The 144,179-nt window shown below is 49.5% G+C and overlaps 1 protein-coding gene and 1 long non-coding RNA gene across 7 annotated transcripts; both read right to left on the bottom strand.

The window, feature by feature from the left end:
- Positions 1–3,225: 3,225 nt before the first annotated feature.
- LOC131820143 (uncharacterized) lies at positions 3,226–8,039 on the bottom strand. Its single transcript, XR_009349474.1, has 3 exons — positions 7,229–8,039; positions 4,740–5,014; positions 3,226–3,555 (listed from the first exon to the last, which is right to left on the bottom strand). It is a non-coding gene; the product is annotated as an uncharacterized LOC131820143 (long non-coding RNA).
- Positions 8,040–24,205: 16,166 nt separating this feature from the next.
- On the bottom strand, positions 24,206–135,402 carry YAP1 (Yes1 associated transcriptional regulator). 6 transcript variants are annotated; one of them, XM_059179215.1, is made up of 9 exons: positions 134,757–135,401; positions 130,690–130,940; positions 80,793–80,908; positions 60,542–60,661; positions 45,410–45,588; positions 43,501–43,548; positions 32,427–32,557; positions 28,861–28,973; positions 24,206–27,657 (listed from the first exon to the last, which is right to left on the bottom strand). In XM_059179215.1, exons 1-9 carry the CDS (start codon positions 135,087–135,089, stop codon positions 27,419–27,421), a joined length of 1,530 nt encoding a protein of 509 aa, XP_059035198.1. In that variant the 5' UTR covers positions 135,090–135,401; the 3' UTR covers positions 24,206–27,418. The 6 variants fall into 6 exon arrangements, with proteins under 6 accessions (XP_059035198.1, XP_059035205.1, XP_059035231.1 ...); XM_059179222.1 differs by having other exon boundaries at positions 60,548–60,661; positions 134,757–135,399; XM_059179248.1 differs by lacking the exon at positions 60,542–60,661 and having other exon boundaries at positions 134,757–135,402.
- Positions 135,403–144,179: the final 8,777 nt, after the last annotated feature.

The raw sequence follows: 144,179 nt of genomic DNA, 5'->3' as shown, positions 1-144,179 counted from the left end.
CAACGGCATGTAAACTGACAGACGCCCCGCGCAGCAAACACATCCTTGGGGGGACCCGGCCAGTGGAGGAAAACCCCACGGACGCTTCCTGTCCTCCCTTTCCCCAGTGTCACAGGTCCAGAAGGAAAGAGGCTACTTCCATTTGACCCAGAACACCCCCACAGACGGCATCATATTAAGTGGCTTGGTGAGGTCGAAATGCAGCGAGAAGCAGTTTTAACTGCACGCACTGCCAAGGACAAGCCCCATCGGGGCGGTGATGAGGGCTGCACCTCGGGGAAGGGCTCGGTAACTAACCCCACTCCGAGACCAACAGCAGAATGTGTGCGAACTAACTGGAATTTAAACAAAAACTAGAAAAGAGAGAGAGAAATACCTGTATGGTTTTTCTTCTTAATTTCACGGCTCCAGGGGCACCTCAGTAGCTCAGTGGTTTGAGCCTCTGCCTTCAGCTCAGGTTATGACCTCAGGGTCCTGCAATCGAGCCCCACATTGGGCTCTCTGCTTAGTGGGGAGCCTACTTCTCCCTCTCCCACTGCTTGTGATCTCTCTCTCTGTCAAATAAATAAATAAAATCTTTTTTTTTTTTTTTTTTAATAAATAAAATCTTAAAAAAAAAAAAAATTCACAGCTCCAGATACAGAAAATGTCGAATCTTCGGTATGGATTTTCACTACAAAATCTGGTCATGTTGGCTTCCATTCTGCTTTGTGTTCCCCCGGTTTGGGGGCCACAGATTTTTAAAGGCAAAGAACAGATGGTGAGAGGAACGTGCAGGTCAGAGTCAGTGCCAGCCTTCCGTGGGAGCCTGGGCTGGCCGTGAGCCCCCCCCAGGGCTCAGAGCCCTACATCACTGTACCTGGAGGGCACCCGGCACACTGAGCGCACTCACGGCCCCACACCACCCTCTGTACGTGGATGTCATCTCCTCGGAGCCCAGCACCGAGTGAGGTTCCTAGGGCTGCAGAAAGTGAGCTGTCTTTGCGCGACAAACCACCGCAAGGCACGCAGGACAGCGCGCAGCAGACAGGACCAAAGCTGCAAACAAGGCTCAGCTCCAGTGACCCCCCTTGCCGCTTCAGTGGTTCCAATTTCACATTCTCTAAGGGAGGATCGGACAGCCAGGGGGGGGTGCTGCTCCTCCGACCGGCCAGCCTGGCTTTGGGGCCATCCCACAGCGGGGCTGGGTGTGGGCGGCTCCCAGCCCGGCGTCTGACCCCAAGACCCCTGCCCGTCATGGACACCTGCGCTGATTTTCCAACACCCTCTCCTAAGGCACAGACAGGTGCACGAGTTCTCAAGTCCAAGACTAGTGCTCCCTGGTTTAACCCTGAGGCTCCGCCTGCGCCAGAACTAAGTGTCACTGACCGTGTGACACTTAGTGACCGTGACACTACCTAAAAACAAGCATAAAGAAGGCAGAAAAAGAACTCCCTTTCCATACCCAAACTTCTGGAAAGAGTCCTACAGTGTGTACAGAGCCTCACACTTGCCTCTGGGCACAACGATCTGTGTTCCGGCAGCACAGGCCGTGCTGGCTCCCCAAGCCCGAGATCCTTCCTGTCACAGGAACCCAACGCAGCGCGGCAAACCTTGGACTATGAGCCACTGTGGACACGGGGCTCCCGCAGGGTAAGGAAGGCAAGGACTGCAGCGGGCCCTCAATGCAGGGACACAGAGACAAGGCAGACAGCCGCGATGGGCCTGCCAGCCTGGGACAGCGAGCCCCGTGGTCCCCGGGCAGAGCGCACCTTAGAAGGAGAAGGGGCTGCAATAGCAGGGGCAGGAAGGTCACAGAGCCCATGTGTCCAGTGCACCCGCTTCCTGCACAGCAGCTCACAGGGCTGTGCTGGGAGAGGAGCCCTCGCCAGACTGGGGGGAAGGAGGAGCCTCATCTCCCAGGATAGAGGGCCACCAGGCCTCGCTGAGCACCCCGTAGCTCACCCCTGGCCTCTGTTATCTCTCTGCCTCATCAGACGCGTCTAACGGCGTCCTTGGGCCTTCACTTCCCCACAAAGACTCCCATGTTCCACACAACTTACACTCCGCACCTTTAGCAGCTTCCCTTCGCTCCCGTCTGTCACACATCCAGCCGGGGCCTCCGCGGCTGGAGGAAATGTTCCCTCAGTGCCCCTGAGCAGTGCCCCTCAGATGCTGGGAGAGAACATGGGGTGTCTCGCTCACGGCCCCCAGCACAGGGACCCACGCCGTGCTCACGCTGCCTTCCTGGGTGACAGACAGAGCGGTTCCTGGCGGTGAGCCATTCTGCCCTGGGCGCTTTGTCATCACGACCCTCAGGGACCAGTGGACTTGTCCAGATCACCTCTGTTATCAGCCCAGAGTCACACAGTCCCTGTGTCAGATACGGCTAGTGACCTGCCTGAAACGCATGCTCCTGGAAAGTTTTCACTGGGCGGGCCCATCGCAGACACGACGATTCCGAGCCGGGGAGAGAGAGGCCAGGGAAAGAGAAGACTTCAGGGGAGACTGCCCTGTCCCCCCGCTGGCAACAGAGAGGTACGGCCCGGGAACCCCGCGGCCAGCAGAGGCTGGGGCAGGAACCGTGCTCTCGGGACACCGCTGCAGCGGGGTCAGAGGGGCTCAGGTCCCTGGAGGCTGGGGCCTTGCCCTGTCACCCTGGGCCTCTGGATCGTACAACGATGATAAAATGCACCCAAGCTCTGTGTCTGTCGCTGGGCTCCAGCTGACGCCAGCGTGAACTACAGCCCCTGCTCAGTGCCAGCCTCGGGGTCTGCCCCCGAACACCCAGGACACCCATTCTTACCTGCTTTCCCGCCAGAGCACAGAGGCGACCAGCACAATATCCCTACTAGATGCAGCGCGGACAGGCCTCGCACTCGCCCGGGCTGTCATACGACAGCCCATAGGCCCCCAGAAGGCTGGTGTCCTGATGAGGCCGACAGCGTGGGGCATGTTAGCCTATAGTGCTGCGGACAGAAGCAGCTCAGACGTGGCTGGACAGTGGTGGGAAGACAGAAGACAGGCTCGAGTTCCTGTCCGGGTAGCCAGGAAGCCCCCAGAGGGAAGGTGACATCTGGGCCAATGTCCGGAGGAAGCAAAACCACTGGACGGGAGCCCCACCAGCAGGAGAGACGGCAAGTGAGGGGCCATGACCCACCCCCAGCTCCTGATCCGGAATGGGAGGTGACCGGACAAGACCATCTCCACATGCCTTCGCAGGGTTATGGGGACTGCAGCAGCACATCCAGCCCGAGGACAGGCTGCAACCTTGCTAGAAAACACTCCTACCTGACAAAGGTCCCCCCTGGAAGCTCCTGCGGGAGTTTCTCTTGGCCCAATGGTGGGTCGCAGGTGTAAAGGGAGTGGAGACTGTGCTGAAGTCAAATACACCTTGGAAACTGGCTGCTCACTGCAGGACTCCTCAGGTCCTTGAAAACGTGAACTGTGGCAGACAGACTCTGCAGGACTCACCTCACCATGGAAGCCTTTTCGGATGCAGACTAGCTGAGGAGATGGTTCCACGGAACACACTTTGGGAACAAATACTGTACACTAGAGGCTGGTACACATTTTCTGTAAAGGACCAAATAATACATACTTTAGGCTTCATGGACCAAATGTTCTGCTGCAGCTCTTTGATTTGCCACTCTAGCTTACCAGCAGCCGGAAACACATACTTATAAACAAACGAGCAAAGCCAAGTTACTACATTTCAATTTAATACTCTTCTTACATATCATAAAATGTTAGCTATTTTTATTTTTTTCAACCATTTGAAGTGTGAACCATTTTGAACTCACCGGCCACACACAGACGGAGGGAGGACTGGATCTGACCTGCAGGCTGTACCCCACCAACCCCGGCTTTAAACAAATGTACATTTATCCTTTTTTTCCTTTTTTTGTAATCGGTACATATCTTTTTAACTCACAGCTTAAAGTCACACGGCTAGCATCCTGATCACCAGAAAAGGTGGTTGTAAATCACATTTCCAAAATGTATTTGAGACCAAAAATGGCTCGGAAGAAAAATCACATTTTTAGACACAGCTCCATTATAATTACTTCTTGCTAGAAAAATGAAATCTAATTCTGCCTTGACAACAGAATTATTAGGAAAAATGGCCTATATTTTTCTAATATTGGTTTTTATTTTCCTCTCTAAAATTTTTGAAAATCGAATTATCATTCCTTCTCCAGAAGATACTCTAAATGCACTGTCTTCTGTGGAAAGGAAGCATTTGCAGGCAGCCTGACCTCAGCCAAAATTGCACTTACCATCGTCTGAAACATGGTCCCCTGCCTTCTTCCTCTCCACCTGGCATCCACTTACTATTATCACTGCTCCAAACAGGCCTGGCCCCTTTCCCTCTCCCGCCAAAATCTAAATTCCCTCATGCCCCATCGTCTCCCACTTTTCCTTTATTTTTTTTTTTTTTAAAGATTTTATTCATTCATTTGACAGACAGAGATCACAAGCAGGCAGAGAGGCAGGCAGAGAGAGAGGAGGAAGCAGGCTCCCCGCTGAGCAGAGAGCCCGATGCGGGACTTGATCCCAGGACCCTGAGATCATGACCTGAGCCGAAGGCAGCGGCCCAACCCACTGAGCCACCCAGGCGCCCCCACTTTTCCTTTAAATCTGTGCTCACAGTAAAGCAGAACCTCGCTCTCATGATGGTGTAAATGACTTAAAAAAGCAAACAATGTTAGGATACTGTTGGGCGTGTGTGCACTTTAGCAGAAGGAATGAAGATTTACCTCTGGGACTCCCGCCCCGAGGTAGCCAGCAGGTGGGGGAACCGGGTCTTCCAGCAACCTCAGGTAGGTTCCCAGTCCTGAAATCACATTCGATAGGAAGCCATGTCCCTCAGCCAGGAGAAGAGGCGCACGCGGCCCCAGGCAGAGGCTCTGGTCAAGGCTCGCTTCCGCCCCATGAGATGAGCACAGACAGGGGAGCAGGTGCCTCCTCTCCACCTTGTGGAAAAGGACAAATAGCTTTCCCTCCACTCTTCTGAGTTCTCGACTGACACATCCTGTAATAAAAGATGGATTAATGAGAAAAGCACAAAGTTTACCGACATGTACACTTGGTGCATCCAGGGAGACAGATACCCAGGAGAAGTAAGTCAGTCCCTGAGGTGGCCTGAGCCACCAGCCAAAACACCACCTTCAGGACAGATGGAGAAGGTGTGTGTGGGGCTGCGGGGGACATCTGTCCTCCTCCTTAGACACCGTCCTGTGATGGAGTCCCCCTTTGGCTTCCTGGAGTGGACAGAGATTTCCTTTATAAATGTCAATGTCCCTCGCCAGAGTCTAACTTCTGCATCTGCTGTTTCTCAAAACCATCAGCTCGAGAAAATGCTGATGCCAGAGAAGCAGGTTTGGGGGCAGCTGATCCTGCTTCCTTCCCCCCAACATGCTGAGCCTGAACCGGGACTTCAACTGCCTCCATTATGACCTCAGTGTATACTTCCTAATTAAGTTCTCGCTTCACTCGGGCCCAAGACGGGAGGGGTGAGGTGGGGCACGCCAGGCGCCCCGTAGTAAGCACACAGACCACCCTGCAAGCAGGGGAGACTGTCCTGACACCAGCGACCACCAGCGACCTGACCTTCGCTACCCACCTGCGGGGACCCGCTGACCTCTACCCACACTGTCGTGATCTAACCCAGATGTCTTTTGCATGATTCGGAGACGCCAGCACACCATCTTTCCGTCTCCGCCTCACTGAGATAGACCCCTTTCCTGTCTGTCTTCAGACTCTGTCAGCAGCGAGGGCCCTAGTCTGGTCTCTTTGGGGACAAGGTGCTCTTGCACTCCTGATCTCCAGCTACAAACCCTATCTCAGGAAACACAGCGACTGATCAGAATGCTGCCAGCAAAGACTCGGAACCTAAGGCCCTCTCCCTGCTGAGATTTTCAAGCCCGAACACATAAAGGGAAAGGATCGAGGGGCTTGGCTGATAGCTGACCACTAAAGAGGGGTATCAAGTTTTTTATCATTGACTCTTACTTAGTCAGACTTTTGTAAGGTACATAAAACACACCAATGAGCATGCAACCCAGTAAGAAATGCTCACTTTGTCTGCCCTCACGGGCTTGGGACTGCCGCTCTCGCTGAGCAATACAGTCGTGTAGAGCATAGACAGACTCTCCCGCACCCATGATCAGAAAGCTCCTGTCGGAGGACAGAGCACCCTGACTGCAGATACAGTGGCGTTCACGCAGCACGCACTGCACCGCCTCCTTCCGCTCACTTGCTTCTCCACCAGGGGATGCGATTTCTCAAAATCCTTGCTCTGATGTTGACGTTTTGCAGGAACCAGAGAGAGCAGGCCGAGAAAGAAACAGGACCTTCCTGTTCTCATGTTACATTACACTTTCCAGCCCTTTGAAGTCAGTGTAACCCTCCACTAAGTACTTGGCAAACTTTAAACCATACATCTGTGAAGCTGGAGTTTTTTTCCCCTTCACGTTACCTTTCACCTACTTTAAAATAAACCACTCATTGTTCAAGGGGGAAAACTCAAATTTGTGTTTTCGGTTTTTTTTTTTTTTAAGTAATCTATAATAGATTAAAACATTGCTGGAAGGTTTGCAATGAACTAATTTACTGTGCAATAAATTCCTAGGAAAATGAAGTGAGCAGGGAAATCAGCTTTCAACCTTGAACATGTAGGCCTCTGTTTGTTTTTTTAATTAACAAAATGTAAACTTTTTTAAATTAGAAAGGTACATGAACCTGATTCTCTAAATGTTTACGTTACACAGAAACCTAGAGAATCAAGGGGGAAAAGTCATAGCCCACTTTCTTGTGTTGCTTGATTTAATATTAAAATACTAAAAGCAAGTGTATGGAAATAAGTGTGTTTGCAAATTTTTTTAGATTTGAGTTTTAGTTTTGCCTACATTTTCCCAAATTTTATCCCTAGGAGATCATAAAAGCTATTTTTAAAATCATGAACTACAAGGCCTGCAGGGAGGGACACAAATCAGCAGCAGGGTGAGGCTAACAGAAAACAGCCTCCTCTCCTGCTTCCCTGCCCTTTGGGCCTGGTCTCCCCCTTTCCATCCACCTGCAACCCTCAGGCCTGAAACCCGAGGGCACTGTTTGCAACCCTAACATCCTCCCCTCCCAGGCCCCCATGCCTTTGCACACACAGCCTCTCCGCTTGCAGAGCCACTCCCCTAGGACCCCTTCCCACCAGGCTAGGCAGGCGCCTTTCAAGCATCACCTCAGATCACACCTTCAGTGGCGTCCAGGCCCCGCTCAGGAACCGTGAGTACGCCCTGGTCCCTGCATGGACAGCATCCTAGACGCACTTAGGCGAAGAGAGCGCTCTCTGATCAGGCAGCTGTTTCGGTCCAGGGGGGCTCTGGGAGCACAGGCCGGGCATCTGCCGTCTTCATGGCCCGCGGACTCTCGGCCGTGCAGGGTGGGCCGTGGGGACGGCACAGAGGAGCCGGGCTCGGTGCTTCGGCTGCTGGGGCTGGACCCTTGGCTGACCGGGGGTTCTCAGGGGCTCCAAGCACCGGCAGGGCCGGTGGAGCCCAGGGCCGGGAGCAGAGCGCCGGCCGGAGCGGGTGCCGCCACGGGCCGCAGTGGACACGCGGGAAAGCAGAGGGGGAGGCCGTGCCCGCAGGACAAGATGCAGACTTGCTGTGACACGGGGCCGGGGATAGAGGCGGGCGTGCCACACCGCGTCCTAGGCCGACATGGGTCGCCGCAGGGAGGTCACGGCCGCGGCTGCGTGCGGAGCAGGGGGCACCGGGCGCCGGTGGGGACCGCGGGCCGGCGTCGGCGCCGCGTGCGCTCAGCAGACTGGGCGGGGTGGGGGGGGGCAGCCCGTTGACTTGACTTCCACTTAATACACTGTTTCCACGGGGAAAGGGATCTGGGTGCTAAACCGAGTTTCAAACACTTCCTTGGAACACAGTCCACGCGTCGTGTGGGACTGGCTGTCCTCGGGGCCTGACCCTAGCGGCCACGGGTCGCCGCAGTCTGAGAGCAGGCGCAGTGGGCCCCACAGGCATGATCCGCCGGAGCAGCCCGAGCGCAAGCGCGGCGAACGCCGCAGGTAGGACTCCCGCAGGCAGTTCTGCGCAGGCGCAGCGAGCTCCGGAGGCCAGCCCCCCGAAGGTCGCTCTGCGCAGGCGCAGTGAACTCCGCAGGCAGGACGCCCCCTACCCTCCCCCCAGGACCGTGCTGCGCAGGCGCACTGAGCACGTATTTGGCCAAGTCACCACTTTCCGGCATCAAAGAACGTTTGTACTTTTCCACTGCTGTGAAGTGATTTCTGCCAGTTTGGCGGAGGCCGAGACCCGCTCGCATAAGCCTGCTTCGCCTGCCAAGAAGGCGGAGGCTGCGCGCTCGCAGGGGCCCGCGGCGGCGCGAAGTCGCGGCGAGGAAAGAGCGGGGCTGGGACAGGGCCACGGGGGCCACGGGGGCCGGCTCCAGGGGACGCCCGCAGTCCCCGAGGTGGGGGCACCCCAGTGTCCCCGGCCCTCGGCCCCAGGGGTATCACCGGACACACTTGCAGGACCTCCCGCCGGGCGCTTGGCCTGTGCGGTGCGGACTGTTGGTGCAGAGTCGGAGCTCGAGCCTAGGGCTGCCCGGCCTTCGCTCCCCGGCGAGGTCACAGGTGGAGCCCAGGGGAGCAGTGGCCGTCCGCGAGCACTCCGGGTCAGGTGGAGATGGGCTGCAGGAGAGGAAATCAGGCAAGGGGCCGGAGACTAAACTCGGGGTCTGGAAGGAGGCCCGCGGGAAGATGCCACGGGAGCTAAGGCCTGCAGAACGCCAGGGCTGGAGTGGAAAGAAAGAAACTGGCCCCGAGGTGTTTGGTTTGGGCGTCTGGAGGGACCGCGTGGTCATTTACATGCATGCAGAGGAGAGAGCGCGCCTGACGCCGGCGGCTGTGGGCACTGGTGAAGGAGGCCAGCTGCAGCGGCCTGGGGACCAGACAAGTGTGATGCTGGCCCAGCGTCTGGCCTGCAGGGGTGCAGTCACCGATGAGCAGGGCTGAGGCTCAGACTGGCTTGAGGATTCCTTGTGCAATAACCAAAGCTAGAGGGTCCTCTCCTCAAAGGCTCTCATTCTCTGCGCCTAGCGTGCTGTCTTCAGTTGGTCCTTGTTGTGTGAACAAATTAATAACATGATTTTTTTCCTCCCACTCCAAAAAACAATATACCTTAAAAGTCCATAAAAACGGTATCTGAGGGCGCCTGGGTGGCTCAGTGGGTTGAGCCGCTGCCTTCGGCTCGGGTCATGATCTCAGGATCCTGGGATCGAGTCCCGCATCAGGCTCTCTGCTCAGCGGGGAGCCTGCTTCCTCCTCTCTCTCTCTGCCTGCCTCTCTGCCTACTTATGATCTCTCTCTGTCAAATAAATAAATAAAATATTAAAAAAAAAAAAAACGGTATCTGAAAAAGACAAAAACAAAACATCCAAAGCCATCTAAATGTTTAGTAATAAAATTAAAAAACTAATTCATTCGGCCACTAGGTCACTCTGACCATAGTGCAGCATGGAAACATGGTTTTATAGAACAGGAAAGGAAAGGAAATGATAAAAATGTATAGAAAAGCAAAAAGTATACAAAATTTAAAAAGAACACCAAAATCAGAACAATGATTGTGGTTTGAGATGAAATTATTAGGTAACTTTTGTTTTATTCTTTCTATTCTCTAAGTGTCTTTAAATGTGTCACTATTACTGATTATTATTAAACATTTTAAGATTTTATTTTTAAGCAATCTCTACATAAAACGTGGGGCTCAAACCCACAATCCTGAGATCAAGAGTCACTTGCTCCACCAGCTGAGCCCAACAGGCACCCTTCCAATTAAATATTTGAAAGCGGGCACCTAGGTGGCTCAGTACATTAAACCTCTGCCTTTGGCTCAGGTCATGATCTCAGGGTCCAGCATCGGGCTCTCTGCTGAGCAGGGAGCCTGCTTCCCCTCTCTGCCTGCCTCTTTGCCTACTTGTGATCTCTCTCTGTCAAATAAATAAAATCTTTAAATAAATAAATATTTGAAAACTGTACTCACTGTCTTCTCCTTCCCTGTTCTCACTGGGACACAGACCCCAACTGGTTCCCACACCAGGACTGATGCAGGCTGGGCTTGAGTTCAGGATGTCCCCGCTCCCTTCTACTGCCCAGACCCGGAAAGACCTGCTCGGACCTCATACCGGGTAGGTCAGTCACACCTGCTGGATCCTATCTTATCACCTCCCTCCCTACTCCTCCTCCATGTCCTGACCAAGCCTCTGATACCCACCTGTCCTGGGGCTTCCAGAGCCATGGTGTCTATCACTGAGAAGGGTGAGGGGGTGGCAAACAGACACCTTAACTTTTATTTTTATTTATTTACTTTTAATTTTGTTTTAATGCGGGCTCCACGCCCAGCATGGGGCCCAAACTCACAACCCTGGGGTTAAGAGTCACCTGCTCTACCAGCTAAGCCAGGCAGGTGCCCGGACACCTTTGACTCTTAGCTGTGATTATGGCAACTACTCAAGGTGCTATTCAGAACTGAGTATATAAAACTTTTAAATATTCATATATATTTATATATAAATAAATACATAAAATTGTCATGTCTATAACCAATAGTCACACATATAATATGTATAAAATTTATATGTATAATTCAAATATATAATTTATAAAATAAGTAATCTACTGTTTCACTTAATATGGGAAAGCTACTACTTAAAAAATGTCAATTAGTAGGCAAAATGGATCTTAGAGATGAGGAACATGAGAAAGGTATTAGGACATGGATCCCTTTGGTGGGGAAGAATTCAGAATATACTGCTGTTCAACAAAGAGCGTTAGGTATCTTAAATCCTTTTTGAAATAAGATGGAAAATTAGCAACCACAGGAGATACCGGAATCCAAAAGGAGCCATCCAAAAATGAACTCTAATAGGGAACCAAGATTTCATAGAAAATAAGTGTTTTTGCATTTTATTTTGAAAAAAACATAATGAAATATCTTTTCTCTTAGTTTGTGATTTCAAGAAAGTCAAGAATTTACTGTATTATTGGTATCACTTTCTGAGAACCTTCATCACCATGTTTGACCTCTGCAGCAGCATCGCAGAAATGACCATCTGTATGAAAATATGAAAGGGCTTCACTGTTTTCCCCTGAAGGTCTCCACGGAATCTAGCTTTGTTGTTTTGGCCTCCAGTTTTCATGTATTCTTACCCAGCTCAACCCCGTTTGTCAAACACTCTGCCATCTGCAACATTGCCTTCCTTCCTGAAAGTACGGAATCCTGTGAATTTGACCAGATTAACAATGTCATTTAGAAATCAATTTCCAGTGACAATGGGGCCTCTGGGTGGCTCAGTCGGTTAAGGGTCCAGCGTCCCATTCTTGGTTTCAGCTTAGGTTATGATCTCAGGGTACAGAGATCAAGCCCCATGTCGAGCTCAGTGGGGAGTCTGCTCCAGAGTCTCTCCCTCTCCCTTCCCCCCACACTCCCACGCTCTTGTGCGCTGTCTCAAATAAATAAATAAATAAAATCTTTTTTTTAAAAAAGGTATCAGTTTCCAATGGCAAGAAGACCGATGCGCCGACAAGGACATAGATAGGAAGGAGTATTTGAGGAGGAGAAGTCATTGGTTCACAGTTTCAGGCTCTGCCTTTAAATGCCAGGATGTGATACTCACTGCTCAGATGACCCACACCCTCCCAGAGGAGGAAGGAAACTTCAGCATTTAGTCAAACCCTCAGTTTATAATTCAGCCTCAGGGCACAGATCACACCACAAATGGGCAGCAGCTCAGGGCTACATTCCAGATCTGCACCGTGTCCTCTGTAATCATGGGGGAGGGGTGGACAGGAGGTGATACAGACAAGTCCCCCACCTGGAGGAACCGAACAGCTTGTCCCCAAACCTGCTCGGTTACCCTCCCCAGGCCAGGCCAGGACCGTGCTGACAGACCAGCAGGCTGAGATCACATCACTGTTCACTGGGTCTAAATGAGCATGACAGCATGGCTATTAGCTAATCCTGAAAATTGCTGTTTCAAAAGCAATATTCAGGGGCCAGTCACTGAAATGAAAACAAAACCAACCAACCCACAACTCACATACCATCTAATAGGAAACAAAGGGAGAGGAAACACCCCACCAAATTGTTCACGGCTTGTCATCATCTCCCAGGCCAGGCTGCAAGCCCGGGCCTAAACACTCCACCCCGCCCAACCCCACCTTATTCCTCTTTTTCTCCAGAACATCTTTAGGGAGGGGCCGGTCTTAGGCGAGGCAGACAACACTTCATTGACTCCTGGCTTCTGGTTCCCAGCAGCAAGGCACGTGAAGGCGAGGGACAAAACCCACGTACACAGAGGCGGTTGAATAACATAGGTATAAAAGTTCTAATTTTCTTTTCATCTGAGTAATAATATTCACCCTGGAACCAAGCTTGGTTCAGAGAGGGGATTATTTTAAAGCCCAACTCACCCTTGCAGTCTGCAGTCACTGCTGAGAACTCAGAAGTACATGGCCCGACCTGAAAAATTCCAAATAGTCTTTTTTTTTTTTTTCTTAAGATTTTATTTATTTACTTGCTGAGCAGAGAGCCCGATGTGGGGCTCGAGCCCGATGTGGGCCTTGATCCCAGGACACTGAGATCCTAACCTGAGCTGAAGGCAGAGGCTTTAACCCACTGAGCCATCCAGGTGCCCCTCCAAGTAGTCTTTTTACCACTCCAGAAGAATTCTTGATTTGGCCAGCGGAGCTGCTGACGGTGAACGTGGAAGGTAACCTCCACCCATGTGGTCTCGCCCCAGAGGACTCTTTCTAAAGATAAAAACGTACGGCCACCGAAAGTGGACTCTTTCTAAAGATAATAAACCTACGGCCACTGAAAGAACTTGGGGGTTCTTTCAGCTTCACCTTCCCCGAGGGTCCCAACTCCTCCCCATCACCCTGCCTCCGATCTAACCGCCACGGGCTGGCGGCCACGGCCTTTGCAATTTCTCCTCCTCCAGGAAGCCCTCCTGGCATTTTGAAGCTGGGCAGGGGCCTCTCTCCCCGCTGCCACTCACCTGGCCTGCTCTGCACCAGACATACTTCCTGAGGGCTACTTTACATCACAGCCCCAGTGCCGGGAACCTAGTGGACCCTGGGCAGCGAGGAGTTGAGTCTAGGATGGAACCAATGGTAATGGTCACCCACCAGAGCTAGATATGTAGGTGGTTCAGATACATCTTTCTTTTAACCCCCAAACACTCTAAAATTTAAGGATCATGAACCCCGTTCTGTGAATAACGACACAGTCTCCAGAGTTCACTCTGGCAAGGTCCACGAGGTAGGAATGGAGCGGTCAGCAGCCACAGCAGTCGCTCTGGCAGGCGGGCGGCTTGCGCGCGGGCCCCGCCCATCGAGCCCGGGCCCCGCCCACCCAGACCGGGCCCCGCCCTTAACACATGTGGCCCCGCCTATCCCGCTCCATAGTCCCGCCCACACACTCTCCGCCCCACCCCCACTCCCTACTCACCCACCCCAACCCGAGGTCCTGCGCTGTCCAGATGCCCCACGGACCCAGCCCGGGGGCCCGCCCTCACCAGGGGGCCCCACTGACCCAGCCCAGGGGCCCGCCCTCACCCTGATGCCCCAAGGTCCCGCCCTCACCCAGAGGGCCCCACCCACCCTGCCCAGGGTCCGCCCTCACCCTGATGCCCCGCCCGCCATGCCCCAGGGTCCCGCCCTCATCCAGGGGGCCCCGCCCACCCTGCCCAGGGTCCGCCCTCACCCTGATGCCCCGCCCGCCATGCCCCAGGGTCCCGCCCTCACCCAGGGGGCCCCGCCCACCCTGTCCAGGGTCCGCCCTCACCCTGATGCCCCGCCCGCCATGCCCCAGGGTCCCGCCCTCACCCAGGGGGCCCCGCCCGCCTAGCGCGCGGACCGGGGAGCCGGGCGCCGCCTCGGCCTGCCCGGGGACCACGCGGACACGCCGCTCTCTCGCTCGGCCGCGCGCTGCCCCCGGGACCCTCGGGGCCCTGCGCGCGCGCTCCGGGGCGCGGCTCCGAGCTCACGGCCCCCTGGCACGCGGGGTTCGCGGGCTGCACGCAGCCGTCCCGCACTCGCCCCTGCACCTGCCCCGCCCGGCCGCGGAGGTCGGACACCCGGGCTCGCGCCCGCAGGCCGACGTCTCCGGGGATCCTTCACGCCGAAGCCCCTCGGCTGCGGTCGCGGCAGGTGACGGCCGCCGACCGCGTCCCCTCCGGCTCCCGCCGCGGCCCAGCGCGCGCTCGCGGACCCGGGCGCGGACCCCGGCGCGGCCGCGCTCCTCCCGCTGCCGGCGGCCGAGGCCGGGTCTGGGGCGTCCGGTCGCGGAGCCGGGGTTCCGGCGCTGTCGCCGCCGAAGTGCCTTCTGCCGCACCGCGTGTCCCAAGCTTGACCGGAGTGTTTCCGTGCGCGCTGCGGGTCCGCGTGTCTGCTCGACGCTGCTGCGTTTCTCGAAACGCTTCGTGGGCATATTTTAGGTCACGACCAAAGCAGACCGCAAACATCCAGAGTTCTGCGGGAGAGGTGAACAGGAGCGCCCCTCCGAGCTTCTTAAATTCGCGGTTAGCGTCCTTCAAGACGAGCACACCCAAGTCTTCCAACGGACCTCCTCTCGCCATGGCAAACACTGGGGTCCCGGAAACGAGCTCCGGATCGGCATGGGGAGCGTCCAGTGGACGTCGAGTGGACAGCTCCTGCGGAGAGGGGTCCTCCGAAGCCGGCCTCGCCCTAATGAGATAGAGCAGGCCCAAGCTTATAATCCTATTCCTGGGCCTCCTAAATGGTTGAACACCTTCCTGCAAACCACGGTATTTTCAGACACCACATTTGGAACTAAAGCTCTAGGCTTCCCCAGCGGAGACGCGCGTCCGAGAGCCCCTCGGTGCTGGGTATTGGCCGTGGCAAAATCTCAGACCCATGAGGCACCCTCACCCGGGCTCACATCGGAGTGCAGAGCCCCACATTGTCTGCGGCAGCTGTGGTGACGGCCCCTGCTTCTCTCCTGCTTCTCTTCTCTCTGTCTCGCTGCCTCTGCCTTCCCCTAGAGACAGCAGGCGAGAGCAGGAGCTATTTATTCTCTGCTCAAGTCTGATCGGCCTCGCAGCATTTCCCACGCTGGCTGAAGGCAAACGTAGCTCCTGCTGCCATTCCACGTTACTTTCCAGCCCTGAGTCTTGTGTGATCCTTTTCAATGATTTAGCTCTCCTCCAGTTTTTGCACAAAGCTTGATAAAATCTTTAAGAGAAACTTTCTATCATCTACAAATAGGACCATGCTCTAACAACACTTGGACTAGGAATAGAGGTGATAGTCTGAAGGAGGGCAACATGGGGGCCAGGAGACAGGCACCAACTCTTGCACAGTCAGAAATCCAGGTCTGACTTTGGACTCCCCCCACATTTAGCTATGAATAGCCTATGGCCAGCCAGAAGCCTTACCAATAATATAATGTGTCAATTAACACGTATTTTGTGTGTTCCATGTACTGGATATGGCATCCTTAAATTGCGCTGGAGAAAAGAAAATGTGATTAAGAATCATGAGAGAGGGGCGCCTGGGTGGCTCAGTGGGTTGCAGCCTCTCCCTTTGGCTCAGGTTGTGGTCCCAAGGTCCTGGGATCGAGCCCCACGTCGGGCTTTCCAGCGGAGAGCCTGCTTCCTCCTCTCTCTGCCTGCCTCCCTGCCTACTTGTGATCTCTCTCTCGCTCCCTCTGTCAAATAAATAAATAAAATCTTAAAAAAAAAAAAAAAGAATCATGAGAGAAAAATCCGTGTTCAGTCCTGTATTTATCAAAACAACGTGAACACGGGGACTCACAGTTCAAACTGCTCAAGGGTCAACTGTGCTGTTAAAAACCTAACCACCACAGGAGCGGGAGGAAGGCCACTGAGAGAGGAAAGACTGCGCAGCGTGCCCTAGGGAATCGAAAGGCTGTGTCCAGAAAGAGAGCAGAGCAGGTGAACAGACCTGCCTTTGTTTTGTTTTTGTTTTTAAAGATTTTATTTATTTATTTGTCAGAGAGAGCAAGAGCGAGCACAGGCAGACAGAGTGGCAGGCAGAGTCAGAGGGAGAAGCAGGCTCCCTACGGAGCAAGGAGCCCGATGTGGGACTCGATCCCAGGACACCGGGATCATGACCTGAGCCGAAGGTAGCCGCTTAACCAATTGAGCCACCCAGGCGTCCCCAGACCTGCCTTTGGATGGACTTCTGCCCCCCCTCCCCCCCCCCCCCCCCCGCAGGCGTGATCTACAAGGGGCGTGCAGTCAGGCCTGCAGGAAGTGCAGAGAACACAGGACTCTGGACTGGACTCGGAGCCTCATCATTAGGACACAGGTCTTCCCTGTCTGAGTGCACAGTGACTTACTGTGGGTCTCAGGAGCTGTGCCACTAAGCCTTGCCAACACTGGGCAGAAAGTTCTAGATTAAGCAGAGGGGCTTTCTACGAATAGCCTAACAGGATCAAAGGAACCCTTGGAGATTATTTCCTTTCTTTCTCCAGATGGGCTTTGCTCTGGCTCCTTCTCTCATACCATCAGGCTCTGTGTGGTGTCCAGAGGCTCTACAGTAGAAATGCACTGTCCCTTAGGGACTTCCCATGTGGTTGGGGCTGACACACACAGATCCAGCTTCCTGCACAGAGACAGGACCGTGGTCGGTTCTCCTACAACAGAACAGAGCAAAACAAACTGAGGGAGGCTTCATGTATTGTACCAACAAATACCAAGAGTAAAAGTTTCTTTAAGGAGTCTTTTTAATTATTTTATTTTGTAACTCTGCTATTTTTCAAACATTTTAACATGTAAGAAATAATCAAAGTTTTGAATTAATCTGTATAAAATCTAATACTCGAAAATGGGATAGGTCCAGGATACCAGGAAAGCACAAAGATGGATTGGAATATAATAATTAGGTTTTAGGATCTTCGTATTCCCTACTCTTCTACTCAGGGGAAATAGAGAAAGATGAGCACAAGTACACTCTAGACCATAAATAAAATGGAGACTTTAAAATGCCCTTTAAAAAAAATTTTTTTTAAGATTTTATTTATTTATTTGAGAGCGAGAATGAGTGGGAGGAAGGGCAGAGGGAGAGGGAGAAGCAGACACTTACTGAGCAGGAAACAGATCTGGGGACCCTGAGATCATGACCTGAGCCGAAGGCAGACGTTTAACGAATGAGCCACCCAGGTGCCCCTGAAATGCCCCCCTTGTTCTTAGTGTTGAGGGCTTTGGTAGAGAAGTCTCTGTAAATGCCAGCTGATCGCAGGAGCTGAGCTGGACAATCGCTGTTCCTCTGGCTTTCTGATTCTGCAGACAGCAGTGCCCAGCGCAGCAGTGGACCGACCACTGGACACGAGCTTTCCCCAGTTCCTCTGGTCTGGAGGGGAGGCGCAAAACCCACGTTTTCCCCAGGAGATGCTCTCTCCGGGACTCTGGGTTGGAACCTGACAGAGATGTAGGGACCATATGACTGTGCTCTGACACAGGGTGGGGGCTTCCGGGACTACCTCCCAGGGGCAGCCGTGACCGACCTTCTGTGTCCTTGTCCTTGGTGATGTTGGGGGTGCAAGGCGCTGACTCCTTTGGCCGCATGGGTTTGGGCATAATTCCCAGAGCATCTGCAGCCTCTGTCTGAGTCTCTAGTTCCTGCAGAGTCTGTGATCCCCTCCATAAATACACATTTTTCACCTACATTCTGTGTAAAATAGCTTCATTTGCTTCTGTTGCTTATAACAAGACCCTGGACTCCTCTAGAAAGCAAGGACAGGCACAATCACAGGCAGCCACTTCTTCGGAAAGAAGGAGACTCTGGGATTCATTGTTTGGACGCTGGCCACCGCCATGGGCTCCCGTCCAGTGTGAGTGGACAACACTCTGAGCGCCTGAGCCGCACGGAGGGCAGCTGTTCTGCAGAGACCGTCTCGAGTACTCATCAGGGGCCTCACCACGGGGAAGCACATGGGGACGGACACTGAACACGGGAGCCAAGGGGAAGAGGGCTGGTGATGGCTGGAGTGCCCAGCTGCTGGCTGCAGACCAGCAGAGAACAGAGCCCCTCTATGCCTGGGACCGACCAGACGTGTGGGCTAAGATGCCTGAAGCCACACTCAAAGTTGGATCACACTTGTTGCCAAATTCGTGATGAATTAGCCCAGATTCCCTGGTTCTAAAAAGTCAAAGTCAGAATTCTGGGAATGCAGGCTGTTAAAGGGCAGGAGGCGTAGTAAGTGCCCATGGGCCCCTACAGCTCCTGACCCAGTCACCCACCCGCCCCGTGAACTTGCACACATCAGGCTGTATGTATGTACACAGGTGGAGAGTTGGAGAGTCATTTGGGCTCTCTGTGATTCTTGCTGTATGGCTCAGGGATACGATCGTGAGCGTCGACAGTCAGGCTGGGCCGCGTGCTGCAGGACGGCTTGCAGCAAGTGTCCTGGAAGCCCTGGGTCCTCTTCTCTCCAGAGTTCCTTGGGAAACCTGGCTGCACCGTCTTACCCCAGCTTGTCGCCCCCTGCGACCTCTTGTCGCCGACTCCCCCGTCATGACACAGTGGGCCTCATCCCTGGCCACCCTGCCCAGCCAAGCAGCTAGTGTCCCACGGAGCCCCCCCAACCCCTGCAGTTGAGGGCTCGAGGGAGTGGTCTTGGAAACCAGGGGTCATGGGCCTCTGAGCCCCAAGGATCAGCACCCTGCTCTGCCAGAAACCACCTCCTGGTTTCCCTGTGCCCAGCCTTGCCACCAGGCCCTCGGGGAGTCTGCCTCTGGCTGTGGGCGGGTTTGATTGGCTTGGTTTTAAGAAAAAAGGACTATGAGAGCCTGATGTGGGGCTCAATCCCAGAACCCTGGGATCATGACCTGAGCCGAAGGCAGAGGCTTTAACCCACTGAGCCACCCAGGCGCCCGGACTGTGTGATGTTTGACACAGCCGGGTCCTGGTCCTGCTCAGGGCATGTGGGCCGGGCAGCTCCTGGGGTCGGCCGCGGGTGTCCCTGGCATGCTGCAGCAAACCCTCGGGGCCTTCTGGTCCATCAGCAGAGCCAACCGCATGAACCAGGTTGGTTCCTGCAGGCGTGGGATCAGGGCCTGTCAGCCTCCCCATGACTCAGGTTACTGGCAATGCAACTGTGGGTAGGACCCGGGGTTTTCCTTGGAACCATACATAGGAATGTGAGTGTGGGATCTGACCTGCACTTCAAACCCGTCGGGGCAATCCAAGGTCCCGTGGAGACCTGTTGCTTCTTTGGGTGGTTTTGCTCTGGACTGGTCCTGACATCGTGGTCTCCTGGGTGTCGCGACAGAGCTGCCTCTCTGGTCCGTGGAGCCTGCGGGCCCGTCATGCCGCCGCCGCATCCAGTTGCGTTGCAGGTAACCAGATGTTTTGGGGAGGCTTCCCCCAAACCTGCGCCTGCTCCTGCCACAGCCCCAACCCCTCCCCGTCCCGGACGCCAGGGGTTTCCCAGTCGACCCTGGGGCCACCTGCCACACGTCCCCACCCATGTCTGCATGGCCTTCCATGGCTTTCAGGACGGAGCTGTGCCGTCAGTGGCCTGTGGGGCCCCTGCCCCCGTCCCGGTCCTGGCCTGTATGTCCTGGGAAAGGCCCCCTCGTGCCCCCAGACTCCCAGGGTACCAGAGGCAACCACACTCTGGGAACCGCACCCTCTTCCAGGATGGTCTCCCTGGTGTGCTGGCAGGCTCCGCAAGGCAGGGAGGGCAGTGGACTTGTCCCTGCTGTGACCCTGTCACCAAGTGCTCCTGTCACCATGTGCCCCGTGGGAGCCATCCACATGGACAGAGGGCAGATGTCACTTCTACGCAGCGGGCTTGCTCTCTATGACCTCCTTCAGCTTGTGATACAACTTGACCTCCCCATGCAGGGTTCCTCTGACCCTGCCCAACTCTGCAGGGGTGAAGCTAGCTGGGCACCCGCCAGCACTGCTCCCTGGGGTCCTGCTCCCCCTGCGGCCTCTTGACCACCTGCCCGCACCTCCCACCACCTCTGGCCTGCACAGTAACAGGGGCCACGGGGGGCTGTTGGAGGATGCAGGCAAGAGTGGCCTGCGGTGAAATCCGCCCCCAGCCATGCAGACCTGCTTGCCCTCGGTGCCCCGGGAGGTGCCACGCACTGCGGCCAGTCCAGGCCCTTGGCTCTTGGTGGACCTGCAAAGGCCCCTGTCACTCACTGGGCACGCCACTCCCAACCAGGACGGGAGCCCCGAGCAGCCCAAGGGAGTACGAGGCCTGTGTGGGGCCAAAGGGGAGACACCTCTAGGCCACTGGGACCTGCAAAACCCAAACCGCGGGGCTGCTGGCCGGACGGCCTGCGTGACTATGGCCAGTGCCGGCACAAAGCAGGCGCCCAGCAACAGGGGCCAAGTGTGTGTGTGCCCGCGGCGCTGGAGCCTGGCACGGAGGACCCGGGTGCTCATGGAGCGGGTCCATCCAGCGTGCAGCCCGGCCACCCCCATTCCCTTCCCAGCGGAGGTCCTGGCTTCGTTGCTCTTGTCTCCAGGCCGTGTCAGTGCTGCTGCCGCCCGTCACCATAGTCTCCCATGAAGAAGGTGCCCAGACCCTGGTGGGGTGGGGGTGGGCGGCATGAGCCGAGTAGCCCCGGGCAGCGTGTGGGTGAACCAACCACACCAGCTTCTGTAGGGAGGGCAGGAGACCCAACGCCTGGGGCGTGGAGAGCTTAGTGCCACAGGCAGCAGGGCGTCCAGGGCGGCAGAAAGATGGCTGGGGCCTCAGCGTGTCTCACTGGCCTCAGACAAACATTCCCCGGGGCCAGGCTATGCCTCAACTTCTAGTCACCTCATTGCCACCCTGCCGGCTCTGGACCAGGGTTTGATGCTCACAGTACAAATGGTGAGAACACCTCCTAAAGGACGTGGTACCATCAAGTGAGGTCGTATGGGGACATGTTTTAATAAATTATGGAGTCATAACATATTGCTGTGAAAATAGCTTACTTGTTGAGGCACGTGGGTGGCTCCGTCGGTAAAGCATCTGCCTTTGGCTGAGGTCCCTATCCAGGGGTCAGGGTCCGTGCCCAGCTCTCTGCTCAGCGGGGAGCCTGCTGCGCCCTCTGCCCCTCCCCCACCGATTGCTTGTGTGCTAATACCTAACAAATAACATCTTCACGAAAGCACAGCACACTTGTCAGCTCTAAATGAAAGCGTCACATGTCTCCGAATAAGGGCATACAGAGAAGGATCGTGGTTACGTCAAAAACAACACTGCTTCCAAGGAATGTCAGTTTACATTGTTCTGAGAGCATCTGGTTTTGGTGTCCATAGCCAGTGTTGGGCGACTGTGTGGACTGTAGTATTTTCACTTTACTCCTGATGGAAAAACTCTGTTTTCAGGTCCTACATAAGTGATGGCAGTAAAAACTGGACTCATTTGCTTTTGAAAGTTGCCACATTTAGCAGAACACAACAATGAAACTACTGGAAATGTTCAGGCCTTGAGATTTCTGCTTTAATGATTTTGAAGGACTCATACGAAGATTGGCCAATAGTTAGTTTTCAGCCCAAATGCATGTTCAATTTCCTAAGCAATATTCCTGATTTGGCCCGGGCCTGCCAGTCTGTTCCCGACCAGGGAGGTGTCTTTCAAGGGGAGTTCTGGGCGGGCTCCCACACACATGCCCTATGGGGCATCAGCAGAATTCTGACGGCACCACACACGGACTCAGGCTGTTCTGCAAATCCCACTGCAGAATTCCACAGAAATTCCTTCAGCTCAGAATGCAGAAAGAGCTACACTGCCGTTCACGGTTTGGATTATCACAGACTACCGGATCCAAAGGGCCCATTCTCCTCCGCACAATGCCGCTGCGATCATTTTACAAGGCCTGTGACTTCCCAGAGCTCAGAGAACAGTGGACAAACGACCTCTTCGGAATCTGCACGTGTATGTTTGCAGGGTGTGGGTTCAAGCTCCTCAAGGAGCAGGACGTTGTATCTTTCATAAAATCAAAGGTTTTGGTTCATGGCCACCTAGTGATCCGAGTCCTGTGAGGACGTGATACTTTGACTTGACCCCAGCCCAGCCAAGACGCCCGCATCGAGCCCTGGCTGCCCACCCGGCGCCGGTCCTCAGGACAGAGGGCTGCTTGCTGGACTAGCACAGACGTCAGCCTTCGGAGGGACGGTGGCCCACGGGGAACATCACACGCAGCAGGATAGATCTGTGAGGTCCCAGGAACTCATTTCACCCTAGAAGACACTTGGAGACATCCGTGGGGGGAGAGCACAAGGGAGGGGTATCCTGTCCCTGAGAAGTCGGTCAGGTCCATAGCCTGGTCGGCCGAGGGTGTCCTCCGGTTCGAGTCCTGTTCTGTTTCTGGAAGGGGCCCCTTTACTAAGAACCAAGCCCTGTCCACTCAGAGTATGAATTACCATCAAGTTCACAAAGTCACAGTAACTGCTTTTTAATCGTTTCCCCCTTTATGGCAAAACCATCCCAAGCACCAGATTAGCTGTTTAGGAATTTTGCAAAGTTGGCTCTTTGCTCAGGTAGCTCTAAATACTGCTTAGAGTTGCACAGATACCGATTTCTTTCTTTTTTTTTTCTTTTGGTTTTCTCGTTGCTGTTCTTTACACTTCTGACAGGGTCCTAGTAGCTTGGATGTTAGGTCTCCTGGATCCGAAGTTCGTTTTCTGTTAAAATATGTATCTTCCCAATCCCAGGTTACTTTTGCTGACGCCTCAATCTGGCACCTGTTTCTCTAGTGACAGGATGAAACCTGCCAGCTCAAGGCTAAGCTTACACTTAGAACTTACCAGTTTTAGACAGAGGCTTTTTAATATTCAGATAATACAGCAAAATCATTCCATGTGTGATTTGGAAAAACTACAGCACCAGATGTCATGGGATTGGTTTCTAAGTCAGCAATCAGACTTTTCATCAAAGAAGACGGTTCGTCAAGTTTCTTGTGATTAGTGACACAGAGCAACTCCATGCCAACAGCCTGAACTGGGACAGGGACCACGCAGCAGGTGTCCTGCCAGAGCTGAGGCTGGAGCCCCGTGGCACACACGTTTACCCAGAAGTCAAGCCAGAGCCTCACCAGAAGCGCACATAACACTAATGCAATCTGTAGCTGCCAGAACCAGGGCAGCTGGTTGTGTGCACACAACCCAAGCCAAAGCGACAGGGTGGGGTGGGGTGGGGTTGGGGGGCCGGGAGGCTCTTGTTTTGCAGTGCCGGCGAGGGGAGGGCAGGGGGGCGGGAGGCGGAACTCACGGTCTACTGCCCGCTCTCCCAGTCACCCTGAGGCTTCACTAGTTACTGTGCTTGTCTCTGGAAAGCCATTTTTCTATTTACCCCAGCTGAGCAATTCCTTTATTCACTTACGGAGCTACTCTACTATAGTTTGGGTCTTTAAAACAAAAAAAAAAAACAAACAAACAGTAAGACGACTAACACTTGCCAAACATTCAGAACGTGCAACCTCGCTCTCTCAAGGGGGTGCGTGCCCCACGTCCAAACTGATTGCCTTCATGCGGACTCTGCAGACCCACACTGGCCACACCAGTTATGTGCAGGGTGTAGAGGTCTGACCCCGGGGTCAGGAGGAGGGAAGCTGACTGCCTGTGGATATAGGCTGTGGTCCTGAGCCCAGGGGCTCCACTGTGGTTCAGACAAGGCTGCAAGACAGATGTTCCTCTACTGTGAGGATGGTAAACGTAACGAGACAGGATGTTCAGATCTCCCTCGACGAAGCTGATGTGCATCAGGGATTAGAGGAACTGTACAAGCAAAGACAATCAAATCTACTACTTACTCGGAGTTCAGGACCCACCACCTAAATCTGTTACTATTTTCACCAATCTAAGTGCTCTATTTTGGGGACCATGAGAAAGCGCTCTGGAGAGATGGAACCGCAGGCTGCTCTGAAAGATGGGGAAGTCCTCTCAGTTTCTCCACGGGTGACCTGTCTTCTGCAGACACACCATCACACACCACCGTCAGCGTGGACGGTCTGCCCAGGGGGTTGGGGGGACACGGAACATCAGGTTCGAAGAAGGACCTCCGTACTTCTGAAGTCCCCAGTGCCAGACCGGCCTTCCCCTCACACCTGCGGTTATGGCCACACCTACCCTTCGCTTCCTTCTCATTACGTACTTGTTCCACTGGAAGACCATGAAGAAGCCAAAAAGTTTTAAACATATTAGTCGTTAAAAACAACAAAGAAGAGTTTAAAGAAAGAATATATTTGAGCCACATAAACAAACAAAAAGGTATTACATAAGAAAAAATAATGTAACAATTTATGTAAGTACCTAACATACGAGCATGCTCTTACATCTAAAACAAAAAATAAAAAGGTGATATGGGTACTATATATATATATTTGACAAGTGTGCATTAAAGAGTTCTCTAATATAAAACATTTAAATTGTGGAGAATACTTTTCATGATACAGAAAACAACTGTTAAAATAGGCACACCCAACAATTCTTATAAAAATATGCTTGCCAACAATAAAATTCATCTGAGCACTCCTGTCTTAGATATCCAAAACCTATGAAGCTGTCAACCACTGGGTACCACCTCCCACTTTTGCACCATGGGTTTCAGCACTGATTGGTATGAATTATGAGCTAGCATTAATTAGGGTTATTTTTTAATGTTTCTGCCAGTTTCCCTCAGAATGCATCTATTTACTGTGAATACGTAAAACGACAATAATGTCTGTATATAAAAATAAAAGTCAGTTCCTTACTGTTCTTTCTTCCTTTTCTAAAAAAGGCACTGTATTTAGAAACAGCTATGACTGCAGGCAGTGCTTTGGAGAATCTGAAACTCCCGATCAGTGCGCTCCAATGTCAGTACACCTAAGAAGCCCTAACTGAAAAGAACACAAGATGTAAAAAGTTGATAAACTGAAAGGTTATAAAACTGGTTTATTGTAAAAGCAATTCAAGAATACCCAGTTAAAATCTTACCCGACGCTACCCAGTATAACCAAGAAGCAGTTACACACGTTAACATTAGGAACAAGGACACAGAACAAGACAGACCACATCCAGGCTGTGATTCAAATCAGAAAGAAGGAAGGACTGCTACGTGTCCTTCAGGTGAATGGAGGGTGCGGTCGGGGTCCCCAGCACCTCAGGGACACTGTGGGGTGACTGGGCAAGCCAGAGTCTTGGGGACAGGAAGAACCCTGGGTCCCCGGAGTCTTCCTGGCCACGCAGGCACCCCCTCCACGCAGCTCCCACCTCTGCACGAGGAAACCAACACCCACTGGACGGTCCCTACACTCACTCATGCATTCTGGGTACAATTTCATTATTGCTCTTAAAAAAAAAAAAGTCAAGGAATCTCCACAGTGGCCATTTCCCCTCAGAGTTAATTCAAGATTTACTCTTTCTGCTGCTTCCTAACAAGAAGTCTTAGAGTCAATAGTAACGAATGATCGACCTATGAGTCATTATATACAACACAGTCATTTAATTTTTGAGCACTGAAAGTACTTAAGATAAAACTTCTCATTCCCAACTATTGTAGTCCTCTCCACCGAAGGCCCAAGATTTTTGTAATTAAAAAAAAAAAAAAAAAAATCTGTCCAAGCTGAGGTTTTTCATAGCAGTTTTAGCCAAGAAAAAAGATCTTCTTATGTCAGTTATAAACCCTTGAAAATAAGGGCTTATTCCAGAAATACTGAAAGACCCTCAATCCCAGAGGCACTCGCTGGTACCACTATGACTCACGGCCGACTAGTCCCTTCATAGCTTATACTGAAGAGCTGATTCCTGCTCATTTTGTTCCTTTAAAAAATACTCTTTGGAAACCATTATTATTCTTCCTGTAGACATACTCTAGTTATATCTCTTCCTGTAAAAATAAAAGTATAATCATGATTATCTCTATTTCTGTGCTAAATTCAACTACCGATATACATTTATTAATCTGATCACCTCACCAGCTAACTCACCGCCTTGGCAGGATCCTATATGCCGTCCAGGGTCAATTCTCACCATGTACAAGTAGGAGCACATCTGTTTTAAGTAAGAGCAATCTTGTAGTATCTCAACACAGTCCTCAATATGTTTGTTACAAGCAAGAACTGAGAGACTAGATCGGACTTCCAAAACTAGGGCAAAGGTCAATTTCCAGAGCTAAAGAAAGGTAAAGCACATGTAAAGCTTACCTCTGTCGTGTACATTATGAACTTACAGAGTGATTTCCCATCGAGGCTCAAAATTAGTCCAAGGGAGTGTCAAGGGGAAAATACAGCCTTATCTTGTTTGCTTCTTTCAAATTCATTGGACAACACCGTGTGCCCAGTAAGCACACGGTCCTCTAGACGCTCTCTGTGACGACAGCCCTTTCTAGAACACTAAACTACCTCTAATGTCCGCACACTGCCCCGAAAGATTTAACCACCCGTGCGGTACGACCACTACTCACATATTCTAAACACACACATTGAAAACTACTGTGTTAAAATAACCTGGAAAGTAGGGAAACCTTAAAAAAAAAAAAAAAAGATACATTCTTCTATCACACTATCATAAACATTATAAGTGTGTGTGTGGGTATATATAGAGCGGATTAATCAAGATTTAAATAAGATGGTAAAAAATCAGGAAATGTAGATTTTAATAGTTGCCCCCCAGCTACAACTACAGAGTTGCTACTATGATAATTTGTCTAGATTCTGGAAAAAAAACAAAAACTAAAACAAAAAACAGAAAAGACACAGCCCAACCAATCAAAACAACAAACCCAGAATAAAACCCAGCACAACCTATACTAGAGTATGTGGCAATAATTAATACATTTCTACGGAAACTGTCTTATGCCTTATAAGCTCCTAAAATAAAATCAAGGTCACTACGTGACTAATGATAGCACGAGGAGGGAAAAACACTGAAAGTGAAGCGGTCTCCAGCCGTGGTTCCAGCGAGCTCATCGAATCAGCACGAAGCACTGAGCGCTGGTGAATCGCTCTGGCTCGACTGACGGGTAAGTCATGTTTTCCCACCGGCCAAAGGCCACTGGACAGACAACCGCCCGCACAAATGAAATGCTATGACGTGACGCATCTGACTCCCAAGTCCGCGTGTTTGCTCGACACGACGGGCGAACACCTAACTGGGCGCAAGGCATGGCATCCGTCATCCCAACAGGCTCACTGCCCCCAGCCCCCCAAACGAACAGTAGTTATAATAGCAAAAGAAACCAAAAACTGTTTTTTGATTCTTTAGAGCCAACTATGAAAGAGGTCAGCAATATATCAACAGCAGCAACGGACAAGAAGAGCGAAACAACGGATCGAGAATCCTGCGGGACGTCCATTCCTCTTCTCCGGCGTGAGCCCGGAGACTGCGACCGGCTCACGGGGGAACCTCTCCTTGGGTCCTTCACAGATGTGGCACTCGGTCTCCCTGCGGGCTCTACAACCACGTGAGAAAGCTCTCCTTATCAAGCTTGGTGGCGGCAAGCACGGACTCCATGTCGCTGAGGATGTCAGAGCTCAGGGCCTCCTGCAGGCTGGGCATCAACTCCTCCCCTTCCATGCTCATCCCGTCACCCTCCAGCGTGCCAAGGTCCACGTTTGTCCCCGGAAGGGCTTCTAGGTAGTCTGGGAAACGGCTCTGCTGGGGGGGCACAGTGCTTTGGTTGATAGTGTCGCCTGGTGGGAACAGAGGAAAGAGAATAAGGTCCCTCGAAAGCTACCATCAGAGCTCTAATGTGAGAGCATTTGGAAATGCAGAGAGAAAAGCTCTCCCCAATGACCTCCTGAGCCAACGCCCAGAGTTTACTTCAGGCTGAACAATTTGCAGAAGACACAATATGCCAAAGGTAACTTTTGCTTCAACATTTATTCAGACTCTGAAGCAACGGCACAAGGCGCTTATTACTAGATACTTGGCACTAAGGGGGCTCGTGAAAGAATGTCCCGTGACACTTTCCTTCCCGCAAGGACACTGCCCGAGAGCACCACTGCGGACCCCCCACCCCCGCCCTGTGCTAAGATGGAATATCAGCAGAGCTACACACCCTCTTCCCTTGACGCCACCCTGGGGACCACTAACGTCAAGACTCTGGATGAAAGCTGCATCCCAGCCGCAGAACAAGCCTCCCTGAGGTCTGGGACTAGACGCACTCACTAGCCCTCCTCCCAGAGTGCCCCGCGAGCCTGACGGGACATGCTTCTGAACACGATAGTACCACACTCCTTTTCAAGCTTCAACCGACAAACCTGTGAGAGCCACAGCAGTTTAGAGAACAGAGCCACGGGGGGACAGGAGCAAAGACAGCGTGTGGGGAAGAGCCAGGTGTGCAGGGGCACATGCAGGGGAGGGAAGATGTAGGGGCGCGAAGAGGAGGGGCCGCTGAGCACTCGAGCAAGCAGCAAAGCCCTGAGCCAGAGGAGCACGAGCAGACGATGCGGGCCAGAGAGCTGGCCAGTCAGGGCTCAGCGGGTGAGCCACAAGGAGGCCGCTCCAAGTTCCCTGCCCTCCTGAGCCAATACCCACACTGGGCCAGAAAGCTCAGGGGAGAGGTCTGCAGTCACCGAACCCACACAGGTCCATGACCACAACCATGTGTGAGGGCCCTCCACCGCCTTGCAGGCCAGCCCAGGGTCCTAAGTGCTGCGGAGAGTCGCGTCGTCAGTGCTGTTCGAAGGGAGCAATGCTGCCCACGTTTACAATCTGCGAAAACACTGTCACTGCAAGCTACATATATAGAAACAAAGCAGGCTCAATCAAAATGAACTTTACGGAGTCGTGACAGGTTTTCTTCCCAACAAGCTTGGCTCCCGAACACGGCGACCACGGCTGTGTCACTGAAGGCGGCCCACCAAGACCAGCTGAGGACCCCCACTGCCCACCTGTGTCCATCTCGTCAACACTGTTCAAGAAGTCGTCCGGGGTCCGAGGCACACTGTAGCTGCTCATGCTCAGCCCGCTGTCTGTGCTCTCCTCCCTCGAGTGGTAGGTGCCACTGCAAAACAGGGAGCGTCAGAGACCAGCATTTTCTAGGGTTCCCAGGTCACAGTGGACAGCTCAGTGCACACCACAAGCACCCATCCCCTTCGCCAGGACTCAGACCTGGCCCTCAGCAGGGAGAGGAGGGCAGCCTGAAGGGGCCCCAATCTCTCCCCCGGTGCTGGCTCTGGTGGCAAGAGAAGAAAAAGGACAGGCTGGCAGCCTTCCCCGTGGACAGAAAGTTCTCCGTGTGGGCATTCTCTCTGTGGTGCCATTTGAAGCTGGGGGGGCCACACGGCCCACGCATTTCAGGATCTTGATTTCCCAGTGGTGCTCCACAGGCCGGGGGCGGGTGGGGTGGGGGAGCACGGACAGAGTTCAAGCCAAGGAACAATCAACCCCGATCAAAGAACCAGAAGTCGCAGGGGCACCTGGGTGGCTCAGTGGGGTAAGCCTCTGCCTTAGGCTCAGGTCATGATCTCAGGGTCCTGGGATTGAGCCCCGTGTCGAGCTCTCTGCTCAGCAGGGAACCTGTTTCCCTTCATTTCTTTCTCTGCCTGTCTCTCTGCCTACTTGTGATCTCTGTCAAATAAATAAATAAAATCTAAAAAAACAAAAACAAAAAACAAACCACAAGTCCTTTCTGAATCAGGCCCTAAGGGAGGAGTCGCTGCCCATGAGTAAGAAGTCCCCTGGGGTGCTTGGGTGGCTCAGTCAGTTAAGCGGCAAGTCGTGATGCTGGGGTCCTGAGATTGAGCCCCGTGATGAAAGTTGAAACCTCAATGGCCCAGCTTCTTCCCTAATGACATGAAGGAGTGGCTGTGTCCTCCCTCCCCTCACGGTTGCACTGAAACCCCTACACTACTCTCGGGCTTCTGCCAGATTTGGCAAGAGCTGGAAGCCTCACAGGGACCCAGGAAAACACGAATGTGCCCCTAGGGCCACTTGGACACAACAGTGCTGCTTTGGAGGCCTCAGGATGTGGTCTGTCTTCATCCTGTCAGAGCCCTGAGATGGGACAGGGCCTGGTTGCCACTCCCGCCACGCAGCGCAGGGCTTGCCCTGGCCACGGGAGACCCTGGTGTGGAGCTCTGTCCACACCACGGGATGAGCACAGGGGCCACTTCCCTGTCTACTCATCCCACAGACACGCGGGACTGGAACCAGCCCAGACTCTGGGGACAGACGCAACAACTACAAAAGCCTGTATTTGATGGTTTCTGAGAGACGTGTACAGTCGAGGAGAGGCTAACACATACATTCACGAATCACACCCAAGTGGTGTGCAAGCAAAGTGCTCTGAGAACCGAGGGGGGAGCTGGGAAGAGGCTGGTGCAAGGGGACACTGGACCTGATGATGAGGCTCCCAGGGTAACGGGGGGGGGGGGTGCTGCAGCAGGGCTGAAAGCCAGCTTGGTGACAAGTGGGGTAACAAGTGTGTTCTGTATGAACTCTGGATGTAACTACTGTGTTCGTGTATGATCTCAGTAGCAGGCAACGGAGAAACCATCAAGAGTTTCTTCTTTTTCTTTTTTTTTTTAGAAAGAGTTTATTTATTTATTTGACAGAGATCACAAGCAGGCAGACAGGCAGGCAGAGAGAGGTGGGGAGCAAGCTCCCCACTGAGCAGAGAGCCCGATGTGGAGCTCAATCCCAGGGCTCTGAGACCATGACCTGAGCCGAAGGCAGAGGCTTATAACCCACTGAGCCAGCCAGGCGCCCCTCATCAAGAGTTTCTGACAAACATTCAAGCAGATGAAGGTGTCAGACTGGGGGAACGACACAGTGGCCAGAAGTCCCCCCTTAGAGTAACAGTGCCGACGACCTGATAGCCTGTGATCTTCGCCAGAAAACAGAAGCTCCAGCGACAGCCCAGCGTGCCTCAAACGTTCTCAGGAAGAATCTTCACACGTGACTACCAGAGGGTCCACCCACTTATCTATGCAGTCTGATTCTACCCCTGGACCCACACAGGTCCTCGGATGGACACTGGAATTAGATTATCTGAAATGCTCCTTGTTGGGGAAGAAAAAGTTGCGTGGCTCTGACCTTTCCTAACTAATCTCAGTTTGACTTCAGAACTATAACCTTGTGCACATACACTCAAACTCTGGCAGAACTTTAAACTGTATGTGTCAAAAGGACAAATATGAACTTAAAATACATTTTAGATGGCCTTCAAAATCAAACCTAAGAATCGAGGCCACCAGCCCCAATCCTGTCGCAGCAAATGATTGGGGGCATCTGGGTGGCTCAGTCGTTAAATGCCTGCCTTTGGCTTGGGTCATGATCCCAGGGTCCTGGGACTGAGCCCTGTATGGGTCTCCCTGCTCAGTGGGAAGTCTGCTTCTCCCTCTGCCCCTGCCCCAGCTATGCTCACTCCATCTCTGTCAAATGAAAAAATATCTTAAGAAAAAAAAAGAAAAGAAAAGAAAAGAAAAGACTGATCAAATGATGGAAATTCTATTGTACTAAATGTTTTGGCAGGATAAGAGAAATTTCTTTTTTTTTTTTAAGATATTATTTATTTGACAGACAGAGATCACAAGTAGGCAGAGAGAGAGGAGGAAGCAGGCTCCCCGCTGAGCAGAGAGCCCGATGTGGGGCTCGATCCCAGGACCCTGCGACTGTGACCTGAACCGAAGGCAGAGGCTTAACCCACTGAGCCACTCAGGCGCCCCAGAAATTTCATTTTCTGAATTATGAAGTTTTCAATTCACTTGGTGAGAAATTTAAGTGTAGCATTAGTAACGTTCTTAAACCAAAGTGCCTTTAAATGTTTTTTAAAAGTGCACTGCTTAAAACTGGTTTTAAAAAACCTAAAAGGACAAAGACAAGAAAGTATTTGCTCCATATTTTAAAGACTGAAACTCCACCAATATTTTACAACCTAAAAGGATGAACCGTCGTCCAACCTTAGTTTTAAGTGTTTTCCAGGGAAGGGCCGTCAGCCCACAGCCTCCAGCCCAGCTCTGCACGGGACAGCACGACCTCACTCTGCTCAAACGCGAGGTCTGTGTGAACTTGCTGAAAGGCATCTGCAAGCAGATCCTGCCAGTGGCGGGGGTGTTTCGTAAGGAGGCGCAGCCTTCCATCTCATGGCCTTAAGCAACAGCCCTTGACATGGGGAGGCTGTGGGCCCCTGCCCGGTGGGGAGGGGAGGGGTGCCCGGACGCTGGCCTCAGGGAACTCGAGGATGAACTTCCACAGAAGGCACGCACGCACCCCTTCAGGACTGTGTGATGTGAACTCACCAGAAGCAGACACGTGAGCGGGAACATGTCACGCGTCCTACCCCAGGAGCCGACTCTGAAGCCCAGAGCTTGGTGGGACTCACCGTTTGCCAAGATGGTCATTTTCAACATGGGGCGTGGCCCCCACGGCTACTCCCTGGGTGTGCCCAGCACTGAACGGGCACGCGGGCAACTATGGCCTTTCTCAGACACTGGCCGGGGCAGCTCCCACCCACCTGTTTAGAAAGGGATCCGAGCCACTGGTGGTCATTGTTCTCAGTTCCTGAGACATCCCAGGGGAAGGCACCGGGTTTGGAGTCCCGCCATCCTGCTCCAGTGTCGGTAACTGGCTACGAAGAGCTAATTCCTAGGAAAAACCAACACAAACACAATCAGCCTACCGATGACAAATCCACTGTTCGATGCACAGAAACAAAATGCCGCTGGCAGTACAAGGGCGCGGGGGCTCAGCTGTCCAGCACCTGCTCAAAGCTAACATGCTACCTGCCCGGAAAGACCACTGCTTCTACCGTCCAATCACACACATTGGAGGGATCCCAGATCCTTACGTCCTTACGAACCCTACACTGCATGACCTGACCTCACGGTGATACTCCTCTTACCTCGCAGACCCTCCCAAACCCATCCCATGGGGTAAGATGGCAAGTGTGGTCTTTCAGAAAAGAATGCTTCTTAACACTTTATTTCTATTCACCAACCCTCACCTGATCCTGTGTTCAGCGCATGCACTTGAAGCCAAGGGGGAGAGCCAATACCAGACACCAACTGGGGCCACCAGCACACCCACCGCTGTACACGGGCTGTTGCGTGTCCCGAGTGACCTCCGCTGTCTGCAGCTGTGCTCAGAGCCTCTAAAGGTCCCTCAGCAGGACTCCACTTGGACTGCCTGGTGAAGCCGGGGGCCCACTACGGCTCCAGTGCTTCCAGAGGGCCTGCCTGACCAGGTGTCCCAACGGCCCTGGCCTCAGCCGCCAGGGGGGCAGGACCTGGAAGCTGGGTCCTCCCTCCAACCATTCTGACCCCCTTCCTTGCTACTCCGTCCTCGGTCACCTCCTCCTCTGCGCATGCTCCCGGACTACGCCTGCTGGGCCTCTCACCATCCCATGAACCTCCCGTCTGCAGGAGCACAGGCTTCCTCTCCCCTGGCTTTTCTGGTTTGACTTAAACGTGGCTTTTTATTGCTCAGGAAACTGGCGGCTACTCACAGAGGCATGCCCGAGGCACACCCATGAGGGAGACAGTCCACCTCTGCGCCCTCACCCCTCCTACTCTAGGAGCTCTGCCTCTGCAGAAACCTGTTTTTTACTCAGGTTTATGCCCGCTGAATACACCATCCTTTACGCAGGATTTCTTAATCAGAGGATCGAGACAAAATGCAGAGGCCCCATGAACTTGGGTGATTAAGATTCACCTTCGTTCTCAGTAACTTTGTTCTGAAATTCAGCATTCCCTTCAAACACAAATACAGATGACCAACAGCTGTATTTGCTCTCCCTCTGACTTTCCATCCGTGGTCAGCATTTTCGTATCCTGTCGTAGTTGCAGTATCTGGAAATACCACTTACGTTCACGACCACTTCGGTATCGCGGTAGCTGTCAGACATGCCAATAGACATTGTGACCTACACGTTAATTACTAGGTGAAGGGTTCACTCAACGTGACAGCTCCTTTACCTTCTGGGTCCTAGTGACCTTCACCTCCACCCACCTGAACCCCTGACTTGGCCGGTTGAGACCATGGGGCTTCAGTCTGGACAGAGACTCCTGTATGCACAGCCCACCACTCTGGCCACCGTGGCGCCAAGCCCACACGACCAGCTGCCACCGACGGTGCTGCGTCCGCACATGGCAACACGGGCGGCTCCAGCAACACTCTGGCATGGGCTCCACGCTGTCCCCCTCAGGAACCTCGCACATGCCCATCCCACGTTCTGGGACGCTGTTCTCTCCTGCCCGGTTCCCGCATGAGCACAGTCCCACTCTGCTGCCCTCTAATCTCAGGGACTCAGTACTATCTTCTTTCTCCTCCTGGTCTACTGGCTTTTTTTTTTTCCTATTAAAAAAACATTGAGGGGACACCTGGGCAGCTCAGTCGGTGAAGGTCTGCCGTCGGCTCAGGTCGATCCTGAACCCTAGGTCAGGATCCTAGGGTTCTGGGATGGAGCCCCGCATCGGGCTCCCTGCTCAGCGAGGAGTCTGCTTCTCCCTCCCTCTGTGCCCCGCCCCCTGCTTGTGCTCTCTCTCAAATAAATAAAATCTTTTTTAAAAAATTAAGTAAAATGCGTTGAGGCATGAGCAACACAGACGGCTGTGTTAGTCCCCACGGGACAACACAAGGACCGGTGTCTGCGCATGCCAGGCAGTGACCACCATGACCCTCCGTCCATCACCACAGTTAAACAAAATTGTTTTGCTTAGAATGAGGACTTATAGGACTTATTCTCTCAACAACTTTTAAATTTGCATTTATTATGCATTATTAACTATAGCTAATAATCACAGTTCATTATTAATTACAGTCACCATGCTGTGTGTTACATCACCAGGACTTACTTATTTTGTAATTTGGTCGTCTGAACCTTCTGATCCCGCTCCCGCATGCCCCTAGTCACCCATCTGTCCTCTTTGTCGATGGGCTTGGTTTTTTGTTTTTTAGGTGCTACTTATAAGTGATGTAACATGGTACTTGTCTTTCTGTGACTTATCTCCCTTAGCATAAGGCCCTGAAGGTTCACCCACGTTGTCACAAACGGAAAGACACACACGGCCAGGCACAGCTTCATCTGTTCACACACCGATGGACACGGGCTGGTAAGTGACCGACAGCTAAGTGGGCACTGAGGTCACCGCCACATCTCGGTCACTGTAAATAATGCTGCAGCCAACAGAGGGGATGTGCATATCTTTTTGAATTAGTGGTTTTTGTTTTCTTCCAACAACTCCCCAGAGGTGGAACTGCAGGGTCACAGGGTAGCTCTGTATTCAACATGGAGGACTCTCCACACTCTTCTCCAGACGGGGCTGTGCCTCTGCACTCCCAGCAACAGCACACGAGGGACCCCTCCCTCTGCATCCTGCGAACACCAGTTTCTGTGTCATGTTGTTAGCCATTCTGACAGGTGTCAGGGAATATCTCGTGGGGTTTTTCCCCAGGGGTGCCTGGGTGGCTCAGTGAGTTAAAGCCTCTGCCTTCAGCTCAGGTCGTGATCTCAGGGTCCTGGGATCGAGCCCCACATCGGGCTCCCTGCTCAGCAGGGAGTCTGCTTCTCCCCACCCCCATCTGCCTCTCTGCCTGCTTGTGATCTCTGTCAAATCAATAAAATCTTTAATTTAAAAAAAAAAAACAAACCTTAAAAAAAAGATTTTACATATTAGAGAGAGAGCGCGCGCGCACAAGCAGGGGGAGCAACAGTGGCAGAAGGAGAAGCAGGCTCCCCGCTGAGCAGGGAGCCCGACACGGTACTCGATCCCAGGGCCCCAAGATCACGACCGGAGCCGCCTCCTCCAGGTCTGGTTATTAGTTCCCTGACGACGAGGAACGCTGAGCGTCTCTGGAGGGCGAGTTCCTGGTCTCTTCCTCCATCCCTAGGAGCCTGACCTCTGAGCGGATCATGTGACGTGCACATGAGCACCTTTCACATCCTGAAATACGCACATAACTTTACCTCAACAGAGCAAACTTCCACCTTGAACCAATGTTAGGAAAGTGCTCCCTTCATTTCTTACCGAGACTGCTAAGAAACGTTGGTGAAAAATCAGCCACCCACACTGGTATTACAAATCAGTGGTCTCTGGCCTCGAAAGGTGCTCAGTACCACTCGGGTTTTCTTCTTTCTGTCCTCTGGGCAGTGTTTCTTCTCATCTTCAGGGCTACCGCCCCTCGTCTGGCACATGCTCTCAAGCCCGTCATCACCTCGCTCCCATTTCAGTGAGAACCCGGAGGCGAGCGAGGAGTCTAGTTTCTGGCTCCTGCCATCCCCTCTCTCCCTGCAAAGCTACCTTCAGTCATACCCGTCTCTCTAACTTCTCAGAGAACAGAGGTTTCTCCCCTCCTCCAGCCAAAGCCAACGGGCTCTGCAGCGGCTTCTGGGGACTCCCATCAGGCGTCTTCTCTCTATCCGCTCCTGGACCAACCCCACTTCCACGTTCTCCAGCACAGGGCGTGCTCCCTCCCCACGGACCTGCGGGAGGACCTTCCACACGCACTTTCTGACGAGAACACATCTTTCTTCCTTCCTATTTCAGACTCAGTTCCCTCCCCCAGGTAACTCTCCGTGAGGATTTTACCAGGCTTGAGCATGTATGGGACACATGCTTAGCACTTATCACACGATACTGGAATGATTTCTTTCTTCTCTGTCCCTGAAGGGCACATCAAATGAATGACTGGACGGTTTGGGAGCAAAGAAGAGCGATGCTCGAAGAATTTACGTTGCCATTAGAACATGAGGGCGTAAACAGAACAGACATGACAACGATTGAAGCCCAGGCTCCAATGAACCAGAGGCTGCAGGTCTCCTGAACTCTGGGAGCGTCTGCAGGCACCGTCCAGGAGCCCCGTTTGTGCCCCACTCCCATCAAAGGCCCCCACCTGTTTCTGCAGAGTAAGCACAGGACAGGACACTGGCTAATAAGTCATTATTAAAATAACGAATAAGCCGGTTATTATTTTTAGTGTTTTTTATAAATTTTTATTTTTCTCTTCTTGATAAAGTTCCCACTTTTTTGAGATTACCTTTTAAAGTTAAAGCTAACTGTCAGGTGCTACTTTGGATTTTGACACTTTGCTTGTTCAAAGCTGCCCAATTTTTACTTGTTGCTATCTTTGGCAAGTGAATTTCTGTCGGCACGCAGTGCAGAACCCACTATCCAGACTTGCAAAAGACATTAATTTGGAGATGCCCAAGGACCACAAAGGCCTGGAGACAAACTTCTTATCAAAGCTGTGTCTGAGTCATGACTAAGAGTCATCTAGGGACTCATCTAACGTGAGTCTAAAAGGGTCAAGGAGAAAATGTCATTTTACTCTATTGGTGCTAGTGGGAGGCCGTCAGGGTGATCAACCAAACAGGGACCAATCTGGCATGCAAACAAATAGGACGTGAGAAGGCCAATGACATGTCTACACAGGCTGTAGAAACCGTATCAAGGTATGAATACTCAGCTCAGTTTTGAAACTTCTAGTTACACCAAAAAGAACACGACTGATACAACCCCCTAAGTAATTTCTGATCAGCTAGGTATAATAACTTATCCACATATTATCGCCAAATGGATACTTCCTTAACACAGCTCAGTACTTGAAGACAAAATTGCTGTAATTAAAGTTGACTTACAGCCCCTCCTCAAGCCATTAATCCTTAATGTTAATATTTTCATCTGTTGTTCATTTAGTTCACTGGGTTCAACAAGGAAGATGGAAAAATTCTGTCGGTATTTGGAACCAACCATCGAAAACGGGAAGGAAACTATGCACTGATGCCTTACTTTCCCCTTCTGACTCAGGACTGGGCTCCAACTGCACAGGAAAACAAACCCCTGCATTTCCCGCACACGTGCGCGCACCACACAGCGCGGAGACAGAGCTCTAGGCAGGCAGGTGTGGACGGTGGGGACCAGGGCAGTGTCTTCCTCCACGTTCCACCTCATCAGGTCCCACAGGAAAAGGAGCACGGAGTCAGAGGGAGCCCCTCCAGCCACCGTCCAGCTCCAGGGGAGGAGCCATGCGATGACATTTCACTGTTAGGAGTGAACTCCTTGTATCCTTTGACGAGAACTGAAATGTGAGGGTGGACAGGATTACATAGAATTAAGAATTTTATTTTATTTTATTTTTTAAAGATTTTATTTATTTATTTGACAGAGAGAGAGATCACAAGTAGGCAGAGAGGCAGGCAGAGAGAGAGAGAGGAGGAAGCAGGCTCCCTGCCGAGCAGAGAGCCCGATGTGGGACTCGATCCCAGGACCCTGAGATCATGACCTGAGCCGAAGGCAGCGGCTTAACCCACTGAGCCACCCAGGCGCCCTAGAATTAAGAATTTTAGAAGAATACTCAAGATTTGCTTCAGAGCTGTAGAGACCTACTGGTGACGTTAGAAATTATTATAATATGCATAAGTATAAAACCAAGTTCCATAATCTGAACGTTTTAACCTAAAAATATATTCCATAGAAATGCTTTCTCTTTTATGCTGCACTTAAAAATAAAGCCTGTAAATATGTATATATACCTATACAGAGTTAAGTCTGCTCTAGTGCGATACAGTAGTTTTAGCGGAACACACTTCGGATAAATATGGACATTACTCTGTAACTGGGTAAATCTGGCACAGCTGCTTCAAAAACAAGCTTGGGACGTAACTGGATCGTCTCTAAAAACAGATTTCAGTGGAAACAGCTCATGTTGAAAGTTATGTCTATCTCTAAGGAGATTTTTTACTCTGAACAAATGCCTAAAATTAGAATACTAAGCTAAAAATACAAGTTTGTTAGGCTTCTCTTTTTCCCAAAGGTAGTTAGAATAAATAGTTTGACAGACTTTCAAAAACGGAGAGGCAAGTTATAGGAAATTTGGCCAGAATTTAATCATGCTTCTGTATTTCAAAGGTCAAAAAGTTCTTTTGGAGTATTTGACTTTTTCTAAATGAAGCAAGTATTTTTAGCTCATAGTCTTCTGTAATAATACAAAAATGTGGCAGCTTTTCCCACTGAGCTTGTAAATCTTAGCTAATCTGGGATACATTTGGAGTCACAGCTCTCTGCACTGTAAGTAAAACGGATGGTCCCAGCTTGGTCTGAAGGGAACTTTCCAGGATGGTTTGTAAGGGAAAACACGAGTTCGCCTGCTTTATACAGTGGACTTTCATGGACTTGGGATAGAGCCATGCCACTGTTCCTTTCCATATTTCCCCTCCTCTCACTTAAAGAGCAGTATCATTTCCCACAGGGTCAAAAGATACCTTAATATGTATCTGATAGTTAAAGTATTTTGGACCCATATGAAATCAGTACTTTGATTCATCATTTAGAAAAACAAGGAGAAAGGCAGTAGTCCATAGTCTGGCAACATTGAGAATATTCCTGGGTTACTGAATTCTTAAGAGTATCCAAGGGAAATCAAAGCATGTACCCCCCCACCCCTACACAAAGTCAAAACCTGGAACAAATCCAAAGTCTATTAATGAGTGAAAAGATAAGTACAGCATGCTAGCCCACCACGGAACACCAGTTAACAATGAAGAGACCGAACGCACACGAATGAATCCCAGAGTAATTGTGGTAGGTGAACAGTTACGACTCCACTTATAGAAGGTTCTATGAACACACAACGTCAACCTTAATCTCTTTCTTGAGGCAACTCTGTCTTTAGCGCACAGGAAGCTATGGAATGGGGCGTTCATTTTAGGGAACGCAACACACAACTGAAGGTTCAGTTGTTTTCCTCTGGGTCATCATTTGCTTAAGGAAGGTTAGTTTAGTGAACTACAAATCCAAATTTAGAAATGGAGAGTAACTAAAAATACACATTGTAACAGTTTGTCTCAGCCACAGCAGTGTAAGTCCACAATTTTAAAAACAGAGGAGGAAGAAAGGCATTTCTTCTAGTGGTTCCAGAGGGACCTTGCTGTGCCCTACTTCCAGCACAGAGCATTTCATTAGGTCGGCAGGGATTTTAAAACATTTGGCCAGTGTTTAGAATGCTTCTTCTTCTTCTTTTTTTTTAATGTGTGCCATTTTACCAAATTATCTTCAACTTCATAACATTTTTTACTTAAAAAACATGTACACATGGATCTAGGGACTGTTAGGACACTGAACTCTGAAAGGTGATCTCCGAAAGCAGACTTTAAGTTTTGTGTTTCCAGCACTATCCTGGGATTCAACACTCTTTCTGAAAGATCTCTAGAATTAGGTCTTCTATAATTTTTGTTAATTATAATGTCAAAGGAATACATTTTTTTTTAACATTCTTCAAATTATAGACACTTCGATGAATAAAACAAATGAGATAACCTATGCAGGTATGAGGCTTAGAGAGTTTCCAACTTTCCTATTAAAAAGAACACATGAAATTCTTTATTCATGAGAAAACACTTAAATGAATTTATAGTTTATTTAGTATTAGGACTTCAAAAAGAGGAGACAGAATCTTGGGAAAAGTTAACTGGACTCTGAAATAGCTTTTCTAGTGTCTGCTAACAGGAAAGACCATTTGGACGAACAAAAAGCCAAATTCTTTACTGCTATTAAATTCAGGGAAAACAAGATTGACGGCCACTGTTCTCACACTGCCCTGAACAGTGCTATTATTTGGCTCCATTTGGCCGAAACTGCGGACATCCAACCGTCCTCACCTCTGCAGGCTAGTGGTGTGATACAGTCGCTGCACGTTCACACAATGGGCTGTGCCCCTCACTGAACCAGAGGCTGATCACGATGTTGCCATTCCCAACTAATACTCATTCCAGCTAGACACAGCAGTCTTGTTTCTACACTCTGAGTCGTTTCAAGAATCCTAAGAAGGCCAATGAGGACAGGTTTTGACCTAGGCCTTCTAAAGAAACTGGAGAACCCTGGGGAGCAAGAGGGAGGAGACGTGCTCATGACCAGAATCAGGGCAAGAGGACAGAAGAGTGCTCGCGGCCAGAGGAAGACGGAGAGGGAGAGGAGCTACTGAAGACACCCGGGGCGGGGGGCTCTGCAATCCCACTTCATCATCTCACCCATCCTGGGGAACCAGATTCTCAGGCACAAGAGAAGGTAAAAACATTCACACTTGAGGGGTACTATCTTTCTCAAAGTGTTTCCTTTCACAAGACTTTCAAACAGAAACTGACGCGTTCCTAACCAACTCTCTCTAAAGGTCTCCCAATTTACAAAGAAGTAACTGATGTATTAAAAAGATACAGCTAGAAAATTGAACAGTAAAGACTTGACCTCTGGGAGTGAAGATAACATTTATAGTTCCAAAAAGTTTCTTCTGAAAACAAAAATTCTGAAGCATGAAAGTAATGAATAATCACAATGAAATTTAAAATTTTAAGTTCTCCGAAGGCAAGTTATTCCAAAATTTGCCAACAAACCCTAACAAAGTAAGCTGTTAATTTCTACCTATACAAAATCCTTTAAAGTGGTCTTAATTCTTCAGAATTCCACATTAACCTGTCCCACACTGACATCAGTCTATGTGACCAGAAACAGATCTGTGTAGTTAATCCTATTTGGTAAAAATTAAAAGATAGCTTTTGAAATGACTACCTTTGTAAACATTTTGAAGTATGGTACCTTCCCACATGCCACAGCATCTGAACTGTATGATTACGATCTAATTACAGAGCGATGACACAGATTTCATGTTGCTTAGCTCATGTGCACTAATTCCTATCAGAAAAGTAAAATGGCACTTTGAACACCATTTAGGACTCAAATATTGGATCTGTCCCCCTTTCTCCATTATTCCTTCATACATTCTGTTCCTTGAGACAGGAAAGCTCTTCCCAACTTTCCTGGTAACCCCCTACAAAGCCAGATTTTCACTTCAGAGAAGATCCCTCTTTGTGAAATTGTTTCCTGGCAACTACCTGAAGGTCACCCAGAAAACACGTCAGCACACACAGGCTTGACTGACAACAAACCCCATCACATTCTGTTTCGGAGCCACTCCAAACTTAACCCCGCACCAAACCTCTTAAGATTCACGGACACTCCCACACCTGCCAGGCGAACACACTGACAAATAAAAACTTACATAACAAACCAGTATTCCATTCTCCAGCACATCCAAAGTTGCTTTTTACAAAACCTTTTCAGGCTTCTAAATCTAAGGAATCAACTCCGTAATTTTAATTAACATCATATAAACTTAACGGACATTCTATAATTCTCAACTTTTCTGAAACTATTAAAAAGAAAATCTAAGAACGCCTGATCATTTTAATAAGGGCTACTATTTACATTTGTACTCAAGTGTGAAAGACCTTAAGCTACTCATTTATCAGATTTATGGTTTAAAATCTCAGTAGGAAAACAAAGAAACAACCTCAAAACACTTTTGGCATGGAGCACTTTTTGCTTAAACCCAAATCTCATTTAATTTCTGCTCCTATCTTAGTTTCCACCTCACTTATCATAGTTTCCACCTCACTTATCACAAAGAGAAGCCTTCTTTCAGAAACACTTCAGAGCTAAAGCACGGGATGTATCCTCACTTCTTAAGACCCATGCTCCGGGCTCTGGCCAGGCCCTCACCGCGAGGATGCGCTCTCTCCACCGAAGACAACTTCCAGGAGTTTGCCCCTCCCCTGATGTCTTGCTTCGAGAAGGCATTTATGGGCTAAGGAAGCGAGTTTTCCCTCCCCAAGTTAACTGTCTCTACAGGGACTCTGACTTGATCAGCACGGGCTCTGACAGGCACAATGACAGCATCCAAAATGAGCGGAGCTCTGCCAACTCCTGCTTCCATAGCTCATTCGGACACATGCCCTTCAGCCCCGCAGCGCACAAGGGGCACGTGGTAGCATCTGCCCACCCATGAAAAGTGCAATGACCCCCTCAGGTCTTCAGTCCTTTATATCCTGTGAACCCTGAGCACAGAGAGTCTGTTTTCAAGACTGAGAGTCTTCCCTTCACGGAAGTGTCTGAGTTAGGACAAATGGCAACAATCTCTCCATCTACATAAGATTCCTTTTCAACCAGTGCTCTCTGGGGTTCATCAGGGAGACAAGCTGATAAAGTCAACAAAGAAACCCCAAACGCGACCCAAGCAGGCCCTTCCCTCTTCTGATAATTGTGATATTCTTCCTTTGGGAAGCCCTGGAAAGAATTTTTTCCCCTAAGAATACTACTGTGACTCTCTTAAGAGGTCTTACAGTAGTCCGCCCAAGGGGATGAGCTGTGCCGGTCTGTCCCCGTCAGGTGCATAGCTCCTATCCATCATTACAAACACTACTGTAAGCTACGCACCTGAGAATCACACACAGCTCAAGGCTGACAGGATGTACAACAGGGACATAATACACTTTAAATACGGAATAAAACGAGACTTCCATGATCAAACTGAGCGCTAGACGCTCTCTGGAAGGAGCAGGAGGGAAGCAGGCCGTGCAGACCTTCTGGGAACGGCAGAGGGAATGTACGTATTTGGGAAGAGATGGCTCACAGTCACACCCCCTGGGCTGACGCTCAGTAAGGACAGGACCCTGGAGCGCAAGTTTCTTGCTTTCCTAATTTAATATCTTTTTTTTTGTTTTGTTTTGTTTTTAATGCTAAAACATCAGATTAAGAGCCTACCTGACATTTTGGAGAATTTGCTGTGCTGGGATTGATATTCCGCATTGCCTAAGAGTAAAAAATAAGATGGATAAAAATTACTTTAAGCCACATGGTTTGGCTATGTAGGCTGACTTACAAATTTCATCCAGACATAGCACCACAGAGAGAACTCCCAAGCCAGCCCGAGAAGCAGCAGACCGAGGAAGACAGGAGCTGATGGGGTCACCACGTAACAAACTGAAACCTCAGGGGCACTGAACAGCACGGAGGACAGGACAGCAGGCTTTAGGCGTCAGGACTCAAACAAAATTGGATATTGGTCAGGAAGGTTCTTTGCTTCTGAGGATTAGAAGGAGCAGGAAAAGTGTCATTCAATGTTCAGTGGTAAGAGCAACCAACAAGGGAAGAAATTCACAGGAAGCCAAAGACTTGAGACTTGCTGAATTTATACTGATTGCCAAAAAACAAAACCAAAAAAATCCTAATAAACAGACTATTAGTATGAAATAGAGCAGGTCTATCACTTGGAAGTGAGAAAGACAACACAGCTGGTGAAAAGGAAGAAACAGAGCTGCCTTTAAAGGGAGTTAAGCTGCTTGTCTCGGACCCGTCACCCACAGTAGGAGGGAGGACAAGACTCCAGAAGGAAGAGCTTCACAAACAGCAGCACTGCCCACCCGAACAGACCGTTACAAACAACAAAACGAACAAAACCCCAGGCTGATCAAAATGATGAACGGTGACATTAACATACAGCAAAATGATGAACGGTGACATTAACAGATCTTCACTCTTAGTAAGATTTCCTGGTTTGGACAGTCTTCAACTCCTATGTGGAACGGGGACCGGCGTGTGCGTGGGCAGCGTCGGAAACAGGCCCGGAGGCCGCTTTGTTTCCTCTAGCAGCTCCATCGTCATATTCTCGATGGTGCCGCCTCGCTCTGATGATCGAGTTTTTATTTAAATGAGAAATATCTTTCCTTCACAGACATTTGTTAGCCAGAGGTCCAGAACATTGAGTTGAAGTGCTTCCTTTCTACACCTTCCCGGCAGGTTAAGAAATCCGTCCGTGACAACCACTCTGTGGCCTCGAACCCTGAACAAGCACGCCCTGGCGTCTGGGCTCAGAGCCGGGGCCCGGCGCGCTGGCCTTACACGGACGGACAACGGGCAGCACAGACAGCTGAGAGGTGGGTCTGTCTGGGACCTCCAGGGCCGAGTCCCCATCCCCAGGGCCCAGTTTCTCCAATCCCACGTCAGAGTCTGGGGACGGCACCACGTCTGTGCACATCCAGCGACCCTCCTGGGACGTGGCCCACATCACTAATGGGCCTGAGCCAAGGTCCTGCCTCCGGGGAACAGAAACGTGGAGTGTCATGACGTTTTAATTTCTACACTTGGGAGGCTACAATTTAGTGGAAAAACAGTAGATACATGTGTTCTGTGTCTGTGGGCAGAAACAATGTTGGAGAACAACGTAGGTGAGAAGCTGACCATTCCGGCCACCCCGAGGGGTGGACTCGGGACACAGAGCGGGAGGTTCGGTCTTCACACACCTTCACCTTCTGCCCCCTTCAAAATCGCACTGTTTTCCTGTCAGAACAACCTCTAGGAAAATGACAACATACGCTGCTCTGGTAAGGCTGCATCCTGGTCCCTGGACTCAGCTCCCCTCCGGGAGCCCCCGGCTCTGACAGGGGCGGTCCGCTGTCCCGGAGCACAACGGCACTTCCCGGGAGCAGATCCCGGCCTTGTCCGCCCCGAGGACTGCTCAGAGCAGGCACCGGGAAGGCACTATGGGATCTCCTAAGCTTGGGGTCTCTGGGATTCAACAGAAGCACCAGGGAAGCACCTTGTGGACAGGCCCCTGCCGGGTCCAGAACAGCGCAACCCGGGGAGCGGGGTGGCCTCTCCCCCGGGGCCTCACCTGGCGGAGCAGCTCCTGCTGCTTCAGGCGCAGCCGCTCCTTCTCCATCTGCAGCTGCTGCAGCCGCATCTGCTGCGGGCCGGGGCCGCCACTGCCCAGGACGCCCCCTGGAGGGCTCTGTGGGGCCAGGGGAGGAGGCTGCTTCACCGGGGCGCTCTGGCTGATCCTCTGGTTCATGGCTGCAAGGAAACAAAATATCTGGCCTAAAACACTGGTAGCCAAGGGAAAGGAGTTTTTCAAAAGCAACTAGGAAGAGTCAACACAGCCTTTTCACCTTTTTGGCAGGGACTGGAAATAAGCTGAAAATCCATCCCTAGGACAAGGGTTGTGTTAACTGGTCGTTATTGTCACTGCCCCTGCTGTCCTTGAACAAGACCCAAGACAAGAGTCAGGAGACACAAGGGAGCGTGCACCTCCCACGACATGCAGCGGCTGCAGATGCCGCAGGTTAAGAGCCGAGTGTGGAACAAAAGTACGAAAAAGTGACAGACGGCTCAGAACCAACTAACCTCTGCCGGCTCTGCAGCGGGGAAACTGACGAGAGGACGGACTTGCAGAGACATTTTGGGTGACTTGTGAATGATGTGAACACGTTGCTCATTATAAAATTATAATACATACAGATTTAATAAAAAAATACAGCTCCCAGAGCAAATGGCACAAAGCACTGTGAGCAGTAAAGCTCGCTGTAATGCCCCGTCCTTGGGACGCCGCTGGCTCGCTTGGGGGAGTGCGCAACAGGAGCCCAGGGTTGGGAGTTCAGCCCCACATCACGTGGAGAGAGGACTTAAAAATAAAATCTTAAAAAATAAACAAAATGTTCAAACATGTGTAAGTGACTGAAACACACGCAGAACCTCTCCGGAAGCAAGCAGGTGACAGTGATGAATGAAGAGCCCAGGCATACCCGGACAGTGGGCTGAGGTCTGTGGCACAGGACACTGGCCCCCGGTGGTGGGGACGGGCCCTGTGCTGGGCCCCCCATGACCACGTGACAATCAGGAACCGTGGATTCTCCCACCAGGGAGTTTCGGTCACGGACACCACCCGGACCAAACCATGGCCCATGGCAGCCTCCTGAGCAGACAGTTATTCCAGGAAATGGAACGACATACCACCTTTCAGACACACACCAACTGTTCCAGGTGACATTTTGGGTCCCTGCTTCTACTTAATGTTTAATACACACCGACCAAGAAAACCTCAGGCCCTAACAACTTCACAGACGCTGAAGGAAAAACACTGTCCCACAACCTCCCAACACAATCCTGAGCCCAGGACGTGAGCATAGCGCAAAATGACACACCTGTCTGTCCCACCACACTCCTGTGACTTCCCAGGGTCCCCAGGCACAGGCCCGACCCCCTGGCAAGGGTTACTCGTGGGCCCCCGGTACAGGCCTGGGACACAGGAGCACAAGGCTCAGCCTCTCCCAGAGCCCTGCCCTCTTGATACTGCTACGGGCACGGGCCGAGGACCCAAGTTATGTGCATGTCCTCGGGGCCCTGTGCAGTGGCCGGCCTGAAGCTGGAGCTAAAACACCTGAGCTGAGTTCTCACTAAGGCAGAAACGGAACAATCTGGGATATGACAATTCACAAATGCTGCCACCCACGTCACCAAAGACTGGCCAACTCTGCCACGACGCCAGCCCCACGCTGAGACAGAACGGACACCACCACCATGTCTGCGCCTTCATTCAGTCCAGCCCCAGGCCCCTGGCTGATGTGCACGGAGGGCGCCCACTACCGCGTCCGACCTCCTGCTCCTGCCTTTTCCCTCCAGGCTTTCTGTGTTTCCAACTTCTTGACATCCAGTTATTTAGTATCAATCTTTTAGTGAAGCACTGAAAATCAGTACATTTACCTTTAAGTGATGCTCTTCCTGTGTCCTCCCTTTGGAAAGTGTAATTCACAACTGTTCTCTTCCAAATACCTGTGGTTTCTGCTTCAATTTCCGTTTAACTCATGAGCTACTTAATAGACTGTTAAGCTTCCAAACACGTTTCAAAGTTCCAAAATTGACTTCCACAAACATACAGAGAAGCAGGAAAAACAGATAAACTCTCCCATGCTTGTTGTGCAGCTTTCCGATCAATACACGATTAATTCTGTTTCTTCCCTATCCCCATCCACTGCCTCATGGACAACTGTCAGGTCAACAGTGCAGCCTTTCACTCATACAGTGTCCACGTGTATCACTCAGGGGTTTTCCTTGGGGTTCTGAGTGTTCTCTCTCTTCTGCTGAGAAGTGTGGTTCTACTAAGTGAGGATGTGTTACCCCTCCCACATATGCCGTTCCTTCAAACAGCACGAGCTGAACGTCCGCTCAACACGACGACAACTGGAAAGTTCTGAGTTGTCAGGGCTGCGGTGAAGGCAGCTGAGTAACTGCTCTCCAGGCCACCTCGGCCACCAACTCACCATCGAGGGTGACCGGTGACACTATGCTCGCCAACTCTGGAGACTCATCTACCTGCCCCCTGCCAGCACTAACCCGCCCAACAGTCACCAGTGCTCCGGGCGTTCTAAAAGTCCAAGCAAAAACATGCACACTTCTGGGACCTGCGGTGGCACCCACACTGGACGGCTCTACTCCAGGCCCCTTTTCGCACTCACGGACATCCCCTCGGGACCACTCCAAAGCACAATATCCAGGTTTTCTCTCATTTCCTTTATAAAATAGCTAATTAGGGTTCCATTCAACCAATTTTCCGTCAGGTTTTCACTACGTCAGAGTCAGCTCATACACACCTCACTTTGTTCTTCGGCTAGCCGGGGCAGAGTCCTAGCGGGGACAGCTGTTAAGTTAGTGGCTGAAAACAAGCGCTCTCAGCAAAGCCCTCCCTTCCTGCCTCTCACACCATGGGGCACACTTCATTGCACCGTCCCAGTAATGCGTTAAGGGAATCTTGCTTTCCTCTCAAATCCTTGCCGAACTTTTGGACTTTTGCCAATCTGAAAGATGAGAAATGGCTCGTGTGATTTCACTTTGCTAGTTTTTATCACCAAAGTTTGAGCAATTACCCGAATTTAAGGGCCATGTGTGTTTTCAACGTCAATTGTTTTCCTATCTTGTCCAACGGGGTTATTAGTCTTTACATACTCTACTACAGACTGTCGCCACAGCCTAGGGATAGACTACTATGGCAGTACATACGCCACAAATAATTTCCCTGTTTTCCATCTGTTTCTTTAGTTTGTCTTTTTTTCTCCCCACAAGTTTCTTTTTTAAGCAAATTTATCAATCTTTTTGAAATTTGAGCTAGTTTTCCCCATGCCCAGATGGCAAAGGAATTCATCAACTTTTTAATTCAAAAACTATATGCTTCCTTTTTATATACTTGTTTGGCAATTCAATCCAGACCATTTGGAATTTATCCTGGAATGTGGTGTGAATGAATCAAATTTTATTTTTTTGTGCCTATCAGTCTCAACACATGCATGTGAAGTATATCCTTCCCCCAGAAACACCTTTATCACAGACTAAACGGCTAGATTCTGTGGTCCTGGATTTTCCATTCTGTTCATTAATGCCATACCACAAACCACAGTTTTAATCACAACATTAATGATATGTGCTAGTATTACTCAAGAAGGCAAACCACAGTTTTTCAAAGCTAACTATTTTATTGGGATCTAATTTAACTGCACTGTGGTTAAAGAACAAGTTCTGTGCATCAATTCCTGAAATTTGCGACTCGACACAGGGTCAAATCCTTGCTTTGGCACCAGGGCCTGTTTCAGTCTAATCTCCCCTGTTCCTACCACTTTGGAGTCCTGACATCCTCGGGAGCGGAGGTCCCTAACCCTGGTCGGCCCCTGGTCCTGCCTGCCCTTGCTCACTGTACAGTATGTGGATTTTATTTTCTGACCCACAGAGATTTTTTTTTAAACTATGACCCCAGTTATGTCTTTTTGGTTATCTGCTTTTAGTATTTTGTCTGGCAGAGCAGAGAAGGGACGTCAAAACAGGATTTGCTGTCCCATATTGTTGGAAAGCCTTATTAATCTCTCAGAAGGCCCCATGAAAATATTTATGATTGCTCTTTACAAAGAATAAATGGCTTTACATTCCATAATCATAGTTTGTAGTGTATTTTGGAGGGAAATGCATAGGAAAAAGCCAAAAATTTTAAGAACTAAGATTTGCCAGGCACCCATCAACAGCCTCATTCGTGCAACTGCGCACACCTGCTCGCCGCCGACACGAGGTGCACAGCTGACACGTATCGTTGTGGTCTTCACTGTCAAAGCGACCCCGACCAGAATCCGACACAACCCAGTAACTCATCCCGTTCTCGGCTTCTCCGGCTACTCTTGGCGTGCCCCCACGTCCCTTCGACAGACGCTGTGGAGATAACAGCCTGGAGAAAAGGGGGTGAGCCACAGAGGGCACCTGCTCCTGCTCCAGACCAATTCTTTCTAAGCTTTAAGACCCTTCCTGCTACAGATAACCATTCTGCGCTCTGCTGTCTCCCACTTTTCCAGCCACTTGTGTTTCTAGGCATGCTGTGATTCACAGAGATATGCATATTTTTCCAATAAAACCAAATTGGAACAAAACGGGTAGTGGAGATTAAGCCTCACGTCAGCCTCCAAGGCATCCTCCTCCTCTGTGGAAGCCCGTTCCTGGCGGTCCAGCACAAGGCCTGGTGTCTTCCCCACGGACATGTCTCATCCACCGTGAACGTCTGCTTCAATGACATGAGCTGGGAGCTCATCTAAGACGCCATCACACGCGGTGCACACCCCATAAACTGCACCCTAGAACAAACAGCTACTGGGGAGAATGTTTCCAGTTCTAAGCAATTACGTAAATCAATGTTAAAAAGAAACTGCTAGGAAACAGCCCATTAGTGAGTTGCGGAGTGCTGGAATATGCAACTTGATTAACTGCAAAACAGACTCTATAACTGTACAGTGGTCCATACTTCATCTCTAAGAAACATCCAGAAAACTTTTGAGCTTTCCACACTGGATCTTTACTCAGTTACAGAACATTTAAAGGTTAATATAAATATGTAGTCTTTGTGAAAACTAACTAGACAACAACGTAACTGCGTGGAAATAAAGACGTAAATATCCTCTGCTTTCCGCCCATTTCCCAGAACTGAACACCATAAGGAGTAATGATTACTGACAGTGACCACTGCTAAAGGCATCCTAAACTGGTTGGAACGGTCTTTTTTAGAACTAAGCTTGTTTAACTACTCAAAACCACAGAAAGGGAGAAACAGGAGAGCAAGGGATGGGAGAAGAACTAGCTCTGCAAAATTCAACAGAAGTCTGTACCACGTCTGCAGCAGAAACAGCCCGACCACTCGAGCACTTGGGGTTATCTGTGGCCACGGTTCCCAAGGATACCAGCGTGTGGTGCTCTCCCCTCAAGAGCGCATGTAGGGACGCCTGGGTGGCTCAGTTGGTTAAGCAGCTGCCTTCGGCTCAGGTCATGATCCCAGCGTCCTGGGACCGAGTCCCACATCGGGGGTCCTTGCTCAGCAGGGAGCCTGCTTCTCCCTCTGCCTCTGCCTGCCAATCTGTCTGCCTGTGCTCGCTCTCTCCCCTTCTCTCTCTGATAAATAAATAAAATCTTAAAAAAAAAACCAAAAAACAGAGCACATGTAAATCACCCCTCACACAAGCTTGTTCATCCCCTGGAGCTGGGGCAGACTCCTCTCTGGAAGTGTCCCGAGCTTCACCTTGAGCATCTCAAGCCTTTCAACAAAGCACGGAGCAGTGCGCCCACATGGGGCACAGCAGAGACCTCACAAGCAGGCGAGAAACAAAACAGGCTTTGTTTTCCCAGGGAAAGGGGGCAGGGCAACTAGAAAAGGAGAGACCAGCAGTACCCAGTCCTTCCATGATCAACTTCTCCAGTTTTAATAACATTTCCAGAAGATAAAGAGAAAACAGTCATTCTTAAAACATGACAGAATTTTTTAAGAGCTAGTATTTTTAAATTCAATCTGTGCTGCTTGGACTGTGAAACAGTAACTTTCAAGTGTTACTGAACAAATCAGCATTACAGTAGCAAACTTCAGACTCAACAATTACTGAAAAGAGTCCCCTGTCTCCACAGAACAGGTCATCCCCACGGATGCGTCTGGTCCCAGACCTCCTTCTCAACACCTGCATTTTCAAGCTTCCGAAGGTTTTCAGTTTTGTAATAAAACTTCAACCTTGGAATATTACAAAGTATTCCAGATGCGGTAATCACCATAATCCTGGTGATAATAAATCAAATAAATCTAATTAATTAATTAAATAAATTGAAAATTTATTAATTAATTTATTAATTAATTAATAAATTAAATAAATTAAAACCTAGTAACCTCATCAAGCAGGAATTGAAACGAGAATCCTGCTAACTTGCACCGAGTCCCCCACAGCCCGAGAAGGCCCGTCTTCACTCAACCCTGCACGCCGCCCTGTTAGCCTGCCCCTAACATTCCGAAACAAATCTTGGGTTTTGCACATACCTTCAGGGATGCTCAAGACTATAAAATAGTAAATCTATTTTAAAAAATGAATACTTTTTTAAAAACACAAACAGGTTGTCAATCTGAAAACTAAAAAGCAAAACACAAAACACCCGCTGCCAGCTCAGTGTTCACTACACAACATGGGAGGCTGAATCCACATCTACAAAAAATGGCTACTAATTGGCACAATAAATTATGCATTTAAATAGAATATGGGTTTTTTCAGTGATAATTACTGTTCAATTCACACAGAATCTGCCTCCTATAAAAGGTGCAAAAAACCAGAGTCCTAATCTAATGACTGAATCTATCCTTTTTTTTTTTTTAAGATTTATTTATTTGACAGACAGAGATCACAAGAGAGGCAGAGAGGCAGGAGGGGGATGGGTGGGAAGCAGGCTCCCTGCTGAGCAGAGAGCCAGATGCAGGGCTCGATCCCAGGACCCTGAAATCATAACCTGAGCCAAAGGCAGAGCCTTAACCCACTGAGACACCCAGGCGCTCCCTTTTCTTTCTTTTTTAAAAGATTTTATTTTCAGGTGGGGCTTGGACTCCTCGCCCGAGCCCAAGCTGCGTGGTCCACCTTTGGGGCCAGCCCCGTGTCCCCTCCTCGGAATCCTTTACCAGCAATACACTAAAGAGTTTCCCATCACTCCACTGAGCTCTGGACCTAAACAACAGTGGCAGACCAGGAAGGACTTTCTTAAAAGTAAGTTTTCCTGGGGAGCCTGGCTGGCTCAGCTGGGGGGACATGCCATTCTCGGGTCTCCTGGGTGTGGGTTTGGATCCCACACCCGATGCAAACATTAGTTAAAAATACAACCTTTCAGAAAACAGCAAGCTCTGAGATATTTCACCCTTTTAACACTTCTCACGGATTTGCAGAATTGCGCAGCCATCACCAACTTCAGTACCTGTTCATCCCCCAAAGAAACCCTGTACCCTCTGCAGCGCGCCCCTCCCGCACCCCTGGAGGCCAGGCATCTATCTTCAGGCCTACGGACAAGCCCAGCCTGGACAGAACACATGAACACATACGCAGAATAAAACAACATGTGGCCTTTTGCGACGGGCCTGTGTCACTTAGTGTATGTTCAAGATTGAACCACGTTTAGCGTGTACTGACAATTCCTTCCTTTGTCGTTGCCGATTATCATGTCGTGACACAGGTACAGCCTGCCTTGCTGGTCTAGTCACACATCGACGGGCAAGGACTATCGTGAGCAGAGCTGCTGTGAAAACTCACGTGCAGCTTTCTGTGTGGACGCACGGTCTCGGCATCCCCTACAAGCATGCCCAGGAAGGAGCTGCCGGGTCCTGAGCGAACTGTGTATTTAACCTTCTGAGCATCTGCCAAACTGCTTTCCAAAGTGGCTGCCTCGACCATATGAGAGTTCCAATTCTGGCACACTCTGGTGAACACTGACGCTCTGCCCTTGATTTTAGCCATCTGACGGGGTGTCACAAGGGACAGCGCCATGGTCTGACTGTGTCAGGTCGCAGCAGTGGGTCTCCTTGAAGGCCCTGCTCTAGCTCTTGTCCCAGGCACAGAAACGCCCCCTTCCCACATTTTGCACTTCTCTCCTTTCCCAAGTACCAACCCAACCCATCCACACCCAAAATTGGGCTCTAGTTTTTAAATCCTTAAACTGTTAAAAAAAAAAAATACTGACAACAAACATCATTACTTAGGTCCATTCAACTTCTTTCAAACATCTATCAAAAGACTGGCATGAACATTTACTAAAATAGTATTTTTCAAACTACAATTGTGGATGGAACTTACAAAAACCCAATAGCACATACTCCCCTTATCACGTTTTTGCGCAGTTTGGGGTACGACACAGGCACTGCTAACTGAGCTGAGAAGAAAAGCAAGTGTTCTAACGAGCGTTCAGTTCTTTCTGTCCCCAGAGCACAGCCACGTCTTCCCTTTACTATGGAAAAGAAATCTGAAGCCTAGTTTGGAAAGAAAGTCCAGATAATGAGACTACTGGTTAGAAGAGAAGGGGAATTACATTTTAAAATACACCTGGCATCATGAAGTCATTAAATTATTGAATAAATACTGCCATTAATAACTCTATTTCCAATCACATGTCCCTTATTACTATAAAGGCTCTTTTTCTAGGGGAATTTATAGTTGAGAAGAGGTCCATTTTTGAGTCTTGGCTGACAAGCACAAACTTGGACCTTCTAGTCTAGAGCTTGATGGGGCTCTTCTCGTGCCTCAGTGTCCCTCTTTGGAACAGCCCTTCCCCCCCAGCCAGTCACGCTTTCTCCCCCACTGCCCCCAACCGGGCATACTTCATCCCACGTTACTCCCTTCCGGGGTGCCTCGCGAGTCCTCCATCCCTCACTGGACCTCACACGTCTGGTGGTGACTTACTTATGGAGCAGCCCACAGCCCCTCCCCAGTGGCCCCCGTTATGCTCAGCCCAGAACTGGCACTTGGGCGCAGGTCGGAAGATCCATTACTGAACCAGCTCCTATCCCTGCTCAGCACGAGGCCATGTGCAACTCACAGGACACTCTCCAAGTTGAAGCAAGTCCAGCAGGAGCTATAAAATGACCTCAGCAGCTAGAGCGGCAGAACCGAGCAAGGGTAAAACCAAACCACAAAGAGGGGCCGCTCTCCTCCGAAGTCGCTCTTATTTCTACAGAAGCCTATCTGCCTTTTCCCTTGGCGAGTCTACAACCCGCTTCTTGCCGCGGAGTCTCTGCGGGGACACGGACGTGGTGCCCACGCCGGCTTTCTCCACCCGCAGGTCTTACAGGGGACTTGCTATGGACGCAGAGCTGGTAAAACACAGCTCCAAGCAGTTGTTCTTTTAAAAGCTAATTAAGGTTGTTGTTGTTTTTTGTTTTGTTTTGGTGTTTGATGTTAGGGCCTTTATAGTACCATAAATAAACCATTAATTTAAATTACTGTTCAGTGACTTTGGTGATCTTAAGCTTTAAATATGACTAACTTCCGTTAAAAAAAAAAAACCTTCACTTTGTAATTCCTGGCCCTGCTGAGCCAGCGGCAGCCACGAAGGGCCTACCAGGCCCGCCCTGCTCAGGCGCAGGGCAAACTGCTGACCGTGACCGACAGATTCTCTTGGCTCCGTCCTCCTGAAAGAACACTGAAAACAAGACAGAAACCACACAGGCACGAACAGACGCGCAGACCGCCAGGACTGAAGCAAGTGTGGTATTCCATAATCTGAGGCAATAAAATGGTCACTTCCCTAGTGCCCACCTCACACTGCGACGCCCGCCGGGGCCGTGGCTCACCCAGCCCCCAGCAGGCCTTTGCTCTCCGTTGGGGCAGCTCCACCGGAAAGCTACACTTGGGAAACAAAGCATGCCAAAATGCACCATCTTTAAGGCAATAAAGCCAAATCCTGCTCATGGGAGATTTTTTTAAACTCCTACCTGCTTCCAAGAGACTGAGTGAGGACAAAGTCTTATCTTTAAAGGTTGAAAGATTTCTGTCTCCTCACAAGTCATTCCCTGCTGTGCCCAGAGGACCAAAAGCTGACCCCGAATGACTCAACAAAAAGTTCCCCAGTCCTGGTGTGCTCAAACCCAGAAGCCGGGGGCAGAGCAGCTACTGGTCCATAATCCAGTACACTGCATCAAATTAATTAAGACTAGAAATCATCCTCCAAAAAGCCTCCAGTGTCATTTAATTAAATCAAGAGTAGTCAGGTGTTCTTCTGAATGAGCTGGTTAGATTGTGATTCAGGAAAAAACTCAGGTCTCTGGGTTCCGCGTTGAGCAGTAAAATCCTCTCTGCCGCACTGCACTTGAACCCAGCGCGTCACGCGGTATGTACGGCACAGGAGAGAGGACACCAGGTCATTTCGCAGACTTGAAAACCGGAGTTTTGGAAGGCATGTAAAATGCCGGGTGCACGCAGAGCCGTGCGCCGGGCTTCCTCTGCGGGGATCACACACAGAACTCCCTGCTCGGGGCATTACAGAGACGCTAGTGAAACGCAGGGCATCCCCAGAGCAGGGGAGCGGACTGGTTCAGATCCCAGAACGCCGAGTGCTCGCTCCAGAAGAACGCTTCTGGGACTGAACCATGGCCACAAATCTGAAAGGAAGTGTAGGCAATAAAAGGACACGTACTTTCTGGCCGCTGGAACTCTCCTTCAATAGAACGAGCCGCTACGCTGTAGTCTAGGGCAAGGTCAAAACTGAGGCTGGAGGACACTCTCTCAAGAACACGAGAGACGAGGCACGAGAACTCACGTAGACCACTTCACAGTCTGCGCCACTCAGAGACGTCCTGATTTCTCTTCTGCCACGGAAACCATTCCCTTCGGCAACTATCTTCAAGGGGAGGCCCTACATAATTCAAGTCACTGTGCTACCCTCGGTCATCTTCCCTCAGAAACCTCCAGGTATCGGTGCTGAATGAATTAGGGGTGTTCCTATAAGATCCAACTGCACGCAATCTAAACTTCCAAAAAATCCTAGGTGTGAAAAGAAAGAGTTCAGGTTCTAGTTCTGTCACTTAACTCTGTGACCTCGGATGGACCATACTTTCCCTGGATCTGAGATGAAGCCCGGTGTGGGGCACTCCTCCCACCACCCCAGCATTTCTGGTTTCAACACCACGTCCGTTGCTGGTGTGGGGAGTCCACGGTGGCTGAGTGGCTGTGTGGCATTCTGGGGGCAAGGGCCATGGGTGTCAATGTCCCCCAGTGTTGTAATACTTCTCACCACCCAGCTCCATTTGAAAAATGTTGGTTAGAGGAATTACAAGTTCTTTCCAGAGCCTAATTTTGTGAGATTTATCTGTTAAAAATTTGTCATTAGCCACGGCTCTTCCTACCTACAATGCAATGAACTACCATTTCCTGTCTATCCTAAGTGGTTAGTAATAGAGTCCACAACCAAATACTTTCAATTTAGGATGAGGAGGAAGGATTAAAAACAGGATAAGAAAAAAATACCGATTTTTTGAATGTATGATTACCAAGAGACTCGTGTCAATAAAATTCCAATGATTAGATACTGACGCTCTGTCCAAGACTCTGCCAGTAGAGCTCACGGCCTTTGGCATGTCTTCCCAGCTCTACCAGAACAGGCTTAGGCACTAAGTTGGTCACTGGGTACATTTTCATCAAGAGTAAAACATCACTTCACTCAGAACAGCTATCAAGAATATTTGGTGTTAGAAGGAAAAGGTTAACAAATAGTAAAATTTGTAAAGACCTTTAGGTTTTGACTTAAAACATTTAACTCTGAGTAAGAAAGAAGTGAACTTCTGGTTTGGAGACTTAATAAATTATGTATTTTTTGTTCTTTTAATCTTATGTGTTATTATCTTAGGAATCTTCTCTGTCACGCACACACATCAAGTCTGGGGCAATGCTGGGCTTTAATGCCACCTCCACACACAGAGCTTCTACGCACACAGCCCTAGCAATTAAAGGACATTGTGTTTTGGCCACACTAGATTGTCCATTACATCCTTTAAGACTCAAAAGATGTACTTTTTAGCCCAAATCTCTGGTCCCAATATTTCATGTACACCAAACGTGATTTTCCGTTTATTTTCTCAGTGGCACCAGCACTGACCTCCAGAAACAACTGCTAAACACTATTTGTATGTCCTTCCCCAGGGCAGTGAGGACAGTAAGAGCACATAACCAAGGAATTCAATCATGATTACCATTTTGGAGATTCTTCGTTCTGAAGAACAGAAATTATTTTTTTGAGGTGTTTTCATTAGGGCTTTTACCAGAAATTATTCCTAGGACTATTACATAAAACGGTATTTCTACAACATACAAGGAAACATTTAAAACTTCAGACTCTTTATATTTACGATAAAAAGTATGCAGGAAAAAATGGTTGTTCATATGAATTCAATGGCCTACATAACACTCAAGCACCAATTTTCATTTAATCCAGGATCAAAACATCCCTAAAAGGATTTCTTTAAAAACAAACAAAAGCCCTCCTTTCTCAAAGCCAATAAATACCAGGGAGCCCTTACTGCCAATGGATGTCACACTTCATGATTTCATACAAATTACTAAAGGACTCTCTAAAATAATATAAGTGTCAAAAATATATAGTTTTTAAAATGCTAAAGAAGAAAATCAGATAAAAGAAAACCAACCCACAACAAATTACTCTTTAATTTCCTGAATTATATGGCTAATTTACCAGCTTTCAGCAGGATATGAAGGATGGATAAACTATTCTAAATATATGTAAGTAACCTAAAGCCTCTGATCAAGAAATGGGAGAAGCTACCTGGAGGAGGAGAATGAAAACGTCAAGCTTACACACAGCTCTATCTTCCATTTCAAAATGTCAAAAGACGTCCATCAGTGTGACCTAAGCTAAACATGGGTAAACACTTTTATACAAATTTGGGAAATACAGGGGAGCAAAGCTCACCACCATGAAAAGAATCTACCGTTCGTTTGTGTCTGCACGGCTCAGAGGGTCCTACAAAGGACAGTTTAGAGTTGGCAGAGATCAAACACAATCCACTACAGGATTTGGGACTTCAAGGAAAGCTCCCTCAAACGCATCGGCGAGCAGCTCGTCTCTATTTGCTGTCACTCCAAACAGAAGCCCACGTGGCTCCCCTTCCCGGCTCCCCTTCCCGGCTCCCTCCCAGGCACACTTGAGCTCTCGGACTAAAAAGGTCTGGAACAGATTAAACGTCGGGCCACAAACTAAAAAGCTCTGGCCTGTTCTCAAGTCTGTCTGGAACACACACACAGTGGGCCCAAAACGGGAGATGAAAGGCAGTAAGAGAATTTTATGGAACTTTGTTTTGGCATACCTAATTGTAATGTTTGCATGTACGTATGTGCTCAAGGCAGTGTGGGAGAATTCTTCTAGTACTTTCTCTCATTTGAAACAAAAGACCACGCTGGGTGATATGAAGAATGGGTCTACTGAGGACCACAGCCGAGCTGTTTTACTTCACTTTCTAACCTGAAAGTACTTACACAAGAAAACAAAACAACTCTGTTCTAATTCCTGACTTCTGCAGGAAGCTAAGAGTTAATCATCATCTTTCATAACCTCATGTAGGGGGAAAAAAAACCCCACAGACCATTTTTAAAAATTTCCAAAATGTGGACAAGCTGATCCACTTCATTTATGATGATTCAAGGCAACACGGTGTTTGTCGTTCCAGTCCGTACAAACAGCAGCACGGATTAAATCCTGTACCTTACTTGCTTTCCTATTCCAACCACGAGGGCTTATTCAAGTATTAAATAAAACCCAAAGCTGCAAATTATTAACATACCACGTTACTTTTTAACACCCAAACAGATCTGCAAGCTCCCAAGGCTAGCGCTGAAACCACACGGGACATCTGTCAGGATGATGGTCTCCGCCCTGACACCCCGCACAGAAGGTTCCGTCCATCCAGGGCAGCTCCGGCAGCTCAGGCCAAGCCACAGGCTGTGGCCAACAGAGCCGACATAAATGCGGCACAACTGTCCACAGCACTTCTGACAGGGACGCTATTTCACTCAGCTGCGGGCAGGCAGAGTTCTCCTTCCTCTTCTGTGTTTGGAAGGCATTCGCAGAGTTAAATCCTCGTTCCTGTCAGGGCCCCGCAGCGGCTGTGAGGCCAACCCCTGTAGGGCTTCACAGCCTCCCCCGCCCGGCTGACCCACTCAGTGACATGCACACTGTTTTCATTTAGCTGCATCCAGGCCAAAGACGAAAACTTCAAAACCACAATGCTTTGCTCCTTTCTAGACTCATTTTTCCATGGCTCTGGAAGAATATCTCAGAAACCCAACTGAAGAAACTGAGAAGAGTGAAAAAATGTGGATAAAAAGGCACACGGAGCTTGTGTACGATGATCAAGACGTGTACTTTTGTGGAGAGTATTCGCTTGTGCAAATGCTGAGTAAGTCATAGAATTTGGAGAGGAAAGTGCTTTGCTTTTGCTTTTTGTTTCCTAAAAAAAAAAAACAACTAAGGACCTTTCCTTTAAAAAAAAAACAAACTATAAAAAAAGGCAAGGCAGAGTGAGGAGAGAAGGGAGAGATGTGACACCCCCTTCCCAGCGGAGGCAGTAAACATAGCAGCGCCTAGCACGAAACGGGCTCAGGCTGACCGCACTCTCAAGTCGAGCAAAAGCAGACACAGGGGCATGGACCAAAGCTGGTGCCCCAGGTTTCCCAGCAGCTGACAGCCTGATGACTAGTGCAGCAAGAAAGACCTCTTTAAGCAAGATCAGAGGTCTCCCAAAAATGTGAAAGGAACAGCAACTCTGGTCAGTACGCCGCCACAACGTTTCCCCAACCCGACCCCGAGGGGTCCAAGCTAAAAAGCTCATTTACATCTGCATTTCTCCCTCAAGGGCAGAGGGAAAGGTATAAAAAGAGTCCTGGGTATTAGAGAGGGCACGGATTGCATGGAGCACTGGGTGTGGTGCAAAAACAATGAATACTGTTACGCTAAAAAGAAATTAAAAAAAAAAAAAGAGTCCTGGAGAAGCTGGGTGAGCAGTCATGTCTTTAATACTGTAAAGCAATGCAATTTTATTTCCGTGTACCTTCCCAAGGTGTCTGTCTGTCTCTCTCTCTCTCTCTCACACACACACACACACACACACGTGCGCACGTTATCAGAAAAAGTCTAAAAAGGTTTTGAAATGAACCTTTACCAAAACGAGGATCAAGCCTTGGGTCTAGCCAAGAGGTGGTCTTGTTCTTATGGTTTATATAGTATATCTCTCCATCCTGAGTCATGGCTTGCTCCCATCCATCAGGAAGAGGACCTATAAATACAGAAAAAATAATCATGGTTGGTTTTTACTTGGTGCAACTAAAATAAGTGGGAAGGGTACTAATTTATAAAGAAAACAGGTATCGGCAAAACTTACTAAGACAGAATTAAGCATGTGTTCAGAGAAGAAAAGAAAACCTACATACCTGATTCTTTTCCATCTCGCCAAAGAAACCACTAATTCACAAAATCTGTATCTCCAGAGACACAGACAGGAAACCAGAGTCCTGCAACATCCTCTCGGAAGCCATGACCCAAATAAGCATCATCACTGTTAGTACACCACATTCGGGGCCACGGCTCAGGGAGCCCCCCACCCAGTAATTTTGGGGACGATGCCTTCCTGTGGACGTGAAGGCTCTCCAGTGAGAAGGACACACAGCGTGCTCGGCACATCTGAAGCGTCACACACTGGGTTTCACGTAGAGCACACTTCAGCTAAGTCTGCCAAGATCCATTTACTTCCATGACTTACAAGACTGGCTCTCAGCGAGAAAACTAGCACAGAGCAAACTCTACTCCAGGAAACGCTTATTTTTAGGCAGACTGAAAGCTGTGAGGAGGGCGGGTGGTAGCTGAGTGCTAAGTCCATTCCGGGCTCCAGGAGGGCAGGGTGGGCACCGGAGCGGTCAGCAGAAGGACACAACCTGAAAGCCGCAGGGTGAGGGAACACCACCACGAGGCAGGACGGAACACCACCGATGATTCGAGGGACTTTTCCCATCTGTGGATCCACATACCTGAGCGCCTCCGGGGGCCTGGACCCTGGCTGGAGGTGACGTGCATCAACTCATGTAACCCTCAGGCCCACCGGCGACCTCTGTGGCTGTCATTCCACTCTAATGAGACACTGGCACACAGGGGCTCCGTGTGGTCCGATGCCACGCGGTCTGGGTCAGAGGCCACGGAGACCCGGCAGCCAGGTCCCGGAGCCACGAGGCTTCTTCTCAGCCATCGCCCACCGCAAGACCAGGCAGGAAGGGCGCTGCCTACGTAAAACTGGCCCGGGTTCCTGACTCCTCAACTGGCAGTCTGAGCCAGCCTTCCGGGGGGCGTTGAGGAGCCCTGCTGGAACAAAACAGTCACAAAGGCCCACGGGACCCGAAGCCCTCATTCCAGTCCACTTCCCTTTGTTGCAGAAACTGACCGATCCGCTGCTACGCCACTGTCAAAGGCCTGCCGTGACAGGGGCACAATCTTGTCAGGACACAGACACATGCAACTGGAGGGTCCCGCACGGCTCGCGGGGCCCAGGGAAGCCCCTCCTGCCATCCTCCTCGGGCAGCTCGGTCCACAGTGCAAGCGAATTGGCCAGAAGGACCCCACATTTACTAACAGTGAGTGGGATGCAAACCCATTCAACGCACAGAGATGGAACTGTTTTTGGTGGCGTTCGCTGTCACTAGAGATGCTTCATTCAGGAAGACAGGACCTCCGGGACACAGTACGAGCGCCTGGGACGACCTTCCACCGGGAAGCTGCCATTCCAAGCACCTAGCACACCACGACGACGAAGCAGTCGGAGCAGTCATGGGACGGCTCTGTACACCTCCCTCTCCGAGACCACCACAGCCCGGCACCGCCTCCACACCTGCCTCTTCTCCTGGTCCAGCCGCCCCCTCGGCCGCCTGAGGCAGAACCCCCAAAGTCGTGTTCTGAACCCGAAGCACAAGCCCATGCTCCAGATGACACTCCTGCGCACTCTGACCCCCCATCCAAGGGCACCTCTAGGGACTCTACCAGCATGGGTCACAGCTCCCCTTTCTCAGCCACCACCAATGTCCTTCCCTGGCACCGGACTGCTCATTACCTCCCCTCATCCCACCGTCCCCTCCCAGACAGCCACCCGGACTTTCTTAAAGCACCAACTCATCAACTCCTCCATGCAACTTGTTCCTTGCAAAAGCAGTTCCTTTCCTCTCGACCATCAAAAGGGAAATGCCAGCTGAGCTCATTTCTTAACCCTAACCCTAACCTGATCCCACGTTCCCCTCAACTCAGCACAAAGGCAAGCCACCCCTTTGCATCTCCTGCTCCTCTTACACAAACGTCCCCTGACTCTAACCCTTACGAACTCCTATTCGTCCTGCAAGCAGCTCACAGGTCAGCTCTTCAAGCCAGTCTTCCCCAAGTTCTCTCTCCTGCTCTGTGCCGACAGCTACCGCGCAGGCCGCCATCACCCGTGCACACGCGTGTCCTCCTGGCGGCGCGGTCCCCTCATGCTCGCGTGCACGGGCCGGCAGGGCTGAGGACATGCTCAGTATGAATGCCCTGCCACGTAGGAGTTGGAGCTTTCTATAAATAAGCTTAAAATCATGTAGTATGTACGCGATTTTCCATTAACATGTTTATGAATAATAAATGTTATTAAACCCAGTGCCTTCTGTTTATTAAACTTTTTGTTCATAAACATATTCACTTTCATAGTTTTTTTGAAATGTTAAAAACTACAGAAACGCAGAATGGAAAAAGCGTCCGTTTTTTTTGACCCGCTCCCCGGGGGAAAAGCTAAACAACTTCAGTTTGTGCTATGTCCCGGACTCCTCTTCTGCGCCTCTGCTGCTATAAGACACTCACACCCACCGAGGCCAGGCTCCACCTGCCCCGTACCTGCTTTCATCACCTAACAGATAACGGCATCTCTTCTTGACACGACACATAGATCTCTTTCCTTTTAATGGCTTCATACACCTTACTGTACAGGCAGAGCTCTGAGATGTTGTGGCTTTGGCTCCAGACCACTAGAATAAAGTGACTCAAATGAATTTTTTGGTTTCCCAGTGCACTTAAAATTTATTTGACACTACACTGTTAAGTGTGAATTAGCATTATATCTTTAAAAAAATAATAATGTACATACATTAATTTGAAAATACTTCATTGTTAAATTTGCTGGCACTATCTGAGCTGGCTGTGGGTCCTGAGCTCTGGGCAGGCAGGGGTCCCCCCGCAGTGCTGAGGGCGCCGCCAGCGGGCTGTGGGCTGCAAAAGGCCAGGCGGCCGCGGCGAGGTCCCAAGACAACCAGGCAGTGGCTGCGCGGATCGCGTTCCTGCGGCCCCAGAGGCCGGCTGAGCGTCTTCTGACGCGGGAGAACTTCTTTCCAGACGGGGGTCCCCCCGCTCAGACCCGGAGCTGCTCCATCAGCAGAGCCGACGGGACACTGAGCCCTCTGCTGCCGTTTCAACCATCTTCGCAGCGCCTTCCCCGGGAGGTTCCAGCCCGAGAAACCACCGTTTCTGCCCAGCCCCGAGCAGCACATCCTCCTCTTTCAAGTTGGCTCATGAGACAGCCGCTGCCTGGCCCTGTGTCCAGGTCTGACTCGAGTGCCCTTGCTGTGTCCACCCCGTCTGCAGCCGCCTCCCACCCTGAGCTCCTGACCCCTCCGAGTCTTCCTGAGGGTGGGAACCGACATTGCCACAAAGTTCCACCTGGGCCGCTGCTCTGCTGTACATCTGATGGCTCGTGAGCCACGACGCTCTTCACCGCATCGAGAACGGGGAATCTCTTCCCCTTCCTCCGCCTGGACCCGCGAGAGGAGCCACCACCCACGGCAGCTGCCGCTCTACAAAACCCGTTTCTTCTGTGGTAAGACCCAAAAGTCAGAGCGACGCCTGGATCCACGGCTGCAGGCCCGAGGGCGCAGGTGGAGCTGACCCAGTGTCCTCTGTGCGGAGGCCCGCAGAAGTTTGGGACTGGGCAGCGGCTGCGACTCAAAGTGGCCAGCTGCATGAGCCTCGATCCAGAGTCAGCCTGTGCTCTGAAGTCAGGGACCAACTTCTCCTCTGCAGCTGTGGAAGTCCTAGAAGGCACCTTCTTCCCGAAGAAGGCTGTGTTGTCTATGTTGAAATGTGCTGTGATCTTGGCGGGAACTTCGGGCTCACTTGCTGCTTCACCCACCCGTTCACATTCCTGAAGCCTCACAAACTGACTTCCTCCAGCTCCCGACCTGTCTTCTGCAGCTTCCCACACTTCCCTCAGCCTCCACAGAACTAAACGGAGTCAGGGCCTTGCTCTAGATCAGCTTCTGGTTTACAGGAATGTGGCGACTGGTCTGACCTTCTATCCAGATGACTAGAACTTTCTCCCTGTCAGCAATAAGGCTGCTTGGTTTCCTTTATTTATGTGCTCACTGGAGTAGCACTTTTCATTTCCTTCAAGAACTTTCCTTTGCATTCACAACTGGACTGTGAGGCAAGAGCACTCTAGTGGCTTCATCATTTTCTAGCCTTTGACTTTAAGGGACAGACATGTGACTCTTCCCTTCACTTGAACACTTAGAGGTCACAGCAGGGCCACCGACTGGCCTACTGTCAAGACCCCAAGTGTCAGGAGGAAGGTTGGGGGGGGTGGCAGAGGGACTAGCTGGGGCCCTGGGGCGGTCACCACACACACAACACATATTAAGCTTCTCACCTTACATGTGGATGGCTCATGGCATCCCGAAACGTCATAGATCACAGATTAAAATAACTAGTATAGTGACGAAAAAGGAAGGAATATTACGAGAACTGACAAGATGTGACAGTGACACAGAGACACAACGTGAGAAAATGCTGTTGGAAAAATGGCCCCAACAGGCTTGATGGGTGCAGGGTTGCCCCAAATCTTCAGTCTGTACAAAATCCAATCTCTGGGAAGCTCCATGAAGTAGAACGCATGAGAATTCAGAAATCCCTTTCCCTGTGTTAGATCTCCAAGGGGTCCCTAACTCGTGTTGACTGTTCTAAGGAGCAGAACAGCACACAGCCCCCACTGACACAGCTCCGTCCACGGCCACTGCACTCTAAGGACACGGCCACTTTCAGCCTTGCGCACCAGGCACCGTTCTCATCTGTGTCCCATGGAGGAGATATGGGTTGTGCAGGGATGTCACCCACCTGGGGGACAGGAAACCTGGTCAAGGTAAAGGTGTGAACCCAGGTCTCTGACATAAACCCTACAATATGCTACCTCCCAAACACAGCAACATATTCCCCAAAACTTAGGAAAGTATTTCCTACATTAAATTTGTAAAGCGGAAATAGTGAATTTATCCCTTTTTACGCAACTTTAAATCAGTAAATATTTATCATATGTAACCATATCACATCAAATATGCTATGTATAAATCATTGATTATTTAGTATTCCACTAAAAACAGTAGCCTTCAAAAATGAAGTTCAGAACACTTTTCACTAACACCCTTCTCCTACGCCGTAAATACCAGAACCAGAGCTGGGAGCGCACTGACCTCAGACATGAAGACACAACGGGAACTGTCCTACTGCTATCCGCACGGGGACAGCTGCCTGTTTTCACACTCTATTTCTACTTAAAGAGTTAAATGAGGCGCGTAGGAGATAGAATTCCCATACATTTAATAAGCACTCAAATTAATACATCAAACAGAAAAAAAACCAATGCTTTCCGTATTCATGTGTATTTTTCGTGTAATGCTTGGGTGAATACAATGTTAGACGGAAAAAGGCTCAAGATCGGATGTTTCTTTTATAGGGAAAGAAAGCTGCTCATCAAAGGCAAAGGAGATGAGGAAAGGTGACCTTTAAATAGCGTCGTGTCACAATCGAATCCTTAGCAGTAGAGAAAGGAAAGGGACAAGAAACAAATCTTCCACCTTCAGTGTCAGCATCCAAAATGATACAGACCCAGGGGCGCCCGGTGGCTCAGTCGCGTGAGCGCCTGACTCTGGGGTCCAGCTCGGCCGCTGGTCTGGGGTTGTGGGTTCCAGCTCTGCGCGGGCTCGACACTCGGTGTGGAACCAAACCACCAGCTCGATCTGGGCTTCCTACGTACACAACAGAATCCCGGCTAAATGGACCTTTGGAGAAATCCCGAGAAATACTCAGCGCAGGGTTCGAGGTCATTATGCTGCGAAACCACGAGAAGCACAGAAAACAAGAGTGGCAGATTTTCTGAGTCATCAGGTCACAGGCCACGGACAGTCTGACTCAACGGCGTTTGCACGAGCGTTAACGGGGTAAGGTCCGGCGTCCCAGGGAGACTTTAGGAGAGGCCGCAGGAGACCGACACACAGTGAGCGCCTGGGTCCGGTTTATGCTCCGACTGAACCTGTTACAGATGCAGCGCCGTCAATGTGAAGAGAAAATCAAGTAAAATGGAAGCAGCAAAACGCTAGTTGCGTAAGATGATTTAGAACTTGCGACCGACGTCACTGGGAGGCTTTGTTAAAGCGCACGGAACAGCCGAGTCCCGGACGCCGCCGGGCCGCGCTCTGAGGAGCGCCGGCTCGCAGGGTCCCAAGTGTGCGCGGGCCGCGGAACTCGCTCATGGCGTCCGGGGTCCCCACAACCGCCGCAGCTCGCGCCGCGGACCAGGGCCGCTCCCAGACCATGCTCTGGCGCGCTGCGCGGCTGCGAACAACGCGCACGAGGTCCCTAGAGCGGGGAGAGAGGTCGGCCACAGCCGTCGGGGCCGGCGCGTCCTCACCGGAGAGCAGCTTCTTCCCGGAAACAGCAAGAAACGACGCCGGACGGCTCGAGCGACTGTGGCGGAGAAGCCGGCCGCTAACGACCGCGTGGGAATGCGACGGGCCCTGGAGGCCGCACGGTTTCGACTGGACGTTCTCGGTTCAGAGGAGGAGCCCGCGTCCCAAAGCGCCAGTCGGCGACGTGCGCTTCCCTCCAGGCCGGCCTGTGAGACGCCGGGCCCAGAGCTTTCCTCTCCAGCGTCCGGCGCGCTCCTGCGCGTCCCTGTCCGGGGAGCACGCATGACTCGGGAGCGCGGATGAGCGGGGACTGAGGCGAACGGACAAGAAATTCAATTAAAACCCTTCGGCTTGTGAGAGAAAACATCTGCGTTTTCCTCCTCACGTGGGTGCGGCGTCTCCGTCACTGGCGCGACCGGAGCGGGAGGCGGAAAGCGACGCGAACGCGAACAAGCTGGGCGGCTCTTCTACCGGTGCGGCCCGGGAAGGGCTGCTCGGAGGACGGGCCTGTCAGGCCGAGGCTCCGATGGCACGCGCCGGGCCCCGGAATGGTCCAGGCATGAGCGGCCCCGGCAGGGCCGCAGCGCGGAGGGGCCAGCGGCACGCACCCCAGGACGGCAGCGCCGCGTCGCGTGCACTGGGCACAGCGCGCAGAGAGACCGCGGCGCGGCTGCCGTCAAGGCTCGGCGCCTCCACACCTGCGCGGTCCGAAGGAGCCGGACGTCTGAGAACCGGCCTCGCGCGCGGCAGGCGGAGGCACAGCGGTCGGCCTTCTCCTGGAAGAACTCTACCCCCCGCGGGGCTAGAGCGCACTCCCGACACCAAGAGGCGCTCGTTCCACCGACGCGGCCCGCCGGGTGTCGTCCGGGGGAGACGCTCGGACTGCGGTGAGAGGACGAGGAGAGACGGCCCCACCGGAGTGCTTCGTCCATGGAAGCTACGCGCCTCGGGAGGGTTTCCTACAGCGGGGGCGGGGGATGACCTCGCGGCTCCCATGGCGCCGGCTCCGGCCGGACCTCCCGCCGCAACGGCACCCGCAGGCGACACAGCGCCCACGCCCGGCTCCCACCTCCGCCGGCCCATCAGTGGCGCCTCGGCCAGCACGGAAACCCCGAGAAGCTACCGCCGAGGTAACCCGAGTGACCTCTCCCCGCCCCTGCCGCACGAGTGCGGAGTGACGTGGTCGCAGCCCCCAGAGCCCGCGGAGCGGCCGCCGGACCAGGCCCGGCCCGCACTCACAGGCATCCACGACCGCGCACTCGGGGCCACGGAGCGTTCCGACCACGCGAGGCTGCCTGGGCTCTCGGCTGGCGTCTCCGGACTCGCGTCGCAGACCCGAGGCGCGGGCGCCACCGCTGCCGGCACAGAGAGGCCAAGTCCGGCCGCAGCAGGGGCACGCCGGCCCTCCGGTTCCCGCGCGGGCTTCAGGTCACCCTGACCGCCTGCCGCGACGTCCGAGACACCGCGCAGCCGCCGTGACGTCCCTGCGGGGCGCTCCTCCGCCAGCCGCGCACGGCCACCTCGCAGGACACGTCCGCACACTGACCGGGGCTCACTGTAGACCGACGACGCATCTGCTCGACGAACGCTGTGGCGCAGACGGCGCGTCTCCCTGACGCCGCCCGAGCGCGGCCGCCCCGCGGGGGACACCACTTCCCCGGGATCCTCGGCCTGCCGACGCCGCCTCTCCCGCTGCTTCAGGTCCCTGCGTCCTCTACGGGGACTCCATCACGCTGGTTACGCAGCGAGCCGCTCTTTGTCAGCACTCCCAGCGATTTTTTACTTGTTTTTTAAAAGATTTTATTTATTTAACAGAGAGACAGCACAAGCGGGGGGAGCTGCCGAGGGACAGGGAGCCCGATGTGGGGCTCGACCCCAGGACCCTGAGATCAGGACCTGAGCCGAAGGCAGAGGCTTAAGCCACGAAGCCACCCAGGTGCCCCCCCCCCACCCCCGTAAAGATCTGTATTTGTCTGCTAGAGCGCACGTGCATTGGGAGGGGGGCGCGGACGCAAAGGGAGAAACAGAGTCCGCGCTGAGCAGGGAGCCCGAGGATGTGGGGGTTCTGGGATCAGGGCCTGAGCTGAAGGCAGACGTTTAGGCGACAGGGCCGCCCAGAAGCCCCTAGCCTCTACTGTTTTTGTCCACTGAAATTCTACCGCTTTCTCACACTACAGCTTTGGGAAAATTTCCTCAATTCTACTCCATGAGTAAGACTTTCCCCACGATGTACTGAAATTACTTTGTTTTCATTTTTTTTTACTGTAGACTGTCCTGAATTTGCTCTTTTACATGGAGCTTAACTACAGACCAGGTAGTAGCATGGGAAGAATTTATAATTCCGTCTCAGAATATAGAAAAGGAGGTCTCGAATTTTTCATAAATGGGTATGCTCTATTTTCAAGGTCGATCAGAACAAACATGGCAACGCTGACCAGGAACTGCCCCTGGGGTTAGGGACACTATGACCTGCAGACATGTGGCTCTCGAACACGGGAGCTCACACATATTCACCCCCAACTCCTCCACAGTTCTTTATCCACAGATGTGAGCATCCCATCTACATGTTTGATCTCATGAGCTCTCAAGAGTCCCTACTGAAATGCTGCCCTGAATGAAGTTTTCAAGTAGACACACTTGAAGCAGTTGCTGTGTGCCATCACTATTAACTATTATTGTCATTAAGTTTTCTTTGGCTTCAATAATCTCAATGTGGGGCAAGTATTCGTGAATGCATTAGTGGATGAAAATGCCATTTATGAAATCTAGTTGTGGGAGAAGAAACGATTTCTCTTCTGGTTTCCATTACAACAGTTTTACTCTCAGGGTAAAAAGTGACTTAAAGCACGCAGCCCCAGGTCACAAGGTCAAGGCTGTGTCATTGTGTACAGACCTAGAAGCTAAAAAGATTATGAGCATACTGATTAAAATCTGCTTCACAAAAGCAAAGGCAAGATGGTGACCAGTCCCTTTCTTTTATTACTTTAAGTTGGGGTGCACTCCTGGGTCACGCAGGGAGCTAGAAGAGTCTTCTGCCAAACCAGCAACCAGGCTGGGGAGCCCACAGCCCAGGTACCAGGTACATGCAGGCTGGGGCCCAGCCATGATGCACACATGTCCCTTCAGCCACACTGTACACGAGCTCAGCTCCCCCTCCGTCTGCTCACCCGATGTTAACACGAAGGACCTACAGTCAGTTCTTGGAGCCTATACTCCTGTCCTTCTAACCTGGTACAAGTTCCCTAACCTTCTCAGTGCTCACTTTCCTCATACGCACAGTGGACTGGATCACTCCTGCCAGTTAAGTTCAGAGAGGCTACACAAAAAAAGCGCTTGACAGAGGGCAGGGCTTATAGTCAGTACTTTTTCTTTTTTTAAAGATTTTATTTATTTGACAGTGGAAGAGAGAGAACATAAGCAGGGGAATGGGAAAGGGAGAAGCGGGCTTCCTGCAGAGCAGGGAGCCCAATGCGGGGCTGGACCCTGGGACCATGACCCGAGCTGAAGGCAGACACCTAATGACTGAGCCACCTAGGTCGCCCTGTAGTCGGCCTCTTAAAAAGTCAGTTCCCTACTTCTTTCCTGGAACAGCTGTGCAATTTTGTTTTAGTCATGTGTTTAACTTACTAAAACTCATGCACAAAGCAGAGAGACAGGTTGGTCAGAAAATAAACCTGGGTCTCAGAGACAAACTGATCAGATGACAGAAATAGCACCAGGTCTGTCCTGCCATGGCCAAAGGGCCCCAGAGAAGAGTCATGGTTTTGGTGGTTTCCCAAATCCATCAGGATAAAGCTCAGACTTCTTGGCTGACCACACAAAAGCCTTCTGAGTTCTCAGCACGCGTTCAGCGGCTCAGGGGATTTCAAGCTCCCTTGCCTTCCCTTTCCTTGGACACACCTAAGCTCACACTCACTTAGCTCAGGTACTAAAGCCAGCTGCTTAGTACCACGGCTCCAGGCTCCAGGCTCCAGCCCCCTGGCACCTGACACATCGCCCTCCTGTTAGAGAACGCCTCTGTTCAAGACCCGTAAGCTCCTATATGATACAGTTTCTGGGCTATCTTTCCCCGAATCTGTTTCCGCAACTTCGACCCGGCTGTTGCGTGATGCAAGGAACATTCCCTTCTCTCCCCCAGAAAGCTGCACAGCTCTTGGCTCATTCACGTCTCTGCTCAATTATGGGGCGTCTGGGCCTGGAAAGCGAACACAGCACCACCTCCCTCCAGCCCAGCCAAGTGTTCTCCGACCCGTAACTGACTTTTCTCTTGCAGTTTTAACTACGTGACACACTGCACGTGTGCTGCTCGTGTGTGTCATCATCTACGAGAGTGCGTGGCACAGGCTCGGTATTTGGGGTTTGTTGAGGGGATGGATGAACGCCTGCCTTCTAAACCGCCTTCTCTACCTCCCGATCATGCCCGACCACCTTCACACGGCCCTCTCCTTGCTCGACACTCAGTGCTACACCTGCCCACACATTTGCTGCTGTCATTATAAAGGGAGAACCTGTTCTAACTTGATGCTGCAGTCTCAGCGGCCACTCGGGCACTTGGTACAAAGTGGGGCATGTGGTATTCGTGGAAGGAATAATTTAGAAGGGGAACAACTGTCTCAAGGTAAAACTGAGACTTTGTTCAAAGTCATTCCCATATTTGGAGCACCCGGGTGGCTCGGTCAGTTGAGCGCACGACTCTTGATTTTGGCTCTGGCTGAGATCTCAGCGTCCTGGGACTGAGGCCAGTGTCGGGCTCCCTGCTCAGCACAGGGTCTGCTTGTCCCTCTCTCTCTGCCTGTGTGTACGCGCACACACTCTAGCTCTCTCAAATAAATAAAACCTTTAAAAAACGTTAAAAACTTCATTTTCATCTTTGTGATAGCTGAAAGAATGAGCATACTAGAGGAAAGGGCTAAGTACAAGCTCAGAGAACTTTCTAATACACAACCCTTCAAGCTTTCTTCAGGGCAACTGGAGTCTTATATTTTAACATAATAGTTCAGACTTTCTGTAATAAATTTATGAGAGATTAGCTTCTGTAAGTTCAGACTTTAGAATGCCTGAAGAAACCACCTTTGAAAAAAATGTTTGACCTAGTACGAGCTCTGCTACCCCCTCTGTTTATTGTTGCAGAATTCTGTTTTATTTCATTGATGCTGCCTATAAATGGTAGTCTATGGATATCATTTTTAAAGAATTAGCATTTTAATCTTTCACACAAATATTCTTCTCATGACTCATAAAATTACTGTAGCAATAGAGTAACCAGAAGTATTTAGAAATCAGTGGGAAAGACAAAAATAATATTCTATCCCTATCCAGAGAAGAAATAAAACAGACATTTATTTTTTTTCTTAAATGTAAATAACTGAATTTCCTTCTCCTCCTCTCTGCTCCAAAGCTGAGGAAAGTTTCCAAAATTCTACAAATAATCACTTTAGAAAGTTGAGCACACACTTCTATTTGTAATAATAACTCATGTCCCAGAGTGAGCTAGAGACGACAATACTCACATGTCAACTTGTTTCTTTATATTCTTTAATAATATCCTGACAACCCTCTAAGTTAGTCTGTTGGTTAAAATGACAGAACATTAGCTTCAGTATTTGCATAAAAATTCTTAGTATCTTCCAGAATTCAAATGAATTTTACTTTCCCAAACAGTCCCTTCAGAAAAACTGCTCGATTTTTAAAAACATCTGTTATTTGTGCCCTAAGACCAGGTCAAGGGAACTCGACAGCCCTGCATCTGTCCATGTCCCCGGTCAGTGTACCAGACAGCCTCAAGCATAAAGCAAACAAGACAGGAAGGAAGTACTTTTCTGAAAATGGAGTTTACTGCTCTCAAGCTTCCAGAAGAGGGAGAAACTCTACCTTATGATTAGCTGGGATTTCTTCAATAAAGGAAGGAGGAAGTAGATACTTCAAAATGCTGTAAATTGTAGAGGCCAATACATTAATATGTAAACACGTCCCTCAACTCCAGACTTTAAAGTTCTGCTTCTGTGTTTGGGGGCTGAGGGGTCCTTAGACTCAGCATTAAGACACAATCCAGCAGCATCTACTGTTCTGTCTGCCAAATGCTGCAGCCCTGCTCAGGCAATCCTCAGTCCTACTACCGTTTAGAAAATATTCCTAAGTCAACAGTCCCGACTGGAGTGGGTCACCTTGAAGAGCACTCGCCAGTGACAGGAAGGGAAAGGCTCTGTCGGAGCACAACAGGGGCCATGGTCGGCCCTGGAAGGAGCCGTGCTCCTGGACACAGCTGAGTCCTGAAACCACGGTGATCGATGGTGCCTCGGGCGCCGTGTCACCCGGCAGAACGCCAGGGGAGAAGGCAGGTGGCGGCAGCCATGGTCCTCGGCGAGAGGCCGGACACCCTGCCTGATGTACGATGTCCACTCCCCAGCACTCTGGTCTTCGCAGCCCCCACACCCTGTCCATGCACAATGGTCCTTCCTGAGCTGGCTGTTCTATGGTTTTACACTAGAAACACGGTTCGGTTCTTCTTTCCATATTACTAACTGTTCTTGAGGAGCATAAATACCAAAAACAATCAAAACACAAACTATGTAAAACAAACCAAGTTTCCTGAGTTCCACTGGTTTTGATTATTATGCTTTTACTATTTTCCCTTTCCCTGTGGCCATCTTTTCTTAATTTACATACATTCCAAAAAGAAAGCAACTTTGGTTTAAAAAAAGATATTTGGGATAGGAGCTTGAGAACAACTAATAAAATACAGCATCTCTCTTAGTCCATTCACTGCTCTGACTCTGGGCTTTGTAACAGTTTTATTTGGTTTTATTGATTATTTAGATACACTAAAGTGTATCTCATTCCATTTATTAGGACTCAGGTTAACAAAATTTCCATCTGAGAACAGTCAAGAACTTTAAGAAGAACAAAAAAAAAATTTTAACTCGTGTAGAAGAAAACCATATTTATATTTAACGTTCTACCACCTAATATATACCAAACAGAGAACGTGTAAGAACCTAAATGCCAGAAGTTAACACATAACTGGGAAGGGCCAAGGGCCCATATTTGGTGATAAAAAATTATTTTAAATGAGAAGTGGCTACCTGTTGGTATAAATGGAGTAAAATATAAACTGTGGGACCAGATGATATTTACTTACTCTATCCACCATACGTAGAGAGCACTGGGTGCTGTGGTTAATCTGTAACTATGCCCCGATCTCCGACCCTGTCCCACGACTGTGGCATCGCGTCTCCAGGACAGCCCTATGCCAAGTTCCACGCTGCTAGTCCCCTACTCCCCGATCCCCGCATGAAGAAACGCAGCACAGGGAGCTCCCGTGTGCCTGTGTGGGACCTTGTCCAAGGTCGCGCAGGAGCGCAGCAGTGACACAGCTGCGGTTCAAACCCTCGTCCAGCTGATTGGAACCCTTATTAGCCATCCTGTCTCCGTTCACTCCCAAGGTGAAAAACAGAATTCAAAGCTGGTGAGCTACCACACAGGAAGCAGGAATTACCAGCTCTGAAAACTGTCGTCAACTCTGAAACGGTGTTCTGCGCCCTCATCCTTCCTTTGCTTTTCAGGTTTTTACTTTTGCTTTTACCTGTCCCCTTCCCATTTCACATCACCTCTCAACCTGCCATTTTTCTGGGGAACCATCTCTGACCCGCTGGTGTCTGGTGCCGGCACAGAGATGGTGCGGCGCGGGCAGGCAGGCAGGGAGCTCGGCAGCCCTCGCCCAGCTTCTGAACGTCTGCCCGCCACAGAGAGGTGCTGGGCACACTCCTCAGACATGCATCATCTGTCATGATCGAGGGCATCTGCTCCACCCAGCGAGATGTAATCCCCAGAAACCCCGTGCAGGCTTTCGTAAGAGGGAAGTCTGAAAGTGCTGCACTGCGCACCACATGTGGACGTTAGCCATAATATATGCCCCCTTCTAAAACACAGAAACAAAAACTCCTTTAAAATGTACCTATAAGAAGACACTTGATTTTGGACTGTTATCAAAGGTATGTTTTTAAAAAGCAGAAAATTGGGTTATTGCTTAATTTAAATCAAAGCTTAGGATTCTGAACAGTTCTAAATGGGCAGCAGACTTTTGCTATCAAGCTATCTCAGGGTCATCAGAGAGGTCACTTTCCTGACTTTACTACTGCTGTGAGATTCAGCTATCCTGTGGGTCGTAGTTAATAAACGACTACTAGAAATTTAGTATCTTCATATAGATAAAGCTGGTCAAAGAAGACTAGCACACTTTCTCTCCTCAAGTCCGTATTTCCTAATGTTAAACAAAGTCACTAAGGTTGGCCAAACTCTCAGAAGGTAGGACAATTGGATACCGCTCCCAACCAGGTATGGCAGGGCCGCTCACGTGCTGTAGCAGAATTCGCTTAATAGAATTTCTGAAGGGCAATCATCTCAAGTACTTTAAATAGCTTTTAAAAAAAATCTCTACCCAGGGCGCCTGGGTGGCTCAGTAGGTTAGTGTCGGCCTTCAGCTTAAGTTAGGATTCCAGAGTCTTAGGATTGAGCCCCGCACTGGGCTCCCAGCCCAGTGGAGAAGTCTGCTTCTCCCTCTCTCTCAGCTTGCACTGAATCTCTCTGTCAAAAAAAATTTAAAGGGGCGCCTGGGTGGCTCAGTGGGTTGAGCCACTGCCTTCGGCTCGGGTCATGATCCCAGGGTCCTGGGATCGAGTCCCGCATGGGGCTCTCTGCTCAGCAGGGGGCCTGCTTCCCTTCATCTCTCTCTGCCTGCCTCTCTGCCTGCTTGTGATCTCTCCCTGTCAAATAAATAAATAAAATCTTTTAAAAAAAAAATTTTTAAAAAGAGTAATCTCTACCCAAAACATGGGGCTGGGACTCAGGACCCCGAGACAAGGAGCTGCCGCATGCTCCAGCCAGGCGCCTGTCACCTCAAGTAATTCAACAGGACAGGGCTTAGATGCACTTATCTATATAAGACCGTGTTACATATTTAAATGCATAGTAAAATAGGACTATTACTTTATTAGTCAAGTTCCCTTTTAGTGTTTTTTTTTTTTTTTTTTAAGATTTCACTTATTTATTTATCTGTCTAAAGAGAGAGAGCGAACATGAGGTGGGGTAGGACAGAGGGACAGAGAGAAAGAGAATCTCCAGCAGACGCCCCGCACAGCGGAGCGCAGAGCCCCATGCCCAGGGGACCCTGAGGTCATTACAGAGCCAGCCGCCTGGGCCGACTGTGCTACCCAGGTGCCCCTTTGTTTTCTGTTCTTCACCTTTCAAATTCCCTTTACAAGGTTCAGTGTCACTTATTTGCCCATGAAATGGACAATTAAAAGATACAACCTACTTTACCAAATCTAGTAAGTCACGTCTCTAGAATCCTTTCCACGTATTCCATTTAAGTGGCAAATATGTGATTTCTCAATTATACATGATAATTGGTGGCCAGTTACAAACCATGGATACCCAGGGCAGCAATGAAATCCATCATTTCAGACTCATACTTTGAAAAAGGACTTGTAAAAACAGAAGTAAACTGATCACTTTGTTAACTGAATTAGACTGAATGAAAGAAACAGGATTTCATAAAATCTTAGAATTAGAATTTTAAAAAACTAGTCAGTACCGTGAACCACTAAAAACTTAGAAAACAGGTCTGGAGAGTCTAAAGAAAGTGACTGTGTTTTAAGGAAGTAGGGTCTGATCAGAAACAGACCTGAACACTGAGCTAGATTCATTCTTTAAAAAAAAAAAAAGCAAAACTCGAAAGCTCTTGCTTAAATAATTAACAGTAAAAATGTAAATCAAAAGTTGCGCACAGGACAAGTGACCCAGTGAGTGCTTCCGAAGAGATGTGCGGGGCTCCTCCTCCATCTGTGGTCCCCTCAGGGTGAAAGCTGTGCACACCCGGGCTCAGCCGTCAGCGTCAGCGGCCTGCTGCTGTGCTGTGGGAGACGCCCTCCCATTCACTGAAATACCCTCACAGGGACTCCTCGCTCACTCAGTCTCCAGGCTCTAAACGAGGAGTCTCCACGCACAGATGATGTGGAGAACCCACGCAAAGGAGGGCCTTTCCTCTGACCTCCCTGCAGAGAGCACGGCCCCCACGCCCTGCAGGTGCATCCAGAGGGAAGAAGGGACCCTTGGCCGGAGACCTTCCTGCGGGGACCCGTGAGCTGTCATTCTGCGGGAGTGTGAAGAACAGCCAAGACGGCAGTCCCCATGACAGTCCTTCTAAAGCGTTTCAAGACTGTGTCTGAGTCCTGTCTGTTCCCAAACAGGCACTAGCCTGGAAGAGACGAGGGACAGGACTCGAGTGTGCGGGCTCCGCGGCTGCCGCCCTCACGCCCCTCCGTAGCCTGGGCCCCGCACCAGCGTGCACCGGCCACCGCACGCCCCACACGCCACACCTTCCGAGAATTCTCACACCCCCACCACTTCACATCCTATTCTCATTCTCAAACTCTGGTGACTCCCTTTCCTTTTTAGGATCAGTTTTAGGTTTGGGTTAAAAAAAACTTCTTAGTTTTGCCACATCTGTCTCTTCCTTTAACTCCTTGTGCTGTCCTAGCGGCCCAGTACAGACAATGACCGCTGTCTTCTGCAAGGCACAGTGTGCTGTGATGACCCACAGAACCATCTTCTCCCAGCACCCCCACGCACCCTTTGTGCAGAAGCAGCTCCCCAGGGTACCCATGCATTCCCAGGTCCTGTCCCCTCGTGGGCTTGGAGGCTCCTCTCTGGCCCTGTCCTAACACTGGTTCCCATGCAGAGGAGGAGGACGGGCTCCGGAGCCCGTCACCAAGCACCGAGTCTTGGCTTCGACCACTGACAGCTGTGTGATTTGGGGAAAGTAACTTTGATAACAACAGCACAGAACTCCCGGTGCCCAGGGGCTCCATTAGGGAAGTGTCTGCCTGTAGCCTGGGTCGCGATCCTGGGTCCCGGGATCCAGTCCCACGTCAGGTTCCCTGCACAGCAGGGAGTCTGCTTCCCCCTCTCCCCCTGCTTCTGCGCCCACTCACTCTCTTGTAAAATAAATCTTAGAAGGAAAAATTTAAAAAAGAAAGAAAGAAAGAAAGAAAGAAAGAAAGAAAGAAAGAAAGAAAGAAAGAAAGAAAAAGAAAAAACACCCAACAACAAACCAACCAGCACAGAACTTCACTGGCCATCGTGAGGGTTCCCTGACGGAGACCACGCAGACCCCAGCAGCATGTCCAACAGGCTCCCTCTGACTACGGACTGGCCCCTCCTACCATGACGCAGGCCCACGCCTCTCTGGGGGGCTTGTCCTATTTCAGGCCAATTCTGCACTTCCGACCTTCTAACTAGACCTTCCACTGCTAAGGCCACTCTGCTCCAACTGTCTCTGCCAATGTCACCTCCGTTTACTAACACAACTACAAGTAAGCATGCCTACTAACTTACATGCAGTGTGTAAAACACACTTTATGTTTTACAGAAGAGCTGGAAATATAAACGCAAATATTCTGAAACCCACTAAAAATAGATACATACTTTTGATTTTTAAACACAAATCTGAATACAAATTCTCCCTATTTCTCAAGGCCATTACCATTACAAAATTTAATAAGTAAACAAAGAAAAAACTGATATTCTAAAAGAAACACAGGGGCACCTGGGTGACTCAGTGGGTTAATGGCTCTGCCTTCAGCTCAGGTCATGATCTCAGGGTCCTGGGATCGAGCCCTGCATTGGGCTCTCTGCTCTGCAGGGAGCCTGCGTCCCTTCATTTCTTTCTCTACCTGCTTCTCTGCCTACTTGTGATCTCTGTCAAATAAATAAAATCTTTAAAAATAAATAAATAAGTAAGTAAGTAAGTAAGTAAGTAAAAGAAACACAATCAACTTTGTTAGATGCAAAATGCCTAAATCTTCCAAAATAAACCTTAAATTAATGAGTTATTTATTACTAGTTTCCAAGGCATAGTTTTAGGTGGAGTGTGACAAAATGAATAATGTGAATCATCTTGTTGGACTGTAAGTACAAGAAAGCTTTCACAACTTTTATTTGGAAATTTGATGATTAAAAAAACCCTAGATGTCAAGTAAAAATATTAATCAAATACTTGCATAATATTTTGCCGTGAACCTTTTGATCTAAATATCACATACAAAACAGATTCTGAAAATAAATAAATATATTCTTATTAAAGTAAGCTAAAATGGAAGATTTAGGGAGTTATCTTTTTTCAAGAGTTCTATAAAGACAGTTCATGACAAGACAAGTTTAGTCCTGAATCTTGCGTTATCTTTCTTGTCAGCACTTAACTCTTTAGAATTCAAGTGTTCAGCCCACCAAAGGCAAGAACAGAGAGTTCTGGAACAGCAGAAACACTCCAAACACAGGCATCATCTCTGGGGGCAGAAGGACGTAACAAATTCTACAAGCTCTCCTAGGCAAGCAGCCCTTCTGCCAACCTGCTGTGCAGACCCCACAAGCTGGTAGCCTCTTACCAGAGGCTGCTGTTTGAGAATATCTACAGGCAGCTGCACATCCTGTGCTCGTCAGTGTGCTGGACAAGGAGGGCGGACACACTGAGCAGAAAGCCATCGAGGCCCCAGGGCTGCTTGGGACTGTGGCTGCCACCTGTGCTCAGAACCGGGACACTCAGCAAAGTGGGCAAGTGTTGGGCGCAGGCAAGTGGTCAGAGTTGGCCTGAAGGCTCCAGTCCCTGGTGCCAGGTCTGGGGCTGCATCTTCCCAGAGCAAGGGGGGCCTTTTTCTGCTGCACACGAAGGTGCAGAATGGGGCCCACAGAACAGAGGTATCGGAGGACTAGAGAAGTAATGAAACCTTTACGGAGTTCCTATTCTGCACTGAAACTGTAAATAAAGGCTTCATACTTACTCTTTGATTTCCTTTAATATTTCTCACTCTCTAGTAATGGGCATTATAATCTGCGTAACATAGATGAGAAAAACAGCAGACTTAAAAACACTGCCAAATAAGAAGGATTCATACTCAAGTCTATTGCTGTGGCAAGGGTGGAAATGTGTTCAATAACACACTGAACTTCAGAAAGATGCCTGGGATTTATACGCTGCTGTCCTCCAGTTACTTTGAAGGCAGAAGAAGTATGCACCTTAAAAGACAGTAAAGAAGGGAGCCTGGGTGGCTCCGTGGGTTTAACGGCTGCCTTTGGGTCAGGTCAGGATCCTGGAGTCCTGAGATTGAGTCTCATGTGAGGCTCCCTGCTCAATGGGAAGTCTGTCTGTCCCTTTGTCCCTCCCCCCCACTCGTGTTCTCTCTCTCTTGCTCACTCTTTCTCAAATAAATAAATAAATCATAAATAAATGAACAAATAAATGGTAGTTAAGAACACCATAGCTTGGCTTCCCGTCCAAACCACAAAGGGAAGAAACCTCCAACTTTAAGACAAAAGAAAGCAGTAGAGTCAGACACCAGCATGTCAAAATTAACCAAATGAGGAATCTGAGATAGTGACTTCAGAACTAAAACTTTAAAAATGCTGGGTTTCAGTTGGCAGCCCCTTTATGAATTAAAGACTGAAAAAGGCTTGGACGAAGCACAGTTTTGTGAAAAGGCAGGGCCCGCAAAGAAAACCAGATGGAATGAACGGTCAGCCGCGCTCCAGCTTCCTTAAAAGATTACGTAGTGACCATCTCCTGCAGAGCCAGACGCGCGCCAGGCCTCTGTGGGCGTGCTGGGACGGCGGTGTCTCACTCACCTGAGGCCGAGGTCATCAGGCTCTGCTGCACGGGGGGGCTGGTGGGTGCCGTGACGCTCATCTGGGACAGCATGGCCTTCCTGGGGTCCTGCCACGTTGTCGTCTGATCGATGTGACTGAGACACAACAAACCACTGCGTGAGACAACAAACACCAGGTCCTGGGAGCCCCCGCCCCACCCCCTGAGCAGAGCCCATGGCTCCTCCGTCAGCCTCCCTCCCTCATGTGCCAAATGGCCTGCCCTCAGCCCCCACCCCCGCCGCTGCCTGGTCCACCCTCACCCCTGCACCCTGTGGGCCACTCTCTCATTAGCCAGAGCCTATCTGAGCAAGGTCTGAGAAGCCACACCTGCAACCTTAAGGGACGGGAAACCATCTCCAGCAGATGGAGACCACAGTCTCCAGACTATTATATCTGCTTCTAATTTACAGATAAAAGGTGATTTATGAGTTACTCCTCCGTGACAGCACTCATAGAACTGAAACCCAGAATTCACAAGGGAATCACCCACTTTTTTTCCTCTAGGACCCAAGAATGCCAATTAACATGTACTTTTTAGATCTGAAGTCTCTTAGGTAAAACATAAAAGGATGAAAAAGTCTTATTATAAATATATACTCTAAAGCCAAAACAGAATTAAAACCTTCATCTGTAAGTTTGCACTAACTCATGAATGGGGAAGGTCTTTGTTAGTTGATAAACAAAACATGAGAACGTTAAATACTGCACACTGTTAACTTACTACAAAATATCTTATTACATCTGCTCAGAGATTTGTTCATCTATAAAACTGGTTGAAAAGGGCCAAAGACTCTGGGAACTCAAAGACTCCTGGGCATCCCGCATAGAAGCTGGCGTGGCATCTTTCAGAAATACTAGTTTTCTTCTTCCTGCAAAGTTTGCTTCAGTGAAACAGAAACTAGAAATACTAAGTATATGAAACTACTTAAGAAATTATTCTGAAGAGAGAGCCAGAAATATATTCACACACTAATGCAAAGTTCTCTCGGTATAATTTATAAAAGCAAAAATTTGAAAGCCAGGTAAAATCTAATGAAAGGGATTGGCCCATTAAATATTATAGTGTAGGACAGACCACAATACAGCTACTGAAAATATTTTAGAAGAATATTTGATCATATGGAAAGTATTTGTAATACTGCTATTTATTTATTTATTTATGTAATATTGCTTTCTAAAGTAGTTTGTAAAACAGCATGTACAGTGTGAGCCGGTGTGAGCCGTGTGTGTGTGTGTGTGCGCGCATGCGCACACACACAGAAAACGTGGGAAGGATAAACATCAAAATGTTCCCTCAATATTTATTTCTAGATGACAAAATTACAAAACTCTGCTTTGCTCTGCTAGGTTTTCCTATTATTAAGCAATCACAAACTAACACTACTTTTGAATATGGGAGTGGCCAAAAATCAGGGTTATTTTTAAGAAGTCCCCTCTTCCGCAATCATTTTCTACATGGCTGTTTGAATTCCAAATCTGAGCTCTCTCTCCTTTAAGGAAATGACACTCTATCACTAACTTTTCTGAAATGGAACTAGACGGTAACTGGTGAGTAAGACGGTGAGAAAGATCACACTGCACTCTGGCCAGCACGAAACTCAAGTATTATCTACTAGTAAACGGAGAGTTCCAAGGAGAAGAAAGGGGATGAAAACAGGGAGAGAACAGGAAGGCCTGTCCACTTCCGGACGGCAGCGGGACCTGCCCCGCGCACGCCTGTAAGCTGCACGCCCCCGAAAGGTGCTCCAAGTATTCAGGTCTCCGGCGGGGCCCAGACTCTCCCAGCAGTGACCTGCGGCTTCTGAACACGGGCACTAGCGATCGCACAGGCCCAGACAAGACAGATGAAACCCGATTTCTGTCCTGCCATGGAAGCACCCCATTCCAGAAGACTGGGTCCTCATCCAACCCAGTAAGCGCCCATTCCTCTTCCCTTTCAACCCTCCCTATGAGCCACTAAACAAACAAAACCACAGAATGCTTTCTGACAGGCTGCTCGATCCCAAGTGACACGCACACAGGGGTTAACACAATCGTACTGTAGAGAAGCCTACAGCCCTCAAGAAGAACAGAATGGAGAGAAATGCTTCTCACTGCCTGTTCGATGTCAAGAAACTAGGAAAGGAAATGGACAAGTGATTACTATTGGCTCTTAAATTTCAAAGCATGTGCCCCTGCCTACTCCCTGGGTCTAGTACTTCCGAAAATCGCCCCACCCTAAGGGGTACAGAAGAGGGAGACAGACCTCGGCGAGCTCAAGATGCTGACTACCGAGGATTTTCTCAACACTCAACAGCTGGGCCTCTCTGAAAATGAGTCAGTTCCACAGATCATATTAATCCGTTCGTAACTAAACAGAGCTCCACCTGAGGGTTGAGCAAGACCCCACTCTGATGGCTTCTGGAATATGGACACGAATCTGTATGTTTGTGCTTAGAACTTCTTTCTCCCTGAAATAAACTGGGCTGTGAATACTGAGAACATAGTCTTACTGCCTCAGAAGCTCAGTTATTTTACTGAAATGTTCCATAAGCATACAAATGCTAAAATTTCTCTTCCTGAAACAGCCATTAAGCCCTAGTAAATCGGCGGACAGCCCCATACAACTGTCTATGTCACCTCAGCTAATGACAGTTACTTAGAAACACCTACAGCTCTTTAGGGAATCAAGATGTCATTATCTAAACTGTCCAACTATAAAAGCATGCAATCACTTAGATGCCAAAGAAAATGTGAAATAAAATTAACTTAGAATTTGTCTTATTCTATAAGATTAAATCATGAGGGTGCCTGGGTGGCTCAGTGGGTTAAGCCACTGCCTTTGGCTCAGGTCATGATCTCAGGGTCCTGGGACCGAGTCCCACATTGGGCTCCCTCCTCTCTCTCTCTGCCTGCCTCTCTGCCTACTTGTGATCTCTCTCTGTCAAGTAAATAAATAAAATCTTTAAAAAAAAAAAAAAAGATTAAATCATGAAAAATGCTGTTTTATCCTAGTAAGTCAATTTGAAACAGAATGCCCCAAAATATCCAGCTTTCCTTTTTACCATAAGAACAAAAATCTTCGTAAAAGCATTTTATACCTCGGGGCGGCTGGGTGGCTCAGTGGGTTAAGCCTCTGCCTTTGACTCAGGTCATGATCTCAGGGTCCTGGGATCGAGCCCCGCATCAGGCTCTCTGCTCAGCAGGAAGCCTGATTCCTCCCCCATCTCTCTGCCTGCCTCTCTGCCTACTTGTGATCTCTGACTGTGAAATAAATAAATAAAATCTTAAAAACAAACAAACAAACACAACATTTCATACCTCAAAGAAGCATTCTTGCTAACACCACATGAATGGTTTGCAAGGTCTGCTCTTCCCCTAGATCGTGCTCCGCTCCTTGGCTCATCTCCTCTGGGCCTTGATCCAAGTCCTATTCTCAGAGAGGCCTTCCCTCTCCAGGCAACCTAAAATCTACCCTACTAAAACGTACACTCCCCTTCCATTGTTTTTCCTGATGATCCTTTATCATTATCTATTTAATCTATTTAATTTTGTTTGCCTAATTTCCTCCTATCAACAAACTCCAACTAACAAAACCTCCAGGAAAAATAGACACTTTCATTTTATTAATTACTATATCTTCATTGATGAGAAGAGTGTTTGATAAGTATCTGCCAATGAATTAATGAAAAGAAAGCCTTCTTTCTTTCTTGCCCTAAGAACACCCAGCTTTCTTTCAAAGTCCTTGTAGCCTTACTGACTTTACCCCAAAATGAAATTACGGGTCAGGATGATAGAGCCACCGCAAATGGCAATAAGGGGAGTCCTGGCGGCAGCGGCAGGAGCAGCCTCGGCAGCATGATGAGGTAAGGAAGCAGACAGGTGTGGCCATGCACAGGGAGGAAAGGAAAACCACAACCAGATGCAAAGGAGTCTTTCTTTTCTTGAAGACAAGGAAACACAAATTCAATGTGAACAGAAACAGATTAGCTGAAAGTGTGCTAAGGGATGCCTGCAGAGTCTGGAGTCCTCCATCGGAGGGTGGGAAGGCACAGCATGGAGACACTGCTGCCACTGGAGCACCAGGGGCATGGGGCAGAGGCAAAGAATTTCACTGGCTGGTAAAAGCAGAATGAGTTCTGGTGTGAGGACTTCAATTCTCCTGGGAAACATCAGGCTGATTCAAGAGGCTGGTATTACTGGTAACACCACTATGCAAAGAGGAAGTTCAGGCACTTGGACGCCTGGGAGGTGCAGTCGGCCTTTGATTCAAGTCATGATCTCCGGGTCCTGGAATCAAGTTCCACATCAGGCTCCCTGCTCAGCGGGGTGTCTACTTCCCCCTCTCCCTCTGACACTTCCCCCCGCTTTTGTGCTTTTGTTCTCAAGAAAATATATAAAATCCTAAAATTAAATTAAGTTTAAAAAGCCAGAATATTAAGAAACACAATTTCTTTTACCACTAGAGTATTAGGTTCTTGAAGCAGATGTACCTGAGAGATTGCTGGACCCCAGTGTGTGCTGATTTTAATGACTTACATCAAAACGTGGGTGATTAAGATTTCATATAAATGCTAATCTGAAAAAGGGCTGAAAAGAATTTTGTCACTCAAACTATACTAATTCTACCAGTCAAGAAATGGACAGAGGACATAAACAGATATTTTTCCAAAAAAGACATCCAAAATGGCCAACAGACACATGGAAAAAGTGCTCCACATCACTGGGCATCAGAGAAATAAAAATCAAAATCACAGTGAGATACCACCTCACACCAGTCAGAATGGCTAAAATTAACAGGTCAGGAAATGACAGGTGTTGGCGGATGTGGAGAAAGGGGAACCCTCCTACATGGTTGGTGGGATTGCAAGCTGGTGCAGCCACTCTGGAAAACAGTGTGGAGGTTCCTCAAGGAGTTGAAAATAGAGCTACCCTATAACCCAGCAATGTAGTGATCCGAAGGGGCACGTGCACCCGAATGTTTACAGCAGCAATGTCCTCAATAGGCAAACTATGGAAAGAACCTAGATGTCCAACAACAGGTGAATGGCTAAAGAAGACGTGGTATATATACACAATGGGATACTATGCAGCCATCAAAAGAAATGAAATCTTGGGGCGCCTGGGTGGCTCAGTGGATTAAGCCGCTGCCTTCGGCTCAGGTCATGATCTCAGTGTCCTGGGATCGAGCCCCGCATCGGGCTCTTTGCTCAGCGGGAGCCTGCTTCTCTCTCTCTCTCTGCCTGACTCTCTGCCGACTTGTGATCTCTCTGTCAAATAAATAAATAAAATCTTTAAAAAAAAAAAAAAAAAAGAAATGAAATCTTGACATTTGCGATGACATGGATGGAACTAGAAGGTATTATGCTGAGCGAAATAAGAGAAAGATAATTATCATATAACCTCAGTAATATGCAGAATTTGAGAAAGGAAGACAGAGGATCATAGGGGAAGAGAGGAAAAAGTGAAACAAGATGGGACCTGGGAGGGAGACAAACCATAAGAGACTCTTAATCTGAGGAAACAAAATGAGAGTTCCTGGGGGTTGGAGGGTAGGGACAGGGTGGCTGGGTGATGGACATTGGGGAGGGTATGTGCTATGGTGAGTGCTGTGAAGTGTGTGAGCCTGGCGATTCACAGACCTATACCCTACGCAAATAACACACTGTATGTTAATAAAAAAATCTATTCTACTACTAAAAATGCCAAATTTTAAAGATTTTATTTATTTATTTATTTGACAGACAGAGATCACAAGGAGGCAGAGAGGCAGGCAGAGAGAGAGGAGGAAGCAGGCTCCCTGCTGAGCAGAGAGCCCCATGCGGGGCTTGATCCCAGGACCCTGGGATCATGACCAGAGCCGAAGGCAGAGGCTTTAACCCACTAAGCCACCCAGGCACCCCTAAAAATGCCAAATTTTAAATAACAGAATGAAAATATATAAACCAAGGAGATGAAATTAAGCAAAACTCCTAAACCAGTACTTTCAGAGTCAGAAACATGCCTAGTTATTCACAGCATGGAAACAAATGGAAGATTCAGCTTATCCTGTTCCTAAGAACAGTCAAGATACTGAACTTACTACAAGAAAATAAGAAGTGTGAAATCCTACAGCCCCTTCAAAGAATGTACACAAATCTTGGTATTATCTTGGATAAAAGCAGCTGGATCCGGGAGCGAGAGGAACGTGATGACCTCACGGTGAGGCCACCGACGAACTGGCCATCCACGGGCGGGTGGGAGAGGGGTGGCTGTGCTGCAGCCGCGGCCCCGCGGGCAACTCCCTCTCCTGCGCACACAGGGCCACCTCTCCCACTGGCTTCTGTCTTTTCTATCTTACCCTGCAGAATCTACTCCAGCACACTGGATGGCTTAGCAAGATGCATACAGAACCAAAAACAGGGCGGAAATCCTGAAGTACACTGTGAACAGCAGACTTTCTGCAGAGGCCCTTGAGCTGACCGCAGTTGCGATGTCAGCGGCTTGACATCCCCCGTAGGAAACACGTCTCACGAAGCTCAAACCTGGCCCTTGAACATGCACGGATTCTGCCCTTTATAAAGAATAACAATATTGGGATGCCTGGGTGGCTCAGTGGGTTAAAGCCTCTGTCTTCAGCTCAGGCTATGATCTCAGCGTCCTGGGATCGAGCCCCACATCGGGCTCTCTGCTCAGCAGGGGGCCTGCTTCGTTCCCTCTCTCTGCCTACTTGTAAAAAAAAAAAAAAGAATAACAATATTACTGTCACAGCTTCAAATTCCTCAAGAAACCATAAGAACTTGAAAGGCTCCTTGGCAATTTCGGCGGGAAGAGCCCAAACTCTCGCCTGACCAAGACCACTGTTCCACAGGGAGGATGACACTGTCCCCTCCTTCAGGACTCCTCAGGAAGGACAACAACAACAACATCACTGAAGAACAAAACAAAACGTTTTGTTTTGCAATGTATTAAGACAAAGGGATTTGTCTGGGGACAGAGGACCAGGACGTGGCAGAGCTGGGTTTTAACTCAGAACTGATGCAAAATTTGCACCTTGTCCTCCAGAAGACTTCCTCTCCTGCTGTGAGAGCATTTTGGGGTGGTAATCAGATTTCTTAAGACTGACCTTTCCATCCCTGTGCTAACCCTTGCAAAAAGGAAGCAGAAGGAGACAGAACCTTTGCAACAGCACGCAGCACAAAAATCCTGGACCGCATTCCTTTGCATCTCTCCCACTCAAATACGGAGGGATCGTGGGAGTTGAGGAAAGCTCCCAGGCCTTTCAGATGATGAGATCAATGACACACAAACATAACTTCTCATAGATCCTTGGCCACTAGGTGAAGAGGAGGGGAGAAACCCTCTATACTGGTTCTGAATGTCAAGAAACATCCCACAGGGGCACCTGGCTGGCTCAGTGGGTAGAGTGTGCGACTCTTGATCTCAGGGTTGTAAGTTCAAGGCCCACGGTGGGTGCAGAGATAACTGAAAAAAAAAAAAGAGAGAGAGAGAGAGAGAGAAACGTCCCACAGACACTGTCCCACAGTGAGACACACACGCTGCCTCCCCACGGAAACCCTGGGATGGGCCATGCAGAACCAAGGGGCCGAGCTCTGTGGACCGACCTCAGGGTCTGCAGCCCCTCCTGGGAGCCAACAGGGCCAACCATGGCACGGGAGGGCCGGAGGGTGGGGGCACTCAAGACCTCCCTCCCAAAGAGCGGACCCTCGTCTAAGGCCTATTCACCGCCCGGACAGTCCCGCCCGAACAAAGGACGAGGGGTGCAGGACCACAGAGGGGCCTCGGGCCCATGGCCAGGAAGCAGCTCAGCCTGCGCAGACGTGTCCTTCTGCTTCCAGCTCAGCTTTTCACGCCACATCACTCATCTCCAACTAGAAACGGTTTTTCTAAAAATGCTAAACTGTCACTCTGGCAGAACAGAATTTCTTCGTGGAATGTAATTTTTTTTTTTTTTTTAAAGATTTTATTTATTTATTTGACAGAGAGAAATCACAAGTAGATGGAGAGGCAGGCAGAGAGAGAGAGAGGGAAGTAGGCTCCCTGCTGAGCAGAGAGCCCGATGCGGGACTCGATCCCAGGACTCTGAGATCATGACCTGAGCCGAAGTCAGCGGCTTAACCCACTGAGCCACCCAGGCGCCCGCGGAATGTAATTTAAAAAGAGACTCAGAATCCTTTTAAATGCTTTCTTTTCCAATTCATCGACTATGAAGACTCATCCAGGACGAGCCACAGAGCCCCGCCGTGAGAACAGGACGCGGTTGTGGGGAACGCACAGCCCGTCGCCGGGGGACGTTAGTGATCGGTCACCACTAACCCTGGGAGAGACATAAACTGGTCACGGGGCTGTTCTGCTTTACTGTTTCTCTTCCTGTAAACTGGTGGTTTGTACTCTAAACATGTATGCTGCTTTTTGTTTTTCCTACTTTGTTTCTTAATTTAGAAGCAAGACTTCTGACTCTGAACTTGAGGTACAGCAAGGGCAGCAGCAAGCGGCCTCCGAACTCGGCGTGGCCGTCTTCCCATCGCGTCTGAGTGTTGGCTTCCACGGCTCCCACCAAAGGGTCTCTCAGAATCTCCGGAAAGTAGCTCTTTCTACTCCTCACGTCAACAAGTCCTGTCACACGGCGCACACACACCACCGTGTTCCCGGAGAAGCAGGGAGCCCGCTCTGCAACTGCATCCTAAGAGAATGGCTTAGACAACACGTATCTCATTAAAAAATCCCCTATGCAAGTCAAGTGTTGTCAGCGCCCTATAACCGGCAGCCATAGAAGCCTAATAAGGATCTGATTCTTGTGAAACATCTGCTACGTTTTTCAAGACTACTTCAGGTCATCTCCTCCCCAGGTGGCCTTTTATAAAACACCTGATTCTACCAAACCTTCTCAAGACCCAAATCCCTCCTCTCAGAAGCTTCTCTGGAAGGGCAAGAAGAAGGAGGCAGGCGGGGATTCAAGTCCCAGCTCCGACAGTGACAGTCTGGGTTGTACGGGCAGGTCACTCTGGCCAACGGCTTCATCACCATGATTTATTTCCTCACTCCCCAAGGCTGCAAGGATAAAACAGAGCAGTAGGTCTACAAGCACCTAGCACTGTGGCACCAGGCACACAGAAGGCCCTCAAGTCTGTTTCCTGACTTCATCCCTGCACTTGTCCAACAGACAGAAAACCCCGGTGCAGGGACGGGTCAAGTCAGGAAGACCAGCAGCGAAAGAACAGTCATGTGAGGCGAGGACAGCGGGTCTCAGGGAAGGAGACAAAAACGACAATGTCTCTACACCATCAGTTCAGTGCGCAAAGGGCTTCCCGCTAATAGGAAGAAGGAACGAGGGAGGGAACTGTGCAAATATAGGCGTCCTGGCTCCCGGGACAGGAGCGACAGGGAAATCTGGGAATAAAGAAAGTTCAACCCTGCGACCCGACGTCTCAGATAGTTGCTGGTGAAGATCTCTTCATAACTGTTTCTTCACATAAGCCACAAGAGACTCAAGTCTGTTGACATAAACCAAGACAAAAGGGGGGGGCAGCATTTCTTATGTACCAGCAAAGCCATTCCAATAAATTCTAAGATGGTCTTCAAATTCTCGGCTGTATTAGCAAATACTGAATCCATATTCCTTACAAGGGACCCTCAGCAACATAATGAGAAACAAATTTCACAGCTATAAAAAAATACTGATGAGTTTCTCTCTCTCTCTCTCTTTTGGAGGAGGATGGGGGAGAGGGAGAGAGAGAAGCTCAAGCAGACTTCGAGCGGGGCTCGATCATATGACTCTTAGATCTGCGAATTACATACACCACGGGCTGCACTGGCTAAGGTCCTCTCCACTCCGTGCCTTTAATTTAAAACAAAACTAAACAAAACAAAAAGCACTGTAGACTTTCAACAACTGAGTCAATAATGTAACAACATTTTTATTCAGAGCAATGGTTCTCAATTTAGAAACGGGGCTGGGGGGATGGCATTTTGGTGATCCCAGTCCCGCATACAGTAACAAGGAGAGTGCTGGACGCCTGACTTCCCGCAATGCCATCTTCACCGGCTTCAGAAGGCCTTACCAGACACTCAAGTGGGCAAAAGCCGTATTTACACATAAAACTCCACTTGACACATAAAGTATATTTTGCACAGTTTTAATTACATGCCAAACTTTCTGGAAGATAATTAACTCCATTTAGTTTTGCCAGGAAATCTTTTAGCAGTAATATCCTTTCTGGATAATCTTCATTACTGACAGTAAAACCCCCCTGGTATTTTTAGTTGCCAACTCAACACACTTGGTCTTTATTCAGAACTGTCACACTCCGGGAACTCACAGACACCAGCAGGGGACCACTTTATCACAAGTTCTAGAACAGTCATACCCAAGCATGTATGTTAATATACATATCACTGTACCATAAATTACTTTATTTCCCTCCACATCGCATACTGTTGATTTATAAAATTAGGTAATTAATGGCATATGAATTTTAAGTTCAATTCATCAAACATATGCTGTATTATCGGGGTAGAATCTAGTGGTTCATCAGCTGCTCACGACACCCAGTGCTCATTCCATCACGTGCCTCCGTCATGCCCGTGCCCAGCCACCCCATCGCCCCACCCCCATCCTCCAGCAACCTAGAGTTGGAGGAGTCTCTCACAAATTTTATTTTAAAATAACAAACACTTCCCTAATAATTTCCTACTCAAGGGGGCTGAAGGACAGACAGCGCTGAGAAGCACGAACGACAGGACGCCTGGGGGCTCAGTGGGTTAAGTGTCCGCCTTCAGCTCAGGTCATGATCCCAGGGATCCAGCCCCATGTCGGGCTCCATGCTCAGTGGGGAGCCTGCTTCTCCCTCTGCTCCTCCACCTGCCTGTGCTAATAAATAAATAAAACCTTAAAAAAAAAAAAAAAACAGAAAGGGAGCAGCATGAAGTCTGGGCAGAGAAAGCGTGTCCCCGACGCACCTCTCCCGCCGGGCCCAGCGCTGCCCTCCCACCGTCTCGCACGAGCGCCAGGCCTGCCCGCACGTGCTCAGTAACCATGTGAGGACCTGAAAGCTTATTCTTACGAGCCACCAAGAAATACTGTGACCTCAATCCTAAACAGGATCAACTGTCCGGCAGGGCCTGGCATCTTGTGAGTCACGAGTCAGCAAAATTTTGAGAGCAAAAAATCTCGTGCCCGTGACTGTCGGGGAACGAGACCCAGAGCACTATTTCTACACCAAGTGCTAAGCGCGGCACCACAGCTGCACGGAGACAGCGGTGAGGGCACAAAGCTGCTGGTGTCCTGGGACAGAGGCAGACAGAAAATGAGGAGTTCAGTGTCTCCTAAGTGTCACTCCAACCCTCTGTCTGTAACATGCTACAATGTAGTTTAAAATCCTCATCAAAAATGAGGCTGCTACGAACTAACCACATCCTGACTGTTCACCACCTTTCACAGACACTTCTGAAATGTTTTTCTTCTAAACCAGTAAAACCCACCTTTCACAAAATCCCAGCAGTTAATTTTATTATCTTCTTTTTAAGATTTTATTTATTTGAGAGTAGAGAGGAGAAGAGAGCACGAGGGGAGGCACAGGCGGGCAGAGGGAGAGGGAGAAGCAGACTCCCCACTGAGCAGGGAGCCCGATGCAGGACCCGAGCAGAAGGCACCAACAGAAGCCCCCAACAGTGTAGTTTTAGAGTGTCTGTACCTGCCCAGGGCTACCCACCAAACTGGTTCTTTTCCAACTCTGCTGACATTCTGTGATGCCCGATGCCACATATCAGTTGTAAGAATTTAACAACATAATTCATAAACTACATGAGTGGAAACTTTCTAGAAATACATCGGACAAGCGCTTAACCTCCAAAAACATCTTTCAGACCCTCTTTGTTGTGTTGCAATAGGGAAAAACCACAAAATCTAGCAGCGGTGACCTTCTTATAGTAACCCCCAATCAAATGCATCTTTGTGAAATCACCTTTGCTACATGGGCTTGTAATTCAACCGTTAATGGAAGGGACAGAATTTCCTAATTTTTCCGGGGCACTTGACTGGCTCAGCAGAACATGAAACTCTCGATCTCAGGGCTGTGAGTTCAGGCCCACACTGGAAGCAGAGATTCCTTAAAAAATAAAAGTTTAAAAAAAAAAAAAGTGTTGAAACAAAACAACCAGTCTCATTAAAAAAGAAAGAAAAGAAATTGCTAACTTTTCCCAATAAAGGTAAACAAAAAAATGAAATGACAGACGTGTGCTCTGCTTCTATGTTAAAGACATCTGCACAAGCAAGTCACTATCATTTCTAAAGTAAGACAATTCGTACTAACCTATGTGTAAGACCATAAAACCTCAATATCTCATGAAAAGCCAAGTAGTCAAACTAAAAGAGTCTTTTTATTAAGAAAAACTGACTTTTAGGAAATAACAAAATTAAGATTAAAGTCGGAAAACTGGGAATAGTACAAAATAGACGTGGGCAACATTTTAATTTTAAAAGTTCTATTACTGCCATCAGGCCCTCAGAATACTACGATGGCAGGACTGGTTTTAAAATTTAGAAGAGTGGGCAGTCAGCCCGGATTTATTGCTCACTTATCAAGCCCATGTTTGTCGTGCAAGTGTTATTTATAGAGTCACATGCTAGACGCTGTTCCCAGCGAGCTAAACCTACACGCTTAATTGATTCTAGGAACAATGACACATTGTGTTCAATCTAATCCTTCTATGAGCTACAATTCCTAAGCCACAACCATATCCTTTTGTGACTGTACAGATCTACCACGGACTAGTTGACTAGTTTCAGAACCCCCAAAGTCAGAGATGTGGACGTACTGTAACCTCTCGATAAGGATTAAAAGACTTACATACTCTGCCCTTAGGATAACATGACGCTTATAGTACTGGAAAAGTAGAATATTAAACTGAGCTATCACTAGAGGCTATTAAAATTGGGCTAAAATATGAAGAAGTGTGGGCAGAAACACAGAGAAACAAACATGACAACTGATAATTCTTCACAAACTGTACAGCACTATAATCTGACCCCATGTCCTCAGGATAAATAAAATTAACATCTGCTCAATTTAAGCACGACTTAACCACGTTGCCCAAGAAGAGCGACATGCTGAAATGTGGCTCCCCTGGAAGGGGTCACGAGAACAAGCCGAACTCAAGTGAATGCTTCCTGAAGCCAACACTGAGTTCTCCGAATCCCGATCCCAGACAGCTTTACTCTGTAGTTACGGCCCGTGACGTTCTATTCATAATGCCACAGTGACCAAACACATTGTCCCCAGAAGTTCCACAGAAGGATTTCCGTACCCTTATCTCATGACACAGACCACAGCAGCACTCACAGACCTACTGAGAGTCACAGCTGTGTGAGAAGAACAAAGACCAGAATTCAAGTGTTGGGCTTCGGAATCAGGAGGTCTACCTAGCTCCCTCCTTCAGAGTCCCCGTAAAAGAGAGGGGCACCTGCAGGGCTGAGCCGGCTGCCGGCCGACTCGTGGTTTCGGCCCAGGATGTGCTCTCAGGGTCGCGAGACAGACCCAGGCCGGGCTCTGTGCTCGGGAGAGTCTGCTTGTCTCCCTCGCCCTCTGCTCCTCACCCCACTACACTCTCTCTCTTAAATCAAATCTTTAAAAAGAGAGATGGAGAGAAAAGACAGGGGAAAAAATCTTTTTAAATTTTAAGAATTAAAAAAAAAAAAAAGCTGAGAAATTTAAAGAAACAAATGTTACTCAAAATGCAGTCCTTCAACCACTTACATCAGAATCACCTGGAATATTTAACTAGCACAGGAAGACCGGAGGGTGAACGATCTGGCAACTTCCATACTCTTCCACAATGAGATCCCTACAGAGAATCAGAATTCATTTTTACCCAGAAAACCAGACAGAATCCTTTCTCTTCAGGAGACGACGGGCTGGTCTTCTCCTGGCCCGTTGCGCTCACGGACACGCCTCAGCAAACACTGTATTAAGTGAAACTGCGACAGGTCAGGAAGTGGCCTCTCTTGTACCCCGTCTGAAGACCTGGCAGAACTCTCCTCTCGCTTTGTAACTGTCCATCTGGGGGGCGGGAGAAAACCCGAGAAGACGGTGAACAGGTGTGCTGAGCGCCGGCTCTGCCCTCGGCAGCCACAGCGGGACAGAGGCCAGGTGTCCTCGCGCAGGGACGGACACGCGCCACAGGTTCAGGCCGTAGACAACGCTATCATGGGCTTTGTGCGTCTCGCCAGACACCAGCGGCTTCCGAATAAGGATCTGCTCGCTGTGCTGGCTCCTGTGTCCACCGCGAGGGAACCACACCGGCTGCCCGGCCCCGTGCTCAGCACGTGGATGCGACAGAACCTCAGCAGCCCGCAAGACTGCAGCGGGGCCAGCCCCGTGGTCCCGGGAGGGGCTCCCAGACGCCAGAGCGCCAGGAGGGCGGTCAGGAAAACCCGCGGGACCGGGCTCCTGGGCGGCTCAGCTGGTGAAGCGTCTGCCCACGGCTCAGGTCATGATCATGGGGTCCACGGACCCAGCCCTGCATCAACTCATCACTCAGCTGGGAGGCCTGCTTCTCCCTCCGCCCCTCCCCCGCTCATTCTCTCTCTCTCTCTCTCTCTCTCTCTGTCAAATAAATAAACAAAATCTTTAAAAAAGAAGAAAAAGAAAAAACCCACAATAACCCTTCTAAGCAAAGTCGGCAGACGGGCCGACCGAAACAGACAGACACAGACCTTGTAACATGAACTGCTGGGCACCTCTAGCCCCACATTTTGATGAAAATATTACCATTACCTTATACATTTTTCTTTAATCACCACTTGCCTTAAGCAATAGTCTAGTAACATGCAGAATGTCCCCAATCATCTAAATTAAGTAACTGGGCGAGGGACCCCGAGCCTGGCTGTCAGCACGCGCACGTTCTCTGTGGCTCTCTCGCCACATGGTGAGCAGTGACTGACGGCCTCCACAGAGGAGAGCAGCAGGCAGTCTTCCTGGGCCTTAACTGCCTTTCATTAAATGTTATCCAGAAATTATCTTACTCCGATGTTTCTTCAGTTAGCTGTCACTTTAGAATATATCACTCGGCTAACTCTGAACTTTTTGTTAATGCCTCCAGGCTCCAGGATCCGAAGACAGAATGGAACGCGCTGCGGGAAAGGCACTCTGTTGATTCACTTGAGACTCCGGGTACCTAACCTTGGTCAAGTCTTGTGACGTGTCTCGACCTCAACTTCAGCTTCCAACAGGTAAGAACCAACACTGCACTTTCTAAATGTCTACTGAACCATTCATTCACATAACTATTTTCAAAGTAAATAAATACGTGATGGTAGCTCCTGGAAAAATTTTTAATTGTGTAAATTTATTATTTAAATTCTTTTTTTTTTTAAGATTTTATTTATTTATTTGACAGAGAGAGATCACAGTAGACATAGAGGCAGGCAGAGAGAGAGAGAGAGAGAGAGGGAAGCAGGCTCCCTGCTGAGCAGAGAGCCCGATGCGGGACTCGATCCCAGGATCCTGAGATCATGACCTGAGCCGAAGGCAGCGGCTTAACCCACTGAGCCACCCAGGCACCCTATTATTTAAATTCTAATTAGGTAACACACAGTGTAGGATCAGTTTCAGGTGTACAGTACGAGGACTCCGCTCTTCCACACATCACACATGCCCCGCGGCTCATCAGGACAGGCGCCCTCCTTCATCCCCTGCCCGCTTCCCCTCCGCTCACCGTTCGTGTGTTTCTCTGTACTTCAGAGTCTGTTTCTTGGTTTGCGTCTCAGTTTTCTCTTTTCCCTTTTTCCGTTTGTTTCTTAAATTCCACATGAGTCAAATCATATGGTATCTTTCTCTGACTTATTTCACTTAAAACAATCCTCTCTAGTTCTATCCCCGTGTCATTACAAGTGGCCAGATTTCATTTCTTATTACGGCTGAGTAACAGTCCACTGGACTGGACCACACCTTCCTTCTCGATCCATCAGCTGATGGACACTAGGGGAACATTTATGTTGAATGGAGTGACAGATCCACTCAGCTAAACTCCAGTTATTGGTATTAATTGGTGATGAAGGCATGAATAAACTCTACATGAAGAACTACCACAGATACTACTAAAGGGGTTGGCCAGCCCTATGTATTTTAAATGTGGCAAAGAGAGAGCAGGATTCTTCCACCCAGGGCCGAGCAGCCACCACCCATCTTCCCGCTACCCATTAGGTTCTCTTCCTGTAGTTATGCCATCCATGCTGGTTTTTTTTTTTTTTAAAGAAAATGAAAGCTAGGGGCGCCTGGGTGGCTCAGTGGGTTAAAGCCTCTGCTTTCGGCTCAGGTCATGATCCCAGGGTCCTGGGATCGAGCCCTGCATCAGGCTCTCTGCTCAGCGGGGAGCCTGCTTTCCTCTCTCTCTCTCTCTGCCTGCCTCTCTGCCAAATAAATAAATAAAATCTTTAAAAAAAAAAAAAAGAAAAGAAAGAAAAGAAAATGAAAGCTAGACACTTGTGCAAGCCATGCTGACCTTATTAATAAGTACAGAGAAAACGCAGCAGTCTATCCGCTCTGGATTATAAATCTAGACTAAACGCCTCCCTTCGAGCTCCTCTGGACTTAACGTGTTCATTAAAAAGAGAAAACTCGCTGTGTAAATTCCCCAGTCCATCAAAATGAGAGTATTTTTTCAGGCTGAAAACTAGCATTCAACTTGCTTTTTTAAAGTCGCAACTGAAATGTGATCCTGTCAGTGAAAATCGTTTTCTTCTTTGAACCTTGCAAGTTAAATGACTATGAAAATCAGTTATACTATGAAATATATTAACACCGTCTTGAAGGGGACTTTTCTGGATGCTGGTAGAACAGGTCACACAAAGTCACCGTTTAGGTCCTTACGAGGAAGTTCACGCGGAGGCTCTACTGCAAACACGGAGCCGCAGGCACCACCCCTTAGGGCGGACTAGCAGGCTAACGGGCGGTGGTTCTCAGGGTCTGCTTCCAGGAGGAGCCCCTGTGCGGGGAGGGGCCCGCTCCCTACTCTGGATGAAGATGCCAAATGCCCACTGGTTTACTGAGAACAAGTCCAAGCTCCAGGGCTCTAAAACAGGCGGACACTGGTAACCAGGTTGGGAGTTTCACTAAAATTCTCTTTTGTTAACCCAAATGATTAAAAACTGACAGAGGTTCACAAAGGCAGGAATTTTATTTGGTTATTTATGGAACTCATTTTGTTAGACTTGTAATTCACATACAACATACTTACATAAAAATAGTGATTCTTTAAAGTGGTGTCAGAACCACTAGATTTTTAAGGTGAGAAAGCTGAAATAAAAGTTATTTTTTTGTATAAAAAAAAAGACCTCTATGCGAGGGTTTCATAAAGCCTTTTGTCCTGCACAGTACCAGTGAGGAGGAGGGGCAGGGCCGGGGGGCCGAGGAGGCTGTCGCACCTGCCCACAGTGGCCCAGGCCGCAGGTGCTGCTGTGGAAGGCGTTCGGCACCACTGCTCGGGACGGAAGAGTGCAGCTGCGGGCAGATACCAACTATTAAAGTGGCTCGAAAGGGACGTCTGAGACTAGGCCTGACTGGAACACCCCAGTCTATAGAGTCCAAGTGGAGAGAACCGTCAAGTTACCAAGGGAAAAGCACTCTAAAATTCTTAAAATAGGAAAACACATTTAACACCTGAGGGAAAACCTCACCCACTGACGATTTCACGTCGCCCAGTCTCTACTCACCATATCCTGGCCTTCGAGCCCCCAACCCCGACCCTGGCAAAAGCCTTTGAGGCCAGCTCCCATGCCCACTCCCAGGATGGCTCCCAGGGGCTCACCCCACCTCCACTCAGCCCCTTAGAGCTCCAGCTGCCCTCGCCCTTTTCCTTGATGACTTTGAGCACCGCCACCACCACAGTGACCCACAGGGAAGCCCACGTGTTCTTCAGCCCCTACTAGAGCTCAGGCTGGCGCAGGCTCAGGACTCACCACGAAGAACTGACGTTCACAAGTGTCCTACAGAATAAAAGAGAACAATCGTGCCATCGTGCAGATTTAGGACACTATATGGAAGCTTGAAGCATCGTGGGGAAAAGGACCAGACCACCATAACAAGTACTACAGCGAAGAAATCCAAGGATCTGAGAATTCATCTTACGGCTAATATTAAGCCAAACTCTGAATCTATTATGTGATCATTTCAGATGCATGAGTTAAAGTAGAAACACATCTGTAGGGGCATCTAGGTGGCTCAGCCAGTTAGGTGTCTTTGTTCAGCTGCGGTCATGATCCCAGGGTCCTGGGATTGAGTCTCTCTGTTCAGATGAAAGTCTGCTCTTGCCTCTCCCTCTGCCTCTCTGCTCCCACTCCTGCTCATGCTCTGTCTCTCTTGCTCTGCACTCTCTCCCAAATAAATAGGTAAAATCTTAAAAAAAAAACAAAAAAACCCACATCTGTATCAAGAGAATTTGTATGTGATAAGAAAGCAGCATCAGGGGGCACCTGGGTGGATTAAAGCCTCTGCCTTCAGCTCAGGTCATGATCTCAGGGTCCTGGGATCAAGCCCCGCATCGAGCTGTCTGCTCAGTGGGGAGCCTGCTTCCTCCTCTCTCTCTCTCTCTCTCTGCCTGCCTCTCTGCCTGCTTGTGATCTCTGTCAAATAAATAAGTAAAATCTTCAAAAAAAAAAAAGAAAAAGAAAAAGAAAGAAAGACAGTAGCATCAGGGAGAAGACCCAGTATTTGTTCAAAGAGCCCCTCAAGATCTCAGAATTTCTTAATCCAACATATTCATGTTACAGACTGGGGAAATGGCCAATCAATGGTAAAATGGACTTACTCTTCTATAACAAAAGTGTCCAAATAAACAAAATTTGGTGGCCTCTGTAGTCAGGGAAGTTGAGGAAGGAAAGTAAGGCACAAACAAAAAACTGCTAGTTTAAGGAACCTCCAAAGCTATGCAGAAAAAGCCAGGAGAAAATCACCAATATTAGGTAAAAAAAAGAACCCGAATTTGCACGGCAAAAGAAACAATGAACAAAATGAAAAGATCAAACCTTCAGATTTGAAAAAAATATCTGCTAAACCAGATATCCAATAAGGAGTTAACAGCCAAAATATACAGGGAACTCATACAACTTAATAGGGGGAAAAAAAAAAAAAAAAAAAACCCAGGCAGATTAATCCAATTAAAAATGGACAGAGGACCTCAATAGGCATTTGTCTGAAAAAGATACACCAATGGTCAACGGGTATTTGAAAAGATGCTCAGTATCACTTATCAGTAGAGCCATGCAGACCACAATGAGCCTGGCACCTCACTCCTGTTCAGTGAGCATCCAAGACGAGAGGCGGCCAGTGCTGGCTTGGGTGGAGGAGAGGGAGCCTTCTTGTACCACTGGTGGAGTTACAAACTGAGCAGTCACCAGGGAAAACAGCGTGCGGGGCCCTCAAAAAGCTAAAACAGAAATACCATGTCATCCCGCAATTCCATGTTTTGTTATTTACCTGAAGGAAACAAAACCTCTAAGACACTAACAAGACACACGCTCTCCCAAGTTCACAGCAGCACCACTTACAGTGGCCAACAACAGCAACAACCTGCATGTCCATCTATAAGCGGGCGGACGAAGAAGCTGGGTGTCTCTACACATACAATGATGTATTACTTGACCACCAAAACAACCAAAGGACTTCCGTCATTTGTGGTGACAGGGACGGACCTTGAGGACATAATGCTAAGTGCAATAAGTGAGACAGATAATATAGAAAGACTATATTATCTCATACAGTAAGATGTGTAAGATTTTAAGATCTGGAATTTTAAAAAGGAAAAAAACTAAACTCACAGAAAAAGAGATGAGGCGGCGGGCGAAGGGAGGGTGAGCGGAGGCAGGCGGGGCATCAGCTGTGAGGCGCCGCTGCGGGAGGAACGGCAGGACGGCCACACACAGCACTACTCTGGGGCACACGAGGGAGTGGCTCACAGACTCAGTCCCCAAGAGTTCTCATCCCAAGCAAAAAAGGTATTTTGGTTTTTGCTTTTTAATATAATGTATTTATTTATTGAGGGAGAAGAAACGTGTGAGCAGGAGGGAGAGGGAGAGACTCTCAGGCGACTGAGCTGACCACGGAGTCCCACATGGGGCTCGATCCCATGTCCCTGAGATCACAACCTGAGCTGAAACCAGGACTCAGACGCTCAACTGAACGAGCCCCAGGTGCGCTTCTTTTTCTCTCTACGCCCCACCTCCCACAGCTCCCACTAAGAAACGGTACAGCTGAGTTCAAATCACAGGCATCAGAAAGGCCCGAGGGCAGTGGACAAGCCTCACCCTGGGAGAACCATCCTCGGGTCACAGCTTCTCCCTGCCAAGTAGTTTTCCCTTTTCTCGTATTCTGTATCTACCTCAGATGGTGGATGTTGACCAGACTTACCTATGGTAACTGCTTCACACTACTTGTAGGTCACCTCCTGGCCCTGCACACCTGAAACTGAACTTGTGCCCTGCTGTACCTCAGTTCTACCTCACTAAAACTGGCAGGGAAAATCCCAAAACACTTTGTTCTTTCAATGACCAGTTTAGGTCTCATGAAGCAGTCTTAATGATCTTTTACAAAGTTGTTATAGTAGTTACAGTGTTTTACTGACTACCTCTTTTAATCGTTCAAGTTCCTAACTTGATCATGTTCCTAACTAGATCAAGTTCCTGACTAGATCCCTAACAATGATCCTGAGACTAAGTATAGGAGAACAAAGATGGTTAGAAACATTTCAGTTTAAAGGGATCCTAAGTCTACAAAATGTTTCTAATTATTTGCTTTGTTTTCCTTCTTTTTACAGACTAAGACACAGAATAAGAAACTTAAGTCAGGCACTATGAAACAGGCATCATCTGTTCTGACTGGGGCTATCCAAGCCTTTCTCCCATCAAAATGCACTTGCACTGATCAAGGCAGACTCTGGACTGTTTTCAGATCATCCCCTTGCGTCCCAGGCACAGCCAGAGTCTCCTGCGTCAGTCTCTGGTGACTCAGTCAGCACAAATTAAAGAATCGTGGAGATCAAAAGGTAAACTTGCACGGAACAGCCCAGTGTCAGGACTAGAAGGAAACCTGCAGACCAGCTGCCCCGTTTTATAGATGAGGACGTGGAGCGTGACCCTGAGAGGCTGTGGTGAGACAGTGAGACACGCATTTCCTGACTCAATGAGTAGCGCCAGGACGGGTCTAAGGCACGATGGACAGAGCCTGCTCTAGAGAGGCTAGAATGAAAGGTGTGGGCCCTGCCCACCGTCCCAACACCTGCAAACATCAAGGTCACTGGGAGAAGCAGCAGCTCCCAGTGCTTTGATGCTGATGACTCACAGGGTAAAAACCAGCTCCCAGCAAAGCCATTTTATCAGCATCTGGAAGCTCCTCATCAGGCGGCTGAGAGGCACTCACTGCACAGGGATGTGACCCACACTGGGCAGGACGCTTCACAGCCAGGTCAGCAGCGTGCGCCCGACACCGGTCCCTTCACGGGTAAGCAAAGGGCCCTCCTCCTTGGGATTCTGAGCTGCTGCTTCTCCCAGTGACCTTGATGTTTGCAGGTGTTGGGACGGTGGGCAGGGCCCACACCTTTCATTCTAGCCTCTCTAGAGCAGGCTCTGTCCATCGTGCCTTAGACCCGTCCTGGCGCTACTCGTTGAGTCAGGAATTTGTTGGTATTTGTTTACTATTAACTGCTAATCATAACTGCCTGAAACTACAGAGAAAACACCTGGAAGTTATGCAAAGCCTCTGCCAGTCACTCATGGACACCCAGCTGTGTTTAGTAGGGCGGTAACATGACCCCTGCAGGCTGAGCACTGTCCTTGACCTACTAAGGCCAATGCTCCCTCGCTTTATAGAGGACAGAACTGAGCTTCATGATGGACAGAGAGTATCCAGAAGAGGGAGAACTAGAATTCAAGTCCCCTTCTGATCAGCTTTTTCCTCTGCAACCCCAAACCTCTCCCATACCACACAAAAACACTAAATCCACACCGAACAGTATTTCATTCATTTAAAACACTTACTGAACACATACCAAGTGCCAAGTGCAGCTGACATCAACATGAGTAAGACATGGTTCCTGACCTGGAGAAGTTTCCTCCTAGAGGGGAAGCACCCCCAGAACACTGAAACAAACAAGGATAGAGAGGGAAGCTCACCATACTTTTACAGAGATTCTTGGTCCAGGTGGAAACACAGAGGACACAGAGCGGATAACTTCCAACATGTGCGATGAGCTGGTTGAAAAGGCAAGAAAAACCCTCTCCAAAGAAGGGGCGACCATGAGCTCTACCGGGGTGGTTTCTGTCCACTTCAGTAAAAGAGCCCCTAAACCCCCTCTAGCTAGAAAAGATTAATACGATACTCGTGATCGAATACATCTCTAGACATTACCAAATGTCTCCAGCGAGTGAGGACAACACCAACCACGGCTAAGTCTCAATAAAGATCACGTTCTCCCCCTGGGCATCCCACACTGTCGAGCTACGTGAACACATACGAGGCCAGGGTGCCTGGGGAGCTCGCTCGGTTCAGTGACCGTGTCCAACTCTTGATTCTGGCTCAGGGCGTGACCTGAGGGGTTATGGGAGCAGAGACCCGCGTCAGGCTCCTTGCTCACTTTCTCTGTTCCTCTGCTCCTCCCCTGCACTCTTCCTCACTTTCTCAAAGAAATGAATAAATAAAATCTTTAAAAAAACAAAAACACCTGGGTGGTTCAGGTCATGATCCCAGAGTCCTGGGATCGAGTCCGCATCAGGCTCCCTGATCAGCGGGGAGCTGGCTTCTCTCTCTGCCACTCCCTCCTGCTCTGCTCTCTCTCACTCTCTCTCAAAGAAAGAAAGAAATCTTTACAAAAATAATAAAAAATAAAAATAAAACAAGAATAAGCAAAAAACACAAATACCAGGCCAATGGAGGCAACCAAACAGTTTCAGCAGTGTGACCAGACCTGGGACTACATGAAGCACCAGGAGAGGGACGTCCCCAGCTGTCCCTGTGAGGGGACAAAGGACTAATCTTGTCTTACCTCGTCCCCAGGGAGCGGACAAGTGCACTGGCGCCATCAACAGGCCGGCCGCCGCTCGAGCCATGGCCGCCGCAGAGACACGGGGAAACACTGTGCCCGGAGTACCGACGCTTGAAGGACCAAATGCCGTGACTCTGACCCCAAACATGAAGTCTCTGTGATCTTCCCGTGACAGAGACTTTCACTGACCACCAAACGCCTCCGTATGCTCGCCTGGACCTGCAGGCCACGAGAGCCGAAGCCCACAGCGCAGCGGCTGCGAATCCTGCCCGTCCCTCCCCAGTCCCTCCCCATCCTTCGTGGAGGACGCTGAAGGGCAACCAGCCACCGCTGTCACCTGAGACGTACACCCGGACCAGGTCCGCACCAGGAGGGAGCGGCCCGCACAGCCGGCGGCTTGCAGAAGCTCCCCTGAGTCGGGAGGGGCTCGGCTGAGGGCAGCCTGCGCCGCGGAAAGCAGCCGGCGGCCTGGAGGACGGAGCGGCCACCACCGCACGCACACACTTCGGCGCTCCGCGAGCCGCGGCCCAGGCTCTAGCTCTTTTGCTCACACGACGAAACAAGGGCTCCATGGGCTCACTGTAGTACGACCTTGGATGAAACCGGCGAGGGAGGACCAAGTGGGCCCTTCACCACAGAAGCAGCAAAGGTCACCGGGCGCAGGAAAAGACGCACAGGCCCGGCCGCGGGAAGCCAGATGAAAAGCACACCGAGCCTCCGCCTCACGCCCGCAGGGGCCACCACGCGCACACAGAGCACGAGGGCCGGTGGGGCTGTGGGCGGCAAAGGACCCCTGCACGCTGAACGCAAGATGGGGCAGGCCCCACGGACACGGCGGCGGCCCTGCAGAACACGGACATGAAGCTCCCCTGTGAGCCAGCAATTCCAGGTCAAGACATAAGCCCCAAAGATGTGACAGCAGGACTCCGGCAGCCGCGTGGCCACCAACATTCAGAGCAGCCTTATTCGCAACAGCCCAAAGGTGGACACACTCTAAGGGCCCACCGACACATGAATGCACAAGAACACCAACAATGAGTAATTCCCAGCCACAAGACTGAAAGTCTAATACACAAAAGGACAAATCTTGTCTTATTTTACTTATAGGAAATATCTAGAATACGCAAATGCACAGACACAGGAAGGGCCGGGAGAAAGGAGAACAGAGAGTCACTGTTTAGTACGACACGCGCTCAGCGTCTGTTGGAGAGGAGCAAACTGGAAACGGTGACGGGTCATGGTTGCATGATCCTGCAAGTGTAGTCAATGCCAGCAAACCACACTTAAAAATGCCTACGCGGGAAACTGTACAGTATGGATTTACATGCAATGTGCCACAATCCGAAAGAAATGCATTTCAAAGCAAATAAATCGATCACACAAACGCCTGGATGTTTCTCTTTCACAGCCTAAGACCTGGTGAAAATTCTTCTAAACATGCTATTGAATCACATTTTCAATTGTGTCTTCCCAGAATCGCAACCAGCTTCAACTCAAAGAAGTTCCGTGAACCAACAAACAAGGTAAAATTCAAAGCAAATGAGATCCATGTGCAGCGTGTGCAGACTGTCCCATGCACCGAAAGCTCCCACAGGCTCAGGCTCTGGCGGCCGGCATGCAGGGCAGCCCAGGAGGGCCTGTGAGAACAGCGGAGCCACGGCCCACGAGCTCCAGCCACAAAACAGAAGGCCACAGCCCACGAGCTCCAGCCACAAAACAGAAGGCGGATAGACCAGCCTTGTAGGCCCACCCCACCAAGAGGGATGCCTTTCAGGTAAAGGCTCCAGAGCTCATCCTGTACTCCTAACAGGCGTCATTTGAGCAGACTGCGAAAGCCGACTCAGGCAGGCAGGGGAAGCAGTAACCCACGCTGAGCAGGGTGAGCCCGGGCGCACTGCTCTAGGGCAGTCCCCACACTGCGGTCACAATCACGGACACAGCTCCTAGATGGAATCCCAGATCATGAACACCCTATGTGGGCTGAAAAATGGTAATTTCAGCAAGGTCAAGGAAACGAAACTTCACGCTAGGGTTACAACTATATAAAAGAAAACACGGTTTGGATATATGTATTTCCACAAGGAAATGCAGACCAAAAAAAAAAGAAAGATTTGCATGCGTAAGAATTATCTCCCGTTAAAGGTTTTAACACTCTTAATCGGATGAAATAAAAAAAATATTTTAAGGATTAAAATCAGGCCAGCACACATGGTACTTTTTTTTTTTTAAAGATTTTATGTATTTATTTGACAGAGATCACAAGTAGATGGAGAGGCAGGCAGAGAGAGAGAGGGAAGCAGGCTCCCTGCTGAGCAGAGAGCCCGATTCGGGGCTCGATCCCAGGACCCTGAGATCATGACCTGAGCCGAAGGCAGCGGCTCAACCCACTGAGCCACCCAGGCGCCCCCACACATGGTATTTTTAAATCAGTGCAGGCCATGGCACAAGTCTGCAGGCACTGTGGGAGCTGGGAAATAAACCCTCCCAGGTGCAACCCCAACTCTCCCAGGGATGTTGTCTCAAGGGGGAGGGAGCAGACCAAGCTACTGGACCACCACACACGCAGTAACTCAGGCTGAACCCGGTAGCTAAAGCTGTCGTCATGAGATTTTCTATCTCAACAATTTGCCATGTGAGGTAATTGAGCACTAACCCATCATTTCAAAAGCTCCCCAATGCTGGCTGGCGATACTTCAGTTGGCCAAAGATGAAAACACCCTGAGACTTCTTGTTTGACAGACACAAGACAAGAGACACCGAAGTGCCACTCCCAATTTTGTGGAAGGAAGTGAGCCCATTACTTGCACTCTTTCGTGGCCAATAGCCAGAGGGGAGCTGACCCAATGAAGTGTGCAGGGAACGTGTCTGTGTGCCCTCCTCCACTCTGGGCACTGTGGAGGGGGCCAACGGTCCTCCCTGGCCCTCGTGCACGGGTCCCAAGGCTGTCTTCTCCCTTCCTTGCCAACAGCTTTTCCTGGTCACTCAGCCTCGAGAAGTCAGAGCCTGTGACAGCCGCAGTGCTGCAATCCCCCCCATACTGTTTCTCATGGAGCAGTTAGTCCCTGAATGGTCCTGAGCTGCAAGACCCAGTCCCAACCCTAGGCCTAGGTCTCGGCCGGACAAGAGCTTGAAGGGAAACGCATGTAGTATGTTACGCAGGCGCACACTAAAGTCATCATTGTCAGCTTCCCAACGACTTCTCACCTTCCCAGGAGCGGGAAAGCAGTGCTAAACCCTCTGTATGCCAGGCCCTGTTCACCGTCCACCCCGCTGTCACAGGTTTGGCCAGTCACCTCACATCCCTCCTCAGAAGAGTTAAACCCGACAGCCCGCCCGCCCCCGGGGCCCTGTCCACACAAGGACTCCTGAAACCCAAGTCCAATCTCTCCCTTCCCTTCAGAGCAACACATCCGGCCCTGGAGGGACCCCCACCGCCCCCGACATATCTCACCAGGCGGTCCATTTCTCACGCCGCACACACGTCCCCCTCCCCGGCTCCCAGCTCCCTGCACGGACTAGGCCTCTGCCCTTGTCCCGCAGCCCCTTCCACTCGGAGCCCGCAGCTGCTCGCTCAGGAAGCTGGAGGCCGCCGGCCGTCCCACCAGAACCAGCACACGCTCCTGCAACGCACTGCTTTCAGGAAACAACCTCAAGTTTCCTCCCGACCTTCCAGTTTGGTGTCTGCCCACCGTGGTCACTTAAACAGTTTAAAGAAACACATGCTTCAAAGTGTGATAAAACTGCACAGCAACGTATGGAGAGATACAAGACGATCTACCAGAATGCCACAAAGAGCAGGAAAATCAGGCTGTCTCGCGGTACTCGTGGGAGGTGAACGATCACCCCCTTACTGGAGGGCGGTCTGATCGCCCTGGCACGTGAGCAGAGATCCTGAAAACAGAGACAAATGTTACCGACAGCTACTGACATCCTGGGCAACTTATTTGGGGTTTTTTGGCCATTCTGTTTTTCTCATTCTCCTCCTTCACCGAACCCTCACCACCTGTGCAATAAAAAATATAATTTGTATTTGTTCTTTAAAATGGACTGATAAAATGATGGGAAGCTGGCACAGACATTTCAGATGTCGGCGTGCTGTGCCGAGCGCCATCTGACCGCCTCTCTGATCTCCCTACAGCGGCCCTGCCCGGACACCAGCACTGAGGCGGGCACACCCAGGCTCTCCCAAAACCACCAGTGTGCAGCACACCTACCAGACCGAATGAACCCCCGCTGAGCCATGCAGACAGGGCTCAGTTGTCGGTCCTGTTCCGTTGGTTCTTATCTAGTGCACAAGATTTTCCAGGCAGATAAACCAATTCCAAACCTGCCCTCTTCTGCAAAACACAGACTGTCACAAACCTACACTTCTCCCAGCTTTCAAACCAGTGGGCTCTTCTCAAGCTCCTTGAGAGCCTCACACCAGATACTGACAGAGAAGTCAGGATGTTTGCTTGCAATTCAGAGATCAAAGCTGCAATCTCTCTCACAAGTCAGCCAAAGAACAACCAAGTGTCCCAGGTTTATGCACGCCCTCGTGTTTGCTTATGTTACGAAACAGCTACAATTTACAACAAACTAAAACCATTAAAAATTCTTATTTCTAACACAAACTGTACTCTGTACTAATTATTCTAAATAATCAAAGACAGTCATAGTTACAATACACTTAGAAAAGTCACAAGGATGCTTTTAAAGCTTTTTAAAGATTTTTCTAAAGCTTTGTTTTACTGCAATTCCACAAGACAGTCAGACAACTTCTAAATCTGAAACAGTAATGTGTCCATCTTTTTTTCCTATAGACTATCATTCTGATTTTTTTTAAATTATGTTGTGGCTGGCAGAGAAAACTACTATTAAATATAAATACAAAGTTATAAAATTTTTGTTAACAGCTACTGAATAATTTTTTTTTTAAGATTTTATTTATTTATTGAGAGAGAGACAGTGAGAGAGAGCATGAGCGAGGAGAAGGTCAGAGAGAGAAGCAGACTCCCCATGGAGCTGGGAGCCCGATGTGGGATTCGATTCCGGGACTCCAGGATCATGACCTGAGCCGAAGGCAGTCGTCCAACCAACTGAGCCACCCAGCCGTCCCTGAATAATTTTTAGAATAATTCTTCTGTAGAATAAAAGGACAGCAAGGGAAAAAAGGCTTCCTAAAAACCCTGAGATAAAATACCCCTGCAAGGGACCCTCTGCGGGGCAGGAAGAGCCCTGCACTGACAAGAGCTCGTGCTCCTTGGTCATCAGGGCCCACACGCCCATCTTCCTTCTGTGCACACACGGTGTAGTTTGTGTCCTTCAGGAATTCATGTTAGCAACCGAATGTAATGATTTCAAAAGCTAGGAGAGACCCAGAAAGATCATATTAACTCCGTACTCTAGCATGTACACTCCCTAATAGAAGGAAATTATATTTTTCTCCTTTCAAAGAAACATAATTTATCCATTAAATGCATCTCCCCTGTGCACATACATAAGGACTTTCCTATCGCTGCCTGAAGGGCTGATCTCAGGGTACCTAACCCCTTAGGCAGTTATCATACAAAGCTTAATTTTATAGGACTGATTTTGAATTAAACACTATTAAAGCTAAACTCTCTCATTTGAACTTATTGTCTCTTTTAAATTTAATGAATTTTTAAACTTTTAATTCCAGAGTAGTTAACATACTGGGTTGTATTGGCTCCAGGCGTATAACACAGTGATTCAACAGTTCTGTGGGTCACCTGTGCCCATCACAGTCAGTGCCCCCTTCATCCCTATCCTGTCTCCCCACCCCCACTCACCCCTCTAGTCACCATCAGTGTGCTCTCTAGAGTTCAGAGTCTGGGGGTTTTTGTCTCTTTTTCTCTTTGTCCATTTTAAAAAAAATTCCACATGAGTGAAATCATATGGTATTAGTCCTCCAACTTTTTCATTTAGTGTAATACTCTCTGGTTCCATCCATGTCATTGCAAATGGCGAGGTTTCATTCTTTTTCCTGGCTGAGTAATATTCCTCTGTGTGTGTGTGTGTCTGTCTCTCTGTCTGTCTCCACTCACTAGCTGATACACACCTGGGCTGCTTCCACAATTTGGCTATGGTAGATAATGTTGCTATAAACACTGAGTTGCATGTATCTTTTCAAACTACTGTTTTCATACTCCTTGGGTAAACACCAGTTGTGGAATGACTGGGTCCAGGGGTAGCTCTATTTGCAATTCTTTGAGGAACCTCCACACTGTTTTCCAAGTGGCTACACCAGTTTGCACTCCCAGCAACAGTGTAAGAGGTTCCCCTTTCTCTTTCTCCACATCCTCGCCAACACTTGTTTCTTACAGGAAATTACTTTATTTCTTTATAGTGTCAGAGTATGGACTAAAATCTCTGTGTGCAGCTGACCAGTGGGCGTGTTCTATTATACTGCGTTACAGACCCCCACAGAGCTAGGATGAAGACTGTATAAGAAGCAGCTGAAAGGGCACAGCATGATGCCTGCCTAAAGCTTCATTTATGTTTCAGGAGAGAGTAAGGGCTAAGAGCACAGACTCCCGCACCAGCCTCACAGAGCCGGAACCCACTGCGTCACCATGTACTCCAGGACCTGGGTGGAAGTGGGCCTTAGTTTCCACATCAATAAAATGGAGATAACAGAGCTGCTGTGAGGACTCACTGAGCGGCTCCAAGGGAAGGACATAAGCCAGTGCTGGGCACACAATAAATCCTCGACAAATGCTACTCATCGTTATCGCTGCGGCTGGATGTGTAAGTAAATCATGCCCGAGAAACTCACCTGGACATAGCAAGAACCAGATGAGGTGTTTCGATCTCATGCAACACCGGGTGAGCGTCAGGGGTCACGGGTCAGGTGCCATGTCAGGAGGGGAACTAGAGCTACAGCCCCACCAAAGCGTACAAGCTCTGTGTGCACAAGTCTCAGCACAGAGCCTTCTCTCATTGGGCCATACACCCTCTTTGATCAAACCTAAGAGCTCAGGGGCGCCTGGGGGGCTTGGTTAAGCATCCGTCTCTTGGTTTTGGCTCCGGTCATGATCTCAGGGCCCTGGGACCCGGTGACGCTTCAGGCTCCATGAGGAGTCTGCTGGGAACTCTCTCTCTCTCTCTGCGCCCCTGCATTCTCACGCTAATGTAAATGGGTAGAACTTAAAAACAACAACAAGAAAGAAACTATAGCAGCTGACAAGGGGAGGTCCACACCGTCAATACAGGCTAGGAAGGAATTTGGGCCAGTGTCCAGGCCATAAATGACTAAAATAAAAAATGGGCAGAGGCTGAGGAGACCTCCTCAAGTGAGCAGCCCTAACAGTGGGCACAGGTGTCCGAACTCCCACACACTCACTAGGGGTGCACACTGGGGGTGGGGGAAGGCCGTAAACCGAAACAAGGCTGGAAAGCAGACTGGGAGCCCAGCTTTGGACCCTCATCTCTAGGTGAGTGGTTTCGCTGACTTGCACACTGCTTGTACTCATCTTCACTAATTTATAACCAAGCATACCAATTCCTTCACATAGCAGACCCAACTAAACTAACTTTAGCAAAAATAAGTGACCTATCTTCACGATGCAAGTCAGGTAAGAACAGGCCTTCTCTTCTGTAACTCTCTGGTGGACCATGATTTTGCAACCACTTTTGTCCTGAAAGACTCCAAAATATCTGGACATCAAAACACCACAAATTTTGAAAAGCATAAAGAAAAGGTAATAAGCAAAGAAGTAGAAAAAGCAGAAATACACAGAAGGCAACATGGGTCTTAGGACAAGAACCCTGAATCCCGTCTGTCAAATGTGGGCCGGCAAGGCTGTGTGTGGATGGTGAACAGTTCAAGCTCACGTAGAAAGATGTGGTCAACCTTTCAGAGATACTCCATGCCTCCCAGACAAACCTACTTCTCACACTTCCCACCCACTTTTCTGTGCCTTGTTTTCTCAGTTTAGTACTGATGGTTTCTAGGGTTTAAGTCTGCAAGAATGAAAAGACCTCGACATGGTTCTTTTCAAGCTGGTTAGGGCTAACGTTACTACAGAGACTTAACTCCACACGAGAGACTTCTGTAGGGACACGTCTCCCAGACCAGTGGGGCTGGTCCCCTAAAACTCCTTCCCAAACTCTGAAGAAATCGTGCACATTTCCCCTCTCCTACCCACAAAGAAACAGTTGCCTGTCCACTCAAAAGATATACAAAACCAACCAGGTTATCTGGGATTCTGACCAATTATTGGAGAACACGGTAAGCACTGAGCAGAACTCCAATCCTTAAGCACAGTACCTCTATTCTTAGGAAACAGCACAGTTTGGTTCAGTTGGCAACACTCCTGACCTCTGGATCGAGAGGCTGCAGTCTCACATTTCACACAACAACTCCAGGTTACAACCCGTGCTAACACTCCTGCGGAATCATTCAAGTGGCATTAAATGACAGTCCCATCAAAAACCAAGTATCCTGCAAAACTTCAAACCTCGAGATACAATGTGGAAACAAACTGGACATATTAAGTCTTCCTTTAAACAACAGCCCACGTGCTTAGATACAGGAGAGAAACAAAGAAAGAGTTTGAGTGACTAGGTTTTGACCAAACGTAGGATAAATGAATTAGATTTCCTAACAACATTGGCATTTGCTTTTGAACACTGCCCCGGTTCCAAAGAGTGCAGCAGCGTGTGCAGTAACGAGTCATTACAAGTCAGCTCTAGCATCTGAATATTCTGTTCAATCATTTAGCGTCACACTAGGGTGGTGGGCTAAAAATATAGGAAAAACTTCTGCAGAAATGAGAGGCTGATTCCAGAGATTTCATGGAGACCATCCACAAGCACACAACTCAGACACCACGGCACCAAGCGATTAACAGCCCTTTACAAAAATAGATAAATAATGTTGCAATACACACGCTCTCATTTGAAACACCAGGCTGAATTCCTGAAAGCAGAAGCTGATTCTGTACTTTAAAACAGACATCCAGGGGCGCCTGGGTGGCTCAGTCAGTTAAGCGTCTGCCTTCGGCTCAGGTCATGATCCCGGGGTCTTGGGATGGAGCCCTGCATCCGGTTCCCTGCTCAGCAGGGAGCCTGCTTCTCCCTCTGCCTGCTGCTCTGCCTGCTGGTGCTCTCTCTCTCTCTGTCAGGGAAATAAATAAAATCTTTAAAAAACAAAACAAAAAAACAACACAAAGTAAAACAGGCATCGTAGCAGAATCAGTAAGCCTCATTTAAAATTACATAACAGGGCGCCTGGGTGGCTCAGTGGGTTAAGCCGCTGCCTTCGGCTCAGGTCATGATCTCAGGGTCCTGGGATCGAGTCCCACATCGGGCTCTCTGCTCAGCAGGGGAGCCTGCTTCCTCCTCTCTCTCTCTGCCTGCCTCTCTGCCTACTTGTGATCTCTCTCTGTCAAATAAATAAATAAAATCTTTAGAAAAAAATAATTTTAAAATTACATAACAGATATCTTAATTTAAAGAACACCAGAGTTCCTTAAACGTGGTACCTTTCCTTAAATAAAACTGTTTTCCCTACTTAGAGTTACATAATGAAATACTTCCCTCCCATGGAAGTCAGTCAGCCCTAAGCTCCCGTTAAAAACCCTATCACTTGAACTAATCTGGGGCGGAGCTGGGAAAAAATTCTGTGTGCGTGGGTGTAAACACACTTATATAATGTCATGAATTTTCCACCTTCGTTCGCAAAGGGCTGGCGCAGCCTCGGGGCCCGGAGCACGGGAACAGCCTCGCCGGGACTCGCCATCCCCGGCCTGGAGCCCGCGGCAGCTGGCGCGCCCGCCCTTGGCCCGCACGCACACGGGTGTCCCCGGCGCTCCACCGTCCAGCGGGGCTCTGCGACCAGGGCGCCGCGAGCGTCAGTTCGCGTCAGTCTGCGTGGCACCGGCCCACGGCCCACGGAGGACGCAACCAGCCGCGAGCACGCGCCCTCGGCTCCCGCTTCCAGCCCCACGAGCGCGCGCCCTCTGCGGAGACCCTGCCAGGCCCGGCCCGGGCCGCAGCACCGACGCGTCCTCTGCTAGGCCGAATCGCCGACTTCCAGACGCAGCGAGATGCCCGAGCGGGCCGTACCGTCTTCGCGCCGACACTGCACCACCCGCTCCTGCCTGCAAAGGTGGCGGGTCACGCGGGCGACCGCACACGCGCGGCACAGGGAGGGCACCCGGCGAGGCGGCCGCGGGCACGGGAGGGGCGCAAAGGGCGGCGGGACTGCCGAGGCGGGACGGCACGGCTGCGCGCGTCTGGAGGCACCGGTAGCAGGCGCCATCCCTGCTCTCCGTGGCTCCCTCGACCACTGTTCAGCGGGGCGCGCCCGTGCGGTGACACTCGCGACGCTTCCGCAGCCGCGGCAGCTCCTCCTTCCCTGCCAGGGATCCGGGTGCACGCTTCCAAGGGGCGCGAGGCACCTCTTTTCCCCGGCACCTGCACATGCATGCTCCGCCAGTGCGCATTAGGCCCGACACAAGCGCTCACGACCGCAGGACCTGTGCGGGGACACGGCGCAGACAGAGGAACCTGCCGGTGGGACGCAAACTGCAGAACTTCTAGCATCCTACGGAGATGCCACAGACGTAACAGAACGGGTTTGTGGATGTTTCCCCGGCCCTCGGGGAAGGCCCGCGACCCGCGCGACATCCCGAGGCCGCACAGACGGGTCACACGCGGTCGCGGCTGCCGCAGCAGGTCCTCCAAACCCCACGACTCTAAGGGTGGCAGGAACCGCAGGGGCCGGAGGCGGCGCGGGAAACAAGCTTCACAGGCTTGAAAGGAAGTGTCTTCAAGTCCTCACCGAGTAGCGCGTCCTGCACGTCGCCACGCAAGGGCCAGGCACCGGAACCCCAAGGGAACTGCATCACCGCCCACCGCACGTGCGGGGACATCTGAGTTACAAGCGACAACCGAAACAGCCCAAATAAAATTCAAGCAGACCGCGAGGAAGAGCGCCCCAAGATGCAGAGACAGCGCGGCGCTGCGGGGCGCAGGCCCGGCTCTCAGGGGTGGCCAAGAAGTCGCGGCTTCTGGGCTAACAGAGAAGACACAAATGAAAGAGTCCAAGTTTAAATCTCCGATGCCTGTCTTTAGGTAAGAAGCAACTTGTGACGTGTCAGTGTTAAATAGAACCAGTGTTTCTTAAAGTCAGTGTGCATTCTTACCAAAACTACACGCCAAAACAAGTCAGACTCTTCATCTAGGAGGGTCAGCCCTGTCTTTTCTAACTCCCCGAATATAAATTCCATCTTCATTCATACCTAAGTCCCTTCATGTCAGCCTCGAGCTTTTTTACTTTCCTTTTCCTCCACAGTTAAGTCACAATAACAAATACCTCTCCTCTAAAAATATCCCTGCTGTTGCCCAAGTTACTAAGTGTTTTTGCTGAACAGCGGCTAATTATCTAGTAAACTTAGTATACTTCATGCTAAATGGAAAGCATCGTAAATACATCATTTCAAAAAATAGGATATAAAGACCTGGGAAGTCACATGAAGGTCGCCACTGATCTTCACAGAATCTGAGATCACCCAGGGCTTTCCGCTAACTCCACCAAGGAGGAAAGCAAGGCTCTGGGGCAGGTGAGTCCGCCGGTGGGCCACATCACTGGACACTCCCTACAGGCCAGCCCCGCACTAAGTTCTGGAGACAGAACGCTGAGCTGGAAAGGGTCCTGCCACAGAGACGGGGCCAGGATTGGGGGAGCAGCAAACAATCAGGCAACTGAAATTCAAGAGGCCAAAGTGTTTTTTGTTTTTTTTTTTAAAGATTTATTTATTTGACAGAGATCACAAGCAGGCAGAGAGACAAGTAGAGAGAGAGAGTAAGGGAAACAGGCTCCCCGCTGAGCTGAGAGCCCGATGTGGGGCTCGATCCCAGGACCCTGGGATCATGACCTGAGCCCAAGGCAGAAGCTTTAACCCACTGAGCCACTCAGGTGCCCCCGGCCAAAGTGTTTTAAGCCAGATGTAGGATCTACTAAAATCACAGAATGTAAAGCTACTGAACCACCAACAGAATGAAGTCAAAGAAAGAGGTCACTGTTCAGTGTAAAATAAAATCCTTCTAAACCACCTCAGGCCAAACTGCCCCCGAACCTCCAATATGGCAATCTCTCCTTTTCTGGGTGACCAACACAGTTGACTTCAGGCCTTTCACACTGTTTAGCTGTTCCCACACACCCTGCCTCCTGAGGGACCCTGTGGCTCTCAATCCTTTTGTTCCTACTCTGAGCAGGGCGCTGAAGCCTTCAGAAGGCAGCATGATGGAGGAAAAGAACTCGGGTGTTTCTGAAATGACTGGGACCCAAGCCAGTTTTAGTGAGCAGTTACTATGTGCTAGCACCAGGGTATGTGTGGGGGTGTGGCAAGTCTGTAGGTGCAACCGGATTCCCAGCAAGGCCCATGGGAGGCAGAAGATGGGACCATAAGGGAGACCTGAGGTAGGAGAAATCTGGAGAGACACTCTAGGAGGAAAAGATGTTGTGTTTCATCAAAATAGTTCCTAGAAATCCAAAAAGCACTTGAAAAAGCCATTTTGCTAATGACAGAATGTCCAAAATCTCAGCTTAGGTTAAAAACTAAGAAATTAGGGGGCGCCTGGAAGGTTCAGTGGGTTAGGGTTCTGCCTTTGGCTTAGGTCATGAAATCAGGGTCCTGGGATCGAGTCCCATATTGGGGTCTCTGCTCAGAAGGGAGCCTGCTTCTCCCTCTTCCACACAAGGGAACACAAGCAGGTTCCCCTCTCTCCCTGTGTCTCTCTTCACCAAGTAAAAAAAAAAATCTTGAAAAAACAAAACAAAACTAAGAAATTTCTTTGGATGTGTGTGGCGGGAGGGGATAGCTGCAGACTCAGTAAGTTAGAAAATACTATCTCCTACAGATAAGGTCTGAGACTAGAAACCCATCTCAAATAGTCTACATGATCATACCTATAAACATCAACACTTTCAGAGAACTTGAATTAAAAGCAGATTTCAATTCTTATAACATAAATCCTGACTTTATGAATTGATGCTTTTCTTGACATTAAAATTACAGGCATTACTAAAAACCATTTTTCCCCGTCCTTTAAAATCTTCCTGAAATTGAAAGCAAAACAGTGGGAAAATATTTTTTTTTAATAGGGTGAAGATTACTGTGACTGAATTTTTATAGAAAAGCTACCAAGTTTTAGAAATTTGACATAAAAGAGTAGAAAGGTTGTAAAATTCACAGATTAGAAGTATCCTGTTGAAGATAAAACTGCTATTAATTTTATCCTGAGAAGAAGGAAGCTCATTCATTTTCAGTTCATTATTGCTGTCATCTAAGCAAATATAATTTCCAACATCTGTATAACCTAATTTCATTCAATGAGGACCAAAAAACCCACAGACAAGTCTATTTTATTTTCTACCACTATTGAAAAACCCCCAAAAGCAGCAACCTGAGTGGCTCAGTCATTAAGCTTCTGCCTCCGGCTCAGGTCATGGTCCTGGGGTCCTGGGACCCAGCTCCACGTCAGACTCCCTGCTCAGTGGGGAGTCTAGTCTGCTTCTCCCTCCCCCGCGCACTCCTTGTGCTCTCTAATAAGTGAATAAAATCTTAAAAATACACACACATGGGAAAAAAAAAACCCACCCCAAGACTCTCTGGAGAAATGAATGTTTTTCAGGTAAGCAATGAAGCTACATAAAATCCAAACTCGAACTCCTCTTGAACACAGACTCTGGGTCCGCAGGATGTGTACATCAAATCGTGATTCCTCTGACACACACAACTACCAGGATCTGTTTTGCAAACTTAAGCGAAACTGCCAGGCAGATTCTGCGTTTGCTCAGAAGAGCGGATCTGAAGCAAGCACAAGGGAGCGGAGACAGGGGTCACCGTTACTCCTGGATGGTGCAGTTCCCTACCAACCGCATAGCCGCTTCCACTCGTCTCCAGGCTTGCAGCAGCAGCAGGACCGAGCTCCGGAGCTCTGCCGGCTGGGGGGTGGCGGGAGGGGGAAGGTAGTGCAGGGGCCCCTGGCAGAAACCTGGCCTTGCTAGGCAGCCCTGCTCTGCTGGCTTCAGATTGCAGGCCTGAGGAAAGGCTCCATAAATAGCGGCTCTTTCTTCTTGGGAAAGAAGGCCTAATGCAGCTCCACCACCAAAAATGGAGGGGTCACCACGGACTTCCTCCCTTTTCCCAAGTCGAGAGAACAACTAGGGATGTCCTGCTAACCGCGTTACTCATTCTGGGAGTATGAATCACAGGGCTGGAACCTGATTCACTGTTTAACTTCGACTTTTAGATTTCCAGAAATCACAATGGATGAACTACTCAAAGTCATGAAGAAAAGAACTGCTGTTTTTAGGGTGCCTGGAGGGCTCAGTTGTTAGGCTTCTGCCTTCGGCTCAGGTCATGATCGCAGGGTCCTGGGATCAAGCCCCACATCGGACTCCTGTCTCAGAGGGAAGCCTGCTTCTCCCTCTCCCACTCCCCCTGTTTGTGTTCCCTCTCTCACTGATTCTCTAATAAATAAACCAAATCTTTAAAAAAAAAAAAAAAAAGCTGTTTTTAGAGTCCTTGGTTCTGAAATTAAACATAGGAGATGTGTTCACTGAGGGCTCGGAAAGCCGCGCTGCCCCAGGGCTGCCTCAGACGACAGGTGTGGGGGCCACAGCCCAGCGACTGGCCCCGGGCCTCATCCTTGCGGGTCATCACGTCCACAAGTGGGACTCACCATTCAGACAACTCCCCCGTCCCTCGGCTCCTCCTCCTGCCCTCGCTCCTGGCGCGGTTCTCCATGGCGATCCAGAACCTCGTGAATCCAAAGGTAAGTAACTTAAAAATGAGACTGTTTACTGACAAAATACAAGAGGCAAGTTTTAGAGGATGATTCGAATTAGATGCTAATTCGTGAACACAAACCCTCTTGTGTAACCAGAAAGCCCATGTTCTGTCGAACCCACTGAGTGATTTCAAAACAACCGGGCTGATCAGATGGTAACCCAAAAGGAAACACCGATCGACTTATATTCCATCTTTCACAAAAAACGAGATTTCACTTTACAGAAGAAACCGTTTTCCAATGAGACTGTGCTCCACCTGGAGGTTTTTTGGCCCCACACAGTAACTCATCTATCCCGCACATCGTTGTTCTAAATCTTCCCATCGAAGTGTGGTGGACAACACATGGGCAAGGTGCCTTGCAGCTCCTTCCCTCAAGGAGCACAGTCTGGGCTGACCTGGTCTGGAGCCTCTGAGCGCCAGAGAGGCTCAGCGACACAGGCAGGAGGGCCGCCACCTCGCGCGCGCTCTAATGAGTACATTTTAAAGTCTTTAAAAAAAAAAAAAAAGGTAAAACTCACTTTCCACAGTAACTTACACCAGTAATAGGCAGACTATCCGATTTTACATTTTTTTTAAAAAAAGGATTTTATTGGGGCGCCTGGGTGGCTCAGTGGGTTAAGCCGCTGCCTTCGGCTCAGGTCATGATCTCAGGGTCCTGGGATAGAGTCCTGCATGGACTCTCTGCTCAGCAGGGAGCCTGCTTCCTCCTCTCTCTCTCTGCCTGTCTCTCTGCCTACTTGTAATCTCTGTCAAATAAATAAATCTTTAAAAAAAAAAAAAAGGATTTTATTTATTTGAGAGAGCGAGGAGCGAGTACCCATGAACAGGGGGAGGAGTAGCAGAGGGACGGGGGGGGGGAAGCAGACTCCCCGCGGAGCAGGGAGCCCAACGCGGAGCTCGATCCCAGGACCCTGCGATCATGACCTGAGCCAAACGCAGACGCTTCACTGACTCAGTCTCCCAGGTACCCCTGTTTTACAATTTATTTTAATAAACTGAGAACACAAGCACTCAAATGTTTAGTTTTGGTAGCATAAAGTAGACTAAAACATCTGATTCTGCTTGTCTAAAATGAATTCTTAAGTTGAATTAAAATAATTCTTCAAATTTCTGAAAGAACAATGCAACTTTAACAAGTAAAAACCAGGGGTGCCTGGCTGACTTGGCTGATGAAGCCTTGATCTGATCTGAGTTTGAGCCCCACACAGGTGTAGCGATTTACTTAAATAAATGATACTTTAAAAAATAATAATAAAATAAGGGCTCCTGGGTGGCTCAGTTGGTTAAACCTCTGTAGTAGGCTCAAGTCAAGTCCTGTTAGCAGGATCCTAGAATGGAGCCCCAAGGGGCTTCTTGCTCACCAGGGAGCCTGCTTCTCCGATCCCTGCCACTCCCCTTGCTTGGGCTGGCGCTCTCCCTGCCTCCCTCTCTGTCCCTGTGTCAAACACATACAGTCTTTTAAAAATAATAATAGTAAGGGGCGTCTGAGTGGCTCAGTGGGTTGAGCTTCTGCCTTCAGCTCAGGTCATGATCTCAGGGTCCCGGGATCGAGTCCCGCATCGGGCTCCCTGCTGGCTGGGGAGCTGCTTCCCCTCTCCCTCTGCTGCTCTGCCTTCCCGTGCTTTCTCGCCCTCTCTGTCAAGTAAGTAAACAGACAAATAGATAAATGTCTTAAAAAATAAGACAAATAAAAATAAAAAATAGTAATGATAAAAAGTAAAAAACTGTAATTGCTTACATAGTACTTTACTATGAATTCTATCTGTGCAGCATATGAAATAACATATGAAAAGGGCCCATACTCACTTCCCATGCGCTAATGAAGTTTATGTGTAAGCAAATGGAAGGTAAGCTGCATTTAAACAGTACCCAAAAAATGGAAAGACATTCTTTCAACTAGTATTTTCTAACAAATACTGTCCAAAAAATAGCAACAAAAAGTCTTAAAATAGGCTGCAACATCAAATTAAACTTTCACAGTGCACACAGGCTGAACCCATGTTTGCTAATGTTCCTGTAATGGGTGGTCCTCACTTTTAAAACTTTTTTTCCAAGCAGTGAATTAAACCAACCACTTAATGGTTTTTCAAGTATTATGGTTTTGGAAATTTTTGTCTTGTTTTGTTTGTTTGTTTTTATTTTTGTTTTGTTCGTTTTAATGCCCAAAGTCATGGTACAGATTGAACTGTTAATAGGTTCACTTTGATGAAGGGAAGGAGTCTGTCAAAGACACAAGCGTCACTCAAGAGGAGAAGGGCAGGGGCGCCTGGGTGGCTCAGTGGGTTGAGCCGCTGCCTTCGGCTCAGGTCATGATCTCAGGGTCCTGGGATCGAGTCCCGCATCGGGCTCTCTGCTCGGCAGGGAGCCTGCTTCCTTCTCTCTCTCTCTCTGCCTGCCTCTCAGTGTACTTGTGATTTCTCTCTGTCAAATAAATAAATAAAATCTTTAAAAAAAAAAAAAAAAAAAAGAGGAGAAGGGCAAACCCTTCAGCAGCTCCCAGAAAACCCGTGCTCGGCTCCAGCTCGGCTCCCCACTCATCCACTCCGCAGACAGGGCGCAGAGGAGCTAACTGCGTCCGCGGGACTGGGTGAGAAGCCTGTTCAGGGTCCACCTGCGCCACCTCCTCACTACTCCCCTGGACTCCCAGGCGTCTTCTCACTGGCTCACCTTCCAACAACACGTCCGCTCCCTCTTCGTCTAACTCAGAAGCACTCAGCTAGTCACCGTCCACGGAACAAACCTGTAATGACCTGAAGTAGAACTACTACTCACGCACACCCGGAACACACGCCGTCTTTTTCTAGCGGCCCTGGTTATCTGAGTTTACCAGCAATCTCAAGCCTCTAAAATTAATTGCAGAATACAAAAAGTCAATACTCTCGCATCTTTCTCGGATGGAGGGGAGCAGCCCAGTAATCACGCAGGGGTTACAGGCATCACTTGGGCTGGCATCAAGCAACAGGCTCTAAAATCAGTGAGCACCTGACAGACGGCGTCGTCGGTACAGACAGCCGGGACAAAGCCGGAACATCTACCTTCACGGAGCTCACGCTAAGTTAGCCTCCGCAGGTTCTCCAGGGAGAGAGTCAGCAAGGAAAAGGCTAACAAGATGACAGGCAAGAAACAGGACCCATCCAGTCCTGACTGATACAGTCCCCAATTTGGTCCCCACTCCAGAGTGGGACGCAGCAAACCCTTAAAACAGCGTCTGCTCCCTAAATCCACTAGGCAGTGGCTCATGAAATCAAGAGACTCTAAGCGTGTCTACTGAGCTCAAAGACGATGACAAAGAAGGGCAGGGAGAGAGGCAGTTAAGTACTTCAATGCAAGCGACCCGACACCCACCATCCAGAACCAAGGAATCTTTCCGGAGAAAAATCACACCGTGTTTACACAAGGGGAGCGAGTCGGGCTACTGACAGGCTGTGCCAGTTCTCACCTACAGTGTGGCAGACACGAACTGGAAACCCACACACAGGCACCCCATGAGCATGCTTTGTCTTCAAGCAGAGGACGATGACCTTGACTCTCACATAGCACTGTCTAGTAACAGCGTTCATTCTGTCACCCGAAGAAGAGAGGTGTAGCAGTCCTAACACGAAAGTCTGCATGCGCAGCTGGGAGGGGTTACAAATGACCCTATTACCTCATCTGGAGCCCATCCAAACTACACGATTTCGGAAGCATAACCTATATCAGTCTGAACATGTGTAGAGGAAAAACAGAAACATCTGTATTTTGGCCAACTCTTCCCCAGAGGGCCTTAAAAAAAAAGTTATGCAGGAGAGTTCAGTATATTTTAACTGTGACCCCCATTACTAGTAAGGATTAGCTCCAGGCAGGTCTCAGCAATCTCCAGTCCTAAAGCTCTTTCCTAACCTTAGCATTTGGCTACTTTTAATATACTTCTTGACTCTACATGTTTAAACTAAGATACATTGATTCTGTTCTATTCTTCTACACCATAGGACATTTTAATACCTTTTCCAATCCAGATTTATCCCCTTTTCTGGTATCATTTCACACTGTTCTCTGATGGCTAGAGTGCTCTGGTCTGGTTTTGTGTTGGTCATGTAGGATTTTACATGGTTTTTTTAAAAGGTTTTCTTCCTCGTCTTCCACAAAGGATTTCCATATGTAACTGATTTTTACCTAATCAAGGCAGAGGCTCCTGAAAAAGTGGATCTGGATAAATTCAATGACGTCAATGACAAAGGGGCTTACACACATCTCAGTCACTACTGTGGGTGAATCTATTCAAAACTAAACCCAGTTTGCATGAAATTCTAACCACTTCATGGTTATAACCACAGGTAGAAAATATTCTGTGTTGTCTTATGACAGACATCTACAATAACCTACTGAAAAATGAGTACTTGCCAGGGAAAAGCACCTGCCAAAACTAAGATAAAACCAAGTTCTATACCTCTGGGGTGAACCAACCCAAGTACACCAAAGCCATTTAGATATCCACGAATGTTTTCTTTACCCTAAGGTCATCTATACCGATGCAAACCAGGGGGAGGAAGACACGAGATAATTGTGTGAGGCCGTTTTACTTTACAGCCGTGTACACCAGACAAAGAACTAGGAGATGACCCACAAGCAGGAACATCTCCACAGTCACAGGCAGGAACGGGAGTAAGGTCTTCCATGCTTCTCTCCCTGCACAAGGTTTCAGAATCTGAGCCCTCTGAGCAAAATGCCTATTTCCTTGTCAAAGCACACAGTTCCCTCTAACACATGAAGGCGTAAACTAGCACAACTGTCACTGAGGGGACATATGTGACTGAATTATCATCTGTCTAGTAATACCACTTACTGAAGTATTCATTAAAAAGTGATCCTGCAGGGGCATCTGGGTGGCCCCTTCAGTGAAGCACTGGACTCTTGGTTTTGGCTCAGAGAATGACCTCAGGGTTGTGAGATCGAGCCCCTCATTGGGCTCCACGCGGAGTCAAGCTGACTGGACACTCTCTCCCCCTCTCTGCCCCTCCTGTTCATGCTCTCTCTCTCAAATAAATAGATCTTAAAAAAAAAAAAAAAAGTGATCCTGTAATATGTAGGTCAAGTCATATGAAATTGTCAGTAGTCACAGGCTGAAGCTTAGGAACGCAGCAACTTCACACAGTTAACCTAATAATTACAAATTGGAGTCACAAAAATTCATTCTACCTACAACTTAAAAAAAAACTATTGCACACCCTCCTCCCAGCCCAAGCAGGAGATGGAAATTTATGTCACAAAGAAAAGGACCCAGAGGCTCTGGCTTCAGATACCCGGCCCAGCCAAGAGCAGAGATGCAGCCCCCGAAGCTGCAAGCTACTGTGCCCTGGAACACAGGCCTCAGTCTGACCCACCACCATCAGTGCTCTTCACTAGGGAGAGGACGGCAGGCTTTCATCTGCAGAAACCGGCCACTACAGGAGAAGGGACATTTAGGGCCCTGCAGAACTTGAGGACTTGGTTGGTCCCAGTTATATGACTCTAAAAGCAACAGAAGAAGAAAAAAATATATATCAACAACAAAAAAATAGGGCGCCTGGGGGCTTAGTCGGTGAAGCGTCTGTCTTCCGCTCAGCTCATGGTCTTGGGCTGCTGGGATCCAGCCCGCGTGGGCCCACCTGCTCAGCGGGGAGTCTGCTTCTCCCTCTCCCTCTGCCCCTTCCCCAGCTCATGCTCTCTCTCAAATAAAATCTTAAGAAAAAAAATAAAGAAACACCCACTATGTCAACTATACTCAGAAAAAAAAAGGAAAGAACAAAACCAAAAAACCACACCCACTATAAAATCCCCAGAGAGATGTTCTATCACTGCGTCCGTGAAGTAAGAACTGCATGTTATTAAAAATCGCAAAGGAACAATGACCTTAGAAAAAGAATCTCTGGAAATTAAGAATGATGAAGAGCTTCTGGGAAAAAAACAAACAAAACAATGATTAAAAAATTGAAAGCTTGGGGTGCCTGGGTAGCTCAGTGGGTTGGGCCCCTGCCTTTAGCTCAGGTCATGATCTCAGGGTCCTGGGATCGAGCCCCACATCAGGCTCTCTGCTCAGTGGGGAGCCTGCTTCTCCCTCTCTCTCTGCCTACTTGTGATCTCTCTGTCAAATAAATATATTAAAAAAAAAAAAAAATTGAAAGCTAAAGGAAACTTCCGGAAGGTATAACAAAAGCATACAGGAAGAAAAACAGAGAAGATAAAATTAAACAGTTATTCTGATAAGCAGGAATTCCAGGAGAAGAAAAAGAAGAAGGGACTGGAAGAAGTCATCCAAGAATGGATGAAAGAAATCTTTCCCAGAACCCAGGGACAAGCTGGGCACCTGCACCACAGACTTAAAAGAGACACCTGACTTTCTAAGCCATGAAATCCTTAAACTGAATAAAAAAATGTACATACCAAGGCATATCTTTAAATTTAAGAACCCCCCCCACACACCAAAAGATTAAAAAAATACTAAAATCCCCAGAGGAACCAAAATGGGTCTAACTGTTCACTAAGAAAACTGGAAGCTAAAATAAAATGGAGCACTGCCTTCAAAGCTCCAAGGGAAAATCATCTTAGCCTTGAATTCTACAACTTACTGCCCATCAAATGTCAACAGACAGAATTATTTTTGGACACGGAGGATCTCAGCGCAGTTACCTACCATACATCCCTTTTCTCAGTAAATTCCTGAAGGACGAGACAACTGTGTGAGTGGGCAAACCAAGAGAAACAGCCAACAACGTTCCCTGCGGGGGACTTGCCAGGAGGAGATGGAGGGGAGCCCCCCACTCTGAAGCAACCATCCTAATCCAGAGCCCAAAGACAAAGGAAGGACTCGGGGTTGTTTTCAAGGGGACAAAACAGAAACACTAAAGAAAAAAGAAGGCCATTAACAATTCCAAGAAAATACCAAAGCTGTTCAGAAACTCATATACATTATACAGTTCAGCTTCATGCAAGTCAGAAAGAGCCTTAACACTGTAAAAGTACCTAACAAGAAAATTACAGAAATTATACTAGAGAGATTAAGGAAAGAAGAATTTTAGGAGATGCAGAAACTTTAAGAAACAGCAGTGCCGCACATTTTATAAATATGGAGTTTGCTTAAGTATGTGGGAGAGGGGAAAGATCGCAAAGGAGTTCCAAGCGTTTGCCTGGGAATTATCCAAGCCAGAGATAGAGAAATGTGGGCCAGAAGTGCCTTTTTTCTTTTTAACCTTACAGTACTAAGGGACTCTCTCAATCTATGTATATGTTATTTCCCTCAAAATTAAACATCAAAACACAAGTTTATAAGTGAGGCTGATAATGAGACTCTTCAAACTCCTCTCCTTGGCAGAATCTAAGTGCTTCTGCCCCTAGTTTCTCCTTTCCTGAATTTTCCAAATCACTCTAATGAACACTTCACTTTTATAATCAAAGAAAATACTTTACTAAAAATCCACCACCTGATTGCTACCTGGAGGAGGAACAGGAGGAGGAGGGAGCACAATTTTGTAAGTGTACAACACAACCCCACAGCCCTACAGAGGAGGACAACCCCCGCCTCACCCGCACCTCCCAGATGGAGGCGGGGGGTGGGCAGGTCCTCCCCAGCACTGCTGGGCCTTGGAGGCACCTCCAGATGCATGGGAAGCTCAACCCGGAGCGACCCTCCAGCCAAGCCCACCCTCCGGCCTGGCCCATGAGCCGAGCACAGACCTGCACTGAGCGAAGCCCTCGGGGCCGCACACCCCAAGCCGCACGTCTTCTCAGGGCGCGCAGCTCCCTGGCCGTCCTTCTTGGTCACACAAGGACCTTACCTTGAGGCTCCCCACTCCAGATTATGGCAGCGGCTGCGAGAGGAAGCACAGAGCTTGTAACACGCCTGCACCTCCGCGCCGCCCTCCCCTCAGCCAGCACACACTCTGTGAGGGCGACCTCAGCTGTTTCCTTCCTGCAGCTTACTGAACATTCGATGGCAAGATCACAAGCTTCCCATTTCTAATGGGAAGTCGTTGGGGTTCCCCTAGTCCTATCAAGAAACCGGAAAACAGGGTACCTTTATTCTCTCTGAAGACATTCCTTTCTCAAACATCCACTCTGTACTATGGTAACATGTGCTGCGTTTCCAGTCACCAACTGGGCAAGTGGTAGGAGGCGCACACGTCAAATTATAGTAGGAAATGGTTTAATCATCTCCTTTAATCAAGACATTTCTGAGGCAGCTTTAATTAGGACAGTGGAACACTCACTTCTGAAATAACGTAGCAAAAGAAGAAGCAATCAATTACAGTGATCAATGACATCTGCAATTCAAGTTCATTTAACGTTGAAATACAGCCCAAGTTATAGGCTGTGCAATGATGACAATATCTGGAAAAATACCTTTTTGAAATGTGGATCAAAACACTGAGTGTAATTTTTAATCAAATCACAGCCACAAGAAACCTTCAATCTTCAAGGACTAAACACTGTGACCAGTTATTCAGAGAATGACGAGAGAAATGAAGCAAAACATCTTTAAAAATTAGAAGAACGTGATTATGGCAATGCAAATTTACAAATGTTTAAGATCACTGAGATTCCTTAAACCATATCATAATTCTATATGGTATGTTATGTACAAGAAGTTCTTTGTTAACTATTACCATTAACAGTTACAAGGTATCAAATTCAGTAAAATAAAATCTGAGAAGTAAAAAACACTCCTTGTAACCAGAAATATTATAGAATACTAATTCAGGAAGTCATTCAGCAGCTTATAAAGAAATAGGAAGTTGTTGGCCACCTACTTGAAGAACCATTTCCTGCAGGAAAACTGTAAGACAGCTGAAGAAGGCAATAGTTCTCAGAGTAATACAGAGAAGAATTCCTTTAAAACAGAAGCTCCATATACAATGTTGATAAGATGAGTTTTAAAACAGTAAACTCTTGAGCACAAATATTACACGTAACACGCAGAATTTTTCACATACTTCACAACCAACCAGAGCTCAAATACGTGTTGGTGATAAATGAGGATTCCTACCTTACCACTTGCCAGGCTAAGAAACATCTTTTCGCCAGATCTCACTGAGCTACGGAGGGCTTCAAAAATAGTAATGATCACCTGCCTGTAACCCTTCAGTAGTTACGCTGCTTTGAAACTAGAAGAGGGGCTGACGGGCTTCAGAAAGTCGCCCACCTACGGTCACAAGGCAACAAATGGTTTCCAAAGTCAACATTTCTACATTTTCAATCAAATTATATCACCTTACATGTTTAGACCATTCACAGATTTCTTCATGCCAAGTATAAACCTCAAAAAATTGCTGGGGCGCCTGGGTGGCTCAGTGGGTTAAGCCGCTGCCTTCGGCTCAGGTCATGATCCCAGGGTCCTGGGATCGAGTCCCGCATCGGGCTCTCTGCTTAGCAGGGAGCCTGCTTCCTCCTCTCTCTCTGCCTGCCTCTCCGTCTACTTGTGATTTCTGCCTGTCAAATAAATAAATAAAATCTTAAAAAAAAAAAAAAAAAATTGTATACTTTGTAACTTAAAACTTAGTTCCAATGATTATCTAAAAAGATGTATATAAAGAAGTCTATGTAGTAAAATACAATTTTTCATTATTAAAAGAGCAGAAAGTAACTACTGTAAATCTGCACTCTGCATCTTGATGGCAACAGAATCTTCTGCAGACACAAGAAAAATATAAATATTGGTCCCCAAAAGAGCCCTGACTTGGGAACATCACAACCAGGATAAAAATGAATTCAGACAACAGGAATTTGGCTCCAAAAGAAGGTTCATTTACCATCATCTTTGACTCATTGTCAGGACAGATACCAATGATCTCATTTACCTGTGCAGTACACAAAGATAAGTCATTCATGGAAACTGATACAACCCATAAAATCACAAAAATAGCAAACAACTGGATGTAAACTTTTTGTAACTTCTCCAAATTACATATTATTCATAAAGCAGATACCCTTTAGAAGAATACAGAATTTTATAAGCACAGTAGCCATCGTCCACAAACCAACATTTAGGGGCCCCTCTACAATTCCTCACAACTACCAACTAATCCATGGTTTCACCTATCCCTCGGGAAAAATTCCTGTATTTCTGAAAGGTCTGATATGAGAAAATTTGTCCATGGAGTCCCAAATTTTCGTGTTTCTTATCATATAATAAGCCCAATTTAACTTCTATGTGAAAATCCCCCCCAAATCCTAAAGAACAGCCATGCTTTTTGTTTTTTTAATTTTCTCCTTTCCATCTGGTAAGAACAATCACGTTTTCTTTCTCCTCTTTTTTCTTTCCCAGGTAAGTTTCTCCGCACCCCCTACAACCACTTTTCACATGGCATAACTTTCCCTATCATTTTGGCCTGGTTTACCTTCCCTACAAACCCATTCAACTGGGTGTTTGGGTAGTGTGGTATAGACGTGTCTACCCTTCCTTATCTACCCTTTATCAATATCATTAAGAGACACATTCCTCTCAGAGGAAAAACCACTGGAAACTTTTTAAAATGGACACACAGAGTATTTATTTCAGGTCAAAATAACAAGATCACTCAAAATAACGAAAATGTAGGCAGATGTCACCTGTAAGCAACTGTTACAAGATACAAAAGACTAAGAAGAACAAAACCGCTGCTCTTTAACCTCATACTTTTAGCTACAGCATCAACCAAAGAAAGGAGGCAAGCATGCTATTAAGCTGTTTGAAAAACCTCCCCAGGTCAGCAGGGTGACCCAGCAGGGAGAGGTTCAAAAAAGTACAGCCTTTCTTCTTCCTTGCAAGGACCTGGTCTGTCCCTTCAAGGCACATCCCTCACAGCTAGCAGCTCTTTCAATCAGGGACTTTGGCCCTCTGCTTGAGAACAAATGATCTTGCTCATGCAGATGAGTTTGCCAGATTTGTGTGGACTTTCCAGTTTCAGGCCCTTTACTGTCCTGGCTGAAACCTGACCCTTTGAAATGGATACCAGGACATCAGAAAACGAATTTTAAAAAGAAGAAAAATGTTACGGTGAGGGGTAGAAACTTTGAAGATGAAACTTTTTTTCTCTACTCTTCTAAGCAAGCCTCTCTGAAAACCCTATGTTACATTACACACCACTGCCCCAGAAGACAAGCAATATACTAAGACTCACACAACGAAACAGATCACTAATTGTATTATCTGATCTAATAAACAGATGTTACATTTGCCGACAAGTCGACTGTCAAGACTTTATTTTCACTTTATTATCTCAACCTGATTAAACAACAAGAAGCAAGCAACTTTTAAAAAACATCAGTTTCAGTCTATAATTAGAGAAAAAGTTTTTTATACACTTAAATCCAAAAAGCCAGATAAAAACACTTAGGTATTATCTACAAATTCAAAGTAAGAAAGGATAAAAACTTTGATCTTTTCAGTCTGAATGAAATTTTGCCATTTTGTTAAAGACAAGAAGTCTCATAAAAATAAATACCACAATGGCCTTGTTTTTGTTTTCCCAGAAGAGGATTCTGTCTTGAGGACCTGCTAACTTGAAAGAAGTTTGCTGTGGAGCGATTGTATAAACAGGAAAACTCCTAGTTCTCTTTACATTTGGTGGGGGGGGATCCATCACATCAGACAGCGGCTAAAGGATGTGTCATTTGACAACCTCGACTATTGTAAAATCTGACTCCCAAAGAAGAACTACTTATTTTGTAGTTCTTCTCTGCCAATAAAATGTTCATTTAAAGAGATGTCAGCCTGTAATTCCCAAAACTTGAAAACGTTTCCTAGTATTCTTTCAGTTTTAAGCTAAGCTAATTAATAGATTTGGAACAAAGTCAAAATGAGAATATTCAAATTGCCACAAAAGAAAAGATTATGAAAAGACTCTGAACCAAGAATCAATCAAGCTTTTAAGATATAACCCAAGCTGAAGCAAGTAATTATTACATGTTAAATTAAAAAAAAATTATGTGTGCATGTGTATACATACGTACATATCACGGATCTCTATATTAGGATAAAACTAAGTTTGACATCAAGTAATACATACAAACAAATGACTTTTATATCCTGATACCACTTTCTTGAGCCTTCCACAATGTTCACTCACTTTAAGAAGTATCTCTGACCAGAGGACGTCTTTGCCATCTCCCAGCCCGCCGGCAGAGGGACATCATCAGGGATCTCAAAAGAAGACTGTCGAAGGTGCTGAGCGGTGGGGGTCGCTGCTGGGCCCGAGACCACCCCGGTGGGCGTTAGGCTCCCTGGGGATGCGGCGCCCAGCTGCAGGGAAGCAGGCGAAGAATGAGCTCGAACATGCTGTGGGGTCAGGGCTCCTCCGGTGCCCCCATCAGTACTGGCCTATTGGGAAGAATAAGATAAAAATTTCTTAGAAATTATTTTTAAAGAGGGTCTCTTTAATCTTTGACAGGATTTCATGGCAACCAAATGTCTAAGTACCAAATGCAAAAATTAAAGTTTGACACAAAGGAATATAGGTTAATAGGTGTGTATTTTTGAATGGTTTGTGTGATTTTAAAGTATACTCGCACAAACATTTATAACTTTACAGATTAGCAGTCCGTGTTAAGTTAAGCTCTATGTAGCACACATTAGATGGGCCTTCTGTATATTCTAGAGGAAATCAGAACAAAATGAATGGAACATTATTCTACAGTATGTTGGATTTTAAAACGTAATGTTTTTTGAAAAAATCTTATTTATTTGACAGAGAGATAGCCAAAGACAGGGAACACAAATAGGGGAGCAGCAGAGGGAGAGGGAGAAGCAGGCCTCCTGCTGAGCAGGGACCCTGACATGGGGACGCAGCCTAGGACCCTGGGATCATGACCTGAGCTGAAGGCAGAAGGCAGATGCTTAAAGACTGAGCCACCCAGCTGCCCCACAACTTAATTTTTTTTTTTTTTTTTTAAACAGACTTTATCTGAGAGAGAGAGCACGAGTAGGGGTGGGAGGAGGGACAGAGGCAGACGCAGGCTCCCAGCTATCAAGGAGCTCCACTCGGGGCTAGATCCAGGGACTCAGAGATCATGACCTGAGCCGAAGGCAGATGGCTAACCAACCGAATGAGCCCCACCAGGTGCCCCTAAAACTTAATTTCTAAAAAGACCTGGGTAGTATAGGGGCTATTCGGAGTTCTGAAATGTCCCATGTATAACACAACCTAAGGAATACGGTAACTATATCCTCTCTCTTTTCTTGTTCAGCTAGTTTTTAAGTAGTTAATGTTTCTTTCCAGGCCAAACCCTAAACACTGGACAACTGCTATTTTTTTCTCACCATGGACCAACGGCATGGGCCAATACCAAACTATGTGATTTTTAATGAAAGCAAGAGATTCAGAATCATTCAAATGCTCTTAAGACATCTTAAGACATCAAATGAAATGAAAACCCAACCATGTATTCCTATGCAGATGAAAAAAATGAGAACAGTTCAACTGCAACTAAAATATACACATGTAACCACAATGATGTAAGGGCAGAAAAACGTTTGCATCCAGACCCCAAAGATGGGAGTTCCAGTCTGCACAGGCTACTGTGACAGTGAACAGATACCAACCTCTGAGAGCCTCAGTTCGGTCATGAGTGAGAGCTTCTCTCGTACGTGTGTGCATGTGTATGTATGTACATACATAAAACACGAATGGCCCTAAGCCAACCATCTGTGGACAGTAGTATTTATAACCCACATACACACCATTCATGATCCAGCACAGCCATCTAAATTCCTCTTTAGAATTAGGATTTGATTATTAAAGTAAGAATTTCCTTGGAGGGGCACCTGGGTGGCTCTGTGGGTTAAGGCCTCTGCCTTTGGCTCAGGTCGCCATCCCAGGGTCCTGGGATTGAGCCCTGCATGGGGCTCTCTGCTCAGCAGGGAGCCTGCTTCCTCCTCTCTCGGACTGCCTCTCTGCCTACTTGTGACCTCTGTCTGTCAAATAAATAAATAAAATCTTTAAAAAAAAAAAAAATTTCCTTGGAGACTAGAAGCAATCAGCAGAGGCATTTATGCCTTAAAATCAGCCACACTGCTGAGTTTCCAATCAGAATAAACCCGAATTAGGACATCACTACCAGAAATAAAAATCAAACTTACAGAGGCGCAACCCCTCCTTCAGAAACTTATTAAAAACAAAACTAGAGATTATGAATAGAGTATGAATCCATAAACTGCTGGACATAATTCTTGTGATTATTTACTAGAATTTTGCAACGTTTCAGTTGTGGGTCTTCATGGCTTACAGATGCCACAAAATGAGAAACTCACTCTCCTACGTGTTTTCTGCTTTCAAACCCTACCGAGGAGCGCTCACCCGACTGTGTCGCCAGCACACGGTTCCCCGGAATGACTCCAGGGACCCACCTCGAGGCCTGGGAGAAGGAAAAGCCCCCCCCCCCCTCCGCCAAGCTGCTTTGCGCAGGCCGGCAGCTCCCCGGATTCTCCTTCCTGCTCCCCAAGCCGGCCTTCGCCAGCAGGTTCCCAAAGCCCTGGGTCTGCGGCAGGAGGGCGCACAACAGGCCTGGCAAGCAGGAGCGGAAGGGGAAGCGGAATGGGGGCGCTCACTCTTCTTCCCACTCAAGTTTCAGCCCGACTGGACCAACTGCATCGTAGTATTTGGAAAACCAATTAACTTTTGGGCAAAGTTCCTATGCTCAAGTTTAGCCTCAAGCAAGTTCTTTTCAAAAAGAAAAAGCAGCAGCAAGCCAGGCCTAAGCAAACAGATGTGGGGGAGCGCTGGGAGCGCGAACCCGTTCCCGACAGTCTCTCCCCGGAGCCGGATCGCACCGGCCACGGAGCGGGCGCCCTGCGCCACGGCCGCGGCCGCGCTCCGTCCCCCGGGCGGACTCCAGAGCCAGGGCGAGCCGCCGATTAGTCATCGCTTCCCCAGCAGCGCGCGGGGTCGCGGCGGCGCCACGCAGCCCCGGCCCCGGCCCCACGGCCCCGCGAGGTCCCGCTCCCCCGCGCGGCGAACGCGCTCCCCCAGGAGGCGCCCCTCGAGTCCCCCCACGAAGCCGAATCCCCGCCGGGGCCCCAGACCCCAGAGTCCCCCCTCAGTCTCCCCCGGCAGCCAGCCGTCCCCAGTGTTCCCGCCTCCCGGGAGCCGGTCCCCCGAGTCCCCGCAGGGGCCCCAACCCCCCAGTCCCCCTCAATTCCCCACCGGGGACCAGCCGTCCCCAGTGTTTTCCCCCCCGGACCCGGTCCCCCGAGTCCCCGCAGGGGCCCCGACCCCCAGTACCCCGCTCAGTTCCCCCTCCCCGGGAGCCGGTCCCCCGAGTCCCCGCAGGGGCCCCGACCCCCAGTACCCCGCTCAGTTCCCCCTTCGGGGAGACAGCCGTACCCAGTGCCGATTCCCCTAGTCCCCACAGGAGCCCCAGACTCCCCACTGCCGCCCCGGGAGCCGGTCCCCCGAGTCCCCTCCCCGAGGGCGCCCCCTGAGTCCCCGCACGGACACCCCCCCCTTCCTCCCGCACGGGCGCTGACCCCGCAGCGCCTTCCAGGAAAGCCTGGACGCCGCCCGCAGAAGGCGCCGGGCGCTCTCGGGAGCGGAGAAAGAGCCAGAAAGTCCACGCACCGCTCCAACCCCCACCCTGGTCAACCCTGCTGAACAAGAGAACAATTATCTGACTCCCCAGGACACTCGCGCGGCCGCAGAGGCCCCGCAGGAAAGGGGGCCCAAGGCTCCCCGCCACCGGCTCGGCCGCCACGGGTCACTCACCCCTCGCGGAGGCCAGCGGCCCCTCCCCCAGGCCCCCGCTCCCCTCCCCTCCCCCACCGCTCCCTTCCCTCCCTCCCTCCCCCCCGCCCCTCGTTCCCGGCCCCCCCCCGCCCTCCGCCCCTACCCCGCCCCCCACCCCCGTCCCCGTCCCTGCGGCTGCGGCCGAGGTGCGGGGCGCGGACGCGCGCACATTGTGCGAGCCCACCCGCCCCCCCCCCCGCCTTCCTTCCTCCCCCTCCCCCGCGTCTCCCGCCAACCTCCCGGGAGCCCCAGGAAGAAAGAAAGGAAGAAAGGGAGCGGGGAAAGCACGCCCCCCGGGCCGGGGCCGCGCCGAGCGACTCGGAGGGAAAACAAATCTCGGCCCCGGACTCGGGAGGCGCTCCCGCCGCCCCCCCGCCGAGCACCCCGCGGCCCGGCCCGTCCGGCGGGGCGGCTACCTGGCGGGAGTGCGCCTTGGGCTCCGGCGGCTTGAAGAAGGAGTCGGGCAGCTTCCGCAGCCGCATGGGCACCGTCTGGGGCACGTTGGCCGTCTTGGGGTTCATGACGGCGTTGAAGAGCGCCTCCAGGTCGGTCTCCGAGTCCCCCCGGACGTGCACGATCTGGTGGCCGGCCGGGGGGGCCTGCGGCGCCGCCTGCGACCCCGGGGGCGCGGGCGGCCCTGCCGCCGCCGCGGGGCCCTGGCCCGAGGGGGGCTGCGCGGCCGGCGGCCCCTGGCCCTGCGCGGTGGCCGGCGGGGGCTGCGGCGGCTGAGACGGCGGCCCGGGATCCATGCTGCCGACGCGGGCGACGGGGTTGGAGTCGCGGCCGGGGGGGGGGGGGAGGCTGCGCCGCAGGCCCGCCCGCGCCCCGCGGCCCCCGACGCTGTCCCCCGGCCGCTGCGCTGCCCCGACGGACACGGGGCCTCCCCTCCCCCGCTGCCCGGCTTCCTCCGGGGGCCCCTTCCTTCCTCCCTTTCTTTCCCGCGGCGGCGGCTGCGCCCGACTGAGGGAGAAACTCGCCGCCGACGCCAAAACTAAAGTTGAGAGAAGCGCCCGCCCGAGCGGCGCGCCGGCCCCGCCTCCTCGCGGCCCTTCCTTCCTCTGCGCGCCCGCCCGCCCCGGGTCCGCCGCCGGCGCGCGCAGAGACGCTCCCCCGCGGGCCGCCGCATTCCTGCGCTCTCGCCGCCGCCCCGCCCGGCCCGCCGCCGCCGCACGTGACCCGGCCGCCCGCGCGCGCGGCCCCCCGGGGAGGCGGGGCGGCCGGGCGGCGCCCAGGTGCGGCGGGCCGGGCGGTGGGGGGGCGCGGTGCCCCCCGTCCGCCCCCCACCCCCGGCCCCGAGCAGCGTCCGCCCCGCGGACAGCAGGCCAGCGCTGGGCCGCCGGAAAGGGAAAACTTTCTCCCGCGGGCCCTGGAGCCCGCGGCCCGGTCCCGACCCCTTGGCGGCGGAAGGGCGGCTCTGCGGACCTGCTGCTCTCCTGCTCCTCCGCTCGCCTGACCCCGGGCGGGGCTGGGGGCTGCGAGCGCCTGCGCGGGGTCTCTGTCCCACCTGCAAGGAGGCCCCTGCCCGCGCGGCGGCCGTGGACGTTTGCTTTTATTCTCTTCGATTCCTCAGAATTTGGTTTGTTTGGGAGCGCGAGCGAGCCGGAGCCGGGGGAGCAGGGGCGGCGCCCCCACGGGAGGCTCGGTCCGCTGGGATCATGACCTGGGCCAAAGGCAGGGGGCTTTACACACCGAGCCACCCTTGCTCCCCTGCGAGTTTTCTTACAAATTCATACAAGTTCATGCCTTCTGGTCTGTTTTTAAAAGCGGCTCTACTGAGACGTAATTCGCAGACCGTCCAGCTCGGCCCCTGAGCGGTTGAGCGAGCTCAGGATCGTCGCGGGTTGTGCAACAGCACTCTTTGAAGCTCCGGGGTTAGCCCATGCTCGAGAAATCTAGCTTTTTAATGATTTTGTCTGTAATGCTAGTGAAGCAGATGTGTAAAGAGGATTGAGCAACTGAAGGGCTCCCGAGCAGAAAGATAATCTCTCCTTCCAGCCGGGACATGCCCAGGAGAATTCTGAACAGGGATCTGGATCCCTCTGTGTGCAGGGCAGGGCCTGAAGGAGAGAGGCTCCAGAAATCTGGAGATTGTAAGGCAAGATTCTAACCAACTGGGGCGCCTGGGTGGCTCAGTGGGTTAAGCCTCTGCCTTGGGCTCAGGTCATGATCTCAGGGTCCTGGGATCGCGCCCCGGAGCGGGCTCTCTGCTCGGGGGAGCCTGCTTCCCTTCCTCTCTCTGCCTGCCTCTGCCTGCTTGTGATCTCTCTCTCTCGAATAAATAAAAGCTGGGGGAAAAAAAAAAAAAAAAGACTCTAGCCAACGACTCTGGAACTTGCTTTCCCGGTGAAGGCTCTGTGGTTTAGTGAGCCCCTGTCTGCATCTCAGACTTCTCCACAGTCCCAACCCCAGATGTCAGGGCTGTTTAAGCACAAACTTGTAGATTCCAGAGTTGAGAGATGTGGGTTCAGATCCCAGTTTGACCATTTAGTAGTTGTGAGACATTGGACTTATGACTGATTTGCTGTTCTCTAGTTTCTTTAATATTGGGGTTGGGGTAATAACATCTGCTTCATGTGTTAGGTCCTGAAATGAGTTATTGGGTGAAAAGTATGCCCTTAGCCCAGTTTGGGGGCATGCGGTGAGTTCTGTGTGGACATCAGTAGCTGTCATTGTCCCATGTTCACGGACTGCCCGTTGTGACATTGTCTCTCTGCAGAAACCCCCTGGGGGATCCTGCTGGCAGTCCCTCTCACTTCCATTAGTCAGTCCACACAAGCCTGTGGGCAGAAACTGCATTAGAAACTTCAACTGGGGAAAAAAAAAAACTTTTTAAGAATGAAAGTGCTTGAAAACCTAGGTCTTGCATGGAAACCTTCCCTCAGCTAGAGCACTTACTGCGGGGAACACTATAATTCAAGGGCGTAGGGCACAGCCGGCACTGCTTTGTTCAGTATGGTTACACCTGCCATTACGTGGAGAACAAAATTACTTTGATAACTGGGTTGAAAGACTGGACTGACTTTACATCCTGTAAGGACCTTTGCAGCACCACCCAAGATTTTGTAATTTACAACTTCTTATCTATAAAATTTCGGTCACAGGTTAGTAAGGGATAAAGAGGGTCCCCTCTCCTCCTCAGCTTTGAAGCAATTACCACCTTAAGGCACCCGGATTCCTCTTCATAAAAGACCCTGACTTTCACATCTCAAAGTGCTAATGTTCCAGGGACGTGCACTTCCTGCTGCAGTGGCGACTCAGGCTCTTGTGTCCCTCTGCACTCTGTTCCACCCAGAAATGCCCCCACTGGGAGAGGGAGTCTCTGGGTACCACTCCCTTACTAGCCCCTGGGTTTCCTGGTTTCCTTACTCACACCTCACAGGACATTCATCTCTTTTCTACCAACCTATCACTCCCTTTTGTTTCCACTTCTTTCCCGATTCAGCTGAGAAATCCTAGCTCAGGGCTCCTGGGGGCTCAGTGAGTGAAGCATCTGCCTTGATTTTGGCTCACGTCATGATCTCAGGGTCACAGATGAGAGCTCTGCTCTCAGCAGGGGTCCGCTGAAGAGTCTCCCTCTCCCTCGGCCTCTCCCCTGCTAACGTGGCGCGCTCTCTCACAAATAAATAAAATCTTTAAAAAAAAAAAGAAATCATAAGTCATGGCTTCAACCTGTCATAACTATCTCTGCCCTCCGTTCCATGCCGTGTGTGTTTCCTGGAACTAGATCTGTTAAACCTGGTGAGCCTGGTCATGGCTCATTCCATTCCAATACCGACGTTTACCAGAGGCCAGGCCCCACACTCATTAACAGTGTCAATCAAAGCTTTGACCTTGTGTGCAAGTGAGGTTATACCATCATCCCAGAGGTGTATCTACACGATTACCAGAACACTTTCTTTGTACAACTCTAAACCTTGTCCCATTACCAAGTGACGCTGCCTGCAATGCTTTGTGAATTAATATTTTATATAAATTCCGTAAGCAGAATTTATATCCACGGGTATACCTGTGGCTGCAGCTATATCAGACTGTAATCATTGCATGTTAAAAGTATTAGTTTGCTCAACGTAAACATTTGAGACATAGCCTGCGTCTGTCGTAACCCGTCTCTTGGCAGTCCAGCATGTTTGAAGATACTGGGGGCTTAAAAAGAGGAAGTGTCCAGGCCTCTGGCAGCCTCTAGAGAGCCTGGCCACGCCCAGGTTCTCAGGGACAACTGGAGGGAATCCTGCTGGGGCGTGGACTGGTACCACCCCATGTTTATGGTCTCTAATCACATTTCCTTGTATCTGAGGGCAGCTTTTCTCTTTTTTTTTAAATCTGCAATCATGTGGCAACTTAACTTCCATTGCCACTTTAAGCTTCACAGATTTTTTTTTTTTTTTTTTTTTGAGAGAGGGAGAGACAGAGAGAGAACACAAGCAGGGAGAGAGGCAGAAGGACCAGGAGAAGCAGGCTCTGTGGAGCCTGATGTGGGACTCAAACATAGGACCCTGGGATCATGCCCTGAGCTGAAGGCAGATGGTTCACCAATGGAGCCCCCCAGGCGCCCTGTAACAGGCAGAGAGAAGTCAAGTAACTTGCTGGAAGTTGCCGGGCCGGTGTTGGTGGGGTCACCTGGGAGCCTACCTTTCGGAGTCCAGAGCTCACTCTCTCCTCCGGCAAGGTTATGATGTTAGGCAGTCCGAAATGGTTATTGGCAAATGTATGCTCGCAGGATGATAAAGAGGTGTAGGAACACTGTCATTTCAGGAAAATTTTATTTATTTCTATCGACCAATAAGTGGGGCGTAGGGCGATATGGTTTTAACATTAAATGTTAAGGACGAGCGCCTGGGTGGCTCTGTCGATGAGGCATCTGACTTTGGCTCAGCTCATACCTGATCTTGGGGGTCCTGGGATCGAGTCCCCACACTGTGGAGTCTGCGCTCCATGGGAGTCTGCATGTCCCTGTGCCTCTGCCCCCACTCATGCTCTCTCTCAGATAAATAAAATCTTTAAAAAATGTTAAAGACCAAGTTGGGTTGATCGTGGGGAAGTCAGAAGGAAAGTATGAAGACACAAATTCTCTCATGGCAAAAAAGGGGTTGTTTAGGGAAAAATGGCCTGGTGCACTCACAGCTAGGGCTCCTTCTCTTCCGTTTCTGGGTCTCGCTCGTGGTGCTCGTGGTGTGTCCGGCTTGGAGCAGGTGCAGCCCCGAGGACGTTTGTGCGTGTACTTACGGCACCGATCTTGTGCCAGGACCGGGCGATAATCGGTATAATAAGGCCTATTTTGTGGGATGATAATGAAGAGTACCAAAAATAAGAAGAATGTATGAGGTTTATTACAGCGTCATGAGGATTAAGAATCCCGAGAGGAGGGGCTCCCGGCCAGCTCAGGCGTGGAGCAGGTGACTCCTGATCTCAGAGTCATGAGTTCGAGCCACTCAGGGGACGCATGGAGCCTACTTTAAACAAAGAAAATCATTTGAGTCAGATTGGTGAACATCAGTATTTGCATGCTAATTTTATACCATTTACATATTTACATATTTATGCCTTTTCTAGGTGTAAAATTTAACATTCTTTAGAAGTGATATTTTGTTTTTGGAAGTCAAAATCTGAACTCTTAAAATGTGCACAGGATTTCTTTTGTTGGCTGGAATTACAGCATTTCCAAGTAGAAGCTAAGGGGGTCACCTAGCCCGGTCTCCTTGTTACAGCAGAGCCTGACGTCTCGAGAGAGCTGCCTGCGTGGTGGGCCCGTGTGGCAGCCGTAGCCACATGGTCAAGGGAAACCCCAGTTCCGTGAGCACACGAGCCCGTTTCCTGTGCTCAACCGCTGCAGCTGGGGTGAGTGGCTCTGGGACGTAGTAGCACACATCTAGAACATTCCCCTTACCGCAGGAAGCTCTGCTGGGCAGCACCAGGTTAAACGGCCCAAAGACACACAGGTCCTTGGTGGAAGAGCCGGACTTTCTGGCTCCGGGCCCAGACCCACCTTGCCAGACTGCTCTCTTTTACCAAAAAAGTAAAACATGGTAAGCTTACTTACCCTATCTACGACATTTATTAAGTTTTTGTACAAGCACTGTGCTAGGCATGGATCTTGACCCCAAGAAGGTTTTAAAGAAAACCACCCCAGGAGAGACTGCTGCCCATACAGGAAATGGCGGGTGTCGTGGTCGCCTGTCCTTTCAGGCTCCCGCTGCTGGGTGCAGGCGCACATGCGGACGCACGCAGCTCTGAAGTGTCTGCGGCCGCTCTGAGCTCTGACCTTCGCCGCACAAGGCTGCGCTCACACCTGCAGCCGGCTCCAGCCAGTCCCCAGACCCCACCCAGCCTGTCTCACTCCCGCCAGTCCGTTTCCACATTCCTCCCCACCCACCACCGCAGACTTCTAGCAGCTTGACACTTTGACTTGCACAAGCGCTGTCCTGCTCCTTCCTTTCCCAGCGCACCCTCCGGTGCAGCCCGTGCACTCCCAGCACCAGACCTGAGGCCGCTCCGCGCTTGCACAGCCGGGCGCCCCTACCCCATTTCGCGTAATTCCCATCTTTCTTTCCAGACTTCAGGACCTTCACTCAACTGCTGCCCTTTTATTTTGGAAGATGTTTTCCTCACACATTTTTAAGTAGACGTGTTCTAAAAAGTTCTAACACCTGGACAGCAAGACGCAGCCTTGACTTCAATCTCTACTCCCCGCCTCCAGCTCAGTCCAACAAGTAACCCTGCGGTCCAAAATCCCAAACACTGGGTCCAAAAATCCGCCCGAACACGCCCACCTCCCTCATATGTTACTCGGCCACGCTTATGCTAACTACGTATCACAGAGCACGATAATGGAAATTAATTTTCCCACAGACTCTGGAGGCCAGAAGTCTAGCCTCCAGGTGTCAGCAAGGTTGGCTTCTCCTGAGGTTTCCCTCAGCTTGGAGGCTGCGGCCTTCTGGTGTCCTTGCATGGCCGACCCTCGGGGCCTCTTGTGTCCTAACCTCTTATCAGGACACCAGTCCCGCTGGATGAAGACCCTCCAGTAGGACCTCACGTCACCATGATAACCTCTTGGAAGGTCTCATCTCACACAGGCACACTCTGAGGTTCCGCAACATATGACTTTTGGGGAGGCCCATCGTGCTCCACCTTCACCGAAGCCATCCGCGCCCAAACTGCCTTCACGGCTCACTAGACAGCGAGCGGTTTCCGGTCTTCTCATTCCATCTACCGGACAGTCGCCACAGCGCTCTTCGTATCTCTCAAAAATGTACACCACTCCCTTGCTTAAAACCTTAGAGTGGTTCCCCATGGCACTACCATTAAATTCCAAACTCATTTCATTGGCTTTTAAGATGTGCATGATCTATCCCCCAGCTTCGACTCAGGCCACCCCTTCTTGCCCGCTATGCCCATCCACAGGGACGTCTGTCAGCGCCGGGGACACGCTAAACTCCTGTCTCAGGCCCACGCCTGTGCTGTTTTGCTGAGAACGTTCACACGCTGACATCTCAGTTCAGATGTTACCTCCTCGGAGGGGTCTTCTCAGACTAACCACTCTTTTTAAATAAATTGTTTTTCTTATTCTTTAAGGGAGCTCTGTGTCCAACATGGGGTCAAACACGCAATCCCAGGATGAAGAGTCCCGGGCCACGCCCACCAAGCCAGGCTGGTGGCCCTCAGACTAATCACTTGCGATTTATTTTCTAGAAAAACTTGACTTATTTTTCTTACTAGCCTGTGTTTTCTTTAGAAGCGGCGATTTTGTGTCTTTTCATGGTGTCTGCAGGACTAGCTGTGCCTGGCCTCCAGCAGACGTTAGCAGCCCTGCTCAACGCAAGGAAGCCTGTGATGCACTCTCCACGCCCCAACCCTCGGAGCTTTGCTGCCCTGCCTGACCTTGTCTGATTAAGTACTTTGAAGCAGCACAACTGTTCTAGTCTATGTTAAGGGAATACAGGGTGACAGTTGGTCAAGAATGTGGTTGAATAAAAATTTATGTTGTTCTAGCTGGCTTTCACATTACTATTTCTCTCACACAGCTTTCTAGTCATGAAAAGGGCAAGAAAAATAATTTGCAGGTTCTTAGTCTTTGCTAAAGCCCAGGGATTTATTTTTTCCTCTTAAAAACACACACACACACACACACACACAGACCCACAACAAACACACCCAGCTTGCCTTGTCTGTTGCCTTGACCTTTACTTGTGTGCCAGGTCAGGAAAAGGAGGGTGTCAGGATGGCAGCGGCCGGGCTGTGGGTCCGATGCTGCTAAATGTGGTTTTTACTGTACGACCGCAGACTTCCCATTTGTTCTTTGCTCTGTTCTTTTTATACATTCTCTCTCTCAACTGAAGAAGTGGCGAGCAGAGCACGGCGGCTGCCACCAACATCCGTATCCGTGACCAAGGAAATACACGGAATAATGCTCTAGCTCATGGAGAGACCAAGTAAAATCATAAATACCGTTTCACATCCATCAGACTGACAAAACTGACAACTGTGAGTCATGACTCCAACAAAACTTGAGGTTTCTTGAGAGCAACTAGGTATTCTCTACAGGTATTTGTATATCTCATTGCGCCTAACGCTGTTGTGGGCACCTGGACGGAAACTCTCCAGTGCATGGAAGTTCTGTCCAATTTGTTCGCTGCTGTATCTGCTGCAAGTGCCTGGGAAGTGCCCAGCGTGTAGCAGGCAATCCTCTGACATTTGGAGATACACAGGTCCTGCCTGGTCCCCTGGATAAGACCCCTGCAAGCAGCTGTTAGGGCCGTCAGAGTCAGGTTTTCAAAGCTGCAATGATTGAAGTTGGTCGAGCCTGGGGCTGGGACACGAATGACCTCAGGACAAGGGATTTCCCCTCCACTACCACAACTTCCTACCACAGTTCCTCCTTCCCAGTCCTTGGTACCTCAAAGACTCAACACGTCATAATTCACCCCGTTGCTAACGTTTTGGGGGCCGTATTTGATTTTCTGCTGAGCAATCCATTGTCACATACTTCAGGATGCCGGAAAGGTCTCCCTCGCTAGCAGTTCAGACGGGGCAGCTCTGTGCTCTGACAACTAGGACCATCCTCTCTCTGATCTCTGGACTTCGGACTTTCTTCTCCCCAATTTGTCACTACCAGACTCATCTTTCCAGAATTGCGTTTTCGTGATGCTACTGCCCTGCTCAGAAGTCTTTAACGATGGCTCTGCGTCGCCATCCCTTAGTTTTGTCCTCACAGCCCCCAGTGACCGGGTCAAGCTGCCTCCTCTGGGTCATTACACACAGTCCGTTCCTGCCCCAGCCTTCTCAGCCCCTGCCAGCCCCCAAACCACCTGTGATTCATACCTCTGCATGGTCTTTGCTCCCAAGTTCTCTGGTCTTCAGCCTAAGACACCTTAGTCTAGTCCAGATTATACTCCGGTGGGCCTTTTCCCCTTGAGTAACGTCCGGAATTTCTGGAGAATGCTCTTCAGTCTCAGGAAACTGCTCTGTTGTCGCCAGGCCCCCAGCTTCCTTCCCCATGGTGACAGCGGGTTCTGGGGCTGCTGCTGTCCCATCCTGGGCTGGGGGTCTAGTCCCACCTAGTGTGGCTCTGTCAGGGTCAGAACAGTGTGTGGGATGGCCTGAGTGTGAGGATGCTCTGGGAACTTCCACCCCCACCCCTCCACCCTCCCCAAACCTGCAGTCACCCCTCCACAGCCACCTTCTCCCTGTCCCCCGGAGAACAGACACCGAGTGTGCATTGAGCATGAGGCACCGTACCAGGCACAGGGCGCTTGGGGGGCTCGGCGTGAGCCACAGACAACCAAGTCCTGTTTTCATGACCCCTTTTAAACAATACAAACAGGTGAGGCGGGCAAATCATTCTG

Source organism: Mustela lutreola, chromosome 1 (genome assembly GCF_030435805.1).
Source record: "Mustela lutreola isolate mMusLut2 chromosome 1, mMusLut2.pri, whole genome shotgun sequence".
Taxonomy (NCBI): domain Eukaryota; kingdom Metazoa; phylum Chordata; class Mammalia; order Carnivora; family Mustelidae; genus Mustela; species Mustela lutreola.
Note: the sequence above shows the minus strand (reverse complement) of the source record. Positions and strands in the feature narration are given on the sequence as shown.

What these genes read in the sequence shown, in the direction of transcription:
- YAP1 (XM_059179215.1), bottom strand. Translation starts at nt 135,089, where the DNA reads ATGGATCCCGGGCCGCCGTCTCAGCCGCCGCAGCCCCCGCCGGCCACC. An exon ending in GGTCAGAGATACTTCTTAAA is followed by an intron (nt 80,909 to 130,689) that starts GTGAGTGAACAT and finishes GTTGTGTCTCAG; the next exon opens with TCACATCGATCAGACGACAA. An exon ending in CAAATTCTCCAAAATGTCAG is followed by an intron (nt 32,558 to 43,500) that starts GTAGGCTCTTAA and finishes GGTTTTTCCTAG; the next exon opens with GAATTAGCTCTTCGTAGCCA.